The sequence below is a fragment of the Oncorhynchus nerka genome, linkage group LG13 (assembly GCF_034236695.1).
Source record: "Oncorhynchus nerka isolate Pitt River linkage group LG13, Oner_Uvic_2.0, whole genome shotgun sequence".
Classification (NCBI taxonomy): domain Eukaryota; kingdom Metazoa; phylum Chordata; class Actinopteri; order Salmoniformes; family Salmonidae; genus Oncorhynchus; species Oncorhynchus nerka.
Genome location: NC_088408.1, coordinates 19,656,647 through 19,800,825, shown reverse-complemented (window position 1 = coordinate 19,800,825; position 144,179 = coordinate 19,656,647). Strand labels below are relative to the sequence as shown.

Here is a 144,179-nt window from a genome sequence, read left to right as displayed (position 1 = left end):
TGCTACGACTGAAATGCAGCCTTAGCATCTACCACCAAGCACAGAACAGCTCGACACGATGAGCACCAATAGCTTATGAAAGATTATTACAGGCTTCATAGCTTAAACGTCAATCATTAGAACTGTAGGCTAAATTTCTGTTTGAATTTGTGAAACTACGCAATGAGCAGACACATCTCAACATCAACTGTTCAGAGGAGACTGCGTGAATCAGGCCTTCATGGTTGAATTGCTGCAAAGAAACTACTACTAAAGGACACCAATAAGAAGAAGAGACTTGCTTGGGCCAAGAAACACGAGCAATGGACATAAGACAGGTGGAAATCTGTCCTTTGGTCTGATTAGTCCAAATTTGAGCTTTTTGGTTCCAACCTCCATGTCTTTGTGAGACACAGAGTAGGTGAACGGATGATCTCAGCATGTGTGGTTCCCACCGTGAAGCATGGAGGAGGAGGTGTGATGGTGTGCTGCTGACACTGTCAGTGATTTATTTAGATTTCAAGGCACACTCAACCAGCATGGCTACCACAGCATTCTGCAGCCACACGCCATCCCATCTGGTTTGCGCTTAGTTGGACTATCACTTGTTTTTCACCAGGACAATGACCCAAAACACACCTCCAGGATGTGTAAGGGCTATTTGGCCAAGAAGAAGAGTGATGGAGTGCTTCATCAGATGACCTGGCCTCCACAATAACCTGACCTCAACCCAATTGAGATGGTTTGGGATGAGTTGGAACACAGAGTGAAGGACAAGCAGCCAACAAGTGCTCAGCATATGCGGGAACTCCTTCAAGACTTTTGGAAAAGCATTCCTTGTGACGCTGGGTGAGAGAATGCCAAGGGTGGGCAAAGCTGTCATCAAGGGTGGCTACTTTGAAGAATCTAACAATTTTTTGGTTACTACATGATTCCATATGTGTGATTTCATAGTTTGATGTCTTCATTATTATTACATTTTAAAAAATAAAGAAAAACACTTGAATGAGTACAGTTGAAGTCGGAAGTTTGAATACACCTTAGCCAACTACATTTAAACTCAGTTTTTCACAATTCCTAACATTTAATCATAAAATTCCCTGTTTTAGGTCAGTTAGGATCACCACTTTATTTTAAGAATGTGAAATGTCAGAATAATAGTAGACAGAATTATTTCTTTCAGCTTTTATTTCTTTCATCACATTCCCAGTGGGTCAGAAGTTTACATACACTCAATTAGTATTTGGCAGCAGTGCCTTTAAATTGTTTAACTTGGGTCAAACCTTTCGGGTAGCCTTCCACAAGCTTCCCACAAAAAGATGGGTGAATTTTGGCCCATTCCTCCTTACAGAGCTGGTGTAACTGAGTCAGATTAGTAGGCCTCCTTGCTCGCACACGCTTTTTCAATTCTGCCAACAAATTTTCTATAGGATTGAGGTCAGGGCTTTGTGATGGCCACTCCAATACCTTGACTTTGCTGCCCTTAAGCCATTTTGACACAACTTTGGAAGTATGCTTGGGGTCATTGTCCATTTGGAAGACCCATTTGCAACCAAGTGTCAGAAGGTGGGTGTTGCTGGTGGATGAAGTCAGGAGCAGGAGAGCAGAATGAGTGCACAATGTACTTTACTCAAAATAAAGGCACATGGTAACAATACACTTGACCAACAATAAACGGTAATCAATTACGCACGGGTGAAAACAGCACCCGTCGAAAACCAGCCATAACGTACCGAATGAACATAGAAACAATCACGCACAAAAACATGGGGGAAACAGAGGGTTAAATACATGAACATGTAATTGGGGAATGAAACCAAGTGTGTAGAAAACAAAGACAAAACAGATGGAAAATGAAAAGTGGATCAGCGATGGCTAGATGACCGGTGACGTCGACCGCCCAAACGCCTCCTGAACAAGGAGAGTTAGCGACTTCGGCGGAAGTCATGACACCAAGCTTTAACTTCCTGACTGATGTCTTGAGATGTTGCTTCAATATATCCACATAATTTTCCTGCCTCATGATGCCATCTATTTTCTGAAGTGCACCAGTCCCTCCTGCAGCAAAGCACCCCCACAACATGATGCTGCCACCCCCGTGCTTCACGGGTGAGATGGTGTTCTTCAGGCTTGCAAGCCTCCCCCTTTTTCCTCCAAACATAACGATGGCCGTTATGGCCAAACAGCCCTATTTTTGTTTCATCAGACCAGAGGACATTTCTCCAAAAAGTACAATCTTTGTCCCCATGTGCAGTTGCAAACGGTGGTCTGGCTTTTTTATGGCGGTTTTGGAGAAGTGGCTTCTTCCTTGCTGAGTTGACTTTCAGGTTATGTCGATATAGGACTCGTTTTACTGTGGATATAGATACTTTTGTACCTGTTTCCTCCAGCATCTTCACAAGGTCCTTTGATGTTGTTCTGGGATTGATTTGTTCTTTTCGCACCAAAGTACATTAGTCTCTAGGAGACAGAACGCGTCTCCTTCCTCAGTGGTATGACGGCTGTGTGGTCCCATGGTGTTTATACTTGCGTACTATTGTTTGTACAGATGAACGTGGTACCTTCATTTGGAGGTATTTGGAAATTGCTCCCAAGGATGAAACAGACTTGTGAAGGTCTACAATTATTTTTCTTAGGTCTTGGCTGATTTCTTTAGATTTTCCCATGATGTCAAGGTAGGCCTTGAAATACATACACAGGTACATCTCCAATTGACTCAAATTATCAGAAGCTTCTAAAGCCATGACATTATTTTCTGGAATTTACCAAGCTGTTTAAAGGCACAGTCAACTTAGTGTATGTAAACTTCTGACCCACTGGAATTGTGATATAGTGAATTATAAGTGAAATAATCTGTCTGTAAACAATTGTTGGAAAAATTACTTGTGTCATGCACAAAGTAGATGTCCTGACTGATTTGCCAAAACTATAGTTTGTTAACAAGAAATTTGTGGAGAGGTTGAAAAATGAGTTTAAATGACTTTTAATGACATTCTAAGTGTATGTAAACTTCTGACTTCAACTGTAAGTGTGTCCACATTTTTGACTGGTACTGTACATCACAGAAGACTGAAATATAACCAAATCGTTTGATGTAGAAACACCAGATTTTCTGTGTTAATTTTTTTGTTATTGATTTATGACATTTTGGGAAATATAAATAACATTCCACCCATGAGGCCGCTAGAGGGGAATTTGGTAATTTGACTGCAGGAAAGGGATGATAACAGATTGAGAGGCTACACAGTATTGATCTTACATACAAAATGTAAAAAATGTAGGCCTGTTTGCACCCAGGAAAGCATGCAATTTTGAAGAGAAGCCCCGTGAAGACTGGCGGCCCAAAATACGCTCATTTAAACAGCACACACTGTATTCATGTATTCAGGACAGAAGGCTACAGCCAGTCAGCGCAATAAAAGGATAATGTTAGATGCACTCTCAATTTTAGCTTCACCTCAGCGCACAACCAATAGGCTAAGTTGGTCATTGTTCCTATACCCCTCAAATAACTCAAAGTGGTATATCTATCTGTAAGGGTTTTCCTGTGGTGAAGGAGAAGCGGACCAAAATGCAGCGTGGTGGTTATTCATGTTCTTTAATAAAGGAACTAGACATGAAATAACTAACAAAACAATAAATGTGGAAAACCAAAAACAGTCCTATCTGGTGCAAACACAGAGACAGGAACAATCACCCACAAACACACAGTGAAACCCAGGCTACCTAAGTATGATTCTCAATCAGAGACAACTAATGACACCTGCCTCTGATTGAGAACCATACTAGGCCGAAACATAGAAATACCCCAAAACATAGAAAAACAAACATAGACTGCCCACCCAACTCACGCCCTGACCATACTAAAATAAATACAAAACAAAGGAAATAAAGGTCAGAATGTGACACTATCAATAACAATTAGACTTGCAAAAGCAAGGTATGACATTAAGAATCACAGATAAATAAAAAAACTGCATTGACCTAAAAAGCAAATGAATGAAGAAATAATATTTTTGGCACAGCGGTCTGTTAAAAACACCCCCCGCACTGTATCCAATGAGTTTCCTAAACAAGGTACTGAAGGCAGTTCCTAATGACATTGCACGGCTAGGTACCCAATCAGAATGCATTAAAAAAAGACATTATTACATCCCCACCTGTCCTCAGATATAGTCTCTGTCCCGGTCTGCACAACTGGCAAAACCAGGCAGGGTAATTCATATACCGTTTGTTATATTTATGGTGAAGCAAAACTGGGGGGGCACAAATTCTATTTGGGGGTCCATACCCGGCTTGGCCAGCCCCTAAAGCCGGCGCTGGTGCTCATTCAGAGTCAAGAAGCATTTCTGTTTGTGTTTGGATTGGCCTGTCCCTCGAGCGTCTGCATCCATCTTTTCTAATCAGGCTCCTGTGTTTTCCTCCAAAAGTGGCATTCTGTGGCAGAAAAATAGCATTCTGGTCATTAGGTGTTAGATGGCCTTGACCCCAGGCTGGCTGACAATAGAGGCCCCATAATTCCTATGGAAGTGAGGGTCAGCACAGAGGAACTGGAGCACAGTGGCTTTCTAAGCATCTACTGTGTACATTCTCCACATACAAAACCCAGATAGGACATTCCAGCGAGTTAGTGAAACCAGAGGGCTGTCCAGTACAGAGCTATTGTGTGTGGAATAATAAATCAAATCAAATCAAATCAATTTTTATTTGTCACATACACATGGTTAGCAGATGTTAATGTGAGTGTAGCGAAATGCTTGTGCTTCTAGTTCCGACAATGCAGTGATAACCAACAAGTAATCTAACTAACAATTCTAAAACTACTGTCTTATACACAGTGTAAGGGGATAAAGAATATGTACATAAGGATATATGAGTGAGTGATGGTACAGAGCAGCATACAGTAGATGGTATCGAGTACAGTATATACATATGAGATGAGTATGTAGACAAAGTAAACAAAGTGGCATAGTTAAAGTGGCTAGTGATACATGTATTACATAAGGATGCAGTCGATGATGTAGAGTACAGTATATACGTATGCATATGAGATGAATAATGTAGGGTAAGTAACATTATATAAGGTAGCATTGTTTAAAGTGGCTAGTGATATATTTACATCATTTCCCATCAATTCCCATTATTAAAGTGGCTGGAGTTGGGTCAGTGTCAATGACAGTGTGTTGGCAGCAGCCACTCAATGGTGGCTGTTTAACAGTCTGATAGCCTTGAGATAGAAGCTGTTTTTCAGTCTCTCAGTCCCAGCTTTGATGCACCTGTACTGACCTCGCCTTCTGGATGATAGCGGGGTGAACAGGCAGTGGTTCGGGTGGTTGATGTCCTTGATGATCTTTATGGCCTTCCTGTAACATCGGGTGGTGTAGGTGTCCTGGAGGGCAGGTAGTTTGCCCCCGGTGATGCGTTGTGCAGACCTCACTACCCTCTGGAGAGCCTTACGGTTGAGGGCGGAGCAGTTGCCGTACCAGGCGGTGATACAGCCCGCCAGGATGCTCTCGATTGTGCATCTGTAGAAGTTTGTGAGTGCTTTTGGTGACAAGCCGAATTTCTATACTGTACTCTACTCTAATAGAGCACAGCGTGTCCAGTGCCATGACCTCCTTTCCCTTTGGTTTGGCGCATCCATCTCCTTAAAAAGAGTCTCAGTGATGGCTGGCGAGGACAGCACTTCGCAGCACTTTGACCTCACTTCGCCTCTTTCAAATAGAGACATCAAGCATCAAGTTATATTACACATGTGACTTCCCTTGCACTTGGGACACTACAATTCATTTAGAGTTGAGGTTCAAACTATACATCTCTTTGTGCATTGTTACTATCTACAGGGGGTACCAGGACCTCTGGGGGTACTTAGCCTATCTACAGGGGGTACTAGGACCTCTGGGGGTACTTGGCCTATCTACAGGGGGTACTAGGACCTCTGGGGGTACTTGGCCTATCTACAGGGGGTACTAGGACCTCTGGGGGTACTTAGCCTATCTACAGGGGGGTACTAGGATTACTTTAACCTAGGATAGGATAAAGTAATCCTTCTCCCCCTCCCCCTTAAAAGACCTAGATGCACTATTGTAAAGTGGCTGTTCCACTGGATGTCATAAGGTGAAAGCACCAATTTGTAAGTCGCTCTGGATAAGAGCGTCTGCTAAATGACTTAAATGTAAATGTACTAGGACCTCTGGGGGTACTTGGCCTATCTACAGGGGGTACTAGGACCTCTTGCGGTACTTGGCCTATCTACAGGGGGTACTAGGACCTCTGGCGGTACTTGGCCTATCTACAGGGGGTACTAGGACCTCTGGGGGTACTTGGCCTATCTACAGGGCGTATTTGATAAAACCCATGAGAACATAGGCCTACTAGTAAAATGTACATGAGGGGTACTTCAGGCAGAGTCAAATTCAGTTGGTGGTATAGTAACCGAAAAAGGTTGGGAACCACTGCAGTAGAGTACAGTATATGTCTAACCCCATACTGGTAAAAATAGAGAAATAACAACTTTGGCAGATGTCCTAGCTACGCAGCTCTCTCTATGACACCCTAGCTACACAGTACTCTTTATGACACCCTAGCTCCATGTAAAACGCTATGCAGTTTGAGCGTAGACAGACGATTCACTCTGAAGGCTCTCCGCTTACTACTAAAAATGTTCATCATGCCAGGCAGGAAATTAGATGTCATTCAGATATTTATGTCTTGCAGATATAACCGCTGTCCAGAGGTTTGAATTACAACCTTCATTCTACAAACCTATAAACATTCCTTTATAACCTCTACAAGTATATCCACTATTTTTGAAAAGAGAAAAATTCAGGATCTTGGGGGACACTGTACTGTACTTGAAATGATCAGTACGGTGTCCTCTATCTCCATCTGAGCATCATGTCCTCTCTGCTGTTGGAACACACTGCCACTGTGACATTTTGTTTACAAGGCCCTACTTTATAAACTTCCATTTTATCTAACTTTGCTGGTGAAGTATAAACACCTGAGTTGCCTAACCCGTTCACAGGATTGGTTAACTCTAGCGTCTCCATTTAACCCTTATTTTACCAGGTAAGTAGACTGAGAACACATTCCCATTTACAGCAACAACCCGGGGAATGGTTACAAGGGAAAGGAGGAGGTATAAATGAGCCAATTGGAAGCTGGGAATGATTAGGTGGCCATGATGGCATGAGAGCCAGATTGGGAATTTAGCCAGGACACCAGGGTTAGCATTTGGTACTTACAGTCTTGTCTTGTCCCATCACTGCAACTCCCCTACGGACACAGGGGAGGCAAAGGTTGAGAGCCATGAGTCCTCCGAAACATGACCCTGCCAAGACACACTGCTTTTTGACACACTTCTCGCTTAACCCAGAAGCCAGCAGTACCAATGTGTCGGAGGAAACACCTTCCAGCTGGCGACCGAAGTCAGCTTGCAGGCACCCGACCCGCCTAACCCAAACAACACTGAGCCAATTGTGCGCCGCCTCATGGGACACAGCCTGGGGTCGAACAGCCTGAGGTAGCCTAGTGATTAGAGTGTTGGGCCAGTAACCGAAAGGTTGCTAGATCGAATCCCCGAGCTGACAAGGTAAAAATCTGTCGTCCTACCCATGAACAATGCAGTTAACCCACTGTTCCTAGACTGTCATTGTAAATAAGAATTTGTTCTTAACTGACTTGCCTAGTTAAATAAATAAAAATATTTAATTGAGCTTGCCTGGTGCAATGGAACCAATAGAATGGTGGCAAACCTGAAAACCCTGCCCATCTGACATTCCAGGCAGGCTAAAGGAAACACTCAAAGTATTTGAACGATTTCAAATAGTATTTGAACCCAGGTCTGCGGCAGAGAGGTGCACACCACAATTAGGACATCATAATCTAATAATGACAGCCACCCCACGACCGTCTGTCTGCCACTGCCCTCCAAGCACAGTTCTCCACCCGGAACATACAGCCTCTAATGACAGAGGTTTGTTGTACGACTTGGAAGGGATCAAACAATGGGTCCCTTTCTATCATTATTAAATGTTGCAGGGGAATTATTTTAGGAGGGCACACAAGCACAATGACGACAAAGCGGTAATGTTGTTTACGGTGTCTGTCTTGTGAAAGGGCTTTGACCAGCCAGTAGAAATGGGCACAAGGAAACAACTGGGGTAATACAGGACTGCAAAAATGTTGTTTTGTGATTTTCTTTGTAATGGTTTAATCAGCCATGATATTTCCGGTTGAAAATAAATGACCCTCCTAAACGATGATATAAGCAAAGGATTCCAAATGTGGCCATATAATCTACAGTGAAACAATGGTACATTTGAAATATATACTTTTCTTTAGCATGTCCTTCAGAATCTCCTTCATGGTCTCCTTAAAATATGCCATGACGCGACTTCAGGTTGCGGCAGACGACTGAACTTGAAAATGCCTGAACCCCTGGTCAGAGAAGGCCCTCTCAACATTCTGCTGAGAACCTTTCTGTGCCATCGCATTGACATTATAAAAGGGAACATCTTGACACAAAGTGGCTTAGATGTGCAGTTTTAAATCTACAGTATGAAGGCTCCCTTTCTCAATGACAAAATAGCATTTACTAACTAATATCAATTGTCAATGAAAAATGTTGTGTGTGTCAGTGTATGTCATTGTGCATGAATGCATTCATTCATGCGTATGTGTTTAATTTGACACCACCAAAACAATTCAAAGCTCATTACTTCCCCCAAGGCTGCGCCCATGTCTTCCAAAAAGTTGTACTTTTGACTCATCTGTACATGGAACATTTTTCCAATAGTCTTGATGATAATCCAGGTGCTTCCAGGGGCTTTTTGGCAAACTCAGTCAACTTTTTGTTTGAGATGGTTCCCATTATGTCTGGTGAAAACCTAACACTGCATTCCACAGTAAGAACCTCATGCCAACGGTCAAGCATGGTGGTGGTAGTGAGAGGGTTTGGGGATGTTCTGCTGCCTCAGGACCTTGATGACTTGCCTTAAATAGAAGGAACCATGAATTCTGCTCTGTATCAGAGAATTCTACAAGAGAATGTCAGGCCATCCGTCTGTGAGCTGAAGCTGAAGTGCAGCTGGGTCATGCAGCAAGACAAAGATCCAAAACACACAATCAAGTCTACCTCAGGAGGCTGAAAAATTGGACTTGTCACCTAAAACCCTCACTAACGTTTACAGGTGCACAATTGAGAGCATCGTGTTGGGCTGTATCACCGCCTGATACGGCAACTGCACTGCCCACAACCACAGGGCTCTCCAGAGGGTGGTGCGGTCTGCACAATGCGTCACCGGGGGCAAACTACCTGCCCTCGAGGACAACTACAACACCTGATGTCACTGGAAGGCAAAAAAGATCATCAAGGACAATAATCACGCGAGTCACTACCTGTTCACCCCGCTTCCATCCAGAAGGCGAGGTCAGTACAGGTGTATCAAAGCTGGGACGGAGAGATCGAAAAACAGCTTCTATCTCAAGGCCATCAGATTGTTAAACAGCCACCACTAGCAGAGAGGCGGCTGCCTACCTACAGACTTGATATCATTGGCCACTTTCATAAATGGATCACTAGTCACTTTAATAATGCCACTTTAAGAATGTTTACATATCTCAAATTAGTAATCTCATGCAGTATGTATATACTGTATACTGTATCCTTCACTATCTATTCTTTACTATCTATTGCATCTTAGCCGCTCTGTCACTGCTCTTCCATATATTTTATACTTAGATATTCTCATTCCATTCCTTTACTAGATTGTGTGTATTCGGTTTTGTTGTGGAATTTGTCAGATATTAGCTTTTGTTGTGGAATTGTTAGATATTACCTGTTAGATACTGCTGCACTGTTGGATTTAGAATCATAAGCATTTCGCTAAACTCGCAATAACATCTGCTAACCATGTGTATGTGACCAATAACATTTGATTTGATTTGACATGAAAATGGTTAAAAAGCAACAAATTTGATGTTTTGGAATGGCCTAGTCAAAGTCCAGACCTATTTCCAATACTTTTTCACGGCACTGTATGCATGAACACAGGCACACACACACACACACACACACACACACACACACACACACACACACACACACACACACACACACACGTGCACACACACACACACACACACACGCGCATTTCGTGAACTAATAATTAATATGACTAATTTGACTTTTATATGAACTCTCTGGAATGTGCCTAAGTCTATCCAATCTGAGTAGTATGGCGATGGGGAGACACATGAGAAAAACACGCAGAACTATACACTTTCGTGCACATTTCCCATTGACATCATTGTATAATTGTTGTAGGAGAAATGGTGATGATGCGGTAATAAAATCTAACATGTTCTTGAACACACAGAACCATTGTGTGTGTGTGTGTGTGTGTGTGTGTGTGTGTGTGTGTGTATGTGTGTGTGTGTGTGTGTGTGTGTGTGTGTGTGTGTGTGTGTGTGTGTGTGTTGTGTGTGTGTGAGAGAGCCCTGTGTGCGTTTTAGTCTGTGTATGTGTGTGTGTTGATAGGTAAGTTTTAGTCTGTACCAGGCATACAGAGCCCTGGGCTCAATGGGTAAGGTTGGGACCTGATGCCGTGGTCCAAAAGGACACAAAGGTTCTCTGTCAACAAGCGCAGAGTCCTCAGTCCTGTAGTCCAGAACCGAGCAGGGCAGAGTCCTCAGTCCTGTAGTCCAGAACCGAGCAGGGCAGAGTCCTCAGTCCTGTAGTCCAGAACCGAGCAGGGCAGAGTCCTCAGTCCTGTAGTCCAGAACCGAGCAGGGCAGAGTCCTCAGTCCTGTAGTCCAGAACCGAGCAGGGCAGAGTCCTCAGTCCTGTAGTCCAGAACCGAGCAGCGCAGAGTCCTCAGTCCTGTAGTCCAGAACCGAGCAGGGCAGAGTCCTCAGTCCTGTAGTCCAGAACCGAGCAGGGCAGAGTCCTCAGTCCTGTAGTCCAGAACCGAGCAGGGCAGAGTCCTCAGTCCTGTAGTCCAGAACCGAGCAGCGCAGAGTCCTCAGTCCTGTAGTCCAGAACCGAGCAGGGCAGAGTCCTCAGTCCTGTAGTCCAGAACCGAGCAGGGCAGAGAACAACTTATTTCCCTCCAGGCATCCATATTTGACCAACATATGAAAAATATTTTGTAAGTTGAAGCAGAATGGCTCTGTATACAGTATCCTATCCTTCTGCCTGGACTTTAAACGGCAACTGTAGTTAGTGTTTATCCTTGTTTGATTTTTGCTTATACAGTTCATTTATGATAGGATGGTGAGATGAAGATTGAATATAAATTTTTAACAAGACTTGTATCCTGTTTTGAAATGAAAAAGTGCACAGTGAAACATTTTCAATGAAGCTAGTGTGTGGGTGGGCACCGTTATTTGGCATCTTATAAAAGAACGAGAACATAATTCAGTGTAATAACAAATATTGAGATTGGTGGTGATATGCCTGGATACAAAGTTTAGGTTCTAGGCCCACGATCCATAAGCCACAGCTTTGAAGGAAACAGCTCACTTACAGTGGGTGGCGTGGAAATAACATTTGTGTCCTAAACCAGCTTTTGCACTCAGTGTATAATGTCAAAGAGACTTGAGGTCTGTGGCTGAGGATAATTTGAGGAAGATACAAAACTAATTGATTGCCTTTTGTTGTTTTTCCTTGTGTTATGCTGTGTTGTCCCCTCTTCAGGTACGTGTACCTACTTTGTTCACTTTGTTTCCCACATCTCCAAGGCTGTGTCCCAAAAGGTAACCTATTCCCTATGTACAGTAGTGCACTTCTTTTCACTAGGGCTTTTGTCAAAAGTGGTGCACTTTATAGGGAAAAGGGTGCGATTTGAGATGTCGACCAAATCCTCCTCTGTTTGAAGACTCTAAATAGCATTTTCAGCCACAACGAAGTTGAATACCAAATAATCTAATCCTGCCATCTGAAAGGATAAACCAATTATTGTCAATCTCACTTCATATTTACTGTGCTCTGGATTGTCCAGGGATGTCTTGTGATCTCACAAAACACTGATCACAGATCAGTAGGATCAGTAGGATCTTCATTTGGTCACCCTGTTGCAGCAGATCTTTCCTGCAATGAAGGACATTGAACATGTGTAGTATGTTTGAGGTATGAAAAGGTTTATAAGTCGCACTTTTTAATTTCAGACTTGATTTTCCCTTACGAAAAATGTATCAACCCCCCCCAAAATGTCCAATAATTATCATCCACATAATAATTCACATTTCCTGTTGCTGCTGTATAATTTTCCTTCTGTAGCAAACTGGCTCAAATTAGGATCTTACATCTGTATGGATTCACCTGGTGATCTTTACATCTCTGTGGCCCAGTCTAATTTATAATTTATACAGTGCCAAAAGTATTCACCCTTTGGTGTTTTTCCTATTTTGTTGCATTACAACCTGTAATTTAAATGGATTTTTATTTGGATTTCATGTAACGGATAAACACAAAATAGTCCAAATTGGTGAAGTGAAATGAAAAAAATTGTTACAAAAAAAAAAAAAAACTGGAAAAGTGGTGCGTGCATATGTATTCACCCCCTTTGCTTTGAAGTCCCTAAATGAGATCTGGTGCGACCAATTACCTTCAGAAGTCACATAATTAGTTAAATAAAGTCCACCTGTGTGCAATCTAAGTGTCACATGATCTGTCACATGATCTCAGTATATATATACCTGTTCTGAAAGGCTCCAGAGTCTGCAACACCACTAAGCAAGGGACACCACCAAGAAAGAGACACCATGAAGACCACGGAGCTCTCCAAACAGGTCAGGGACAAAGTTGTGGTGAAGTACAGATCAGGGTTGGGTTATAAAAAATATCTGAAACTTTGAACATCCCATGGAGCACAATTTAAATACATGATTAAAAAAATGAAAAGAATATGGCACCACAACAAACCTGCCAAGAGATACTCCAATCAAAGATAACCCTGAAGGAGCTGCAAAGCTCCACAGCGGAGATTGGAGTATCTGTCCATAGGACCACTTTAAGCCGTACACTCCACAGAGCTAGGCTTTACGGAAGAGTGTCCAGAGAAAAGCCATTGCTTAAAGAAAAAAAATAAGCAAACACGTTTGGGGTCACCAAAAGGCTTGTGGGAGTCTCCCCAAACATATTAAAGAAGGTACTCTGGTCAGATGAGACTAAAATTTAGCTTTTTGGCCATCAAGGAAAACTCTATGTCTGGTGCAAATCCAACCTCTCATCACCCTGAGAATACCATCCCCACAGTGAAGCATGGTGGTGGCAGCATCATGCTGTGGGAATGGTTTTCATCGGCAGGGACTGGGAAACTGGTCAGAATTGAAGGAATGATGGATGGCGCTAAATACAGGGATATTCTTGAGGGAAACCTGTTTCAGTTTTCCAGAGATTTGAGACTGGGACGGAGGTTCACCTTCCTGCAGGACAATGACCCTAAGCATAGTGCTAAAGCAACAACGAGTGGTTTAAGGGGACACATTTAAATGTCTTGGAATGGCCTAGTCAAAGCCCAGACCTCAATCCAATTGAGAATCTGTGGTATCACTTAAAGATTGCTGTACACCAGCAGGAATCCATCCAACTTGAAGGAGCTGGAGGAGTTTATTCTTGAAGAATGGGCAAAAATCCCAGCGGCTAGATGTGCCAAGCTTATAGTGACATATATCAAGAGACTTGCAGCTGTAATTGCTTCAAAAGGTGGCTCTACAAAGTATTGGCTTTGGGGGGGTGAATAGTTATGCACGCTCAAGTTTTCCGTTTTTTTGTCTTGTTTCTTATTTGTTTCACAATAAAACATATTTTGCATCTTCAAAGTGGTAGGCTTGTTGTGTAAATCAATTGATACAAACCCCCCCAAAATTTAATTCCAGGTTGTAAGGCAACAAAATAGGAAAAATGCCAAGGGAGGTGAATACTTTCGCAAGCCACTGCACCAAACAGAGAATATTGGGAAAAAAACGTTGTAACGCCAAGGCTTGATGACTTGATTTTTCTTTTTATTAGGTCACATGACATGTATCACCAGGGAGATAAGGAATTTGTGTGAGTTGACATTTTCCTCTTATGATTTGTTCTAGGCTAAGACGTTTGTTTAGTACAGTGAGAATGCCTGTTTGATTTTCCAACTGAATGCACACATTCATATATGCCCTCTTCAAATCAAATCAAATGTTATTGGTCACATACACATATTTAGCAGATGTTATTGTCGTTGTAGAGAAATGCTTGTGTTCCTAGCTCGAACAGAGCAGTAATATCTAACAATTCACAACAATACACACAAATATAAAGTCAAATAACAGAGTTAGAAAATATATAAATATTAGGACGAGCAATGTCGAAGTGGCCATGACTATAATATAGTAGAAAATAATACAGTATTTACATATGAAATTACTAAAGCAGTATATAAACATTATTAAAGTGACTAGTATTCCGTTATTAAAGTGACCAGTGATTCCATGTCTATGTATATAGGGAAGCAGCCTCTAAGGTGCAGGATTGAGTAACCGGGTCTGGGCTAATTGGGCCAAACGAAGCTGGGCCAATTGTGCGCCTCCCTATGGGACTCCCAATCACGGCCGGATGTGATACAGTCTGGATGGCAGCGTGGTGAACAGGCCGTGGCTCGGGTGGTGGATGTCCGTGATGATCTTTTTGGCCTTCCTGTGACATCGGGTGCAGTAGGTGTCCTGGAGGGCAGCAGTGGGCCCCCAGTGACAGACCGCACCACCCTCTGGAGAGCCTTGCTGTTGCGGGCAGTGCATTTGCCGTACCAGGCAGTGATACAGCCCAAGAGGATGCTCTCAATTGTGCATCTGTAAAAGTTTGTGAGGGTCTTAGGGGCCAAAACAAATTTCTTCAGCCTCCTGAGGTTGAAGTGATAGTGTTGCGCTTTCTTCACAACACTGTCTGTGTGGGTGGAGCATTTCAGATCATCTGTGATTTGGTTAGGGGCGTGCTCTCTCTGCTGTTTCCTGAAGTCCACAATCAGCTCCTTAATTTAGTTATTTTCCTGGCACCCCTCCCCCAGGGTCTTCACCTCCTCTCTGTATCTCATCATTGTTTGTAATCAGGCTTACAACTGTTGTGTCGTCTTCAACTTGATGATTGAATTGGAGGCATGCGTTGCCACGCAGTCCTGGGTGAACAGGGAGTACAGGAGGAGGCTGAGCACGCAACCTTGTGGGGCACCTGTGTTAAGGATCAGCGAAGTGGATGTGTTGTTTCCTACCTTCACCACCTGGGGGCGGCCCATCAGGAAGTACAGGACCCAGTTGCAAAGGGCGGGGTTCAGACCCGAGCTTAATGATGAGCTTGGAGGGTACTATTGTGTTGAAGGCTGAGCTATAGTCAATGAACAGCATTCTTGCATAGGTATTCCTGTTGTCCAGATGGGATAGGGCAGCGTGCAGTGCGATGGCAATTGCATCGTCTGTGGATCTATTGGGGAGGTATGCAAATTGAAGTGGGTCTAGGGTGTCAGGTAAGATAGAGGTGATATGATCCTTGACTAGTCTCTCAAAGCACTTCAGGATGACTACGGGCGATAGTCACTCAGTTCAGTTACCTTTGCTTTCTTAGGTACAGGAACAATGGTTGACATCTTGAAGCAAATGGGGACCAAATACTGGGATAGGGAGAGATTGAATATGTCCGTAACCACTCCAGCAAGCTGGTCTGCGCCGGCAGCCTTGCGAGGCTTAACACGTATAAATGTCTTACTCACGTCGGCCACGGAGAACGAGAGCCCACAGTCCTTGGGAGCGGGCCGCATCGGTGGCATCCTCAAAGAGGGCGAAGAAGGTGTTTAGCTTGTCCGGGTGCAAGTCGTTGGTGTCTGCGATGTGGTTGGTTTTCCCTTTGTAATCATGATTGTCTGTAGACCCTGCCACCCACGTCTCATGTCTGAGCCATTGAATTGTGACTGAACTGACGTTTTTCCGGTTTGATTGCCTTTGATTGTTTGTATTCAACCATATTCCCAGTCACCTTGCCATAGTTAAGTCACCTGCCATCTATCCATGGTTTCTAATTTTGCTAGGTTTTAATAGTCACAGTGGGAATAACATCCTGTCACGCCCTGGCCATAGAGAGGCTTTTATTCTCTATTTTGGTTAGGCCTGGGTGTGACTAGGTTGGGCATTCTATGTTCATTTTCTATGTTTTGGATTTCTTTGTTGTTTGGCCGGGTGTGGTTCTCAATCAAAGGCAGCTGTCTATCATTGTCTCTGATGGAGAACCATACTTAGGTAGCCTTTTCCCATCTGGGTTTTGTGGGTAGTTGTTTTCTGTTTTTGTGTCTGCACCAAACAGAACTGTTTCGATTTTCTTCATTCTCTTTGTTTTTTTGTTATTCAGTGTTCAGTTCAAATAAAAAAGGATGAACACGTATCACGCTGCACCTTGGTCCTCACCTTCTTCCACCAATAGCCGTTACACATCCGCTATACACATCCAGTCACTGTGTCAGTGTATATGTCGATGTTATTCTCAGAGGCTACCCGGAACATATCCTAGTCAGCGTGATCAAAATAATCTTGAAGGTTGGATTCCGATTGGTCAGACCATAGTTGAATAGACCATAGAACGGGTACTTCCTGTTTGAGTTTCTGCCTATAGGAAGGAATGAGCAAAATAGAGTCATGATCTGATTTGACTATGGAAGGGCAGGGGAGGGCCATCCCGGAAGTTGGAGTAGCAGTGGTTGAGTGTTTTAGCAGCGTGAGTACTACAGTCAATGAGTTGATATAACTTCAGTAGTGTTTTCCTCCAATTTGATTTGTTAAAATCCCCAGCTACAATGCATGTGGCAGGATATGTGGTTTCCTCTGGGAAAAGTTCAATTGCCCTGGGGGGTACGAAAAAAGGATCCAATTCGGGAAAGTCGTATTCCTGGTCGTAATGCTTATTGTTGCTCTGATTCCAACTGTATTCCAACTGATTCCAACTGTATGTAATAACACAAAAACTTTGTGGGCTAATAATGTTAGAAGTAACATACAAAAAAACGAAATACTGCAAAGTAGTTTAGGAGGTAGAAGCAGAGCTTTCATGTGTATCGGCGCCATCTTGAAGTGTGGCACTCCTTTGACCAGACCTAACCATAACCAGAGATTTACAGTACCTCAATACACATCTCCCTCCCTTCTGAACACACCCAGTTACCAGTTCTGACGGTTAATTTGCCACCTTGTCCAAAGGCCCTCATGCCTCCGTCAGTGTGTCTATTTACTGCTCTTCCTCCTGACTGTCCTCAGATGCCTTGAGCTTCTTATCTTGTTATGAAAGCTGCTATGAATGAACATCTCACAGGGGTCAGGTCACGTCGCCGTTACCCCTGCCGTGACCCCACTCTCCAAGGGTGTCTCAGGGGGAGTTGGTATATGGACAAAAAAACACATATTTCCAATTCACACGTTTGTATAATACACACTTATACATGTGTGAAATAGGACAAATACAGTGCTTTTGGAAAATATTCAGACCCCTTTGACTTTCTCCACATTTTGTTATATTACAGCCTTATTCTAAAATTAATTTTAAAAAATGTTCCTCATCAATCTACACACAATAACCCATAATGACAAGGCAAAAACAGGTCTTTAGAAATGTTTGCAAATTGATTTTAAAAACCCCAGAAATATCAGATTTACATATCAGACCATTTACTCAGTAGTTTGTTGAAGCACCTTTGGCAGCGATCACAGCCTTGTGACTTCTTGGGTATGACGCTACAAGCTTGGCACACATGTATTTGGGGAGTTTCTCCCAATCATCTCTGCAGATCCCCTCAAGCTCTGTCAGGTTGATTGGGGAGTGTCGCTGCACAGATATTTTCAGGTCTCTCCTGAGATGTTCGATCAGGTTCAAGTATGGGATCTGGCTGGGCCACTCATGTACATTCAGAGACTTGTCCCAAAGCCAGTCCTGCATTATCTTGGCTGTGTGCTAAGGGTTTTAGTCCTGTTGGAAGGTGAACCTAAGCCCCAGTCTGAGAGTTCTGGAGCAGAATCTCTCTGTACTTTGCTCCAATCATCTTTCCCTCGATCCTGACTAGTCTCCCAGTTCCTGCCACTGAAAAACATCCCCACAGCATGATGCTGCCACCCGCATGCTTCACCGTAGGGATGGTGCCAGGTTTCCTCCAGACGTGATGCTTGGCATTCAGGTCAAAGAGTTCAATCTTGGTTTCATCAGACCAGAGAATCTTGTTTCTCATGGTCTGAGAGTCATTCAGGTGCCTTATGGCAAACTCCAAGTAGGCTGTCATGTGCCTTTTACTGAGGAGTGGCTTCCGTCTGACCACTCTGCCATAAGGCCTGATTGGCGGAGTGCTGCAGAGATGGTTGCCCTTCTGGAAGGTTATCCCATCTCCACAGAGGAACTCTGGAGCAGATTGACCATCGGATTGACCAAGGCCCTTCTACCCCGATTGTTCTATTTGGCCAGGCGGCCAGCTCTAGGAAGAGTCTTGGTGGTTTATTAATAACTTTTCATGTTCAAAACTGTGCACTCTCCTCAAACAATAGCCTGGTATTCTTTCACTGTAATAGCTACTGGCTGCAATGTAACAAAATGTTGAAAATACTGTCTCAATACTTTCCCGAATGCACGGTATAAGCACTCACCAAATTGTTTATTTTTTTTTCTTGACATGGTAAAATAACCCAAGCAGAGATTTTTTTCACATTTGTACAGTTATTAGAGACCATGAGTGACTTAGACAAACATAATACCACTGATTGGCCAATAGGAGGCACTGTTATTAGCATTCTCACTTAAAAACCTCTTTAGGATAGGACCCTTTTTTTCCATTTTCACCTAAAATTATATACCCAAATCTAACTGCCTGTAGCTCAGGCCCTGAAGCAAGGGATATGCATATTCTTGGTACCATTTGAAAGGAAACACAATGAAGTTTGTGGAAATGTGAAATGAATGTAGGAGAATATAACACAATAGATCTGGTAAAAGATGATACAAAGAAAAAACCAACGGTTCTTTTGTATTTTTTTGGTATCATCATCTTTGAAATGCAAGAGAAAGGCCATCATGTATTATTCCAGCCCAGCTGAAATGTTCAAAATGTTGTATCAAGACTGCCCAAATGTGCCTAATTTGTTTATTAATAACTTTTCATGTTCAAAACTGTGCACTCTCCTCAAACAATAGCATGGTATTCTTTCACTGTAATAGCTACTGTAAATTGGACAGTGCAGTTAGATTAACAAGAATTTAAGCTTTCTGCCAATATCAAATATGTCTATGTCCTGGGAAATGTTTGTGTAACTTACAACCTCATGCTAATTGCATTAGCCTACATTAGCGAAACGTCCCGCATGGGACCCACCGATCCTGAAGATCCATCACCCCATTGTGACCTAGAGACCTGTCTTTCCTCATGCTGAACAAATTTGCCTCAAGGCCATCAGGATAGATCTTGGATATTTTTTTAAACCTTTGAAAAGCTTCTTCTCATGAACCGTAAGTCCAAAAGGGATTGGTTAAGAGATGGCTGAGTTATACATCAGGAAATCAGATTTGAATGTGTCCATTTAAATCTTTCGTAAATCTACTCCACAACTATTTAGGCTCATCAAAGAGATTACCATGATGAACCATTTTAAGTTTGGCAAAGATATCTTAAAAAATAAGGAAACTATATTAAAAATGAACTTTTTGGAGTATGTAACACTAATACTTAAAATAATCCGAAAATATCTTCTTCTGATGGACTAAAAGTCACACACACTAAATTCAGTATTTAGACTCATCACAATAGTCCCTAAAGAGTTTGAGGTAATACATTTGATGCATTCAAAGATGGTCAAACATACCAAAAGATGCATATTAGAATATACACTAATGTGCAAAAATATGCTACAAATACCTCTAAAATCTTCTTCTCATGAACAATAGGAACAAATTACATCAGTTTGGAATGTAGGCCCATGGTACATGTCTTAACTTAGTTTGAGAAAAACAAAGGGATTGGTCAAAAGATGGCTGAGTTATTGACAAATCAAATCTGATTTTATGTGTACAATTAAACCATTATAAATCCACTCCACAGTAGCTTGAAACTTGCCATCGCTATCATATAAGTCCCTAAGATATACCACACTGAATTTGGTTTTGATATCTCAAAAAACAAGGAAGCTATTAACAACTAATTATTTACATACGTAACGCTAATACTCAAAATCATCTGCAATCATCTTGTCCCCCTGAACCATACTTGAAATTCACTCCAGATTTGGTATTTAGACTCATTACATCAGTCTCTAATGGTTTAGATAATAAAGAGTTGTTGCGTTAAAATATGACCACACTGTACCCATAGATGCACTGTACCCATAGATGCACTGTACCCATAGATGCACTGTACCCATAGATGCACTGCACCTATAGATGCACTGTACCTATAGATGCACTGTACCCATAGATGCACTGTACCCATAGATGCACTGTACCCATAGATGCACTGTACCCATAGATGCACTGTACCTATAGATGCACTGTACCCATAGATGCACTGTACCCATAGATGCACTGTACCCATAGATGCACTGTACCCATAGATGCACTGCACCTATAGATGCACTGTACCCATAGATGCACTGCACCTATAGATGCACTGTACCCATAGATGCACTGCACCTATAGATGCACTGTACCCATAGATGCACTGTACCCATAGATGCACTGTACCCATAGATGCACTGTACCTATAGATGCACTGTACCCATAGATGCACTGCACCTATAGATGCACTGTACCCATAGATGCACTGTACCTATAGATGCACTGTACCCATAGATGCACTGCACCTATAGATGCACTGTACCCATAGATGCACTGTACCCATAGATGCACTGTACCCATAGATGCACTGTACCCATAGATGCACTGTACCCATAGATGCACTGTACCCATAGATGCACTGCACCTATAGATGCACTGTACCCATAGATGCACTGTACCCATAGATGCACTGTACCCATAGATGCACTGTACCCATAGATGCACTGTACCCATAGATGCACTGCACCTATAGATGCACTGTACCTATAGATGCACTGTACCCATAGATGCACTGTACCCATAGATGCACTGTACCCATAGATGCACTGTACCCATAGATGCACTGTACCTATAGATGCACTGTACCCATAGATGCACTGTACCCATAGATGCACTGTACCCATAGATGCACTGTACCCATAGATGCACTGCACCTATAGATGCACTGTACCCATAGATGCACTGCACCTATAGATGCACTGTACCCATAGATGCACTGCACCTATAGATGCACTGTACCCATAGATGCACTGTACCCATAGATGCACTGTACCCATAGATGCACTGTACCTATAGATGCACTGTACCCATAGATGCACTGCACCTATAGATGCACTGTACCCATAGATGCACTGTACCTATAGATGCACTGTACCCATAGATGCACTGCACCTATAGATGCACTGTACCCATAGATGCACTGTACCCATAGATGCACTGTACCCATAGATGCACTGTACCCATAGATGCACTGTACCCATAGATGCACTGCACCTATAGATGCACTGTACCCATAGATGCACTGTACCCATAGATGCACTGTACCCATAGATGCACTGTACCCATAGATGCACTGTACCCATAGATGCACTGTACCCATAGATGCACTGCACCTATAGATGCACTGTACCCATAGATGCACTGCACCTATAGATGCACAAATCTTCTACTCATGGACCAAAAGTCAGATTGACTCCAGATTTGGTATATTGACTCATTGAATTAGCCTTTAATGAATTTGAGGATAATGAGTTGCCTTATTCAAAGTCGGCCACGCTATGCCACTAGATGCCACCCTGTGACACCAGGGCCCTAAGAAATGAACCGATGGACAACCTTACGTGCAATACATTAGAAACGGTGTAAATATAAAGTCACCGCAACCTTAGATGGCTGCACCAGACCAGTTGGTGGCACTTTAGATGTCATTGGCACCAGTGGCACCACTATGGTGCAATATCTATTGATCCTGTGGACTTTGTTTCATGCAAATTATTATTATGCAGATGAACAATGTCAAATATCATATATACTGTATGATAGAGTGCTTGCTTTGTTATCCTACTTATCTTGTGTCCTTTTTATCATCTTGTGCACCCTGTTCATTGCTGCTCGGTGCTATATTTATTCATATTATTATTACTACTACCTGGCGATACATAAGTACTGGCTATGCTTTCCACAGAGGACACAGGGCAGGCCACCTCACATGTCCTGTATGTTGTATCTGACTGGAACAGTTGGAATAGTTTCCTAATGTGGGCTAGTCCTCAAACAGCCAATGGTTTATCCTATGGGAGGCTGTATGTGCACAGCCCAATGTTTGTTTTAAACTTTATAGAAGACCTGCTGCATCATGATTGAGTTTTTCCAACAAATTCCCAAATAAAACGTTCAACACATGTCTCAAACACTGTCCTCATGTCAATAACATATACTGTGTACAAGTAGACAGGGGGCACACACACACACGCACACACACACACACACACACGCACACACACACGCACACACACACACACACACACACACACACACGCACACACACACACACACACACACACACACACACACACACACACACACACACGCACACGCGCACACACACGCACACGCACACACATGCACACGCGCACACACACACACACACACGCACACACACGATGGTTCTGTTTCAAGTTCAAGTCCATGATTAAGTTCAAGAACACGTTAGATTTTATTACAGCATCATCACCATTTCTCCTACAACAATTATGTAATGATGTCAATGGGAAATGTGCACGAAAATGTATAGTTCCGTGTGTTTTTCTCATGTGAGCCCTCAGAACTGTTGTGCAAATGCTTTGGAGGAGAGAGGCCACAGACCCTTTTTTCCTCTGTAAAATTTGACCTTATAAGCCAATCTGTTTCAACAGTGACATGTTTTACAGTCAGCTTTTACAATTTGCAATTGTCCCCCAGAGGCTATGGAGGTGGATAAAAGAAACTGCATCGTCGGGGGAGGAACAAAGTTATCCTTCAAAAGATTTGACCAACAGAAAATAAGACACTATCATGTCTTCTGAAGCACGAGTAGATCTTTCATTGCTCTCTGAAGATGTGTACACTTTTTTTCCCCCAGAGCACATCGATGAGTGACAGTGCATCATGTTTGAAGCCATGAACTCTAACCCTATAACATTCAACCCTATAAGACCTTTGAGAAAAAAATGTAAACGTTATGTTCCAATGTTACAATTTGCTCCAAATCGTGTGGTAATAAGGACATGAAATTGTGCAAGGTGGAGCAGGGACAGTTGTTTCTCTTCAGTGCCTGTTAGAGTGTTGAGCCCAGGCAGCAGTTTGGAAAGGATACAAAAACACCTTGATACAGCTACGACCCGACTTTTTTAGTAGCAGGTTTGGAGAACTTAAGAGGCATTTTAGGAGAATTAACATAGCAGGTTATGATAATTAGGTTAAGGTTAGGAAAAGGTTTAGGGTTAGCGAAAATGCTCCCTCCTGTCTCAGCCTCCAGTATTTATGCTGCAGTAGTTTATGTGTCGGGGGGCTAGGGTCAGTTTGTTATATCTGGAGTACTTCTCCTGTCCTATTCGGTGTCCTGTGTGAATCTAAGTGTGCGTTCTCTAATTCTCTCCTTCTCTCTTTCTTTCTCTCTCTCGGAGGACCTGAGCCCTAGGACCATGCCCCAGGACTACCTGACATGATGACTCCTTGCTGTCCCCAGTCCACCTGGCCGTGCTGCTGCTCCAGTTTCAACTGTTCTGCCTTATTATTATTCGACCACGCTGGTCATTTATGAACATTTGAACATCTTGGCCATGTTCTGTTATAATCTCCACCCGGCACAGCCAGAAGAGGACTGGCCACCCCACATAGCCTGGTTCCTCTCTAGGTTTCTTCCTAGGTTTTGGCCTTTCTAGGGAGTTTTTCCTAGCCACCGTGCTTCTACACCTGCATTGCTTGCTGTTTGGGGTTTTAGGCTGGGTTTCTGTACAGCACTTTGAGATATCAGCTGATGTACGAAGGGCTATATAAATACATTTGATTTGATTTTGATTTGATTCCTAACCTGCTATGGAAAAGTCCCTTCCAGTCATAGATGTTTCTAAGTGCTGTGTTTTTAGGACGTCCCATTTGGAAAGACAATTGTTCCTGGTCAGGTTACATGGAAACAGGTTATTTTCCCGCTGGGTTCACCCATACGGAAATGTATGCACGTACTACTGAAAGTCACTTTGGATAAAAGCATCTGCTAAATGGGATAATCATGATTAATTTATCATTTTAACTGTACCATTGAGGAAGTTTGATACAGAGCAGAGATGCTGTGCTGCAGGAATGTGTATGCAGGTTCATATGGGTCCAGAAGTGGGGGTTAATATACCCTTGACGTCCTATCCTCTCCCAAGTGCTGTCCTCGTTTGTCCCCTGCGTTGGAACAGTTGGAACAGCACCACGTGGAGTAGAGGGCGGAGCGGGTAGCGAGCTGTAACTGTGGGAAGGGAACATGTACACACAAACCCAACCTCAACCCTGACCTTTCACAGAGGGGGGAGTGGGGTACTTACCAGTTTTTTTTTTTCTCCTCTCAGGCAATGCAAGGTGAACAACCTCTGCTACTTAAACACATGCACCACACACACACCAACTCTGCCTCACAAATCTTGTATTTATTTACCTTCTTGTGAATGATTGACAGGTGTCATCCTCACATCATCAAAGCTGCTAGAGGTCAGGGAGTCACTACATGTCATACTACTGTAGAAATGTATAGAGAAGCAATGGTTTACAGGACCCCCCCCCCCCCCCCCCCATCCAGCTGTATGGTGAGTCAGTCATCATGTCCTCTTAATGATATAGCTGATTATCCAATATGGCGGTGGCCAAGAAATGTGCAACCCAGCTATGACAGCCTCCTAGAGTCTACTGTGGGAGACGAAACAGGGACAGAATGTGATGAACAACACAGGGATATCTAGAATAACAGAGGAAAGTATTAAACACATAAGAAAATATATGTTTAAAGGGTGCAGGGTTAAGCAACTTTTGGCTTGGCTCAATAGGGTGGGTATAAATCTATTTAACATATGGTTTATATATATTACACTTCCTCTACCCCTCCCCTCCTGTATGTGTGCAGATCCAGATTCATGCTCTTTGATCTGTGAGTACCTCTCCCCTCCTGTACATACACTGCTCAAAAAAATAAAGGGAACACTTAAACAACACAATGTAACTCCAAGTCAATCACACTTCTGTGAAATCAGCGGTCCTGCTGCTGGGTTGTTGCCCTCCTACGGCCTCCTCCACGTCTCCTGATGTACTGGCCTGTCTCCTGGTAGTGCCTCCATGCTCTGGACACTACGCTGACAGACACAGCAAACCTTCTTGCCACAGCTCGCATTGATGTTCCATCCTGGATGAGCTGCACTACCTGAGCCACTTGTGTGGGTTGTAGACTCCGTCTCATGCTACCACTAGAGTGAAAGCACCACCAGCATTCAAAAGTGACCAAAACATCAGCCAGGAAGCATAGGAACTGAGAAGTGGTCTGTGGTTATCACCTGCAGAACCACTCTTTTATTGGGGGTTTTATTGGGGGTGCTAATTGCCTATAATTTCCACCTGTTGTCTATTCCATTTGCACAACAGCATGTGAAATGTATTGTCAATCAGTGTTGCTTCCTAAGTGGACAGTTTGATTTCACAGAAGTGTGATTGACTTGGAGTTACATTGTGTTGTTTAAGTGTTCCCTTTATTTTTTTGAGCAGTGTATATATGTATGTGTGCAGATCCAGATTCATGCTCTCTGATCTGTGAGTAGCTGACCTAAGCTGAACCCTCGACCATAGTGCATCGCTCTCTCTCTCGCTCTCTCTCTCTCTCACTCGACCATAGTGCATCTCTCACTCACTCACTCTCTCTCGAGTGGGAAGGACTAACATCATCAATTCTGCCGAGGCATGAGACCCACTTGGCTCATGATCCACTCTGTCTTTGCTCAGCTCCCTTTCTTTTTTCCACTCTTCTCTTTCTCTGAAACTCTTCAAACAGACACCAGATACATGATATGAAGCCCTACTGATTTACCTGCCTTGATATGGGTCTGATATGGTTGTCTGTACATCTAGCTCTCTTTTCATTGGCCCCATACGCTCAGCCCAGACTAGCATCTGTTAAACATTTATCATGTCTGTCATGTGGGACCCTGCTAGCTGAGTGAACATACAGCTATATAAACTATGGGAAACTAAAAACAACATCTTGTCCTCAGCAGAGCCATGGTCTCCCAATCAAGCAGACAACTGTTTCTTCTCCTCCCCATCCCTCTCTCCTGACTGTCATTCTCTCAGTGCCATCTGAGGTAACAGGCCGGGGCCGTCGGAGCTGCAGATTTACTCAGCAGCACACGTCACCACCGGGGAAGCGCAGAACGCCCAAAATAGCCCAAATAGCACTGGGTGAATGGGGACCTAAGTGCTGCTTACCAAGGACTGATTCTGACAACAAAACTGAGCTTTTCAAACCGGATGTGAACAAGTGTCTGTCTCTCCACCCAGCCCCCTCAAATGATCTCATATTTTCTATGGTGATGTTAGACAGCCTGCTACTGCACTGCAGAGGGAGGAGATGAGAGCTGGTGTTTGGAAGCAACTCTGAGCATATGTATTTCTCAGTTTACAGAAATGGCACACGTTGATTAAGAATGTTGGCAATGTCATGCCAGTTGGGGTTGATATAAAGCCTCACTCTGGGGGGGAGTATACAATATTGGCTTAGTGAAAGAGATCTCAACCTACGGCCAGTATGCTGACTAGGCTGAGCTGCTTCATGTGATCAGCTTGTCCGTCAAAGATCTCAGTGGCATTTTCTTATCTCTTTCTTCTTTTGGCCTAACGTGATCTGAGAGGAGGCATTCATAATGACCTATCTTACTATCTAAATGACATTCACGGATCTTGGATGAGTTTGTGTATCTGTATATAAGCAAAGTGAGCTGACAGTCTTGTGGCACACATGCGACCAGTGTTCAAATCCAGCCTGTTCAAGCAGCCACACAACACATAGACAGTCTGTGGCTGGAATGTTGTGGAGGGCATAATATTGAGCATGGTTACATGCACATAATAATGTGATTATTGTGGATAGTCAAGTTAATATTATTGTTTGTTTCAAATGTTTACATGCTTTGCAAGAAGAATGATTTCCCTAATAATCCTGTTTACATGGACACATCTGAAATCAAGCTACTGATGGGACTTTTTATAAATGCAGAAAATCACCAATCAAAATAAACCTTCTACAAGTGACTGCTTTTTTTGAGTATTGACATAAAAGTATGTATGTGAAAATTATTTGCAAGATGCACACATTCAGTTTTTCTGAACTCACTTCTCTCATGGATAAGAGGGAATCTTGCGCTTACCCGGTGCTGGTACATGTGCAGATCAAATACACCACTGGAACGCTGATTAAGCTGTTTACACGTCATAATATTTAGAAACATTGCTCAGAAAACCAGGTGTTTTAATCGCCGTATGCTTACTTCGATTATGACCTGACGCCGATTAAGATAAACAGAGTCAGGTGTTTCCATGACTAATGCCAATACTCGGCCTACTGCCATTATCAGTTTAATATTGAATCATTAGTGTGCATGTAAACGTACTCACTGACTGTCCACATGCAGACCAGACATGTAATCTCCAATATTCATTTTTCAACCCTCTTCAATCAGTCCAATCCACAATGAGCAGGTGACGTAGTGGTAAGAAAGGTCTGTATAGCTGCACCAAGCACCACAATGGCCTCTGATTAGGCCACTCTTCTATTCTGATGTGGCTTCATGCCTTTGGCCTTAGCAACGGGGAATGCAAGTGGAGACTTGAACATGAACACATTTTCAATAGGTTACAAATGAATAAATCTATCCCTGTCCAAAAGTAGTGTGGTGCGTTGTTAGCCAGCTTGTAACTTAGCTCAGTGAGATCTGTAGAAGCCTGCGTAATTGCACGCCGTTTTCGTTGCATAAGGGGAAAAGACATGCAGGGTTTAATTATGAGCAGAGAACAAAGGAAACATTGAGGGGTTTTCGTGTTTCACAACACAGTCTGTAATACCTAGAATTTCATCAACTATGTCTTTGTTAGAGAGCCCAGTTTCCAGGAGAAGCCCTTATACCCAAATGTGCACAGATCTTTATGGTGATTGGCGTCTAGTTGGTTGTTAGTACAAATTAGCGACGCCCCCCCCCCCTGTGGTTTAATGTATAGCCCATTACACTGGCGGTACAGGCCTCTCTGGGGCTGTCCTCAGATGACCTCCATTCACCTATTCTGTTTGTTTATTCATCCCATCATCCTTCCATCCCTCTTCTTTCATATTACTGACAGTTCAGGTCAGGACTGGATAGAGGCTTCTCACGCTTTGACCCGAAGCCACATTACTACGATTACTCTAGGACTGTCCTTCAAGTTCAAAGCGCTCAGTGATGTGTGAGTTGTTTGTGTGTTTGCACGTGTGCATACATGTCTTTGTGTGTGCATGTGCATGCCTTTGTGTGTGCATGTGATCATGTTTACTCAGCATGTTTGTGGGAAATAAGCAAGTCGAGAACCTTGATTTCAAAGGTTATCCCTCTCCACATCAGTTCTGGATAATGTGATTTTATTTGATTATTTTACTCAACAATAGATCTATCATCTCCCTGAAAGTTGCTAGAATTAAATGCTGCAGGATTTGAGGCATTGTCTGTGAATATTAAGCAACAGTGTTGGTGGTTGGTGTTTGGCTCAGTTCCATATGTGGCCAGTAGAGAGAGGAAGTGCACCGCAGCAGAATATGCCCAGGAATCTGAGGTACTCAGTAGCAATCACCAACTGAGACTGTTCTATTGTATTCTAACGTTAGCCAACCTAAATATCAGCCTCATGCCCCGAGCTTCTACACTCTCCTATAGACCTCAGACAAACATGTGTTCAACCCTGGTTCATCTTTGCCACCTGGTTAAATGTCTTGTTGGATTTCACAAAGTCAAATGGCCCTTGGAAATATTTGGTTCACGCCTGATATGGGACTAATCACTCATGGGGGGGTAGTGTGAGGAGGGTGGTGTTGTGTGTGTGTGTGTGTGTGTGTGTGTGTGTGTGTGTGTGTGTGTGTGTGTGTGTGTGTGTGTGTGTGTGTGTGTGTGTGTGTGTGTGTGTGAGAGAGAGAGAGAGAGAGAAAGAGTGACGTGTGTGCTATGGTAAAGGACCAGATCAGTCAAATGTAATGGGAAGACGTCTGTTCTGCATCAGCTCAGAACTGCACCACTGGAGTGATGAACCTCAGAACTGCCCCACTGGAGTGATGAACCTCAGAACTGCCCCAGTTGAGTGATGAACCTCAGAACTGCCCCACTACCCACTGGAGTGATGAACCTCAGAACTGCCCCAATGGAGTGATGAACCTCAGAACTGCCCCACTGGAGTGATGAACCTCAGAACTGCCCCACTACCCACTGGAGTGATGAACCTCAGAACTGCCCCAATGGAGTGATGAACCTCAGAACTGCCCCACTGGAGTGATGAACCTCAGAACTGCCCCACTACCCACTGGAGTGATGAACCTCAGAACTGCCCCACTGGAGTGATGAACCTCAGAACTGCCCCACTACCCACTGGAGTAATGAACCTCAGAACTGCCCCAGTTGAGTGATGAACATCAGAACTGCCCCACTGGAGTGATGAACCTCAGAACTGCCCCACTAGAGTGATGAACCTCATAACTGCCCCACTGGAGTGATGAACCTCAGAACTGCCCCAGTTGAGTGATGAACCTCAGAACTGCCCCACTGGAGTGATGAACCTCAGAACTGCCCCACTGGAGTGATGAACCTCAGAACTGCCCCACTACCCACTGGAGTGATGAACCCCAGAACTGCCCCACAGGAGTAATGAACCTCAGAACTGCCCCAGTTGAGTAATGAACCTCAGAACTGCCCCAGTTGAGGGATGAACCTCAGAACTGCCCCACTGGTGTGATGAACCTCAGAACTGCCCCACTGGAGTGATAATCCTCAGAACTGCCCCACTGGAGTGATGAACCTCAGAACTGCCCTACTGGAGTGATGAACCTCAGAACTGCCCCAGTTGAGGGATGAACCTCAGAACTGCCCCACTGGAGTGACGAACCTCAGAACTGCCCCAGTTGAGGGATGAAACTCAGAACTGCCCCAGTTGAGTGATGAACCTCAGAACTGCCCCACTGGAGTGACGAACCTCAGAACTGCCCCAGTTGAGGGATGAACCTCAGAACTGCCCCACTGGAGTGATGAACCTCAGAACTGCCCCACTGGAGTGACGAACCTCAGAACTGCCCCACTGGAGTGATGAACCTCAGAACTGCCCCAGTTGAGTGATGAACCTCAGAACTGCCCCAGTTGCGTGATGAACCTCAGAACTGCCCCACTACCCACTGGAGTGATGAACCTCAGAACTGCCCCAATGGAGTGATGAACCTCAGAACTGCCCCACTGGAGTGATGAACCTCAGAACTGCTCCACTACCCACTGGAGGAATGAACATCAGAACTGCCCCACTGGAGTGATGAACCTCAGAACTGCCCCACTACCCACTGGAGTAATGAACCTCAGAACTGCCCCAGTTGAGTGATGAACATCAGAACTGCCCCACTGGAGTGATGAACCTCAGAACTGCCCCACTAGAGTGATGAACCTCATAACTGCCCCACTGGAGTGATGAACCTCAGAACTGCCCCAGTTGAGTGATGAACCTCAGAACTGCCCCACTGGAGTGATGAACCTCAGAACTGCCCCAGTTGAGTGATGAACCTCAGAACTGCCCCAGTTGCGTGATGAACCTCAGAACTGCCCCACTACCCACTGGAGTGATGAACCTCAGAACTGCCCCAATGGAGTGATGAACCTCAGAACTGCCCCACTGGAGTGATGAACCTCAGAACTGCTCCACTACCCACTAGAGGAATGAACATCAGAACTGCCCCACTGGAGTGATGAACCTCAGAACTGCCCCACTACCCACTGGAGTAATGAACCTCAGAACTGCCCCAGTTGAGTGATGAACATCAGAACTGCCCCACTGGAGTGATGAACCTCAGAACTGCCCCACTAGAGTGATGAACCTCATAACTGCCCCACTGGAGTGATGAACCTCAGAACTGCCCCAGTTGAGTGATGAACCTCAGAACTGCCCCACTGGAGTGATGAACCTCAGAACTGCCCCACTGGAGTGATGAACCCCAGAACTGCCCCACAGGAGTAATGAACCTCAGAACTGCCCCAGTTGAGTAATGAACCTCAGAACTGCCCCAGTTGAGGGATGAACCTCAGAACTGCCCCACTGGTGTGATGAACCTCAGAACTGCCCCACTGGAGTGATAATCCTCAGAACTGCCCCACTGGAGTGATGAACCTCAGAACTGCCCTACTGGAGTGATGAACCTCAGAACTGCCCCAGTTGAGGGATGAACCTCAGAACTGCCCCACTGGAGTGACGAACCTCAGAACTGCCCCAGTTGAGGGATGAAACTCAGAACTGCCCCAGTTGAGTGATGAACCTCAGAACTGCCCCACTGGAGTGACGAACCTCAGAACTGCCCCAGTTGAGGGATGAACCTCAGAACTGCCCCACTGGAGTGATGAACCTCAGAACTGCCCCACTGGAGTGACGAACCTCAGAACTGCCCCAGTTGAGGGATGAACCTCAGAACTGCCCCACTGGAGTGATGAACCTCAGAACTGCCCCAGTTGAGTGATGAACCTCAGAACTGCCCCAGTTGCGTGATGAACCTCAGAACTGCCCCACTACCCACTGGAGTGATGAACCTCAGAACTGCCCCAATGGAGTGATGAACCTCAGAACTGCCCCACTGGAGTGATGAACCTCAGAACTGCTCCACTACCCACTGGAGGAATGAACCTCAGAACTGCCCCACTGGAGTGATGAACCTCAGAACTGCCCCACTACCCACTGGAGTAATGAACCTCAGAACTGCCCTAGTTGAGTGATGAACATCAGAACTGCCCCACTGGAGTGATGAACCTCAGAACTGCCCCACTAGAGTGATGAACCTCAGAACTGCCCCACTGGAGTGATGAACCTCAGAACTGCCCCAGTTGAGTGATGAACCTCAGAACTGCCCCACTGGAGTGATGAACCTCAGAACTGCCCCACTGGAGTGATGAACCTCAGAACTGCCCCACTGGAGTGATGAACCTCAGAACTGCCCCAGTTGAGTGATGAACCTCAGAACTGCCCCACTGGAGTGATGAACCTCAGAACTGCCCCACTGGAGTGATGAACCTCAGAACTGCCCCACTACCCACTGGAGTGATGAACCCCAGAACTGCCCCACAGGAGTAATGAACCTCAGAACTGCCCCAGTTGAGTGATGAACCTCAGAACTGCCCCAGTTGAGGGATGAACCTCAGAACTGCCCCACTGGAGTGATGAACCTCAGAACTGCCCCACTGGAGTGATGAACCTCAGAACTGCCCCAGTTGAGGGATGAACCTCAGAACTGCCCCACTGGAGTGACGAACCTCAGAACTGCCCCAGTTGAGGGATGAAACTCAGAACTGCCCCAGTTGAGTGATGAACCTCAGAACTGCCCCACTGGAGTGACGAACCTCAGAACTGCCCCAGTTGAGGGATGAACCTCAGAACTGCCCCACTGGAGTGATGAACCTCAGAACTGCCCCACTGGAGTGACGAACCTCAGAACTGCCCCAGTCGACTGATGAACCTCAGAACTGCCCCACTGGAGTGATGAACCTCAGAACTGCCCCAGTTGAGTGATGAACCTCAGAACTGCCCCAGTTGAGTGATGAACCTCAGAACTGCCCCACTACCCACTGGAGTGATGAACCTCAGAACTGCCCCAATGGAGTGATGAACCTCAGAACTGCCCCACTGGAGTGATGAACCTCAGAACTGCTCCACTACCCACTGGAGTAATGAACCTCAGAACTGCCCCACTGGAGTGATGAACCTCAGAACTGCCCCACTACCCACTGGAGTGATGAACCTCAGAACTGCCCCAGTTGAGTGATGAACCTCAGAACTGCCCCAGTTGAGTGATGAACCTCAGAACTGCCCCACTACCCACTGGAGTGATGAACCTCAGAACTGCCCCAATGGAGTGATGAACCTCAGAACTGCCCCACTGGAGTGATGAACCTCAGAACTACTCCACTACCCACTGGAGTAATGAACCTCAGAACTGCCCCACTGGAGTGATGAACCTCAGAACTGCCCCACTACCCACTGGAGTGATGAACCTCAGAACTGCCCCAGTTGAGTGATGAACCTCAGAACTGCCCCACTGGAGTGATGAACCTCAGAACTGCCCCACTGGAGTGAAGAACCTCAGAACTGCCCCACTGGAGTGATGAACCTCAGAACTGCCCCACTGGACTGAACCTCAGGCCCCACTGGAGTGATGAACCTCAGAACTGCCCCAGTTGAGTGATGAACATCAGAACTGCCCCACTGGAGTGATGAACCTCAGAACTGCCCCACAGGAGTAATGAACCTCAGAACTGCCCCACTGGAGTGATGAACCTCAGAACTGCAGTTGGAGTGATGAACCTCAGAACTGCCCCAGTTGAGTGATGAACCTCAGAACTGCCCCAGTTGAGTGATGAACCTCAGAACTGCCCCACTGGAGTGATGAACCTCAGAACTGCCCCACTGGAGTGATGAACCTCAGAACTGCCCCACTGGAGTGATGAACCTCAGAACTGCCCCCACTGATGATGAACCTCAGAACTTCCCCACTGGAGTGATGAACCTCAGAACTGCCCCACTGGAGTGATGAACCTCAGAACTGCCCCCACTGGAGTGATGAACCTCAGAACTGCCCCAGTTGAGTGATGAACCTCAGAACTGCCCCACTGGAGTGATGAACCTCAGAACTGCCCCAGTGGAGTGATGAACCTCAGAACTGCCCCACTGGAGTGATGAACCTCAGAACTGCCCCACTGGAGTGATGAACCTCAGAACTGCCCCACAGTTGAGTGATGAACCTCAGAACTGCCCCACAGGAGTGATGAACCTCAGAACTGCCCCAGTGGAGTGATGAACCTCAGAACTGCCCCCACTGGAGTGATGAACCTCAGAACTGCCCCACTGGAGTGATGAACCTCAGAACTGCCCCACTGGAGTGATGAACCTCAGAACTGCCCCACTTGAGTGATGAACCTCAGAACTGCCCCACTGGAGTGATGAACCTCAGAACTGCCCCACTGGAGTGATGAACCTCAGAACTGCCCCACTGAGGGATGAACCTCAGAACTGCCCCACTGGAGTGATGAACCTCAGAACTCAGAACCCCAGTTGAGTGATGAACCTCAGAACTGCCCCACTGGAGTGATGAACCTCAGAACTGCCCCACTGGAGTGATGAACCTCAGAACTGCCCCACTGGAGTGATGAACCTCAGAACTGCCCCACTTGAGTGATGAACCTCAGAACTGCCCCAGTTGAGTGATGAACCTCAGAACTGCCCCACTGGAGTGATGAACCTCAGAACTGCCCCACTGGAGGATGAACCTCAGAACTGCCCCACTGGAGTGATGAACCTCAGAACTGCCCCACTGGAGTGATGAACCTCAGAACTGCCCCACTGGAGTGATGAACCTCAGAACTGCCCCACTGGAGTGATGAACCTCAGAACTGCCCCAGTTGAGTGATGAACTACCCACTGGAGTGATGAACCCAGAACTGCCCCACAGGAGTGATGAACCTCAGAACTGCCCCAGTTGAGAGGATGAACCTCAGAACTGCCCCACTGGAGTGAATCAGAACTGCCCCACTGAACCTCAGAACTGCCCCAGTGGAGTGATGAACCTCATGAACTCAGAACTGCCCCACTGGAGTGATGAACCTCAGAACTGCCCCAGTTGAGATGAACCTCAGACTGGAGTGATGAACCTCAGAACTGCCCCACTGGAGTGATGAACCTCAGAACTGCCCCAATGGAGTGATGAACCTCAGAACTGCCCCACTGGAGTGATGAACCTCAGAACTGCCCCACTACCCACTGAGTGATGAACCTCAGAACTGCCCCAGTTGAGTGATGAACCTCAGAACTGCCCCACTGGAGTGATGAACCTCAGAACTGCCCCACAGGAGTGATGAACCTCAGAACTGCCCCACTGGAGTGATGAACCTCAGAACTGCCCCACTGGAGTGATGAACCTCAGAACTGCCCCACTGGAGTGATGAACCTCAGAACTGCCCCACTGGATGTCAGAACTGATGAACCTCAGAACTGCCCCCCTCAGAACTGCCCCACTGGAGTGATGAACCTCAGAACTGCCCCACTGGAGTGATGAACCTCAGAACTGCCCCACTGGAGTGATGAACCTCAGAACTGCCCCACTGGAGTGATGAACCTCAGAACTGCCCCACTGGAGTGATGAACCTCAGAACTGCCCCAGTTGAGTGATGAACTCAGAACTGCCCCACTGGAGTGATGAACCTCAGAACTGCCCCAGTTGAGTGATGAACCTCAGAACTGCCCCACTGGAGTGATGAACCTCAGAACTGCCCCACTGGAGTGATGAACCTCAGAACTGCCCCACTGGAGTGATGAACCTCAGAACTGCCCCACTGGAGTGATGAACCTCAGAACTGCCCCAGTTGAGTGATGAACCTCAGAACTGCCCCACTGGAGTGATGAACCTCAGAACTGCCCCAGTTGAGGGATGAACCTCAGAACTGCCCCACTGGACTGATGAACCTCAGAACTGCCCCACTGGAGTGATGAACCTCAGAACTGCCCCACTGGAGTGATGAACCTCAGAACTGCCCCACTGGAGTGATGAACCTGAACCTCAGAACTGCCCCCCACTGGAGTGATGAACCTCAGAACTGCCCCAGTTGAGTGATGAACCTCAGAACTGCCCCACTGGAGTGATGAACCTCAGAACTGCCCAGTTGAGTGATGAACCTCAGAACTGCCCCACTGGAGTGATGAACCTCAGAACTGCCCCACTGGAGTGATGAACCTCAGAACTGCCCCAGTACCCACTGGAGTGATGAACCTCAGAACTGCCCCACTGGAGTGATGAACCTCAGAACTGCCCCAGTTGAGTGATGAACCTCAGAACTGCCCCACTGGAGTGATGAACCTCAGAACTGCCCCACTGGAGTGAAGAACCTCAGAACTGCCCCAATGGAGTGATGAACCTCAGAACTGCCCCACTGGAGTGATGAACCTCTGAACTGCCCCAGTTGGAGTGATGAACCTCAGAACTGCCCCACTGGAGTGATGAACCTCTGAACTGCCCCACTACCCACTGGAGTGATGAACCTCAGAACTGCCCCAGTTGAGTGATGAACATCAGAACTGCCCCACTGGAGTGATGAACCTCAGAACTGCCCCACAGGAGTAATGAACCTCAGAACTGCCCCACTGGAGTGATGAACCTCAGAACTGCCCCAGTTGAGTGATGAACCTCAGAACTGCCCCAGTTGAGTGATGAACCTCAGAACTGCCCCACTGGAGTGACGAACCTCAGAACTGCCCCAGTTGAGGGATGAATCTCAGAACTGCCCCACTGGAGTGATGAACCTCAGAACTGCCCCACTGGAGTGATGATCCTCAGAACTGCCCCACTGGAGTGATGATCCTCAGAACTGCCCCACTGGAGTGATGAACCTCAGAACTTCCCCACTGGAGTGATGAACCTCAGAACTGCCCCAGTTGAGGGATGAACCTCAGAACTGCCCCACTGGAGTGACGAACCTCAGAACTGCCCCACTGAGTGATGAACCTCAGAACTGCCCCACTGGAGTGATGAACCTCAGAATTGCCCCACTGGAGTGATGAACCTCAGAACTGCCCCACTACCCACTGGAGTGATGAACCCCAGAACTGCCCCACAGGAGTAATGAACCTCAGAACTGCCCCAGTTGAGTGATGAACCTCAGAACTGCCCCACTGGAGTGATGATCTTCAGAACTGCCCCACTGGAGTGATGAACCTCAGAACTGCCCCACTGGAGTGATGAACCTCAGAACTGCCCCAGTTGAGGGATGAACCTCAGAACTGCCCCACTGGAGTGATGAACCTCAGAACTGCCCCAGTTGAGTGATGAACCTCAGAACTGCCCCAGTTGAGTGATGAACCTCAGAACTGCCCCACTGGAGTGATGAACCTCAGAACTGCCCCAGTTGAGGGATGAACCTCAGAACTGCCCCACTGGAGTGATGAACCTCAGAACTGCCCCACTGGAGTGATGAACCCAGAACTGGAGTGATGAACCTCAGAACTGCCCCACTGGAGTGATGAACCTCAGAACTGCCCCACTGGAGTGATGAACCTCAGAACTACCCACTGGAGTGATGAACCTCAGAACTGCCCCAGTTGAGTGATGAACCTCAGAACTGCCCCACTGGAGTGAATGAACCTCAGAACTGCCCCACTGGAGTGATGAACCCAGAACTGCCCCAGTTGGAGTGATGAACCTCAGAACTGCCCCACTGGAGTGATGAACCTCAGAACTGCCCCACTGGAGTGATGAACCTCAGAACTGCCCCAGTTGAGTGATGAACTCAGAACTGCCCCACTGGAGTGATGAACCTCAGAACTGCCCCAGTTGAGGGATGAACCTCAGAACTGCCCCACTGGAGTGATGAACCTCAGAACTGCCCCACTGGAGTGATGATCCTCAGAACTGCCCCCCACTGGAGTGATGAACCTCAGAACTGCCCCACTGGAGTGATGAACCTCAGAACTGCCCCACTGGAGTGATGAACCTCAGAACTGCCCCACTGGAGTGATGAACCTCAGAACTGCCCCACTGGAGTGATGAACCTCAGAACTGCCCCACTGGAGTGATGAACCTCAGAACTGCCCCACTGGAGTGATGAACCTCAGAACTGCCCCACTGGAGTGATGAACCTCAGAACTGCCCCACTACCCACTGGAGTGATGAACCTCAGAACTGAGGAGTGATGAACCCAGAACAGTTGAGTGATGAACCTCAGAACTGCCCCACTGGAGTGATGAACCTCAGAACTGCCCCACAGGAGTAATGAACCTCAGAACTGCCCCACTGGAGTGATGAACCTCAGAACTGCCCCAGTTGAGTGATGAACCTCAGAACTGCCCCAGTTGAGTGATGAACCTCAGAACTGCCCCACTGGAGTGACGAACCTCAGAACTGCCCCAGTTGAGGGATGAACCTCAGAACTGCCCCACTGAGTGATGAGTGAGTGAGAACCTCAGAACTGCCCCACTGGAGTGATGAACCTCAGAACTGCCCCACTGGAGTGATGAACCTCAGAACTGCCCCACTGGAGTGATGAACCTCAGAACTGCCCACACCCACTGGAGTGATGAACCTCAGAACTGCCCCACTGGAGTGATGAACCTCAGAACTGCCCCACTGGAGTGATGAACCTCAGAACTGCCCCACCCCACTGGAGTGATGAACTTCAGAACTGCCCCACTGGAGTGATGAACCTCAGAACTGCCCCACTGGAGTGATGAACCTCAGAACTGCCCCACTGGAGTGATGAACCTCAGAACTGCCCCACTGGAGTGATGAACCTCAGAACTGCCCCACTGGAGTGAAGAACCTCAGAACTGCCCCACTGGAGTGATGAACCTCAGAACTGCCCCACTGGAGTGATGAACCTCAGAACTGCCCCACTACCCACTGGAGTGATGAACCTCAGAACTGCCCCAGTTGAGTGATGAACCTCAGAACTGCCCCACTGGAGTGATGAACCTCAGAACTGCTGGAGTGATGAACCTCACTGGAGTGATGAACCTCAGAACTGCCCCAGTTGGAGTGATGAACCTCAGAACTGCCCCACTGGAGTGATGAACCTCAGAACTGCCCCAGTTGAGTGATGAACCTCAGAACTGCCCCAGGAGTGATGAACCTCAGAACTGCCCCACTGCCCCACTGGAGTGATGAACCTCAGAACTGCCCCAGTTGAGTGATGAACCTCAGAACTGCCCCACTGGAGTGATGAACCTCAGAACTGCCCCACTGGAGTGATGAACCTCAGAACCTCAGAACCTCAGAATCTGCCCCAATGGAGTGATGAACCTCAGAACTGCCCCACTGGAGTGATGAACCTCTGAACTGCCCCACTACCCACTGGAGTGATGAACCTCAGAACTGCCCCAGTTGAGTGATGAACATCAGAACTGCCCCACTGGAGTGATGAACAGAACTGCCCCACAGAACCTCAGAACTGCCCCACAGGAGTAATGAACCTCAGAACTGCCCCACTGGAGTGATGAACCTCAGAACTGCCCCAGTTGAGTGATGAACCTCAGAACTGCCCCAGTTGAGTGATGAACCTCAGAACTGCCCCACTGGAGTGACGAACCTCAGAACTGCCCCAGTTGAGGGATGAATCTCAGAACTGCCCCACTGGAGTGATGAACCTCAGAACTGCCCCACTGGAGTGATGATCCTCAGAACTGCCCCACTGGAGTGATGATCCTCAGAACTGCCCCACTGGAGTGATGAACCTCAGAACTTCCCCACTGGAGTGATGAACCTCAGAACTGCCCCAGTTGAGGGATGAACCTCAGAACTGCCCCACTGGAGTGATGAACCTCAGAACTGCCCCAGTTGAGTGATGAACCTCAGAACTGCCCCACTGGAGTGATGAACCTCAGAATTGCCCCACTGGAGTGATGAACCTCAGAACTGCCCCACTACCCACTGGAGTGATGAACCCCAGAACTGCCCCACAGGAGTAATGAACCTCAGAACTGCCCCAGTTGAGTGATGAACCTCAGAACTGCCCCACTGGAGTGATGAACCTCAGAACTGCCCCACTGGAGTGATGAACCTCAGAACTGCCCCACTGGAGTGATGAACCTCAGAACTGCCCCACTGGAGTGATGAACCTCAGAACTGCCCCACTGGAGTGATGAACCTCAGAACTGCCCCACTGGAGTGATGAACCTCAGAACTGCCCCACTGGAGTGATGAACCTCAGAACTGCCCCAGAACTGCCCCACTGAGTGATGAACCTCAGAACTGCCCCACTGGAGTGATGAACCTCAGAACTGCCCCAGTTGAGGGATGAAACTCAGAACTGCCCCACTGGAGTGATGAACCTCAGAACTGCCCCACTGGAGTGATGAACCTCAGAACTGCCCCAGTTGAGTGATGAACCTCAGAACTGCCCCACTGGAGTGATGAACCTCAGAACTGCCCCAGTTGAGGATGAACCTCAGAACTGCCCCACTGGAGTGATGAACCTCAGAACTGCCCCACCCACTGGAGTGATGAACCTCAGAACTGCCCCAGTTGAGTGATGAACCTCAGAACTGCCCCACTGGAGTGATGAACCTCAGAACTGCCCCACTGGAGTGATGAACCTCAGAACTGCCCCACTGGAGTGATGAACCTCAGAACTGCCCCACACTGGAGTGATGAATGAACCTCAGAAACTGAACCTCAGAACTGCCCCACTGGAGTGATGAACCTCAGAACTGCCCCACTGGAGTGATGAACCTCAGAACTGCCCCACTGGAGTGATGAACCTCAGAACTGCCCCACTGGAGTGATGAACCTCAGAACTGCCCCACTGGAGTGATGAACCTCAGAACTGCCCCACTGGAGTGATGAACCTCAGAACTGCCCCACTGGAGTGATGAAACTCAGAACTGCCCCACTGGAGTGATGAACCTCAGAACTGCCCCACTGGAGTGATGAACCTCAGAACTGCCCCACTGGAGTGATGAACCTCAGAACTGCCCCAGAACTGCCCCACTGGAGTGATGAACCTCAGAACTGCCCCAGTTGAGTGATGAACCTCAGAACTGCCCCACTGGAGTGATGAACCTCAGAACTGCCCCAGTTGAGTGATGAACCTCAGAACTGCCCCACTGGAGTGATGAACCTCAGAACTGCCCCACTGGAGTGATGAACCTCAGAACTGCCCCCCCCACTGGAGTGATGAACCTCAGAACTGCCCCACAGGAGTAATGAACCTCAGAACTGCCCCAGTTGAGTGATGAACCTCAGAACTGCCCCACTGGAGTGATGAACCTCAGAACTGCCCCACTGGAGGATGAACCTCAGAACTGCCCCACTGGAGTGATGAACCTCAGAACTGCCCCACTGGAGTGATGAACCTCAGAACTGCCCCAGTTGAGTGATGAACCTCAGAACTGCCCCACTGGAGTGATGAACCTCAGAACTGCCCCAGTTGAGGGATGAACCTCAGAACTGCCCCACTGGAGTGATGAACCTCAGAACTGCCCCACTGGAGTGATGAACCTCATGAACTGCCCCACTGGAGTGATGAACCTCAGAACTGCCCCAGTTGGAGTGATGAACCTCAGAACTGCCCCACTGGAGTGATGAACCTCAGAACTGCCCCACTACCCACTGGAGTGATGAACCTCAGAACTGCCCCAGTTGAGTGATGAACCTCAGAACTGCCCACCACTGGAGTGATGAACCTCAGAACTGCCCCACTGGAGTGATGAACCTCAGAACTGCCCCACTGGAGTGATGAACCTCAGAACTGCCCCACTGGAGTGATGAACCTCAGAACTGCCCCACTGGAGTGATGAACCTCAGAACTGCCCCACTGGAGTGATGAACCTCAGAACTGCCCCACTGGAGTGATGAACCTCAGAACTGCCCCACTGGAGTGATGAACCTCAGAACTGCCCCACTGGAGTGATGAACCTCAGAACTGCCCCACTGGAGTGATGAACCTCAGAACTGCCCCTGGAGTGATGAACCTCAGAACTGCCCCACTGGAGTGATGAACCTCAGAACTGCCCCACTGGAGTGATGAACCTCAGAACTGCCCCACTGGAGTGATGAACCTCAGAACTGCCCCACTGGAGTGATGAACCTCAGAACTGCCCCACTGGAGTGATGAACCTCAGAACTGCCCCACTGGAGTGATGAACCTCAGAACTGCCCCAGTTGAGTGATGAACCTCAGAACTGCCCCACTGGAGTGATGAACCTCAGAACTGCCCCACTGGAGTGATGAACCTCAGAACTGCCCCACTGGAGGTGATGAACCTCAGAACTGCCCCACTTGAGTGATGAACCTCAGAACTGCCCCACTGGAGTGATGAACCTCAGAACTGCCCCACTGGAGTGATGAACCTCAGAACTGCCCCACTGGAGTGATGAACCTCAGAACTGCCTCAGAACTGCCCCACTGGAGTGATGAACCTCAGAACTGCCCCAGTTGAGTGATGAACCTCAGAACTGCCCCACTGGAGTGATGAACCTCAGAACTGCCCCAGTTGAGGGATGAACCTCAGAACTGCCCCACTGGAGTGATGAACCTCAGAACTGCCCCACTGGAGTGATGAACCTCAGAACTGCCCCACTGGACGGGAGTGATGAACCTCAGAACTGCCCCACTGGAGTGATGAACCTCAGAACTGCCCCCCACTGGAGTGATGAACCTCAGAACTGCCCCAGTTGAGTGATGAACCTCAGAACTGCCCCACTGGAGTGATGAACCTCAGAACTGCCCCAGTGGAGTGATGAACCTCAGAACTGCCCCACTGGAGTGATGAACCTCAGAACTGCCCCACTGGAGTGATGAACCTCAGAACTGCCCCACTGGAGTGATGAACCTCAGAACTGCCCCACTGGAGTGATGAACCTCAGAACTGCCCCACTTGAGTGATGAACCTCAGAACTGCCCCACTGGAGTGATGAACCTCAGAACTGCCCCACTGGAGTGATGAACCTCAGAACTGCCCCACTGAGTGATGAACCTCAGAACTGAACCTCAGAACTGCCCCACTGGAGTGATGAACCTCAGAACTGCCCCAGTTGAGGGATGAACCTCAGAACTGCCCCACTGGAGTGATGAACCTCAGAACTGCCCCACTGGAGTGATGAACCTCAGAACTGCCCCACTGAGTGATGAACCTCAGAACTGCCCCACTGGAGTGATGAACCTCAGAACTGCCCCACTGAGTGATGAACCTCAGAACTGCCCCACTGGAGTGATGAACCTCAGAACTGCCCCACTGGAGTGATGAACCTCAGAACTGCCCCACTGGAGTGATGAACCTCAGAACTGCCCCACTGGAGTGATGAACCTCAGAACTGCCCCCCACTGGAGTGATGAACCTCAGAACTGCCCCACTGGAGTGATGAACCCAGAACTGCCCCACTGGAGTGATGAACCTCAGAACTGCCCACTACCCACTGGAGTGATGAACCTCAGAACTGCCCCACTGGAGTGATGAACCTCAGAACTGCCCCACTACCCACTGGAGTGATGAACCTCAGAACTGCCCCAGTTGAGTGATGAACATCAGAACTGCCCCACTGGAGTGATGAATCTCAGAACTGCCCCACTGGAGTGATGAACCTCAGAACTGCCCCACTACCCACTGGAGTGATGAACCCCAGAACTGCCCCACTGGAGTAATGAACCTCAGAACTGCCCCACTGGAGTGATGAACCTCAGAACTGCCCCACTGGAGTGATGAACCTCAGAACTGCCCCAATGGAGTGATGAACCTCAGAACTGCCACACTGGAGTGATGAACCTCAGAACTGCCCCACTACCCACTGGAGTAATGAACCTCAGAACTGCCCCACTGGAGTGATGAACCTCAGAACTGCCCCACTACCCACTGGAGTGATGAACCTCAGAACTGCCCCAGTTGAGTGATGAACATCAGAACTGCCCCACTGGAGTGATGAATCTCAGAACTGCCCCACTGGAGTGATGAACCTCAGAACTGCCCCACTGGAGTGATGAACCTCAGAACTGCCCCAGTTGAGGGATGAACCTCAGAACTGCCCCACTGGAGTGATGAACCTCAGAACTGCCCCAGTTGAGTGATGAACCTCAGAACTGCCCCAGTTGAGTGATGAACCTCAGAACTGCCCCACTGGAGTGATGAACCTCAGAACAGTTGGAGGATGAACCTCAGAACTGCCCCACTGGGGATGAACCTCAGAACCCCCACTGGAGTGATGAACCTCAGAACTGCCCCACTGGAGTGATGAACCTCAGAACTGCCCCACTTGAGTGATGAACCTCAGAACTGCCCCACTGGAGTGATGAACCTCAGAACTGCCCCAGTTGATGGAGTGATGAACCTCAGAACTGCCCCACTGGAGTGATGAACCTCAGAACTGCCCCACTGGAGTGATGAACCTCAGAACTGCCCCAGTTGAGTGATGAACCTCAGAACTGCCCCACTGGAGTGATGAACCTCAGAACTGCCCCACTGGAGTGATGAACCTCAGAACTGCCCCACTGACGAACCCACTGAGTGATGAACCTCAGAACTGCCCCACTGGAGTGATGAACCTCAGAACTGCCCCACTGGAGTGATGAACCTCAGAACTGCCCCACTGGAGTGATGAACCTCAGAACTGCCCCACTGGAGTGATGAACCTCAGAACTGCCCCACTGGAGTGATGAACCTCAGAACTGCCCCAGTTGAGTGATGAAACTCAGAACTGCCCCACTGGAGTGATGAACCTCAGAACTGCCCCACTGGAGTGATGAACCTCAGAACTGCCCCACTGGAGTGATGAACCTCAGAACTGCCCCACTGGAGTGATGAACCTCAGAACTGCCCCACTGGAGTGATGAACCTCAGAACTGCCCCACCCCACTGGAGTGATGAACCTCAGAACTGCCCCACTGGAGTGATGAACCTCAGAACTGCCCCACTGGAGTGAACTGCCCCACTGGATGAACCTCAGAACTGCCCCACCCACTGGAGTGATGAACCTCAGAACTGCCCCACTGGAGTGATGAACCTCAGAACTGCCCCAGTTGAGTGATGAACTCAGAACTGCCCCACTGGAGTGATGAACCTCAGAACTGCCCCACTGGAGTGATGAACCTCAGAACTGCCCCACCTCAGAACTGGAGTGATGAACCTCAGAACTGCCCCACTGGAGTGATGAACCTCAGAACTGCCCCACTGGAGTGATGAACCTCAGAACTGCCCCAGTTGAGGGATGAACCTCAGAACTGCCCCACTGGAGTGATGAACCTCAGAGCCCCACTGGAGTGATGAACCTCAGAACTGCCCCACTGGAGTGATGAACCTCAGAACTGCCCCACTGGAGTGATGAACCTCAGAACTGCCCCAGTTGAGTGATGAACCTCAGAACTGCCCCACTGGAGTGATGAACCTCAGAACTGCCCCACTGGAGTGATGAACCTCAGAACTGCCCCACTGGAGTGATGAACCTCAGAACTGCCCCACTGGAGTGATGAACCTCAGAACTGCCCCAGTTGAGTGATGAACCTCAGAACTGCCCCACTGGAGTGATGAACCTCAGAACTGCCCCACTGGAGTGATGAACCTCAGAACTGCCCCACTGGAGTGATGAACCTCAGAACTGCCCCACTGGAGTGATGAACCTCAGAACTGCCCCACTGGAGTGATGAACCTCAGAACTGCCCCACTACCCACTGGAGTGATGAACCTCAGAACTGCCCCACTGGAGTGATGAACCTCAGAACTGCCCCACTGGAGTGATGAACCTCAGAACTGCCCCACTGGAGTGATGAACCTCAGAACTGCCCCACTGGAGTGATGAACCTCAGAACTGCCCCACTGGAGTGATGAACCTCAGAACTGCCCCACTACCCACTGGAGTGATGAACCCCAGAACTGCCCCACTGGAGTAATGAACCTCAGAACTGCCCCACTGGAACTGCCCCACGGGAGTGATGAACCTCAGAACTGCCCCACTGAGTGATGAACCTCAGAACTGCCCCACTGGAGTGATGAACCTCAGAACTGCCCCACTGGAGTGATGAACCTCAGAACTGCCCCACTACCCACTGGAGTAATGAACCTCAGAACTGCCCCACTGGAGTGATGAACCTCAGAACTGCCCCACTGGAGTGATGAACCTCAGAACTGCCCCAGGAGTGATGAACCTCAGAACTGCCCCACTGGAGTGATGAACCTCAGAACTGCCCCACTGGAGTGATGAACCTCAGAACTGCCCCAGTTGAGGGATGAACCTCAGAACTGCCCCACTGGAGTGATGAACCTCAGAACTGCCCCAGTTGGAGGATGAACCTCAGAACTGCCCCAGTTGAGTGATGAACCTCAGAACTGCCCCACTGGAGTGATGAACCTCAGAACTGCCCCAGTTGAGGGATGAACCTCAGAACTGCCCCACTGGAGTGATGAACCTCAGAACTGCCCCACTGGAGTGATGAACCTCAGAACTGCCCCACTTGAGTGATGAACCTCAGAACTGCCCCACTGGAGTGATGAACCTCAGAACTGCCCCACTGGAGTGATGAACCTCAGAACTGCCCCACTGGAGTGATGAACCTCAGAACTGCCCCACTGGAGTGATGAACCTCAGAACTGCCCCAGTTGAGTGATGAACCTCAGAACTGCCCCACTGGAGTGATGAACCTCAGAACTGCCCCACTGGAGTGATGACCTCAGAAACTCAGAACTGCCCCACTGGAGTGATGAACCTCAGAACTGCCCCACTGGAGTGATGAACCTCAGAACTGCCCCCCCACTGGAGTGATGAACCTCAGAACTGCCCCACTGGAGTGATGAACCTCAGAACTGCCCCACTGGAGTGATGAACCTCAGAACTGCCCCAGTTGAGTGATGAACCTCAGAACTGCCCCACTGGAGTGATGAACCTCAGAACTGCCCCACTGGAGTGATGAACCTCAGAACTGCCCCACTGGAGTGATGAACCTCAGAACTGCCCCACTGGAGTGATGAACCTCAGAACTGCCCCACTGGAGTGATGAACCTCAGAACTGCCCCACTGGAGTGATGAACCTCAGAACTGCCCCAGTGGAGTGATGAACCTCAGAACTGCCCCACTGGAGTGATGAACCTCAGAACTGCCCCACTGGAGTGATGAACCTCAGAACTGCCCCCTGGAGTGATGAACTCAGAACTGCCCCACTGGAGTGATGAACCTCAGAACTGCCCCACTGGAGTGATGAACCTCAGAACTGCCCCACTGGAGTGATGAACCTCAGAACTGCCCCACTGGAGTGATGAACCTCAGAACTGCCCCCACCCACTGGAGTGATGAACCTCAGAACTGCCCCAGTTGAGTGATGAACATCAGAACTGCCCCACAGGAGTAATGAACCTCAGAACTGCCCCACTGGAGTGATGAACCTCAGAACTGCCCCAGTTGAGTGATGAACCTCAGAACTGCCCCAGTTGAGTGATGAACCTCAGAACTGCCCCACTGGAGTGACGAACCTCAGAACTGCCCCAGTTGAGGGATGAATCTCAGAACTGCCCCACTGGAGTGATGAACCTCAGAACTGCCCCACTGGAGTGATGATCCTCAGAACTGCCCCACTGGAGTGATGATCCTCAGAACTGCCCCACTGGAGTGATGAACCTCAGAACTTCCCCACTGGAGTGATGAACCTCAGAACTGCCCCAGTTGAGGGATGAACCTCAGAACTGCCCCACTGGAGTGACGAACCTCAGAACTGCCCCAGTTGAGTGATGAACCTCAGAACTGCCCCACTGGAGTGATGAACCTCAGAATTGCCCCACTGGAGTGATGAACCTCAGAACTGCCCCACTACCCACTGGAGTGATGAACCCCAGAACTGCCCCACAGGAGTAATGAACCTCAGAACTGCCCCAGTTGAGTGATGAACCTCAGAACTGCCCCACTGGAGTGATGAACCTCAGAACTGCCCCAGTTGAGGGATGAACCTCAGAACTGCCCCACTGGAGTGACGAACCTCAGAACTGCCCCAGTTGAGGGATGAAACTCAGAACTGCCCCAGTCTACTGATGAACCTCAGAACTGCCCCACTGGAGTGACAAACCTCAGAACTGCCCCAGTTGAGGGATGAACCTCAGAACTGCCCCACTGGAGTGATGAACCTCAGAACTGCCCCACTGGAGTGACGAACCTCAGAACTGCCCCAGTTGAGTGATGAACCTCAGAACTGCCCCACTACCCACTGGAGTGATGAACCTCAGAACTGCCCCAATGGAGTGATGAACCTCAGAACTGCCCCACTGGAGTGATGAACCTCAGAACTGAACCTCAGAACCCCACTGGAGTGATGAACCTCAGAACTGCCCCAGTTGAGTGATGAACCTCAGAACTGCCCCACTGGAGTGATGAACCTCAGAACTGCCCCACTGGAGTGATGAACCTCAGAACTGCCCCACTACCCACTGGAGTGATGAACCCCAGAACTGCCCCACAGGAGTAATGAACCTCAGAACTGCCCCACTGGAGTGATGAACCTCAGAACTGCCCCAATGGAGTGATGAACCTCAGAACTGCCACACTGGAGTGATGAACCTCAGAACTGCCCCACTACCCACTGGAGTAATGAACCTCAGAACTGCCCCACTGGAGTGATGAACCTCAGAACTGCCCCACTACCCACTGGAGTGATGAACCTCAGAACTGCCCCAGTTGAGTGATGAACATCAGAACTGCCCCACTGGAGTGATGAATCTCAGAACTGCCCCACTGGAGTGATGAACCTCAGAACTGCCCCACTGGAGTGATGAACCTCAGAACTGCCCCACTGGAGTGATGAACCTCAGAACTGCCCCACTACCCACTGGAGTGATGAACCCCAGAACTGCCCCACAGGAGTAATGAACCTCAGAACTGCCCCAGTGGAGTGATGAACCTCAGAACTGCCCCACTGGAGTGATGAACCTCAGAACTGCCCCACTGGAGTGATGAACCTCAGAACTGCCCCACTGGAGTGATGAACCTCAGAACTGCCCCAGTTGAGGGATGAACCTCAGAACTGCCCCACTGGAGTGATGAACCTCAGAACTGCCCCACTGGAGTGATGAACCTCAGAACTGCCCCACTGGAGTGATGAACCTCAGAACTGCCCCACTGGAGTGATGAACCTCAGAACTGCCCCACTGGAGTGATGAACCTCAGAACTGCCCCAGTTGAGTGATGAACCTCAGAACTGCCCCGAACCTCAGAACTGCCCCAGTTGAGGGATGAATCTCAGAACTGCCCCACTGGAGTGATGAACCTCAGAACTGCCCCACTGGAGTGATGATCCTCAGAACTGCCCCACTGGAGTGATGATCCTCAGAACTGCCCCACTGGAGTGATGAACCTCAGAACTTCCCCACTGGAGTGATGAACCTCAGAACTGCCCCAGTTGAGGGATGAACCTCAGAACTGCCCCACTGGAGTGACGAACCTCAGAACTGCCCCAGTTGAGTGATGAACCTCAGAACTGCCCCACTGGAGTGATGAACCTCAGAACTGCCCCACTGGAGTGATGAACCTCAGAACTGCCCACTACCCACTGGAGTGATGAACCCCAGAACTGCCCCACAGGAGTAATGAACCTCAGAACTGCCCCAGTTGAGTGATGAATGAACCTCAGAACTGCCCCACTGGAGTGATGAACCTCAGAACTGCCCCACTGAGGGATGAACTCAGAACTGCCCCACTGGAGTGATGAACCTCAGAACTGCCCCACTGGAGTGATGAACCTCAGAACTGCCCCAGTTGAGGGATGAACCTCAGAACTGCCCCACTGGAGTGACTGAACCTCAGAACTGCCCCAGTTGAGTGATGAACCTCAGAACTGCCCCCACTGGAGTGATGAACCTCAGAACTGCCCCAGTTGGAGTGATGAACCTCAGAACTGCCCCACTGGAGTGATGAACCTCAGAACTGCCCCACTGGAGTGATGAACCTCAGAACTGCCCCAGTTGAGTGATGAACCTCAGAACTGCCCCACTGGAGTGATGAACCTCAGAACTGCCCCCTGGAGTGATGAACCCACTGCCCCAGTGGAGTGATGAACCTCAGAACTGCCCCACTGGAGTGATGAACCTCAGAACTGCTCAGAACTGCCCCACTGGAGTGATGAACCTCAGAACTGCCCCACTGGAGTGATGAACCTCAGAACTGCCCCACTGGAGTGATGAACCTCAGAACTGCCCCAGTTGAGTGATGAACCTCAGAACTGCCCCACTGGAGTGATGAACCTCAGAACTGCCCCACTGGAGTGATGAACCTCAGAACTGCCCCACTGGAGTGATGAACCTCAGAACTGCCCCACTGGAGTGATGAACCTCAGAACTGCCCCACTGGAGTGATGAACCTCAGAACTGCCCCACTGGAGTGATGAACCTCAGAACTGCCCCAATGGAGTGATGAACCTCAGAACTGCCCCACTGGAGTGATGAACCTCAGAACTGCCCCACCCCACTGGAGTGATGAACCTCAGAACTGCCCCACCAGTGATGAACCTCAGAACTGCCCACTACCCACTGGAGTGATGAACCTCAGAACTGCCCCAGTTGAGTGAGAACTCAGAACTGCCCCACTGGAGTGATGAACCTCAGAACTGCCCCACTGGAGTGATGAACCTCAGAACTGCCCCACTGGAGTGATGAACCTCAGAACTGCCCCACTGGAGTGATGAACCTCAGAACTGCCCCACTGGAGTGATGAACCTCAGAACTGCCCCAGTTGAGGGATGAACCTCAGAACTGCCCCACTGAGTGATGAACCTCAGAACTGCCCCACTGGAGTGATGAACCTCAGAACTGCCCCACTTGAGGGATGAACCTCAGAACTGCCCCACTGGAGTGATGAACCTCAGAACTGCCCCACTGGAGTGATGAACCTCAGAACCTGAACCTCAGAACTGCCCCACTACCCACTGGAGTGATGAACCTCAGAACTGCCCCAATGGAGTGATGAACCTCAGAACTGCCCCACTGGAGTGATGAACCTCAGAACTGCCCCACTGGAGTGATGAACCTCAGAACTGTTGAGTGATGAACCTCAGAACTGCCCCAGTGAACCCAGAACTGAGTGATGAACCTCAGAACTGCCCCACTGGAGTGATGAACCTCAGAACTGCCCCACTGGAGTGATGAACCTCAGAACTGAACTGGAGTGATGAACCTCAGAACTGCCCCACTGGAGTGATGAACCTCAGAACTGCCCCACTGGAGTGATGAACCTCAGAACTGCCCCACTGGAGTGATGAACCTCAGAACTGCCCCAGTTGAGTGATGAACCTCAGAACTGCCCCACTGGAGTGATGAACCTCAGAACTGCCCCACTGGAGTGATGAACCTCAGAAGTGATGAACCTCAGAACTGCCCCACTGGAGTGTGAACCTGGAGTGATGAACCTCAGAACTGCCCCCAGATGAACCTCAGAGTGGATGAACCTCAGAACTGCCCCACTGGAGTGATGAACCTCAGAACTGCCCCCTACCCACTGGAGTGATGAACCTCAGAACTGCCCCACTGGAGTGATGAACCTCAGAACTGCCCCCACTGGAGTGATGAACCTCAGAACTGCCCCACTGAGTGATGGAGTGATGAATCTCAGAACTGCCCCACTGGAGTGATGAACCTCAGAACTGCCCCACTGGAGTGATGAACCTCAGAACTGCCCCAGTTGAGGGATGAACCTCAGAACTGCCCCACTGGAGTGATGAACCTCAGACTGAACTGCCCCAGTTGAGGGATGAAACTCAGAACTGCCCCACTGGAGTGATGAACCTCAGAACTGCCCCACTGGAGTGATGAACCTCAGAACTGCCCCACCTCAGAACTGCCCCACTGGAGTGATGAACCTCAGAACTGCCCCACTGGAGTGATGAACCTCAGAACTGCCCCAGTTGAGTGATGAACCTCAGAACTGCCCCACCCCACTGGAGTGATGAACCTCAGAACTGCCCCAATGGAGTGATGAACCTCAGAACTGCCCCACTGGAGTGATGAACCTCAGAACTGCCCCACTGGAGTGATGAACCTCAGAACTGCCCCAGTTGAGTGATGAACCTCAGAACTGCCCCACTGGAGTGATGAACCTCAGAACTGCCCCACTGGAGTGATGAACCTCAGAACTGCCCCACTGGAGTGATGAACCTCAGAACTGCCCAGAACTGCCCCACTGGAGTGATGAACCTCAGAACTGCCCCTGAGGGACTGGAGTGATGAACCTCAGAACTGCCCCCTACCCACTGGAGTGATGAACCTCAGAACTGCCCCACTGGAGTGATGAACCTCAGAACTGCCCCACTGGAGTGATGAACCTCAGAACTGCCCCAGTTGAGTGATGAACCTCAGAACTGCCCCACTGGAGTGATGAACCTCAGAACTGCCCCCTGGAGTGATGAACCTCAGAACTGCCCCACTACCCACTGGAGTGATGAACAGAACTGCCCCACATGAACTCAGAACTGCCCCACTGGAGTGATGAACCTCAGAACTGCCCCACTGGAGTGATGAACCCAGAACTGGAGTGATGAACCTCAGAACTGCCCCACTGGAGTGATGAACCTCAGAACTGTAATGAACCTCAGAACTGCCCCACTGGAGTGATGAACCTCAGAACTGCCCCACTACCCACTGGAGTGATGAACCTCAGAACTGCCCCAGTTGAGTGATGAACTCAGAACTGCCCCACTGGAGTGATGAACCTCAGAACTGCCCCACTGGAGTGATGAACCTCAGAACTGCCCCACTGGAGTGATGAACCTCAGAACTGCCCCACTGGAGTGATGAACCTCAGAACTGCCCCACTGAGTGATGAACCTCAGAACTGCCCCAGTGGAGTGATGAACCTCAGAACTGCCCCACTGGAGTGATGAACCTCAGAACTGCCCCAGTTGAGGGATGAACCTCAGAACTGCCCCACTGGAGTGATGAACCTCAGAACTGCCCCACTGGAGTGATGAACCTCAGAACTGCCCCACTGGAGTGATGAACCTCAGAACTGCCCCACTGGAGTGGAGAACTGCCCCAATGGAGTGATGAACCTCAGAACTGCCCCACTGAACCTCAGAACTGGCCCACTACCCACTGGAGTGATGAACCTCAGAACTGCCCCAGTTGAGTGATGAACCTCAGAACTGCCCCACTGGAGTGATGAACCTCAGAACTGCCCCACTGGAGTGATGAACCTCAGAACTGCCCCACTGGAGTGATGAACCTCAGAACTGCCCCACTGAACTCAGAACCACTGGAGTGATGAACCTCAGAACTGCCCCACTGGAGTAATGAACCTCAGAACTGCCCCACTGGAGTGATGAACCTCAGAACTGCCCCTACCCACTGGAGTGATGAACCTCAGAACTGCCCCACACTGGAGTGATGAACCTCAGAACTGCCCACTGGAGTGATGAACCTCAGAACTGCCCCACTGGAGTGATGAACCTCAGAACTGCCCCACTGGAGTGATGAACCTCAGAACTGCCCCACTGGAGTGATGAACCTCAGAACTGCCCCACTGGAGTGATGAACCTCAGAACTGCCCCACTGGAGTGATGAACCTCAGAAACTGCCCCACTGGAGTGATGAACCTCAGAACTGTGATGAACCCCACTGGAGTGATGAACCTCAGAACTGCCCCACTGGAGTGATGAACCTCAGAACTGCCCCACTGGAGTGATGAACCTCAGAACTGCCCCACTGCCCCACTGGAGTGATGAACCTCAGAACTGCCCCACTGGAGTGATGAACCTCAGAACTGCAGAACTGCCCCACTGGAGTGATGAACCTCAGAACTGCCCCAGTTGAGTGATGAACCTCAGAACTGCCCCAGTTGAGTGATGAACCTCAGAACTGCCCCACTGGAGTGACGAACCTCAGAACTGCCCCAGTTGAGGGATGAACCTCAGAACTGCCCCACTGGAGTGATGAACCTCAGAACTGCCCCACTGGAGTGATGATCCTCAGAACTGCCCCACTGGAGTGATGATCCTCAGAACTGCCCCACTGGAGTGATGAACTCAGAACTGCCCCACTGGAGTGATGAACCTCAGAACTGCCCCAGTTGAGGGATGAACCTCAGAACTGCCCCACTGGAGTGATGAACCTCAGAACTGCCCCAGTTGAGGGATGAACCTCAGAACTGCCCCACTGGACTGATGAACCTCAGAACTGCCCCACTGGAGTGACGAACCTCAGAACTGCCCCAGTTGAGGGATGAACCTCAGCACTGCCCCACTGGAGTGATGAACCTCAGAACTGCCCCACTGGAGTGATGAACCTCAGAACTGCCCCACTGGAGTGATGAACCTCAGAACTGCCCCAGTTGAGTGATGAACCTCAGAACTGCCCCAGTTGAGGGATGAACCTCAGAACTGCCCCACTGGAGTGATGAACCTCAGAACTGCCCCACTGGAGTGATGAACCTCAGAACTGCCCCACTGGAGTGATGAACCTCAGAACTGCCCCAATGGAGTGATGAACCTCAGAACTGCCCCACTGGAGTGATGAACCTCTGAACTGCCCCACTACCCACTGGAGTGATGAACCTCAGAACTGCCCCAGTTGAGTGATGAACATCAGAACTGCCCCACTGGAGTGATGAATCTCAGAACTGCCCCACTGGAGTGATGAACCTCAGAACTGCCCCACAGGAGTAATGAACCTCAGAACTGCCCCACTGGAGTGATGAACCTCAGAACTGCCCCAGTTGAGTGATGAACCTCAGAACTGCCCCAGTTGAGTGATGAACCTCAGAACTGCCCCACTGGAGTGACGAACCTCAGAACTGCCCCAGTTGAGGGATGAATCTCAGAACTGCCCCACTGGAGTGATGAACCTCAGAACTGCCCCACTGGAGTGATGATCCTCAGAACTGCCCCACTGGAGTGATGATCCTCAGAACTGCCCCACTGGAGTGATGAACCTCAGAACTTCCCCACTGGAGTGATGAACCTCAGAACTGCCCCAGTTGAGGGATGAACCTCAGAACTGCCCCACTGGAGTGACGAACCTCAGAACTGCCCCAGTTGAGTGATGAACCTCAGAACTGCCCCACTGGAGTGATGAACCTCAGAATTGCCCCACTGGAGTGATGAACCTCAGAACTGCCCCACTACCCACTGGAGTGATGAACCCCAGAACTGCCCCACAGGAGTAATGAACCTCAGAACTGCCCCAGTTGAGTGATGAACCTCAGAACTGCCCCAGTTGAGGGATGAACCTCAGAACTGCCCCACTGGAGTGATGAACCTCAGAACTGCCCCACTGGAGTGATGATCTTCAGAACTGCCCCACTGGAGTGATGAACCTCAGAACTGCCCCACTGGAGTGATGAACCTCAGAACTGCCCCAGTTGAGGGATGAACCTCAGAACTGCCCCACTGGAGTGACGAACCTCAGAACTGCCCCAGTTGAGGGATGAAACTCAGAACTGCCCCAGTCGACTGATGAACCTCAGAACTGCCCCACTGGAGTGACGAACCTCAGAACTGCCCCAGTTGAGGGATGAACCTCAGAACTGCCCCACTGGAGTGATGAACCTCAGAACTGCCCCACTGGAGTGACGAACCTCAGAACTGCCCCAGTTGAGTGATGAACCTCAGAACTGCCCCACTACCCACTGGAGTGATGAACCTCAGAACTGCCCCAATGGAGTGATGAACCTCAGAACTGCCCCACTGGAGTGATGAACCTCAGAACTGCCCCACTACCCACTGGAGTGATGAACCTCAGAACTGCCCCAGTTGAGTGATGAACCTCAGAACTGCCCCACTGGAGTGATGAACCTCAGAACTGCCCCACTGGAGTGATGAACCTCAGAACTGCCCCACTACCCACTGGAGTGATGAACCCCAGAACTGCCCCACAGGAGTAATGAACCTCAGAACTGCCCCACTGGAGTGATGAACCTCAGAACTGCCCCAATGGAGTGATGAACCTTAGAACTGCCCCACTGGAGTGATGAACCTCAGAACTGCCCCACTACCCACTGGAGTAATGAACCTCAGAACTGCCCCACTGGAGTGATGAACCTCAGAACTGCCCCACTACCCACTGGAGTGATGAACCCCAGAACTGCCCCACAGGAGTAATGAACCTCAGAACTGCCCCACTGGAGTGATGAACCTCAGAACTGCCCCAATGGAGTGATGAACCTCAGAACTGCCCCAGTTGAGTGATGAACCTCAGAACTGCCCCAGTTGAGTGATGAACCTCAGAACTGCCCCACTGGAGTGACGAACCTCAGAACTGCCCCAGTTGAGGGATGAACCTCAGAACTGCCCCACTGGAGTGATGAACCTCAGAACTGCCCCACTGGAGTGATGATCCTCAGAACTGCCCCACTGGAGTGATGAACCTCAGAACTGCCCCACTGGAGTGACGAACCTCAGAACTGCCCCAGTTGAGTGATGAACCTCAGAACTGCCCCACTGGAGTGACGAACCTCAGAACTGCCCCAGTCGACTGATGAACCTCAGAACTGCCCCAGTCGACAGTTAGCCTTGAGGTTAGAGCGTTGGGCCAGTAACTGAGAATCCTTGAGCAGATAAAGATAATGTCGCTGTGCAAGTAGACCTGGCCATGACCTCACTTCCCTGCGGGGGAGTTGGGATATGTAAAAAATCATTTCCATTACACACTTGTGTAACAGGACAAACATAGAGGGGCTGGCTGACAACTTCACGAAAACAATGTGAGATTCTGGATGGCCAGATTGCTAGCAAGAATAACAAGAAACAGGTTGTTTTTGTTGCTAAACAACCAACCTGTCTATAAGCAACCCCCCAAATGATTTATTATTAACTTTTGATGTCTCTTCTTTCCACTAGATGTCCATAGAGTTCTATTCTGAAACCATGGCTGGGTTAAACTGCAGTTGAAACCTTCAGGATACATAACACTGTTATAACACTTATAACAGCTGATATCCCGCATGTCATCAATGCGCTGCAAAGCACACAATGCTTTGCAGACGTTTGATTAAATGCTAAATAAAACAAATACAATTGATTCAAAAGGGACACCTGTTCAGCTTGCTAGTATGCTGTGCTGTGTTCAATTCTGCAATTGACCGAGTAAGTGAGCACATCCACTCTTCAGTGGCTACATTCACCAGACCATTTATTTGGTGCATTTCATACACATTCTGCCCAAAGTCAAAAGTACAACTTTAAGTTTCAGAATAAATGACTCAAATAAATAAGACACACGTGACCAACACCCCCTTGAATGGCTTTAGAAGATAGAAGCCATTGCAATGCCTCAAAGTCAACCATATGTTTAGATCAGCAGCCATCACTCACCTCATAGCAGTATCCCACTAAAGAGGCATCATTGTAACAATATTCCATGAAGTACATTATTTATGTCACACACACACAGAGACAGAGAGACAGAGAGAGAGATCTATGGTTACAGCATGGTCCATGAACAGAAACTATTCATCACAGGATACCTGAGTAATACACAGAATACAACCCTCAAAATCAACACAGAGATGAGTCATACTACTGACAGTACTATCATATTGCTCCTAGGAAGTGGCATGAGTTCTTTGTTTATGACCTACTGTGTTTGTTATAAAATTGTAGGCGAGGCTTACTGTCAGCATGCAAAGTAGGCTGAACCTTGGCAGCAAGAGACAAAGGACACAGAGGCCAAGATTTTGCCACTGTAGTATAAGTAGTATGAACGTTCACATTTTGGCGGGCACAAAATACTATAACTGCCCTTATATTTTTTCAAAAACAATTACTCTGAGTTTCTACTTTTCACACACTCTCTGTCCCCGTAGTCATACCACTCTCTCACTAGTCCCCGTAGTCATATCACTCTCTCACTAGTCCCTGTAGTCATACCACTCTCTCACTAGTCCCTGTAGTCATACCACTCTCTCACTAGTCCCTGTAGTCATACCACTCTCTCACTAGTCCCTGTAGTCATACCACTCTCTCACTAGTCCCTGTAGCCATACCACTCTCTCACTAGTCCCTGTAGCCATACCACTCTCTCTATCCAGTCCCTATTGTTATACCACTCTCTCACTAGTCCCTGTAGTCATACCACTCTCTCACTAGTCCCTGTAGTCATACCACTCTCTCACTAGTCCCATGTAGCCATACCACTCTCACTCAGTCCCTAGTCCCTTGTCATACCACTCTCTCACTAGTCCCTGTAGTCATACCACTCTCTCACTCCAGTCCCTATTGTCATACCACTCTCTCACTAGTCCCTGTAGTCATACCACTCTCTCACTAGTCCCTGTCCAGTCCCATACCACTCTCTCATCCAGTCCCTATTGTCTCATAGTCCCCACTCTCTCACTAGTCCCTGTAGTCATACCACTCTCTCACTAGTCCCTGTAGTCATACCACTCTCTCACTAGTCCCTGTAGTCCCATACCACTCTCTCACTAGTCCCTGTAGCCATACCACTCTCTCACTAGTCCCAGTCCCTATAGTTTGTCATACCACTCTCTCTATCCAGTCCCTAGTCATACCACTCTCTCACTAGTGTAGCCATACCACTCTCTCACTAGTCCCTGTAGTCATACCACTCTCTCAGTCCCTGTAGTCATACCATTAGTCACTAGTCCCTGTAGTATACCACTCTCTCACTAGTCCCTGTACTCTCTCACCAGTCCCTATTGTTCATACCACTCTCTCACTAGTCACTGTAGTCATACCACTCTCTCTCCAGTCCCTATTGTATACCACTCTCTCACTAGTCCCTGTAGTCATACCACTCTCTCACTAGTCCCTGTAGCCATACCACTCTCTCTCCAGTCCCTGTTGTCATACCACTCTCTCACTAGTCCCTAGTCCCTGTAGTCATACCACTCTCTCACCAGTCCCTATAGTCATACCACTCTCTCTACCAGTCCCTAGTTGTAGCCATACCAGTCCCTGTAGTCATACCACTCTCTCACAGTCCCTATTGTCATACCACTCTCTCACTAGTCCCTGTAGTCATACCACTCTCTCCATACCACTCTCTCACTAGTCCCTATTGTCATACCACTCTCTCACTAGTCCCTGTAGTCATACCACTCTCTCACTAGTCCCTGTAGCCATACCAGTCTCTCTATCCAGTCCCTATTGTTATACCACTCTCTCACTAGTCCCTGTAGTCATACCACTCTCTCACTAGTCCCTATTGTCATACCACTCTCTCACTAGTCCCTGTAGTCATACCACTCTCTCACTAGTCCCTATTAGTCATACCACTCTCTCACTAGTCCCTAGTCATACCACTCTCTCACTAGTCCCTGTAGCCATACCAGTCTCTCTCTGTCAGTCCCTATTAGTCCCTTAGTCATACCACTCTCTCACAGTCCCTATTGTCATACCACTCTCTCACTAGTCCCTGTAGTCATACCACTCTCTCACTAGTCCCTGTAGTCATACCACTCTCTCACTAGTCCCTGTAGTCATACCACTCTCTCACTAGTCCCTGTAGCCATACCACTCTCTCTATCCAGTCCCTATTGTTATACCACTCTCTCTATCCAGTCCCTATTGTTATACCACTCTCTCACTAGTCCCTGTAGTCATACCACTCTCTCTCCAGTCCCTATTGTCATACCACTCTCTCACTAGTCCCTGTAGTCATACCACTCTCTCACTAGTCCCTGTAGTCATACCACTCTCTCACTAGTCCCTGTAGACATACCACTCTCTCACTAGTCCCTGTAGTCATACCACTCTCTCACTAGTCCCTGTAGTCATACCCTCTCTCTAGTCCCTCCAGTCCCTCCAGTCCCTATTGTCATACCACTCTCTCACTAGTCCCTCCAGTAGTCATACCACTCTCTCACTAGTCCCTGTAGTCATACCACTCTCTCACTAGTCCCTGTAGTCATACCACTCTCTCACTAGTCCCTGTAGTCATACCACTCTCACTAGTCCCTGTAGTCATACCACTCTCTAACTAGTCCCTGTAGTCCTCTAGTCCCACTCTCTCTCCAGTCCCTGTAGTCATACCACTCTCTCACTAGTCCCTGTAGTCATACCACTCTCTCTCCAGTCCCTGTAGTCATACCACTCTCTCACTAGTCCCTGTAGTCATACCACTCTCTCACTAGTCCCTGTAGTCATACCACTCTCTCTCCAGTCCCTATTGTCATACCACTCTCTCTCTCACTAGTCCCTGTAGTCATACCACTCTCTCACTAGTCCTCATCACTAGTCCCTGTAGTCATACCACTCTCTCACTAGTCCCTAGTCATACCACTCTCTCACTACCCTCTCTACCACTAGTCCCTGTAGTCATACCACTCTCTCACTAGTCCCTGTAGTCATACCACTCTCTCACTAGTCCCTGTAGTCATACCACCTCACTCTCCCTGTAGTCATACCACTCTCTCACTAGTCCCTGTAGTCATACCACTCTCTCACTAGTCCCTGTAGTCATACCACTCTCTCACTAGTCCCTGTAGTCATACTAGTCCCAGTCTCTCTCACCAGTCCCTGTAGTCATACCACTCTCTCACATAGTCACCACTCTCTCACTAGTCCCTGTAGCCATACCACTCTCTCTATCCAGTCCCTATTGTTATACCACTCTCTCACTAGTCCCTGTAGTCATACCACTCTCTCACTAGTCCCCGTAGCCATACCACTCTCTCACTAGTCCCTGTAGTCATACTACTCTCTCTATCCAGTCCCTATTGTTATACCACTCTCTCACTAGTCCCTGTAGTCATACCACTCTCTCACTAGTCTCTGTAGTCATACCAGTCTCTCTCCAGTCCCTATTGTCATACCACTCTCTCACTAGTCCCTGTAGTCATACCACTCTCTCACTAGTCCCTGTAGTCATACCACTCTCTCTCCAGTCCCTATTGTCATACCACTCTCTCTCCAGTCCCTATTGTCATACCACTCTCTCACTAGTCCCTGTAGCCATACCACTCTCTCTATCCAGTCCCTATTGTTATACCACTCTCTCACTAGTCCCTGTAGTCATACCACTCTCTCACTAGTCCCTGTAGTCATACCAGTCTCTCTCCAGTCCCTATTGTCATACCACTCTCTCACTAGTCCCTGTAGTCATACCACTCTCTCTCCAGTCCCTATTGTCATACCACTCTCTCACTAGTCCCTGTAGTCATAACACTCTCTCTCACTAGTCCCTATTATCATACCACTCTCTCACCAGTCCCTGTAGTCATAGCACTCTCTCTCCAGTCCCTATTGTCATACCACTCTCGCACTAGTCCCTGTAGTCATACCACTCTCTCACTAGTCCCTGTAGTCATACCACTCTCTCACTAGTCCCTGTAGTCATACCACTCTCTCTCCAGTCCCTGTAGTCATACCACTATCTCACTAGTCCCTGTAGTCATACCAGTCTCTCTCCAGTCCCTATTGTCATACCACTCTCTCACTAGTCCCTGTAGTCATACCACTCTCTCTCCAGTCCCTATTGTCATACCACTCTCTCACTAGTCCCTGTAGTCATACCACTCTCTCTCCAGTCCCTATTGTCATACCACTCTCGCACTAGTCCCTGTAGTCATACCACTCTCTCACTAGTCCCTGTAGTCATACCACTCTCTCACTAGTCCCTGTAGTCATACCACTCTCTCACTAGTCCCTGTAAGTCATACCACTCTCTCACTAGTCCCTGTAGTCATACCACTCTCTCTCCAGTCCCTGTAGTCATACCACTCTCTCTCCAGTCCCTGTAGTCATACCACTCTCTCACTAGTCCCTGTAGTCATACCACTCTCTCACTAGTCCCTGTAGTCATACCACTCTCTCACTAGTCCCTGTAGTCATACCACTCTCTCACTAGTCCCTGTAGTCATACCACTCTCACTAGTCCCTGTAGTCATACCACTCTCTAACTAGTCCCTGTAGTCATACCACTCTCTCTCCAGTCCCTGTAGTCATACCACTCTCTCACTGGTCCCTGTAGTCATACCACTCTCTCACCAGTCCCTGTAGTCATACCACTATCTCACTAGTCCCTGTAGTCATACCACTCTCTCACTAGTCCCTGTAGTCATACCACTCTCTCTCCAGTCCCTATTGTCATACCACTCTCGCACTAGTCCCTGTAGTCATACCACTCTCTCACTAGTCCCTGTAGTCATACCACTCTCTCACTAGTCCCTGTAGTCATACCACTCTCTCACTAGTCCCTGTAGTCATACCACTCTCTCACTAGTCCCTGTAGTCATACCACTCTCTCACTAGTCCCTGTAGTCATACCACTCTCACTAGTCCCTGTAGTCATACCACTCTCTCACTACTCCCTGTAGTCATACCCCTCTCACTAGTCATACCACTCTCTCTCCAGTCCCTGTAGTCATACCACTCTCTCACTAGTCCCTGTAGTCATACCACTCTCTCACTAGTCCCTGTAGTCATACCACTCTCTCACTAGTCCCTGTAGTCATACCACTCTCTCACTAGTCCCTGTAGCCATACCACTCTCTCTCCAGTCCCTATTGTCATACCACTCTCTCACTAGTCCCCGTAGCCATACCACTCTCTCACTAGTCCCTGTAGTCATACCAGTCTCTCTCACTAGTCCCTGTAGTCATACCACTCTCTCACTAGTCCCTGTAGTCATACCACTCTCTCACTAGTCCCTGTAGTCATACCACTCTCTAACTAGTCCCTGTAGTCATACCACTCTCTCACAGTCCCTGTAGTCATACCACTCTCTCACTAGTCCCTGTAGTCATACCACTCTCTCACTAGTCCCTGTAGTCAGTCCCTATTGTCATACCACTCTCACTAGTCCCTGTAGTCATACCACTCTCTCACCAGTCCCTGTAGTCATACCACTCTCTCACTAGTCCCTGTAGTCATACCACTCTCTCACCAGTCCCTGTAGTCATACCACTCTCTCACTAGTCCCTGTAGTCATACCACTCTCTCACTAGTCCCTGTAGTCATACCACACTCTCTCTCCAGTCCCTATTGTCATACCACTCTCTCACTAGTCCCTGTAGTCATACCACTCTCTCTCCAGTCCCTATTGTCATACCACTCTCTCACTAGTCCCTGTAGTCATACCACTCTCTCACTAGTCCCTGTAGTCATACCACTCTCTCACTAGTCCCTGTAGTCATACCACTCTCTCTCCAGTCCCTGTAGTCATACCACTCTCTCACTAGTCCCTGTAGTCATACCAGTCTCTCTCCAGTCCCTATTGTCATACCACTCTCTCACTAGTCCCTGTAGTCATACCACTCTCTCTCAGTCCCTATTGTCATACCACTCTCTCACTAGTCCCTGTAGTCATACCCACTCTCTCTCCAGTCCCTATTAGTCATACCACTCTCTCACTAGTCCCTGTAGTCATACCACTCTCTCACTAGTCCCTGTAGTCATACCACTCTCTCACTAGTCCCTGTAGTCATACCACTCTCTCACTAGTCCCTGTAGTCATACCACTCTCTCACTAGTCCCTGTAGTCATACCACTCTCTCTCCAGTCCCTGTAGTCATACCACTCTCTCTCCAGTCCCTGTAGTCATACCACTCTCTCACTAGTCCCTGTAGTCATACCACTCTCTCACTAGTCCCTGTAGTCATACCACTCTCTCACTAGTCCCTGTAGTCATACCACTCTCTCACTAGTCCCTGTAGTCATACCACTCTCACTAGTCCCTGTAGTCATACCACTCTCTAACTAGTCCCTGTAGTCATACCACTCTCTCTCCAGTCCCTGTAGTCATACCACTCTCTCACTAGTCCCTGTAGTCATACCACTCTCTCACCAGTCCCTGTAGTCATACCACTCTCTCACTAGTCCCTGTAGTCATACCACTCTCTCACTAGTCCCTGTAGTCATACCACTCTCTCTCCAGTCCCTATTGTCATACCACTCTCGCACTAGTCCCTGTAGTCATACCACTCTCTCACTAGTCCCTGTAGTCATACCACTCTCTCACTAGTCCCTGTAGTCATACCACTCTCTCACTAGTCCCTGTAGTCATACCACTCTCTCACTAGTCCCTGTAGTCATACCACTCTCTCACTAGTCCCTGTAGTCATACCACTCTCTCTCCAGTCCCTGTAGTCATACCACTCTCTCACTAGTCCCTGTAGTCATACCACTCTCTCACTAGTCCCTGTAGTCATACCACTCTCTCACTAGTCCCTGTAGTCATACCACTAGTCCCTGTAGTCTCTCCAGTCCCTGTAGTCATACCACTCTCTCTCCAGTCCCTGTAGTCATACCACTCTCTCACTAGTCCCTGTAGTCATACCACTCTCTCACTAGTCCCTGTAGTCATACCACTCTCTCACTAGTCCCTGTAGTCATACCACTCTCTCACTAGTCCCTGTAGTCATACCACTCTCACTAGTCCCTGTAGTCATACCACTCTCTAACTAGTCCCTGTAGTCATACCACTCTCTAACTAGTCCCTGTAGTCATACCACTCTCTCACTAGTCCCTGTAGTCATACCACTCTCTCACTAGTCCCTGTAGTCATACCACTCTCTCACTAGTCCCTGTAGTCATACCAGTCCTAGTCCCTGTAGTCATACCACTCTCTAACTAGTCCCTGTAGTCATACCACTCTCTCACTAGTCCCTGTAGTCATACCACTCTCTCTCCTAGTCCCTGTAGTCATACCACTATCTCACTAGTCCCTGTAGTCATACCACTCTCACTAGTCCCTGTAGTCATACCACTCTCTAACTAGTCCCTGTAGTCATACCACTCTCTAACTAGTCCCTGTAGTCATACCACTCTCTCACCAGTCCCTGTAGTCATACCACTCTCTCACTAGTCCCTGTAGTCATACCACTCTCTCACTAGTCCCTGTAGTCATACCACTCTCTCACCAGTCCCTGTAGTCATACCACTCTCTCACTAGTCCCTGTAGTCATACCACTCTCTCACTAGTCCCTGTAGTCATACCACTCTCTCTCCAGTCCCTGTAGTCATACCACTCTCTCACCAGTCCCTGTAGTCATACCACTCTCTCACTAGTCCCTGTAGTCATACCACTCTCTCTCCAGTCCCTGTAGTCATACCACTCTCTCACTAGTCCCTGTAGTAATTGTTGTATTACTTGTGAGCATACATTTACAGCTGAGTGAGCATACATTAAAATATTTGTATTTTTTTATTTAGTTTACTGGGCTGATGGTGCCTGCATCTGATGGTCAGTGTCAGTGGATGTAGAGAGAGAGCAGCAGACTGACGATCTGCCTTTCAACGTCACGCCGCTCTCCTTTTCCTCTGCTGACACTGACCAAAAAGGGACACCGTCTTCCAGCTGATGGCGAAACTCGAGTCACACTGCATTATTTAAACGTAAAGATGGCGCCGAAGAACATGGCAGACGTTTTACATTCTCCCAACCAATTGTGCAATTTTGTAAGTTTTCTTGCTTAACTTATTTTGTAACTTAATGTGTACATAATGTTGCTGCTACCGTCTCTTATGACCAAAAATAACTTCTGGACATCAGAAAAGCGATAACTCACCGCGGACTGGAAGAAACTTTTTCCTTTAACGAGTCCGACGAGAAGGATCTCCTGTTTTCACTGGAACAGGCCCAGATCCACGCCTTTTGCGTGTAGAAAAGACACTGGAAAAGGGGAACCAGATTGGGGATCCTTCTGAGAAGCCGGAGGCGAATGAGTAAACTCCCAATGCCTTCCATTCTCCTTGCTAATGTGCAATCATTAGAAAATAAAATTGATGACCTACTATTAAGATTATCCTACCAACGGGACATTAAAAACTGTAACATTTTATGTTACACCAAGACGTGGCTGAACAAAGAAACGGACAATATAGAGCTGGCGGGATTTTCCATGCAGAACAGAGACGCTACATCTGGTGAGACGAGTGGTGGGTCTGTGTGTCTTTTTTGTCAATAACAGCTGGTGCGCGATGCCTAATATTAAAGAAGCCTTGAGGTATTGCTCGCCTGAGGTAGAGTACCTTATGATAAGCTGTAGACCACACTATCTGCCAAGAGAGTTCTCATCTGTATTATTCGTAGCCGTCTATTTACCACCACAAAGTGAAGCTGCCACTAAGAAAGCTCTCAACCAACTCTATAAGGCCATAAAAAATGTTTTTTAAATGCTCACCCAGAAGCAGTGCTCCTAGTGGCCAGGGACTTTAATGCAGGTAAACTTAAATCAGTTTTACCTCAATTTTTTTTACCAGCATGTCACATGTGCATCCAGAGGAAAAGAAATCCTAGACCACCTTTACTCCACACACAGAGATGCATAGAAAGCTCTCCTCCGCCCTCCACTTGGCGAATCTGACCACAATTCTATCCTCCTGATTCCTGCTTACAAGCAAAAACTAGAGCAGGAAGTACCAGTGACTCACTCAATACGGAAGTGGTCAGATGACGCAGATGCTATACTACAGGACGGTTTTGCTAGCACAGACTGGAATATGTTCCAGGATTCATCCAATGGCATTGAGGAATACACCACCTCAGTCATCGGCTTCATCAATAAGTGCATCGATGACGTCATGCCCACAGTGACCTTACATACATCCCAACCAGAAGCCATGGATTACAGGCAACATCCACATCGAGCTAAAGGCAAGAGCTGTCACTTTCAAGGAGCGGGAGACTAATCCGGATGCTTATAAGAAATCCCGCTCTGCCCTCAGACAAACCATCAAACAAGCAAAGCGTCAATACAGTGTAAATTTTTTTTATCACACTCGTCAGATGTGGCAGGGCTTGAAAACTATTACAGACTACAAAGGGAAACCCAGATGTGAGCTGCCCAGTGACGCGAGCCTACCAGATGAGCTAAATGCCTTTTATGCTAGCTTCGAGGCAAGCAACACTGAAGCATGCACAAGAGCACCAGCTGATCTGGACTACTGTGTGATAACGCTCTCGGTGGCCGATGTGGACAAAACCTTTAAACCGGCTAGATGGATTACCAGGACGTGTACTCAAAGCATGCGTGGACCAACTGTAAAGTGTCTTCACTGACATTTCCAACCTCTCCTGACTGAGTCTGTAATACCTACACATTTCAAGCAGACCATCATAGTCTCTGTACCCAAGGAAGCGAAGGTAACCTGCCTAAATGATTATCGACCCATGGCACTCACTTTGGTAGCCATGAAGTGCTTTGAAAGGCTGGTCATGGCTCAAATCAACAGCATCCGGACATCCTAGACCCACTCCAATTCTCATACCGCTCCAACAGTTCCACAGATGATGCAATCTCAATCGCACTCCACACCGCCGTTCTCACCTGGACAAAAGGAACACCTATGTGAGGATGCTGTAAGACGTGAGTAACTGGTGGCAGGGAAGTCAAACGCAGGAGAGCAGAACGTGGTGAATAGCCGGAGCAGTTTAAAATATAAAACTAAAGGCAAATAAAACAACAAACACATGGGTAAAAAACCATAGCGCACCAGTAAAACATAGCACGAATAACTTACAAATAAACAATTCCCGACAAGGACATGGGGGAAACAGAGGGAACATATACAACATGTAATTAGGGAATTAAAACCAGGTGAGTGTGAAAACAACACAAACCAAATGGAACATGAAAAATAGATTGTCACCGATCTTCTAGCCATCGCCATCGACCGCCTGAACAAGGAGAGGAACCGACTTCGGCAGAAGTCGTGACAGATGCTGTTCATCGACTACAGCTCAGCGTTCAACACCATAGTGCCCACGAAGCTCATCACTAAGCTAAGGACTCTGGGACTAAACACCTCCCTCTGCAACTGGATCCTGGACTTCCTTGCGGGCCGCCCCAGGTGGTAAGAGTAGGCAACAAAACGTCTGCCACGCTGATCCTCAACACTGGGGCCCCTCAGGGGTGTGTACTTAGTCCCCTCCTGTATTCCCTGTTCATCCATGACTGGGTGGCCAAACATGACTCCAACACCATCATTAAGTTTGCCGACAACACAATAGGCCTGATCACCGACAACAATGAGCCTATAGTGAGGAGGTCAGAGAACTGGCTGTGTGGTGCCAGAACAACAACCTCTCCCTCAATGTGAGCAAGACCAGTAGCTGATCGTGGACTACAGGAAAAGGCGGGCCAAACAGGCCCCCATTAACATCAAAGGGACTGTAGTGGAACGGGTCGAGAGTTTCAAGTTCCTTGGTGTCCACGTCACGTACGAAATATCATGGTCCAAACATACCAAGACAGTCATGAAGAGGGCATGACAAAACCTTTTCCCCCCCAGGAGACTGAAAAGATTTGGGATGGGCCCCCAGATCCTCAAAAGGTTCTACAGCTGCACCATCGAGAGCATCCTGACCTCACCGCCTGGTATGGCAACTGCTCAGCATCTGACCACAAGGCGTTACAGAGTGTAGTGCAAATGGCCCAGTACATCACTGGGGCCAAGCTTCCTGCCATCCAGGACCTATATAATAGGTGGTGTCAGAGGAAAGCCCATAAAATTGTCAGACTCCAGTCACCCAAGTTATAGACTGTTTTCTCTGCTACCGCACTGCAAGCGGTACCGGAGCGCCAAGTCTAGGACCAAAAGGCTCCCACAACATGATGCTGCCACCCCTGTGCTTCACGGTTGGGATGATGTTCTTCGGCTTGCAAGCATCCCACCTTTTTCCTCCAAACAAAATGATGGTCATTATGTTCATACGGTTCTATTTTTGTTTCATCAGACCAGAGGACATTTCTCCAAAAAGTAAGATCTTTGTCCCCATGTGCAGTTAAACTGTAGTCTGGCTTTTTTATGGCGGTTTGGAGCAGTGGCTTCTTCCTTGCTGAGCGGCTTTTCAGGTTACTGTGGAAATAGATACTTTTGTACTTGTTTCCTCCAGCAACTTGACACGGTCCTTTGCTGTGGTTCTGGTATTGATTTGCACTTTTCGCACCAAAGTACGTTCATCTCTAGGAGACAGACCTTCCTGAGTGGTATGACGGCAGAGTGGTCCCATGGTGTTTATACTTGCGTACTATTGTTTGTATAGATGAACGTGGTACCTTCAGGCGTTTGGAAATTGCTCCCAAGGATGAACCAGACTTGTGGAGGTCTACACTTGTTTTTCTGAGGTCTTGGCTGATTTCTTTTGATTTTCCCATAATGTCAAGCAAAGAGGCACCGAGTTTAAAGGTAGGCCTTGAAATACATCCACAGGTACACCTCCAATTGACTCAAATGATGTCAATTAGCCTATCAGAAGCTTCTAAAGCCATGACATAATTTTCTGGAATTTTCCAAGCTGTTTAAAGTCAGTCAGTTTAGCGTATGTAAACTTCTGACCCACTGGAATTGTGATACAGTAAGTGAAATAATCTGTCTGTAAACAATTGTTGGAAGAATTACTTGTGTCATGCACGAAATAGATGTCCTAACCTACTTGCCAAAACTATTGTTTGTTAACAAGAAATGTGTGGAGTGGTTGAAAAATGAGTTTTATTAAATCCAAACTAAGTGTATGTAAACTTAGTGCACTTGATTTGCTCTTGGGGCCCGTGGGGAAGACAGAGTTTGTCCCTTCAGACACATGAAACGGTTCAAAATCTGAACACTTTGGCTTCCCGGCGCGCAGGATAGCTGAATCGGGTGCGCCTACAGCCAACTGCACAAGAGGAATACAAAAAAATAGGAACGCAATGCTTTAGAGTTGGGTTTTTTACAGAAATATTTGGAGATCGGCTAGAGATGCCTTGGGGATCGATCAGTCGATCACGATTGACCGGTTGGTGACCACTGATCTAACCCCTCTACTGACCCGAGAGAGAGAGAGAGTAGAGAGAGAGACAGAGAGAGTAGAGAGAGAGAGAAGAGAGAGTAGAGTAGAGAGAAGAGAGAGAGAGAGAGAGAGAGAGGGAGAGAAGAGAAAGAGAGAGTAGAGAGAGAGAGAGTAGAGAATAGAGAGTAGAGAGAGAGAGAGAGAGAGAGAGAAAAACACAGTCAGACAGGTCAGACAGACGGTCAGAGAGACGAACCGGGAGTGTGAGAGAGTGCAATCAAGAGAGAGGAGGAGTACAATCATGAGAGAGAGGTACATTTGTCTAACAAGTCCAGTGTCTAGTGCCGAGCGATTTATGCTTTTTGAGGTCGGTTCGGTTCCCGTTAGATTATTACAAAATAATTACAGTTTTCAATTTTGATTATTTTTTATACATTAAATGCACTATGCATTATGTGGGTTGAATACTGTAACAGAATAAAACAATTAATAAAAGTCCCATGATGGTAGTGACTTCCCATTACTGCCTATCACTTATTAACCATAATTTATTCACATTACTTTAATAAAATATTTCAGTTGTTGTATATATTACATTCGTTTTATTTGAATAAATGTATTATTTAATTTCAAGTCATCTGCGCAATGGATTTAGGTCATTGCAGTTAATTACAGCGTTTTATGCTCTAACCTATTGGAGATTTCAACTCCCTACTACTGTACATTGCACAGTTCAGGCGGGATCGGATTTATCTCCAGAGAAACTGTGCGATGTGCGCATTGAGCTAACAGAAAAAAAAATGAAATGGAATTAAAATAATTGAACTAATTGGTCAATTAGTTGTTTAAAAAACAAAAAATAACCAACATATAACCAACATTTCGGTTAATCACTCAGTGTCTACTCAAACTCTAGTTTGGGGGGTTCTATAGCATCAGGCTGTGTTCTGAGGAAGCCGACCAGGAGTTCATAGGTAGCGAACACCACCATGTTGACAGGGAAGGCACGTAGACAGTTGATACCCAAGCTCCTAAAGAACACCCCTGACCCCTCCATCCTGACTGTCTCTGTGATGCAGTGGACAAAGCCCTTGTATCTCTTGATATCCCTGGCTCCGTCCATCTGGAGGCGAGCCTTAATCACGTCCATGGGCGTACCCACTGTCCAGCCGGTCATACCAGCCACCCCGCCAGCCAGCATCACCCCTGTCCACTCTGAGAATGGCAAGAGATAGGGATTAGGGTTAAATGCTCTATCTATGAACTACAACAATAATTACTTTAACCATTTGTAGAGTAGAACACATTCATAAGAGGCCAACGTTGTATCCTGTTGAGGACAGAAGCCCACGCTTTGGACCAATAGAAAACCAGCTGGAGGGTCAAAAGGTAAGCTATGGACCAAATAGAATCTCACCCACCTGGTCCCTTCTTTCCAGTCGGGGTGAACCACTCACAGAGTGTGCTGTAAGTCAGGAAGTAGGTGGCGTAGGACGGTCCGTCTCTCAGCATGAGAGGCAGAGCTCCCCTGTAGAGCCCCAGTACCCCCTCCTCTCTGACGATGGTCAGGAGACAGTGGACGGGGCCGCGGTACTTGGGTTTGGGCAAGTTGGCCCCTTTTCTGGCTCGCATGGACTCTGTCTGACACTGCAGCCTGACTTTCACTATGTCGCCTGGTGACATCACTGTCACCTGAGAGACCAGAATAAGGAAACGGGACAGTCAGTGAATTCACATACAGGTTGGCAGTTACTCACTAATTACACTGTAACAGGACTACCATATTTTAAAACCAAATAATGTCAATAAATCAAATAAACTGTTATTGGTTGAGTATACATATTTTGCAGATATTATCGCAGGTGCAAAAAAATGCTATTGTTTCTAGCTCCAACAGTGCAGTAATACCTAACAGTACAAAACATTACACACAATTCCCTCAAGAAATTGAGAAATAAATTAAGGAATATCAGAACAAGCAATGTCAGAGTCCAGAATATAAATAAATATGTATATGATGAGCCTTGACTAGAATACAGAGTATACATTTGAAGTGGATAGAACCGTATGTAAACATTATTAAAGTGACCAGTGTTCAATGACTATGTACATAGGGCAGTAGTCTCTAAAGTGCAGGGTAGAGTACCGGGTCGTAGCCGGCTAGTAAAAGTGACTATGTTCAAGGCAGGATACTGGGCGGAGGCCAGCTAGTGGTGACAATTTAACAGTCTGTTGGCCTAGAGATAGAAGCTGTTTTTCAGTCTCTCGGTCCCTGCTTTGATGCACCTGTGCTGTCGCCGCCTTCTAGATGGTAGCAGGGTGAACAATAAGGTCCAAGTCTGGATAACATGACATTGTCCTCCCTTAGAAAGTAAATACATTGGTCATACAATCACAAATCCTGTGAAAGTTCATTCTGGAAAACAACAACAAAAGAATATATATCCTCAGAAATAAAACTCCTCACCGTAGCCACACCCCCGGCCAGGCCGGAGAGGAAGATTTCTGGTTTGGTGTTTGGGGTTCCTGGTCCTCCCCTCAGCTGACTGAGACACTGACGGCAGTTCCTGTACATCCCAAACACCACAGAGGAAGTCATGGAAACCGTGGTAACAGGTAGGGACATCCCCTTGAAGAAGCCATGGACCTGGAGGTACAGGAGAGAGGAGAGAGAGGAGGGTGGGTCAGTGTGCTTCTCAGTTTAGACATTAAGATAAGGTGACTGATGAACCAACTGATTAGGACTGCTTGATGGCGGAAAGGCTTGACACTCACCCCTTCTTTAGATAACGTTGTTATGAAGCAATGCCAAATTCCAGTGAACTGCTTCTGAGTTTGTATCCTCACCTGTCAACGTCAGGAAGAGTTCAGCCTAGCAGGAGTTATGTCATCACCAGAATAAGGCTCATGACAACATCTTTAGGTATGTACAGTATCAGTCAAAAGTTTGGACACACCTACAAATTCAAGGGTTTTTCTTAATTTTTACTATTTTCTACAATTTAGAATAATAGTGAAGACATCAAAACTATTAAATAACACATATGGAATCACGTAGTAACCAAAAAAGTGTTAAACAAATCAAAATATATTTTATATTTGAGATTCTTCAAAGTAGCCACCCTTTGCCTTGATGACAGCTTTGCAGACTCTTGCCATTCTCTCAATCAGGTTCATGGTAGTCACCTGGAATGCATTTCAATTAACAATTAACATTTCAATTACAGATAATAGACCCAATTTGGTAAAAAGATCAAGTACATATTATGGCAAGAACAGCTGAAATAAGCAAAGTGAAACGACAGCCCATCATTACCTTAAGACATGAAGGTCAGTCAATAAATAACATTTCAAGAACTTCTCAAGTTTCTTCAAGTGCAGTAGCAAAAACCATCAAGCGCTTTGATGAAACTAGCTCTCATGAGGACCATCACAGGAAAGGAAGACCCAGAGTTACCTCTGATGCAGAGGATACGTTCAATAGAGTTAACTGCACCTCGGATTGCAGCCCAAATAAATGCTTCACAGAGTTCAAGTAAACAGACACATCTCAACATCAACTGTTCAGAGTAGACTGCGTGAATCAGGCCTTCATGGTCCAATTGCTGCAAAGAAACCACTACTGAAGGACACCAATAATAAGAAGAGACTTGCTTGGGCCAAGAAACACGAGCAATGGACATAAGACAGGTGGAAATCTGTCCTTTGGTCTGACTGAAGGAAAAGTAGCCAACAAGTGCTCAGCATATGTGGGAACTCTTTCAAGAATGTTGGAAAATCATTCTTCAGAAAGCTGGTTGAGAGAATACCAAGAGTGTGCAAAGCTGTCATCAAGGCAAAGGGTGGGTACTTTGAAGAATCTAAAATATATTTTGATTTGTTTAACACTTTTTGGTTACTACATGATTCTCCATGTGTAATTTCATAGTTTTGATGTCTTCACTATTATTCTACAATGTAGAAAATAGTACAAATAAAGAAAAACCCTTGAATGAGTAGGTGTGTCCAAACTTTTGACTGGTATGGTTTTTCTCAACTTCAATAAAACACATTAACATCAAAACACTTACCTTTACTGTATCAAGCGGATATCCCACAGCAACACCACATGCCCCTGTGTTTAGACAGAGGAATGGAAATGATAAAGACCACACACATAGCAGACTAGGTGACGTTGTTATTACAATGTTATTATAGCTAGCTTGATTGGTGAATGATGACATCTGTGTTAGCTAACCATCTTAATTAAGCAAACTCCAGGTCTTACTGTGGTAACATGACCACATTTCTATCACCAAATGTAAATGAAGGAGTTGCTAATACGACTAGATACATGTATGAGAGTACATATCAGTCTGCCATGCTGGTCCTTGTTTACATCATCCTAACATTGTGATGGCATATCAATTTTGACTGCCACACAACATTAAATGGATACTTTGTAATACTGTAAAAAATGTATTTGACACAAAGTAACATACAGTAGGTGCATGAGGTGGCCTGGTTAATCAAGGAGGATAGACTGCCAAAGATGTTACTATGTTTAGAAAAGGATTAGGATTTGGGTTTTGAGGCCTTCTGGACATTCCTGAATTGAACTGTATTGAATTCAATGTTGGACAAAAAAACTGGGTTTGAATCAGGCAATGTTCCTCTCACGAACTCTACATGCCAGAATGTTGAATACAATTTGTTGTCTATGCAGTTCGTTCTTTTGGCGGTAGGAATGTAAGACAATATATGCGCAGGAAAGTATAATTACATCAACTTTTGAAAGCGCTGGTAGTGTGTTCAGATTTCTATCACCATGCACAGAACAATGTAATCACGCGCAAGTATGCAAGTATGCATGCATCTCATTGTATACATGTATTTTCATATTGTGCGCATGCTTCAGGTCATATAAATCTGAAGGCACTACCACTGCTTTGAAAAGTGTATGTAATTATACTTCTATGTGTACATATTGTCTTACATCCCTACCGCCAAAAGAACCAACAGCATGAACATGGACAAAAGGTAAAGTGCCTTCAAATATAATTGTATTCAACATTCTGGGATATTGAGGTCGTGAAAGGTCGCAGATTTCTGCCCGACAGAGATTTCAATGCAATTCTAAATCGGGTTTCCAGGTAACATTCTCCTGTACAATTATATAGACTATTATATATATAGACTCTCTATATACGCAGAGGTCTAGGCTGTTACGGTATAACCTCAAAAGCCCCCAAAAGGAGTGGGGTCACAAACTTCTATAACGAACGAACCTCCAAATATTATTGACGACGCACACATAATTCCTATGAATGATATTTTCCATGAGCTTGTTATTCAGGGCTCGGACAACCGACATTCATATTAGGCGACGTTGTTTTTAAATAACGCTATACAGCCTCGAGATCGCAATAGGTTACGTACCTCCTATGGATCCTGCCGCAAAATCGGCGATATGCATTCTTCAATCATAAGATAACTTGTGTGAAAACGATATCACTGCATGTTTCTCATGCTTCCACTGATTGTCGTTGTGTAAACTGTTTTGCCTGTTATAGAAGGACTATTCGAGCCAGTTATGTGAAGCTTCTGCGTCCTTCATACCAAAATACCACGTGTATGTTCGGTTGAGGGTTACGAAACAGAGGAGCCGAGTGTAGCCGAATAATGCCGAAGTTGCCATTGATAGGTTCGTACGCTTCAAAACAGCCATCGTGTCTAAGCAATGACAGTATTTGAAGTGTCAAAGACACACTGAAACAGACATTGAATGGCTTTATCAAAGCTTTTGAAAAAATAATTACAAATGTAATAGGACTATAACAACATATTCAACATAAAAATGAACTATCCTTACAAATGCCCTCTAAGCAAATGTTATTCTAGCACAAAACCAGTAATTGTTTAATGCTAAATATCTCAAGATACTCATTGAAGTAATGCCACGTTGAGAAACAATTCAGCTTTTTCTCTTAGAAAGAGGCATAAAGGCATATTGTGTCTAAAACTAGTGTCTAAAACGGAGCACTGTTCTGAAATACATAATGTCATTGATAAGGTTAAAACGAGAAGTTTGAAAGGTGGTAGCTATTCCATGATATGCTCGTCCATACGTGACCTTAAATGTAGGTAGTTAAGCCATAACATATGGAATAGTTTCTAGCCAAATGTTTTTCAGCCCGTTTGCTTATTCGTAGAAACATCTATTTTCCTATGTACACTCGATATGATTTCAAACCTGCCATAATGATTCAAACGAGAGTTGGTTGTGGGGTTTTTTCATCAATGACCAAAAGCGTCACACCGTATTGCTGACGCAACCTTGAAAGTGCGATTATTTTCATATACAACCAATAAACGTTGGGGGTAAGATTGAAAAGAGGGGTGGTGCCTTCGGCACTGTAATGTGATTGGATACGAGGTTTACCCGAAGCAGGTAGTAAACGCCTCCAATGCCATCTGTCAAAACGTTGGTCAAACAGACACAGGGTCGAGGTTACTACAGAGAGGGGATCGTAAAATCACTTAGCTCGGACAGTTCATGGAGGTCGTGTAGCTACTCTATTCATACCTCAGTGATTCTAACGGCCGCAACAAGGAAATATTAGCTAGCAAGTTGATAGCACATTAGCTACGAGACGAAGACTGTTGCCAACTAGCGCAGCTGTGTTTCATCAAACTGTGTAAGTGGCAAACGAATCGGCATCAAAAAGTATTAATTAACCGATATTTGACACTCTTAATCGCAAATTTGTACTGAAGAGTGGTGATGGACTTTCTCGCTGGCTGCATTGGCGGTAAGTCTGATTTGAAGCACATCAACCCAGGAGGCAGCTTTAGCTAACTACTGGCTGCACTAAGCCAATCAGGGAAGGCAAGCGCACCCATCCATCGTCATATGCTACCTATCGTCACACCACACACACAGATAATTGTCTCTAAACCAATTTGAGAAATTAATTCTTACATTGTGTCAATTTGTGTGAGCTATGTATGTCATTGAGATTGTTCAACTCTAGCCTTGTTCACATGATCACCCGGCTAACTATTGTAGGTAGTTAACTCGATAGTGTGTGATGATGCAATCCCATTCCGCTATTTAAACCGCATTTTTGTACTTGGCGCAAGTGGGTCGACAGGGCACGCAAGGTTAATTTTCCAAATTATATCTATATAAATGGGAAAACGTGTGACATAATGTAGATGTCTAGAACTTTTCAGACAATTCATTGAAACCAGTAACTGACTCTGTGTGATTGTAACCATAGCCGCGGGAAGTAGAGGTGCTGAACTCCCTGAAAATAAAAAACATGAATACGTTTTTATTATCATTATTATTATAAAAAAAAAAATATTAAGGTAGTGCACTGTGGTAAAAATCACAGCATCCCCTATACCCAAACATCTTCCTGTGGCTATGATTGTAACATCATATACCAGGAATAACAAACTCAATTTAACACCATAAGACACTGTAGCCTACAGTCTGAATAATTGTTAGGCATGACATTGTTGCAATGTAGATATATGCCTATTTGGTAAGTCAGGTCGGTGCAAGCCATATTGAGTCTGGTGTCAGAAAAAAGTAGGCCCTATGTGTCATAAAAGCTGGATACCAGGGGATAAGGGAAACCACCGTCAACATTTCAGGGTTAGACCTTATTTAGGAATCTGATGCCAGTAGTCTCCAATGTTACCTTGGTGCTATTCTTCTTGATTAGATGTGTTTATAGGTGGTTGGTTCATAAAGCAGATGATGGCCCTTCTCTCCAGGAAGACTAAGTTTATGTTGTTGAAAGTTAAGTCTACTTCTGGTGAAATTATTTATGATAAGTGATACATCCTGTGGTTTCAGTTACTGCTCTGTCAATCAATGATTTATACGTCAAATAATAGGCATACAAAGTTACTTGTCAATATTCAATGACTTGGCTATCGCTGGAGAAAGATCAAATTACTTCCTTCTTTCCTTCCTTCGTTCTCACTTGGACATGGTCTAGAAATCCTACCACAGGTGTTTTCCAGCCACCCACAAGCCTCCTTAATGTCCTCTGTACACCCTTTGAAGAATGGAAAGCATTTAGTCCTATGTCCTGTAGCATTGCATTTACATTTGACACTTTGATAATTGGTAATTTAGCAGACGGTCTTCTCCAGCGCGACTTACGTGCATACATTCTTTTTATATTTGCAGACTGAAACAGATAACCTAAGATGGCTCTACTGTAAAAAGGATATGCATCTACACATACCCCTTCACAGACCAATCACACTCTCCCTCCTGCTGTCACTGGTCTGCTATGGAAGGGTCTGGTGTACATGTAAACCCATAGGGGAGGGATCCACATGCTCAACGTTAGTGGAATGGCGTGAAAAGCCCGACTCGACTCAGAAGGCAACTTTAGTATTATGCGGGAATGTAAAACCTATTAGATCCACTATTTGGAGGTGAGCCATAAACATACATCAAATCAAATCAAATTTATTTATATAGCCCTTCGTACATCAGCTGATATCTCAAAGTGCTGTACAGAAACCCAGCCTAAAACCCCAAACAGCAAACAATGCAGGTGTAAAAGCGTAAACATGCATGAGCGTAAACTATCCTCCATGTTGGCACCAGGTGTTCCATAACAATACTATTCTAATTGCTATTCCGACTAGAATGTGGTTATGTTGGAACTTTTGCTGCCAACATGGCACGCTGCAAAAGTGGGCGGCAGGTAGCTTAGTGTTTAAGAGCGTTGGGCCAGTAACTGAAAGGTTGCTGGTTCGAATCCCCGAGCTGATTAGGTGAAAAATATGCCTGTGCCCTTGAGCAAGGCACTTAACCTTAATTGCTCCAGTAAGTTACTCTGGATAAGAGCGCCTGCTAAATGACTAAAATGTAAATGATGACAAACCAAGCCTTTGAGCATTTGTGAATCAATTCTTCTGAAAACTTGCATTAGGCTTTCAAAGCAATCATTCCAAGCTGACCTTAGGGGAATGAAAAACTTGCGTAGTTACTTTGTACCATAATATAAATGCAACATGTAAAGTGTTGGTCCCATGTTTCATGAGCTGAAATAAAAGATCCCAGAAATGTTCCATACGCACAAAAACGTATTTCTCTCAAATGTTGTGCACAAATAATATCCCTATTGGTGAGCATGTTTCTCCTTTGCCAAGATAATCCATCCACCTGACAGGTGTGGCATATCAAGAAGCTGATTAAACATCATGATCATTACACAGGTGTACCTTGTGCTGGGGAAAGTAAAAGGCCACTCTAAAATGTGCAATTCTGTCACACAACACAATGCCAAAGGTGTCTCAAGTTTTGAGGGAGTGTGCAATTTGCATGCTGACTGCAGGAATGTCCACCAGAGCTGTTGCCAGATAATTTACTGTTAATTTCTCTACCATAAGCCGCCTCCAACGTTGTTTTGGAGAATTTGGCAGAACGTCCAACCCGCCTCACAACCGCAGACCTCATGTAACCATGCCAGCCCATGTCCTCCACATCCGGCTTCCTCAACTGCGGGATCATCTGAGACCAGCCACCCGAACAGCTGATGAAACGGAGGAGCATTTCTGTCTGTTATAAAGCTCTTTTGTGGGGAAAAACTCTTTCTGATTGGGTGGGTCTGGTTGCCCAGTGGGTGGGCCTGGCTCCCCAATGGGTGGGCCTATGCATTTCCAGGCCCACCCATGGCTACACCCCTGCCCAGTCATGTAAAATCCATAGATTATGACCAAATGAATTTATTTCATTTTACGATTTCCTTATATAAACTAACTCAGTAAAATCGTTGACAATTTCTCATTTTTATATATTTTTGTTCGGTATAGATACAAAAAGTGAAAGAATTTTAAATAACTCAACTTACAAATTACCCAGGGTACTGTTAGTTTGCTGGTAGTTTTTTCTGCTGTAGCTACAGAAGGTATTGTAAAATATGACCAAAACGGCCCTTTGCCTGCCGGTTGCCAAGGGCACAAGTAATCGTGTCAGTTTCTCTTTTAAGGTAAGGATTTATGGTAGGGACATCCCAAGGATCACATGCCTACTGCTGTTCTTTTCCTGGCTTACAAAAGGAGGCCGACTCTGATTGGCTGGCTGTGGCACAGCAGGCGCTTAGTAAGGATTATCCTTGCTCTTCTAGCCAGTCCCAGAGAGGCACAGACAGACCAAAGACAGAGAGATGGCCTACAGCCACATAGTTCTGCAAGCTCTGTTTGGGTTGTAGCATTCTGTTGGTGCACTACACATTCCAACCTTCAATAATGTTGTTTGTTTTGGAACGTTTGATGCCAGTTTGGAGTATAGTCCGCCAATATCAAGGCCTATAGCAGGACAGTTGCTGCCAGGGCCCAGGGCTAAGGTTTCACTCTGTATTCAGAGCCATTGGGAGTGGATGAGAGGGCTTGTACACATGTTATGTACAGGACCTTCCAGAGCAGTCGCTTGGACAAAGCTATTCCTGAAGGAGACTCAGTCTCTCCCCAGTTGCCTTGCCATATGAGGCAGCGGTCTGTCATACCTAGATTCAAATACTATTTTAAATCATTTTAAATACTTTGCCGGTGCTTGATTGAGCCAGCCTGGCTAATGGACTAATATAATAGTTTCAACTGTGAACCCTGCCCGTCTGGCACGCAAGGCAGGCTGGAGCAAATGCTTCAACTATTTGAAAGATTCTAAAATGGTATCTGCTGTCGGTCTACAGTTAGGCTACAGGTTGTTGTTGATGGCTACAGGGTTTCCATTTCCTGATGTGATGTCCTCTGTGGGGTGAGAGCCAACATTAAAAGGCTTATGTTTACAATTTCTGTCGTTGAGATCTGAATAGCGGACATGGCTATTTATTTAGTTTACAGAAACAATGTTTTGGTTGCTATAAATAACTTCTTCTTTTTTCCTACCAGAATACAACTTCTCAAACTATCTGTGTATCACATAGGCTACGGTCATTTTTACTTGTACATTTTTTTTTAACAATCTGCTCTCTGTTAAGTATAGCGTAGTCTATCCTGTCTGACTGCTGTCTCGTTCTTCTCTTCAGGTGCTGCCGGAGTCTTAGTAGGGCACCCTTTTGACACGGTTAAGGTGAGTCTGGTTGTTCTCCTTTTGGGCTTTTCTTTCCATTATATGAAAATAAAGCTTGCAGTCACTAAGTTCAATAGTTTCTGCTTGTCTCAAACAACCATAAAACGTATAGTAAGGGGAAATTGATGACCGTATTCTCCACACTACAACAGATGCTATTTTGTTTGTATGTATGCTACTGATTTCATACACATCCTGCTTGCGTAGGTCTAATGATTGTGGAAGATTTCCTTGTTAATGTAACAAGGACTTTCTTCGTTTCACAGAAAAGGTCTTACTGTGTTAGTAGATACTTCTACACAACCGTACACTGTAGTAAGTACAGCAAAGGTCAACCCATCCACCCGTCTCTCTCTCTGTCACTTTGACTCTTATTTTTGTTGAACCACAACAAGAATAGGACTCGTCCCCATCCCCTATCAACATTTTGATGTCTGAGTTTACCAAGTTGTGTCAGAAAAATCATGTTTATACACTTCATGGCAGTACATACACTATATATACAAAAGTATGGGGACACCACTTCAAATGAGTGAATTTGGCTATTTCAGCCACACCCATTGTTGACCGGTGTATAAAATCGAGCACACAGCCATGCAATCTCCATAGACAAACATTGGCAGTAGAATGGCCTTACTAAGAACTTAGTGGCTTTCATCTTGGCACTGTCATAGCATGCCACATTTCCAACAAATCAGTTAGTCACATTTCTGCCCTGCTAGAGCTGCCCCGGGCAACTGTAAGTACTGTTATTGTGAAGTGGAAACGTCTACAACGCCTCAGCCGCGAAGTGGTAGGCCACATAATCTCACAGAACGGGACCGCTGAAGCCCGTAGCATGTACAAATTGTCTGTCCTTAGTTGCAACACTCACTACTGAGTTCCTAAATGTCTCTGGAAGCAACATCAGCACAATAACTGTTGGGAACTTCATGAAATGGGTTTCCATGGCCGAGCAGCTGCACACAAGCCTAAGATCACCATGCACAATCCCAAGTTTCGGCTGGAGTGGTGTAAAGCTTGCCACCATTGGACTCTGGAGCAGTGGAAACATGTTCTCTGGAGTGATGAATCACGCTTCACCATCTGGAAGTCTGATGGACGACTCTTAGGTTGGCGGATGGCAGGAGAACGCTACCTGCCCAAATGCATAGTGCCAACTGTAAAGTTTGGTGGATGAGGAATAATGGTCTGGGGCTGTTTTTCATGGTTCGGGCTAGGCCCCTTAGTTCCCGTGAAGGAAATCTTAATGCTACAGCATACAATTACATTGTAGACTATTCTGTGCTTCCAACTGTGACAACAGTTTGGGGAAGACCCTTTCCTGGTTCAGCATGACAATGCCCCCTGTGCACAATGCGAGGTCCATACAGAAATGGTTTGTCGAGATCGGTGTGGAAGAACTTGATGGCCTGCACAGAGCAGTGACTTCAACCCCCTCGAATACCTTTGCGATGAATTGGAACTCCAACTGCAAGCAAGGCCTAGTCGCCTAACATCAGTGCCCGACCTCACTAATGCTGTTGTGGCTGAATGGAAGCAAGTACCCGTAGCAATATTCAAACATCTAGTGGAAAGCTTTCCCAGAAGAGTGGAGGCTGTTATAGCAGCAAAGGGGGGACCAACGCAATATTAATGACCATGATTTTGGAATGAGATGTTCGACGAGCATGTGTCCACATACTTTTGGTCATGTAGTGTATAATTGTGTGTATTGGTAAGCTATTCTGTATTCCCTCATTTTTGTTCCTATGTTGTGATACTGTTGTCAGGAAGTGTTGGTTTGTTCAGTAGGGATGCTGTTTGGCCATCCAGGTTCTCTTTGACCTTGACCTGTGTGTGTGTTGCAGGTGAGACTCCAGGTTCAGAATGTGGACAAGCCTCTCTACCGCGGGACCTACCACTGTTTCCAGTCCATCGTTCGGCAGGAGTCGGTAAGTGCTTCCTAAATCTTTATCATTAAGTGGAAGCTGCGTCTCCAATTTAACTTTAAACAGGCGATGAGCCCATGTTAAGTTGTCATGTTTGGTATATTATAGTCCTATAGGCTTCAGATTTGTTTGAGACTTTGGCCACTCTCTCATCAACACAACCACATTGAAGTCTGCTCTGCTTGAGGTCAGTTTGTCCTAAGCGCTGATCCTAGACCTGTCTGTTTCCGACGACCTCACGTGTCTTGTCTTGTGACTTATTGTTATGGGCCTGATAGAATACTCACAGAGCTGATGGGTGTGGGAGAGGCAGTAGCACAGAGCTGATGGGTGTGGGAGAGGCAGTAGCACAGAGCTGATGGGTGTGGGAGAGGCAGTAGCACAGAGCTGATGGGTGTGGGAGAGGCAGTAGCACAGAGCTGATGGGTGTGGGAGAGGCAGTAGCACAGAGCTAGCTCTACAGTGCAACCATTTTACTCGCAAATGCGCAAACATATTTAGCTGTGCGACCTGGAATTTTTATTCAAGAGCACTTTTTATTTAAGAGCGCTAGTGTCCCTTGAAAAATGAAGGATTCTACCCTTATTTACCCCAAATATTTTTCATTATGCTGCTAAATTTCTTGGTGTGTGCCTACGTTTTCCACACATGCTCCTAGTTTAAAAAAAGGTAAGCGTAGCGCCCTGTAGCAAAATATGGGCATTGGGAATAGATATTATGGTTTGTGTTCTGTTCACTTTATAAGGGTTTTAACTAGTTTATAAATGAATCTACAATATCCATTGAGTTAGAATTATGTGTCTCACTCTTTTCATGCTCCACATGAGTCCATAGCCTGAAGTATAAAATGTTTTTAATTTCTCCCTTTCTCCCTCTCTTTGCCTGACCCATCTCTCCCTCCTTCACCCCCCACCCCAGATGTTTGGGCTGTACAAAGGCATTGGCTCCCCCATGATGGGCCTAACCTTCATCAATGCCATAGTGTTTGGAGTGCAGGGAAACGCTATGCGTTACCTGGGCCACGACACCCCTATGAACCAGTTCCTGGCCGGGGCCGCAGCCGGAACCATCCAGTGTGTCATCTGCTGCCCCATGGAGCTGGCCAAGACACGCATGCAGATGCAAGGTAGGGATTATCAAAAAGATGGGCTTTTAATGTCTCGTTCAGAACAGCTGGGAACTCAAAAATCTCAGACTTCAGTGCATTCAAGACAACCGGCAACTCAGGGGAAAAATAGACCTCTGACTGGGAAAAATAGACCTCTGACTGGGAAAAATAGACCTCTGACTGGGAAAAATAGACCTCTGACTGGGAAAAATAGTTTTGAACGCTCATCCAAATCGGAATTCCAAGCTGGAAACTCCGGCATCTTTCAAGAGCTCCGACCTGGAGGTCAACATCATAATTTAATAATTCATTAATAATAATTTAATCATAATTTTTTCTGCTTTCCCAGTTGTCTTGAAAGCACCATTTTAATACGAGGAAAATAGGGGAGATAACTACTATTCTCTCCAACTGCTTAAAATGGTCTGATTTAGAAAATGGTGCTTTTTTTTACACGTGTGTCATGGTGAGGTATAAACCAGGTCATCTGACCACTAGATGTCCTTGTATACCCATGCATGTAATAGATGCACACGTATTTCAATTGAAGTTGCTATAAAAAAGTCATGGACAAGTATTGGACATTATTTTGACAACCTTGGGGACCATTGTTGATAATTCGATATCATATTGATTTGAGTGAAGTATGTTGTGATGACCATACCATTGTTGCAAGCATGCAACACTGCCTTAGGATAGTGCAATATCATGATTTGATGAGGTATTTGTTACTTTAAGATAACAAAAACTGTTGTCAACACTTGCATGAATACTTTACTGGGCAAAAGTGTTCCATGTTTCATTCATTGGTTTCCCCAGTATTTGGTGGTGGAGCAACTTCGCTAACTAGCCAGCAAGTTAAACAATTTGTGGATTGTACTCTGCCTTTTCAAGCTAGCGACTTAGCTACCTCCTTAGCGAACAATCATTTCTAAGAAGCACATTCTGTGTAGTTGATGTTTGTGCAGATGTTTTTGTTCTAGTTAGCAAACGTTTCTAGCTAGTTGTCAAATGTTTGTCATTTTAGCTTATCTGAGCTAGCTAGCATAATGTACTCTGTGCACTGCCCCTACACTGTTGGAAAGCGTGTGTACCATAGACGGATGGGTTGTTTAGCAACAAAGCCGATGCATACTCAACTTTGGGGCAAAACAAAGTGGGTTGCGTTAGTATCAAAGGATTATTGACAACATGTTAACTATATTGTAAACTGTAAAACAATACACATTTTTTTTCTCTAATACATAGTTACAGTTGTTGGTTAGCTAGCTAGCAATTTTTTTGCCATATTAGCATTGACGTGACATAAGTGAAAACACCTAAAAACAAGACATGTTATCAAGAACAACATACAACTAGCTGAAACAAGCCACCTACGATACTCCACATGGCCGCTTCTTGTCATTGCTGCTAGAGATCTGACCATTCAGAATCATAACACACTGCCTTTTTCCTCTGCAACACGCATGCATAATTCTGGTGACATTGTCAACCCACCCGTCTATAGTATCAGTTTTTAAAGGGTTCACTAATGGCACTAACTATTAAAACGTTTTCAAAACATGTATGGCCACCTATTTCATGTTTCTCCTAGCGTCAACTTTTCCATATTGGTACCCATCACTAGTATTTATAATTATACTGTGTTACTAAGGCACTGGGGAGAAGAAGTCTAAGAGGAAGCTCTACAAGAACTCCCTGGACTGTCTGGCCCGTATCTACAAGCGGGAGGGGCTGTCGGGGGTGAACCGTGGCATGGTTACCACGCTGATCCGAGAAACCCCCGGTTTTGGGGTCTACTTCCTGGCCTATGATGTCCTGACTCGCTCCATTGGCTGTGAACCTGACGACCCCTACATGATCCCCAAACTGCTATTCGCCGGTGGGATGTCCGGGATTGCCTCTTGGCTCTCCACCTATCCAGTGGATGTGATTAAGTCCCGCCTCCAGGCGGATGGGGTGGGTGGGGTCTACCAGTACACCAGCATCGCTGACTGCGTGCGGCAGAGCGTGAGGAGGGAGGGGCTCAGGGTGTTCACGCGAGGTCTTACCTCCACCCTGCTCAGGGCGTTTCCCGTCAATGCTGCCACCTTCGCCACCGTCACGCTGGTGCTGCTGTACGCACGGGGAGTGGAAGAGGGGCCCAAAGACTGTGAGCTGGGGCTCCCCAACACAGCTCACCACACACAGCTACCGCAGCAGACCCAGGCTTCCAGCTTGTGATCTGAGTCTGGAGGTGTTATTCCCACCAAAGCTGCTCTACTGTGGGGTGGGGGAGGCGACTCCAGGCCTTCTAGGCAGCGTTCCTCTGTCCAGTGTCTGTGTTCTTTTGCCCATCTTAATCTTTAATTTTTATTGACCATTCTGAGGTATGGCTTTTTCTTTGCAACTCTGCCTAGAAGGCCAGCCTCCCAGAGTCGCCTCTTCACTGTTGACGTTGAGACTGGTGTTTTGATGGTACTACGCTGTATTTCTAATCAATTTGATGTTATTTAAATAGACTAAAAATTTGCTTTTCTTTCAAAAACAAGGGCATTTCTAAGTGACCTCAAACTTTTGAACAGTAGTGTAAATCTATAGATTTGCAGGCTAAGACTGGACTTGACTTGTATATATAATTTACTTTGGGGGGGGGGGGGGGTTATTTTGTATCATGTTTAAAGTAACTGTTATTTCCTGCCTTATTACATTTGAACAGTTTTACTGAAATGGAGAAGTCGAAGCACTGATATCTTTGGAAGATGTGACAAAAAAGACTGAGATTGAACCCAAAGTTTAATATGCCACTTTCTCTCTCAGACCATAGTATTGCTCAAATAAACCAAGAGTTATGGTTAAGTCGCTGGTACTAACCGGTACAACCACATGTATACTAACAAGCACTGTAATGGTATGGTTATGCAGTTTATCCTTTTATAGCTCTGTCTTTGCACAGTAAAGTCCTAACTGAAAAGCAACCTATAATGCACCTGAGCGATATCTGAAAGCTGAATGAAAGCCCCGAATGTGACGTTTTGTGTTTGAAGCACAAGTGTGAATCCCTATTAGAGTTGGCAATAATGTAATGTGTCTTGTGTGTTTTGTTTTGGGACAAGGCTTGTGTTTTACTGAGTAATGGGAAGTTTTGTCTTTGGTGTTTTACTTGTGTATAAATGTGAGATTCATTGTATTTTGTTTTTAAAGATGCAATTGGCAAAATGTCTAAATATTGCAAATTCTAGAGGATTTTTGTGTGTGTTATTATTTGAGCCGGAATGTTAACTAATATATCTGTCTCTTGTTCCTCATAATGTAGACTTTGGTATATCTGTTACTGTTAACTCCTGTCATTTTAGAAGATATGTAATGGGGAGTTGATATACAGCATCAGTCAACATTTTGGACACACCTACTCATTCGACATTGTAGAATAATAGTGAAGACATCAAAACTAACACATGGAATCATGTAGTAATCAAAAAAGTGTTAAACAAATCTAAATATATTTGATATTCTTCAAAGTAGCCACCCTTCGCCTTGATGACAGCTTTGCACACTCTTGGCATTCTCTCAACCAGCTTCACCTGGAATGCTTTTCCAACAGTCTTGAAGGAGTTTCCACATGCTGAGCTCTTGTTGGCTGCTTTTCCTTCACTCTGCAGTCCAACTCATCCCAAACCATCTCAATTGGGTTGAGGTCAGGTTATTGTGGAGGCCAGGTCATCTAATGCAGCACTCCATCACTCTCCTTCTTAGTCAAATAGCCCTTACACAGCCTGGAGGTGTGTTTTGGGTCATTGTCCAGTTGAAACATCCATATGGGATGGTGTATTGCTGCAGAATGCTGTGGTAGCCTTGCTGGTTAAGTGTGCCTTGAATTCTAAATAAATCATTGACAGTTTCACCAGCAAAACACCATCACACCACCTCCATGCTTCATGGTGGGTGCCACACATGCAGAGATCATCCGTTCACCTACTCTGCGTCTCACAAAGACAGCGGTTGGAACCAAAAATCTCAAATTTGACTCATCAGACTAGAGGACAGATTTCCACTGGTCTAATGTCCATTGCTTGTGTTTCATTGCCCAAGCAAGTCTCTTCTTATTGGTATCCTTTAGTAGTGGTTTCTTTGCAGCAATTCGACCAAATATTCTGTATACCGCCCCTACTTTGTCACAACACAGCTGATTCGCTTAAATGCATTAAGATGGAAAGAAATTCCACAAATGAACTTTTAAGCAGACACACCTGTTAATCAAAATGCATTCCAGGTGACTCCCTCATGATGCTGATTGAGAGAATGCAAAGCTGTCAGGTTGGCTCCAGTTAAGACTCTCTACAATAAGATGCATTTTGATTTGTTTAACACCTTTTTTTGGTTACTACATGATTCCATATATGTTATTTCATAGTTTTGATATCTTCACTATTATTCTACAATGTAGAAAATAGTAAAAAATAAAGAAACTCTGGAAAGAGTAGGTGTGTCCAAACTTTTGACTGGTACTGTATGTTTTTACTGGTTTGTGAGATACTTAGTCGTATTAGCAGAGATTGGTAGATCTCTCTGCGATGTGTATGATGGGGACATTTTGCATGCTGTTCCTGTATGAGGGTTTTCATATAGTAGGCTATACACCAGTGGACCTACAGTATGGTAGCTTTGACACAGTATTCATGTGTTATTAATGACTGTTCTCTCTTATTCCTTCACTGTGGAGGGGAGGGAAGAACACACACACACACACACACTGAATTGTCTCTAGTGTGTTGCTGCAGTAAATAACTATCATTGTCATAACCTTCTGAAACAAAGGATTCAGGAAAATCTACGATGACACCACAGTAATGTTCTTTAAAAGAGCTATGACATCATAATGGCGTTCTCTAAAACAGTGACGTCTTAATGACAGTCTCTAACATATCCACGAACATATCCACATGTACTGAATTGTTGAATGTAACAAGATGTTACCCCCACAAAATGGTCTCTGACTTTTACCAGGAGGAGAAGAAACATGTACCAGAGACCTGTAACAATCAGCTTCTCTTCTAAATATTTTGGTTGGTTCGAGGTAGTTTGCTGCTTGGATAGCACAACCCTTGAAATACGGGTGTCCTGCAGTCTGCTGAATTGGGATTGTGGTTGTGGGGTAATTGTTAGAGTTGCGTAAATTCGAGTCTGGTATCAGGATAAATATAACAATGAGTCACCGATTGTATACTATGTATTTTTTTATTAGCTAAGCAATAAATGGCAAATGCAACTTTCGTATATATGGGCTCACTGTAATACCACGCAGGGCAGAACAGGGAACTGACAGGATGTACGTAAACAGTGTTCTTATACTGTGATAGGCCAACAGACTGGTTGGAACAATGTCTATCACAGAGGCTGAGCGTGGTTTAGACTTGCTCAGCCTATCGCAGGCGCTCAGGCGGGTCCCTGCCTCTTGGCGCTTCTTGGAATCCTCCCTCCGTCGATGTATAGATTCTTACTGTTCTGGTATCGCAGCCTAGTTATAACAGTTGCTCAGTTCCTGCTATTGTGTTGTTCAGTATTTTTCCATCTCAGTTAAACCTTGTGTTGACCACCCCTCCCTATACCTAATTGACCACAACTTTGTAAGATACAGCAAGTCACACCATGTGCTCAATATTGTTACATACAAACACAAGGACAAAGCATCTGCTGGGCTGTTATCTACAGTTTTGCAACATGCAGGTCACATCATGTTACTCAGTTCTTGTCACACACACAAACAAGCAAGTAGATGTAGCAAGCAGTTGTTTAATCTCATGATGATGCTCAAGTGCACAAATGCAGATACTTCACACAGCCAACATCAGATAATATTTAATCATATATATATATATATATATGGTAAAACACAGAATCCCACAAATAATAAAATAATATGTTGCTGAGTGACTCAGTATGCCAATCAGTTTTTGCCATTGCTAATTGTTCATTTTAATATTTTTGATATACTGTATCACATTGTGTTTGTCACCATAATGTTTTATTGGGCTTTGTTGTGATCATTTTAATGTTCTCATACTCCTCCAGTCCTGGACACGAGGCTAAAGTAAAAAACTGGTGTATGAAAATGATTTGGACTTTGGACTGGGAAGATGCGAACAAAGTATGTGATTTTGTGTGATTATAATCTGTTAGATCATTTTGAAAGGGGGAATGAAAATGTAAATATATAAACCTATATTTTTCGATCTGTTAGTTGTGATGTCCTCAATGTTTGACTTTGAGCAGAATATTTTTTTTTGGCTTTCTCTTAACTTGTGGGTTTTGCTGTTACAAAGATGAGCTTGGAAAAGGAAGATTCAAAAGATGGAGACACTGATATATTTTTGTAACAAACTAACAACGCTGAGCCCAGTCAGTGTATCTCATGCTTTGGTTCCTCAAGGTTGACTTTTAGAACATTTGAATATCAATAAACGACTGACTCAGATTAAGATCTTTCTCTGTGTCATTATTCCTGTGCCTTGAAAACAATAGTTTTATTGTTATACTACATTTTATAATGTTACATAGTAAAATACACATCCCAACAAAATAGATGTCTGCTGCGTTGATATGAATGTGTTATTCACTCACTTCGTCAGTAGGCGTTAGTGTAATTCTACATTTTCAGAAAAGTACCTGCTAAATATTGTTTGTCTGCTTCAAGTTATTGTATTGCAGAGGCAGTTGCCACCATGAAGTAGATATTTTTAACACGTACTCACAGGCACTATACCACTGCTGGACAGCATGTGGGCTTTGACCTGCTTAGTTTCCAACCTGGGCTAGTGCACCCCTCTATAGCCGACCTGGTGGTACCAGACTCCCCCAGGAGCACCATATCGATCTTAGTGAGGACACCTGTTCAACATAACGCGTTACAGCCCAAAACTCCTCATCTCACTCGATCCACCAACCTCAGCCTCCCAGTGACTTGGATTACAGGCAGTATTTTGGATGAAGCAGATGTTAGCTAGAATGTGTGACCACCATTTGCCTCATGCAGCGCGACACATCTCCTCTGCAGACGAGTTCCTGCCCCTGGGGAGGATGGCGGGAGTCCAATCCCTTAGGTTGTGTGGCCTTGCTGTCTGGATCTGCACCGTTGTGTTGATTGGAACAGTTTGTTTCCCTCCACTGGGTGACTGTTCAGGTGAAGATGAAAGTCCCGAGCCGAATGGACCACCACAGACCCGGAGTAGTGGTCCAGAACGAGAAGTGAGTCGAAGGAAAAGAGAAGTATAAGGTCAAGATGAGGGAGGGAATCTGTTCCTCTCTAGCTGAAATGGTGGCAAATGTAACCTCATATAAGAATTCTTGTTGGGTATGTGGGTGGGGTCATGTGGGAGTAGGTAAGGGTCTTCATATGTAGGGGTTTCCTTTGGGGTAAACTTAACAATTACACTGTCCCCCAATACTGTCATTGGCTACTCCCCCCCACCCCCTGAGAAAAATGGGAAATGCTACTAGAGATGCCTTGTTTTCTCTGAATGAGGAAGTAAAAGCACTCACCGAGGTGGCCCTGCAAAACAGGGAGGCACTTGACTACTTATTGGCTGGTCAAGGGGGTATTTGTGCACTCATTGGCGACGAATGCTGCACTTTTGTCCCAGATGTGTCATCAAATGTGACTGGTCTTGCTAACTACATTGCCACTGTTACAAAGTCTTATTCCCGGGAATCAGAGTGGGTGTTTACTGGTTGGCTGAAGGGCCTCTTTGGAGCTTCGGGACCTCAGATAGCTCAATGGTTGATAGCTGGAATCTTTTGTTTAATGTGTATGATTATTTCTACTTCCCTGGCAACTTGAGTCTCAGCAACTAGCATGTTCAAAATAAGGTGCGACTGATAACTTGCTGTCTCTCCAGGAACTTTCCCCCTATAATGGATGATAATATACAACAATGAGTTAGTATCCATGTTTGAGGAAGTACCTGAAGGTTTTAAGGTAGGTTGTTATTAAGTCCAAAACACAAGTTCAGCACTGTGTTCAACAAAAGATGCCCAAATCATTATTCTTCTTTAAATTCGAGGCCTATTCTGCCTATCCAGGTGTCAGACACTCTCTCTGTGTTCTCCAGAGCGGGAAATTACGTCAGTCTACCGTGTAACAATGTGGTTTATCCAGACTGCTCCTCAACTACATGGATCTATAACAGAGATGCATCTACTGGTACTATTGAAGAGGTCAATGGGGGGAGGTCAGAAAAGGAAAACAAACTAACAGACAGACAAATTCAGTGTTGGGTCTAACTTTTCTCTACATGTTAGTGATATCAAAGCTGAGTATGCTGGAGTCTACATTTTTAAAGAGAACCTTAAGAATGGGACAAAATGTGTAGTGGGTGAAGCTTTTTATTTGTTGATTCTAAATAGTGAGTATTACTGTTTGAATACATTACGTTTGGTATATTAGATGTATTTGTGACAGTAAACTATCTCCTTTTCTTTCACAGTCTCCCAGTCCACGTTAATGAAAGATACAATGCCTGATGGAACAGTGAAATGAACATGCCCCTGCTCAGCTATTATGGAAACTGTAACCCACTCATCATTAGTGGTGTTACTCTGAGCTGGGTGGATGAGACCAGTTAACACAATGCTCTCCCTGTGACATCTCTCTGACTGTGACACTCCAGAGGGAGGACAACAACAGGAAGCTGACGTGTCAGCTGACTGAAAGGGGATAAGTGAAGACCTCCATTGACTTCACATTCTCAGGTATGTGTTCCTGTTATGCTCCTATAATCTGAATAAAATCTGTAATGATATTAAAGTTGAATATCAAACCTGATACTTTCTCCTGATATCAGTGATTGGTGAACAAGCATACAGCTCTCTACTGTATTTGTCTGATGAAGAGTTATATAAAAGAGGATGTTCTTCTACTGATCTAGATATTAAAGACAAGGGCACTGAAGATGGTGATGTCATCACCACAGTCCCAGGTTTAAAAAAAACTCCATCAGTATGATGTGTGCAGATATACTGTAGTACACCTTCCATGTGCCATCTTGATATGTAGAAGTTAGCAACGTTTCTTAAATGTTGGGTCAGGGTTGGTACCTTTAGCGGCTTGAGACTGAGAATAGAAAATAGATGTATAGAATCAATCTTTAGGATGTTTTTAACATAAATCTTCAATAATGTTCCAACCGGAGAATTCCTTTGTCTTCAGAAATGCAATGGAATGCAGGTCGCTCTCACGTGAACGCGCGAGACTGAGCTCGTGGCTGCTGGCAGACCTCTGACTCAATCCCCTCTCATTCACCCCCACATCACAGTAGAACCATCAAACAAGGTTCTAAAGACTGTTGACATCTAGTGGAAGCCTTTGGAAGTGCAAGATGACCCCATAGACACTGTGTATTCGATAGGGTAAGAGTCGAATCTCAGATTTCCCACTTCCTGGTTGGATTTTTTCTCAGGTTTTTGCCTGCCATATGAGTTCTGTTATACTCACAGACATCATTCAAACAGTTTTTAGAAACTTCAGAGTGTTTTCTATCCAAATGTACTAATTATATGCATATTCTAGCTTTTATGGCAGAGTAGCAGGCAGTTTAATTTGGGCACACTTTTCATCCAAAATTCCCAATGCTGCCCCCTACCCTAGAGAAGTTAACTGCTAGGCTACCTTCCTAGACTACCTACCTACTGCTAAAGTAACTTACAAGTTCAGGTTTTTTACTTTGCAGTTCACACTCATCCTGTGGACATTTATGCTTGTCTGTGATGCCTAATACCACTACTCCATGTTTAAGATGTTATATAACTCTAAAGTTATTTAGTGGATGGTCTGAACAATCAAAGTAATCTATTAGGCATGAATTAAAACACTCAGCTAGATCGTTGGTGTTCAGACAGAGGAGAAGTCGTAGAGGTGTTTGGCTGATGGATATTGGTCCTCAACATCCTCTATTGACCGGTGTGTGATGCAAACTTTACTTTCATTTAAATCAATCTAAATGATTGACTGTGTTTAATCCCTGTCTGTCTCATTGTCCAGGTACCAGTAATGCTGTTAAGTTGCCCATCAGTCACATCATGCTCTTTGTGACACTGACCATCATGGCTGCCATAGTCACTATTCACACAAGGAGGATCCGCCCACCCAAGGCTCTGCCCCCACAAGCAGGAGAGGGTCACAGGCATTGGTCCAGTTCCATTTAGGCTCCTAACTCCTCCCACATCATCAGAGTTCACAGATCTGAAAGGACTGTATAGACCTAAACATTATGAATGGTTCCATCAATCCATAGAACATATGGAGAACACAACACATTACATTCACATATTCTGATCTTCAGCTGTGTGAACTGAAATGGAATCAGGTCATAAATAGTCCTTTGACGTAGTCATCTTGTCCATCTAATCCCCTATTAACTAGTTCATCTTTATGATCTGCTATAGAATGAATGGTGAGACATGTTGTCTGATGTGTTGTTTTGTTCTCTGTATAGAAGAAGCCTCTGGTATTGAGATTCATGTCCTGGAGGAATGACCCCTTGTTCCTCACTCTTCTCCCTGTGCTGGACTAAGACTTTCAAACTGTCTGTGGTTTTATTGATTAAGAGGGCATTATACATGTTTTTTAAAGCTGATGTTCATCTATGATAGAGTAGAGTGTGTTGGAAGATGTATTTATAGTTGTATTTTCAACTTTTAGTATCTTTAGTATCTATTTAACATATTTGTTGTTGCATGCAGTAGGGGTGATGACATCACTGAAGCAACACATGGTCTATGTGAATGATAAGTTTGTTTTCCCCCCTGTCCATTATGAAGGAAGTCAGCAAAGAGACATTCAGATTTTGTTTATCCATATGTTTTTTCCCCTGTCCATTATGAAGGAAGTCAGCAAAGAGACATTCAGATTTTGTTTATCCATATGTTTTTTCCCCCTGTCCATTATGAAGGAAGTCAGCAAAGAGACATTCAGATTTTGTTTATCCATATGTTTTTTCCCCTGTCCATTATGAAGGAAGTCAGCAAAGAGACATTCAGATTTTGTTTATCCATATGTTTTTTCCCCCTGTCCATTATGAAGGAAGTCAGCAAAGAGACATTCAGATTTTGTTTATCCATATGTTTTTTCCCCTGTCCATTATGAAGGAAGTCAGCAAAGAGACATTCAGATTTTGTTTATCCATATGTTTTTCCCCTGTCCATTATGAAGGAAGTCAGCAAAGAGACATTCAGATTTTGTTTATCCATATGTTTTTTCCCCTGTCCATTATGAAGGAAGTCAGCAAAGAGACATTCAGATTTTGTTTATCCATATGTTTTTTCCCCTGTCCATTATGAAGGAAGTCAGCAAAAGAGACATTCAGATTTTGTTTATCCATATGTTTTTTCCCCTGTCCATTATGAAGGAAGTCAGCAAAGAGACATTCAGATTTTGTTTATCCATATGTTTTTTCCCCTGTCCATTATGAAGGAAGTCAGCGAAGAGACATTCAGATTTTGTTTATCCATATGTTTTTTCCCCTGTCCATTATGAAGGAAGTCAGCAGAGACATTCAGATTTTGTTTATCCATATGTTTTTCCCCCCTGTCCATTATGAAGGAAGTCAGTAAAGAGACATTCAGATTTTGTTTATCCATATGTTTTTCCCCCTGTCCATTATGAAGGAAGTCAGCAAAGAGACATTCAGATTTTGTTTATCCATATGTTTTTTCCCCTGTCCATTATGAAGGAAGTCAGCAAAGAGACATTCAGATTTTGTTTATCCATATGTTTTTTCCCCTGTCCATTATGAAGGAAGTCAGCAAAGAGACATTCAGATTTTGTTTATCCATATGTTTTTTCCCCCTGTCCATTATGAAGGAAGTCAGCAAAGAGACATTCAGATTTTGTTTATCCATATGTTTTTTCCCCTGTCCATTATGAAGGAAGTCAGCAGAGACATTCAGATTTTGTTTATCCATATGTTTTTTCCCCTGTCCATTATGAAGGAAGTCAGCAAAGAGACATTCAGATTTTGTTTATCCATGTTTTTTCCCCTGTCCATTTCGAAGGAAGTCAGCAAAGAGACATTCAGATTTTGTTTATCCATATGTTTTTTCCCCCTGTCCATTATGAAGGAAGTCAGCAAAGAGACATTCAGATTTTGTTTATCCATATGTTTTTTCCCCTGTCCATTATGAAGGAAGTCAGCAAAGAGACATTCAGATTTTGTTTATCCATATGTTTTTTCCCCTGTCCATTATGAAGGAAGTCAGCAAAAGAGACATTCAGATTTTGTTTATCCATATGTTTTTTCCCCTGTCCATTATGAAGGAAGTCAGCAAAAGAGACATTCAGATTTTGTTTATCCATATGTTTTTTCCCTGTCCATTATGAAGGAAGTCAGCAAAGAGACATTCAGATTTTGTTTATCCATATGTTTTTCCCCTGTCCATTATGAAGGAAGTCAGCAAAAGAGACATTCAGATTTTGTTTATCCATATGTTTTTCCCCTGTCCATTATGAAGGAAGTCAGCAAAGAGACATTCAGATTTTGTTTATCCATATGTTTTTCCCCTGTCCATTATGAAGGAAGTCAGCAAAGAGACATTCAGATTTTGTTTATCCATATGTTTTTCCCTGTCCATTATGAAGGAAGTCAGCAAAGAGACATTCAGATTTTGTTTATCCATGTTTTTCCCCTGTCCATTTATGAAGGAAGTCAGCAAAGAGACATTCAGATTTTGTTTATCCATATGTTTTTTCCCCCTGTCCATTATGAAGGAAGTCAGCAAAGAGACATTCAGATTTTGTTTATCCATATGTTTTTCCCCTGTCCATTATGAAGGAAGTCAGCAAAGAGACATTCAGATTTTGTTTATCCATATGTTTTTCCCCTGTCCATTATGAAGGAAGTCAGCAAAGAGACATTCAGATTTTGTTTATCCATATGTTTTTCCCCTGTCCATTATGAAGGAAGTCAGCAAAGAGACATTCAGATTTTGTTTATCCATATGTTTTTTCCCCTGTCCATTATGAAGGAAGTCAGCAAAGAGACATTCAGATTTTGTTTATCCATATGTTTTTCCCTGTCCATTATGAAGGAAGTCAGCAAAGAGACATTCAGATTTTGTTTATCCATATGTTTTTCCCCTGTCCATTATGAAGGAAGTCAGCAAAGAGACATTCAGATTTTGTTTATCCATATGTTTTTCCCCTGTCCATTATGAAGGAAGTCAGCAAAGAGACATTCAGATTTTGTTTATCCATATGTTTTTCCCCTGTCCATTATGAAGGAAGTCAGCAAAGAGACATTCAGATTTTGTTTATCCATATGTTTTTTCCCCTGTCCATTATGAAGGAAGTCAGCAAAGAGACATTCAGATTTTGTTTATCCATATGTTTTTTCCCCTGTCCATTATGAAGGAAGTCAGCAGAGACATTCAGATTTTGTTTATCCATATGTTTTTCCCCCTGTCCATTATGAAGGAAGTCAGCAAAGAGACATTCAGATTTTGTTTATCCATATGTTTTTTTGTCCATTATGAAGGAAGTCAGCAAAGAGACATTCAGATTTTGTTTATCCATATGTTTTTTCCCCTGTCCATTATGAAGGAAGTCAGCAAAGAGACATTCAGATTTTGTTTATCCATATGTTTTTCCCCCCTGTCCATTATGAAGGAAGTCAGCAAAGAGACATTCAGATTTTGTTTATCCATATGTTTTTTCCCCTGTCCATTATGAAGGAAGTCAGCAAAGAGACATTCAGATTTTGTTTATCCATATGTTTTTCCCCCCTGTCCATTATGAAGGAAGTCAGCAAAGAGACATTCAGATTTTGTTTATCCATATGTTTTTTCCCCTGTCCATTATGAAGGAAGTCAGCAAAGAGACATTCAGATTTTGTTTATCCATATGTTTTTTCCCCTGTCCATTATGAAGGAAGTCAGCAAAGAGACATTCAGATTTTGTTTATCCATATGTTTTTTCCCCTGTCCATTATGAAGGAAGTCAGCAAAGAGACATTCAGATTTTGTTTATCCATATGTTTTTTCCCCTGTCCATTATGAAGGAAGTCAGCAAAGAGACATTCAGATTTTGTTTATCCATATGTTTTTCCCCCTGTCCATTATGAAGGAAGTCAGCAGAGACATTCAGATTTTGTTTATCCATATGTTTTTCCCCCTGTCCATTATGAAGGAAGTCAGCAAAGAGACATTCAGATTTTGTTTATCCATATGTTTTTTCCCCTGTCCATTATGAAGGAAGTCAGCAAAGAGACATTCAGATTTTGTTTATCCATATGTTTTTTCCCCTGTCCATTATGAAGGAAGTCAGCAAAGAGACATTCAGATTTTGTTTATCCATATGTTTTTTCCCCTGTCCATTATGAAGGAAGTCAGCAGAGACATTCAGATTTTGTTTATCCATATGTTTTTCCCCCTGTCCATTTATGAAGGAAGTCAGCAAAGAGACATTCAGATTTTGTTTATCCATATGTTTTTTCCCCTGTCCATTATGAAGGAAGTCAGCAAAGAGACATTCAGATTTTGTTTATCCATATGTTTTTCCCCCTGTCCATTATGAAGGAAGTCAGCAAAGAGACATTCAGATTTTGTTTATCCATATGTTTTTCCCCCTGTCCATTATGAAGGAAGTCAGCAAAGAGACATTCAGATTTTGTTTATCCATATGTTTTTCCCCTGTCCATTATGAAGGAAGTCAGCAAAGAGACATTCAGATTTTGTTTATCCATATGTTTTTTCCCCTGTCCATTTGAAGGAAGTCAGCAAAGAGACATTCAGATTTTGTTTATCCATATGTTTTTCCCCTGTCCATTATGAAGGAAGTCAGCAAAGAGACATTCAGATTTTGTTTATCCATATGTTTTTTCCCCTGTCCATTATGAAGGAAGTCAGCAAAGAGACATTCAGATTTTGTTTATCCATATGTTTTTTCCCCTGTCCATTATGAAGGAAGTCAGCAGAGACATTCAGATTTTGTTTATCCATATGTTTTTTCCCCTGTCCATTATGAAGGAAGTCAGCAAAGAGACATTCAGATTTTGTTTATCCATATGTTTTTTTCCCCTGTCCATTATGAAGGAAGTCAGCAAAGAGACATTCAGATTTTGTTTATCCATATGTTTTTCCCCTGTCCATTATGAAGGAAGTCAGCAGAGACATTCAGATTTTGTTTATCCATATGTTTTTTCCCCTGTCCATTATGAAGGAAGTCAGCAAAGAGACATTCAGATTTTGTTTATCCATATGTTTTCCCCTGTCCATTATGAAGGAAGTCAGCAAAGAGACATTCAGATTTTGTTTATCCATATGTTTTTCCCCTGTCCATTATGAAGGAAGTCAGCAGACATTCAGATTTTGACATTCAGATTTTGTTTATCCATATGTTTTTTCCCCTGTCCATTATGAAGGAAGTCAGCAAAGAGACATTCAGATTTTGTTTATCCATATGTTTTTTCCCCTGTCCATTATGAAGGAAGTCAGCAAAGAGACATTCAGATTTTGTTTATCCATATGTTTTTTCCCTGTCCATTATGAAGGAAGTCAGCAAAGAGACATTCAGATTTTGTTTATCCATATGTTTTTCCCCTGTCCATTATGAATGAAGGAAGTCAGCAAAGAGACATTCAGATTTTGTTTATCCATATGTTTTTCCCCTGTCCATTATGAAGGAAGTCAGCAAAGAGACATTCAGATTTTGTTTATCCATATGTTTTTTCCCTGTCCATTATGAAGGAAGTCAGCAAGAGACATTCAGATTTTGTTTATCCATATGTTTTTCCCCTGTCCATTATGAAGGAAGTCAGCAAAGAGACATTCAGATTTTGTTTATCCATATGTTTTTCCCCTGTCCATTATGAAGGAAGTCAGCAAAGAGACATTCAGATTTTGTTTATCCATATGTTTTTCCCCTGTCCATTATGAAGGAAGTCAGCAAAGAGACATTCAGATTTTGTTTATCCATATGTTTTTTCCCCTGTCCATTATGAAGGAAGTCAGCAAAGAGACATTCAGATTTTGTTTATCCATATGTTTTTTCCCCTGTCCATTATGAAGGAAGTCAGCAAAGAGACATTCAGATTTTGTTTATCCATATGTTTTTTCCCCTGTCCATTATGAAGGAAGTCAGCAAAGAGACATTCAGATTTTGTTTATCCATATGTTTTTCCCTGTCCATTATGAAGGAAGTCAGCAAAGAGACATTCAGATTTTGTTTATCCATATGTTTTTTCCCCTGTCCATTATGAAGGAAGTCAGCAAAGAGACATTCAGATTTTGTTTATCCATATGTTTTTTCCCCTGTCCATTATGAAGGAAGTCAGCAAAGAGACATTCAGATTTTGTTTATCCATATGTTTTTCCCCCCTGTCCATTATGAAGGAAGTCAGCAAAGAGACATTCAGATTTTGTTTATCCATATGTTTTTTCCCCTGTCCATTATGAAGGAAGTCAGCAAAGAGACATTCAGATTTTGTTTATCCATATGTTTTTTCCCCTGTCCATTATGAAGGAAGTCAGCAAAGAGACATTCAGATTTTGTTTATCCATATGTTTTTCCCCTGTCCATTATGAAGGAAGTCAGCAAAGAGACATTCAGATTTTGTTTATCCATATGTTTTTCCCCTGTCCATTATGAAGGAAGTCAGCAAAGAGACATTCAGATTTTGTTTATCCATATGTTTTTTCCCCTGTCCATTATGAAGGAAGTCAGCAAAGAGACATTCAGATTTTGTTTATCCATATGTTTTTTCCCCTGTCCATTATGAAGGAAGTCAGCAAAGAGACATTCAGATTTTGTTTATCCATATGTTTTTTCCCTGTCCATTATGAAGGAAGTCAGCAAAGAGACATTCAGATTTTGTTTATCCATATGTTTTTCCCCTGTCCATTATGAAGGAAGTCAGCAAAGAGACATTCAGATTTTGTTTATCCATATGTTTTTCCCCTGTCCATTATGAAGGAAGTCAGCAAAGAGACATTCAGATTTTGTTTATCCATATGTTTTTCCCCTGTCCATTATGAAGGAAGTCAGCAAAGAGACATTCAGATTTTGTTTATCCATATGTTTTTCCCCTGTCCATTATGAAGGAAGTCAGCAAAGAGACATTCAGATTTTGTTTATCCATATGTTTTTCCCCTGTCCATTATGAAGGAAGTCAGCAGAGACATTCAGATTTTGTTTATCCATATGTTTTTCCCCTGTCCATTATGAAGGAAGTCAGCAAAGAGACATTCAGATTTTGTTTATCCATATGTTTTTTCCCCTGTCCATTATGAAGGAAGTCAGCAAAGAGACATTCAGATTTTGTTTATCCATATGTTTTTCCCCTGTCCATTATGAAGGAAGTCAGCAAAGAGACATTCAGATTTTGTTTATCCATATGTTTTTCCCCTGTCCATTATGAAGGAAGTCAGCAAAGAGACATTCAGATTTTGTTTATCCATATGTTTTTCCCCTGTCCATTATGAAGGAAGTCAGCAAAGAGACATTCAGATTTTGTTTATCCATATGTTTTCCCCCTGTCCATTATGAAGGAAGTCAGCAGAGACATTCAGATTTTGTTTATCCATATGTTTTCCCCCTGTCCATTATGAAAAGTCAGCAAAGAGACATTCAGATTTTGTTTATCCATATGTTTTTCCCCTGTCCATTATGAAGGAAGTCAGCAAAGAGACATTCAGATTTTGTTTATCCATATGTTTTTTCCCCTGTCCATTATGAAGGAAGTCAGCAAGAGACATTCAGATTTTGTTTATCCATATGTTTTTCCCCTGTCCATTATGAAGGAAGTCAGCAAAGAGACATTCAGATTTTGTTTATCCATATGTTTTTCCCCTGTCCATTATGAAGGAAGTCAGCAAAGAGACATTCAGATTTTGTTTATCCATATGTTTTTCCCCTGTCCATTATGAAGGAAGTCAGCAGAGACATTCAGATTTTGTTTATCCATATGTTTTTCCCCTGTCCATTATGAAGGAAGTCAGCAAAGAGACATTCAGATTTTGTTTATCCATATGTTTTTCCCCTGTCCATTATGAAGGAAGTCAGCAAAGAGACATTCAGATTTTGTTTATCCATATGTTTTTTCCCCTGTCCATTATGAAGGAAGTCAGCAAAGAGACATTCAGATTTTGTTTATCCATATGTTTTTCCCCTGTCCATTATGAAGGAAGTCAGCAAAGAGACATTCAGATTTTGTTTATTATGTTTTTTCCCCTGTCCATTATGAAGGAAGTCAGCAAAGAGACATTCAGATTTTGTTTATCCATATGTTTTTTCCCCTGTCCATTATGAAGGAAGTCAGCAAAGAGACATTCAGATTTTGTTTATCCATATGTTTTTCCCCTGTCCATTATGAAGGAAGTCAGCAAAGAGACATTCAGATTTTGTTTATCCATATGTTTTCCCCCTGTCCATTATGAAGGAAGTCAGCAAAGAGACATTCAGATTTTGTTTATCCATATGTTTTTCCCCTGTCCATTATGAAGGAAGTCAGCAAAGAGACATTCAGATTTTGTTTATCCATATGTTTTTCCCCCTGTCCATTATGAAGGAAGTCAGCAGAGACATTCAGATTTTGTTTATCCATATGTTTTTCCCCCTGTCCATTATGAAGAAAGTCAGCAAAGAGACATTCAGATTTTGTTTATCCATATGTTTTTTCCCCTGTCCATTATGAAGGAAGTCAGCAAAGAGACATTCAGATTTTGTTTATCCATATGTTTTTTCCCCTGTCCATTATGAAGGAAGTCAGCAGAGACATTCAGATTTTGTTTATCCATATGTTTTTTCCCCTGTCCATTATGAAGGAAGTCAGCAAAGAGACATTCAGATTTTGTTTATCCATATGTTTTTTCCCCCTGTCCATTATGAAGGAAGTCAGCAAAGAGACATTCAGATTTTGTTTATCCATATGTTTTTCCCCTGTCCATTATGAAGGAAGTCAGCAAAGAGACATTCAGATTTTGTTTATCCATATGTTTTTCCCCCCCGTCCATTATGAAGGAAGTCAGCAAAGAGACATTCAGATTTTGTTTATCCATATGTTTTTCCCCCTGTCCATTATGAAGGAAGTCAGCAAAGCGACATTCAGATTTTGTTTATCCATATGTTTTTCCCCTGTCCATTATGAAGGAAGTCAGCAAAGAGACATTCAGATTTTGTTTATCCATATGTTTTTTCCCCTGTCCATTATGAAGGAAGTCAGCAAAGAGACATTCAGATTTTGTTTATCCATATGTTTTTTCCCCTGTCCATTATGAAGGAAGTCAGCAAAGAGACATTCAGATTTTGTTTATCCATATGTTTTTTCCCCTGTCCATTATGAAGGAAGTCAGCAAAGAGACATTCAGATTTTGTTTATCCATATGTTTTTTCCCCTGTCCATTATGAAGGAAGTCAGCAAAGAGACATTCAGATTTTGTTTATCCATATGTTTTTTCCCCTGTCCATTATGAAGGAAGTCAGCAGAGACATTCAGATTTTGTTCATCCATATGTTTTTCCCCCTGTCCATTATGAAGGAAGTCAGCAAAGAGACATTCAGATTTTGTTTATGCATATGTTTTTCCCCCTGTCCATTATGAAGGAAGTCAGCAAAGAGACATTCAGATTTTGTTTATCCATATGTTTTTTCCCCCTGTCCATTATGAAGGAAGTCAGCAGAGACATTCAGATTTTGTTTATCCATATGTTTTTTCCCCTGTCCATTATGAAGGAAGTCAGCAAAGAGACATTCAGATTTTGTTTATCCATATGTTTTTCCCCCTGTCCATTATGAAGGAAGTCAGCAGAGACATTCAGATTTTGTTTATCCATATGTTTTTCCCCCTGTCCATTATGAAGAAAGTCAGCAAAGAGACATTCAGATTTTGTTTATCCATATGTTTTTTCCCCCTGTCCATTATGAAGGAAGTCAGCAGAGACATTCAGATTTTGTTTATCCATATGTTTTTTCCCCTGTCCATTATGAAGGAAGTCAGCAAAGAGACATTCAGATTTTGTTTATCCATATGTTTTTCCCCCTGTCCATTATGAAGGAAGTCAGCAAAGAGACATTCAGATTTTGTTTATCCATATGTTTTTTCCCCTGTCCATTATGAAGGAAGTCAGCAGAGACATTCAGATTTTGTTCATCCATATGTTTTTCCCCCTGTCCATTATGAAGGAAGTCAGCAAAGAGACATTCAGATTTTGTTTATCCATATGTTTTTCCCCCTGTCCATTATGAAGGAAGTCAGCAAAGAGACATTCAGATTTTGTTTATCCTTGTGTTTTTTCCCCCTGTCCATTATGAAGGAAGTCAGCAGAGACATTCAGATTTTGTTTATCCATATGTTTTTTCCCCTGTCCATTATGAAGGAAGTCAGCAAAGAGACATTCAGATTTTGTTTATCCATATGTTTTTCCCCCTGTCCATTATGAAGGAAGTCAGCAGAGACATTCAGATTTTGTTTATCCATATGTTTTTCCCCCTGTCCATTATGAAGAAAGTCAGCAAAGAGACATTCAGATTTTGTTTATCCATATGTTTTTTCCCCTGTCCATTATGAAGGAAGTCAGCAAAGAGACATTCAGATTTTGTTTATCCATATGTTTTTCCCCCTGTCCATTATGAAGGAAGTCAGCAGAGACATTCAGATTTTGTTTATCCATATGTTTTTTCCCCCTGTCCATTATGAAGGAAGTCAGCAAAGAGACATTCAGATTTTGTTTATCCATATGTTTTTTCCCCTGTCCATTATGAAGGAAGTCAGCAAAGAGACATTCAGATTTTGTTTATCCATATGTTTTTCCCCCTGTCCATTATGAAGAAAGTCAGCAAAGAGACATTCAGATTTTGTTTATCCATATGTTTTTTCCTAACCTTTTTTTTTTTTATGAACACAATGCTTTTCTAACGTTTAAATTAATGTATGAAACAGTTTTTAAATAAACGATTAAAAATGTATTATGTCTAACTCTTTGTCAGTACAGTACAGAGGTGTTTTTTTTACTATACACTTCCACAATACAGTAGCCTACACAGTTTTTAGTTTTTTCACCTTTACCTGCTGCTGAATTTCATGTCGGCCTGGTGGAGCGTTCCTGGCCACTAGGGGCCCCCCGAAACCAATTTAAAAAGTAAACCCAGTGTCTCAACATACTGTTGAGAGTTAGAATAGTAGAATACACAAGGTGAAAGTTTGACATTTTAGTTGTGCATCAGCAGTTTTTCTCTTCTTATGTTAGTCAATGACAGTCACTAAATTTGCCATGTCAGCTAACAATTTTTAGATTTGTAAATGAGTCTAGCTAGCTTTCTAATCTTGTAGTAATCATGTCCAAATACCGACTGGGCACGCAGGGCACATGCCAGGGGGCCCTGACCTCCAGGGGGCTTGTATTGACTTTGTTAGTCATTCTTACTCAGATATCATTAACATGTCATGAGTCATGGCAAAATGTGCAGAATTGTCTTTAAAAATGCAAAAATGAATCTCTGCCCCATGGAAACATTTGTAGAATTGCATGACATTTTTTATAAAATAGCAACATCTTGTCTCTGCCCCATGACAAAATGTATGCAACGGCCAAAATCTTGTTTAAAAACTGGAACATTTACTCTACACCCATGGCAAAATGTGTAGAATTGCAGGAAATAACTTTAATAAGTTAATGTTTCTATTCACCTTCAAGAGGGTGGCAATAGGCTAGACATATATATACAGTGGGGCAAAAAAGTATTTAGTCAGCCACCAATTGTGCAAGTTCTCCCACTTAAAAAGATGAGAGAGGCCTGTAATTTTCATCATAGGTACACTTCAACTATGACAGACAAAATGAGGGAAAAAATCCAGAAAATCACATTGTAGGATTTTTAATGAATTTATTTGCTAATTTATTTCTGTTTTTAGAGGGAGAGAAACCAAAAGCCCACCGTGCCTATTTTTTGGACAAGGACATCATGGCCGGCCAAACCCCCCTCTATTCCACTGTCAAGTAACCTCAGGGAGACAAGACATAAGGAGAGACAGAGAACCCTGCTGACCCCAGCTCCATCTACTACACTGTCAACTAACCTCAGGGAGCCAAGACATAAGGAGAGACAGAGAACCCTGCTGACCCCAGCTCCCTCTACAACACTGTCACCTAACCTCTGTTGTTTAACCTTTATTTAACTAGGCAAGTCAGTTAAAAACAAATTCTTATTTACAATGACGGCCTACCCAGGCCAAACCCTAACCCAGACACATCTTGGCCAATTGTGCGCTGCCCTATGGGACTCTATGGGTCTGTAGTGATGCCTCTATCACTGAGATGCAGTGCCTTAGACCACTCAGCGCAGCGGTTAAATGTATCATTTAACTTGTTAACTTGACTGAGAACACATTATCATTTACAGCAACAACCTGAGAAATAGTTACAGGAGAGATGAATGAGCCAATTGGAAGCTGGGGATGATTAGGTGGCTACAGAATGATGGTCAGATTGGGAGTGTAGCCAGGATACCAGAGTTAACACCCCTACTCTTACAGTATCTTTAGTGACCACAGAGAGTCAGGACACTTGTTTAAACATCCCGATTGAAAGGCAGCACTCTACACAGGGCAATGTCCCCAATCACTGACCTGGGATATTTTAGGACAACTAGACACTCTAATCTACTTGTCCTCTTGCTCAGTTGTGCACCGGGGCCTCCCACTTCTCTTTCTATTCTGGTTAGAGCCACTTTGCGCTACTCTGTGAAGGGAGTAGTACACAGCGTTGCATGAGATCTTCAGTTTCTTGGCAATTTCTCGCATGGAATAGCCTTCCTACAAGAATAGACTGACGAGTTTCAGAAGAAAGTTCTTTGTTTCTGACCATTTTGAGCCTGTAATCGAACCCACAATTGCTGATGCTCCAGATACTCAACTAGCCTAAAGAAGGCCAGATATATTGCTTCTTTAATCAGCAAAACAGCTTTCAGCTGTACTAACATAATTGCAAAAGGGTTTTCTAATGATCAATTAGCCTTTTAAAATTATAAACTTGAATTAGCTAACACAACGTGCCATTGGAACACAGGAGTGATGGTTGCTGATAATGTACACCTATGTAGATATTCCATTTAAAAAATCTGCCTTTTCTTGCTACAATAGTCATTTACAACATTAACAACGTCTACACTGTATTTCTGATCAATTTGATGTTATTTTAATGGACCAAAAATGTGCTTTTCTTTCAAAAACAAGGACATTTCTAAGTGACCCCAAACTTTTGAATGGTAGTGTATATATACCCTAGAAAGCTGATGCTATGTGTTCGCCACTCCCTAGTAGGAGCAGTCCTCCATAGAAATGAATGGAATTCTACAGTATTTTCAATTAAAAGTTTCAAGGACGAAATGACATGTATTTAAGTATTTTTTTGTTGTAGTAAGGACAGTAACATTAGTACAAAAAATAAATACTTTAAGGAAAATATTTTAGCTCACATAATATACATTAAAAGTATGCATAAAGGTGCCTGTAATAGAATAAATGGGTAAAAAAAAACAAATGAAGACATTAATAAATGCATTTCTATAGCTTCCAAAATATTTTACAATTGAGGAGGAGTGCCAAGATTGCTGCCTGTGGCTTCAATACAGCACCCCTGTCCGTCATCCAGGGTTTGCACTCATCATCGTCTTAATACAGCACCCCTGTCCGTCATCCAGGGTTTGCACTCATCATCGTCTTAATACAGCACCCCTGTCCGTCATCCAGGGTTTGCACTCATCATCGTCTTAATACAGCACCCCTGTCCGTCATCCAGGGTTTGCACTCATCATCGTCTTAATACAGCACCCCTGTCCGTCATCCAGGGTTTGCACTCATCCACGTCTTAACAAACACCCACCATGAAGCCCATTAGATTTGCCTGACATCAGACAAACTAAGGGAAGAGAATACCCCCACCAACTTAGGTTAGGAAGTAAAAGTAACTTGCAACAAACCAAAAAATGGAGACACAAGAAAAAAGAAAGGAAGAGCTAAACAGCTGTGTAGCCGTGCTGAAGCTCTTACTTCCCCTTACTTACACTTACTTCCCCTTCGTATATTGATGACGTCTATGAGTGTGCAATGTGTCTGTTTGTTTTTCTTTTTAGATACGTGATGATAGACCACCACCACAATCTTTAAATCTATGTTAAGGCCAGCTTGTAAAGCAACATCATACCAAGTGGTTAATGGACCACACACGCCATTCCGTATTCTCAGTAACTCAAAGAACCAACTTGTGCAATCCAAGTTCTGTTTCTAGTCGACATGACAGGATCATGCTGAATCATCCTTGATGATTTATTAAATCACATTGGTTGTGATCATTCATCCACAATTAAAGTGCTGATGTAGCCATCCTTTTGATGTAGCCATCCTTTTGATGTAGCCATCCTTTTGATGTATCCATCCTTTAGATGTAGCCATCCTTTTGATGTAGCCATCCTTTTGATGTAGCCATCCTTTTGATGTAGCCATCCTTTTGATGTAGCCATCCATTACATTACATTTACATTTAAGTCATTTAGCAGACGCTCTTATCCAGAGCGACTTACAAATTGGTGCATTCACCTTATGACATCCAGTGGAACAGTAGTGCATCTAAATCTTTTAAGGGGGTGAGAGGGATTACTTTATCCTATCCTAGGTATTCCTTAAAGAGGTGGGGTTTCAGGTGTCTCCGGAAGGTGGTGATTGACTCCGCTGTCCTGGCGTCGTGAGGGAGTTTGTTCCACCATTGGGGGCCAGAGCAGCGAACAGTTTTGACTGGGCTGAGCGGGAACTGTACTTCCTCAGTGGTAGGGAGGCGAGCAGGCCAGAGGTGGATGAACGCAGTGCCCTTGTTTGGGTGTAGGGCCTGATCAGAGCCTGGAGGTACTGAGGTGCCGTTCCCCTCACAGCTCCGTAGGCAAGCACAATGGTCTTGTAGCGGATGCGAGCTTCAACTGGAAGCCAGTGGAGAGAGCGGAGGAGCGGGGTGACGTGAGAGAACTTGGGAAGGTTGAACACCAGACGGGCTGCGGCGTTCTGGATGAGTTGTAGGGGTTTAATGGCACAGGCAGGGAGCCCAGCCAACAGCGAGTTGCAGTAATCCAGACGGGAGATGACAAGTGCCTGGATTAGGACCTGCGCCGCTTCCTGTGTGAGGCAGGGTCGTACTCTGCGGATGTTGTAGAGCATGAACCTACAGAAACGGGCCACCGCCTTGATGTTAGTTGAGAACGACAGGGTGTTGTCCAGGATCACGCCAAGGTTCTTAGCGCTCTGGGAGGAGGACACAATGGAGTTGTCAACCGTGATGGCGAGATCATGGAACGGGCAGTCCTTCCCCGGGAGGAAGAGCAGCTCCGTCTTGCCGAGGTTCAGCTTGAGGTGGTGATCCGTCATCCACACTGATATGTCTGCCAGACATGCAGAGATGCGATTCGCCACCTGGTCATCAGAAGGGGGAAAGGAGAAGATTAATTGTGTGTCGTCTGCATAGCAATGATAGGAGAGACCATGTGAGGTTATGACAGAGCCAAGTGACTTGGTGTATAGCGAGAATAGGAGAGGGCCTAGAACAGAGCCCTGGGGGACGCCAGTGGTGAGAGCGCGTGGTGAGGAGACTAGCTGGCTAGCTGCAGGGCAGATAGCAGTGTAGACTGCGTTAGGACGACGAAATACGATAATTACGCAATTATCTATGATACAAAGACGGCTATGTAGCTAGCTAAGAAGAAATTGCTAAGATTAGACAAATCAAACCGTTGTACTATAATGAAATGTAATGAAATGTAATACTACCTGCGGACCGAGTGCAGATGCGACCGCTCGCTCCAATCCTTTTGATGTAGCCATCCTTTTGATGTAGCCATCCTTTAGAAGTAGCCATCCTTTAGAAGTAGCCATCCTTTTGATGTAGCCATCCTTTAGATGTAGCCATCCTTTAGAAGTAGCCATCCTTTAGAAGTAGCCATCCTTTTGATGTAGCCATCCTTTTGATGTAGCCATCCTTTTGATGTAGCCATCCTTTTCATGTAGCCATCCTTTTGAGCTTCTATTTGAGGTTGGTGATGTGGGAATGTCCAGCACAGTCGGATGCTGATGGGAGAATGGCTCATAATAATGGCTGGAATTGAGTAAATGGAATGGCATCAAACACAAGGAAACCATGTATTTGATGCCATTCCACTGATTCCGCTCCAGTCATTACCACAAACTCGAGCCCTCAATTAAGGCGGCACCAATTTCCTGTGATGTACAGTTATAGCCAAACGGCCTGTTGTGATAGAATTGATGTCATCATCCTTGCGCATCAACTTCAAATCGAAGAAGAGGGTATTAGCCAATCTAAGAAGTGAAGTCTGGTTCGTAAAAACAAGACAAATCCAACACCACACAGAACAGAGAAAGAAACGGTTACGGAAGGCAGAGCAAGAGCAACATGGCTGGGGCCCATCACACTCTCTTTCCACTGCTGATCCTAAAGCTTATCAATGCAGGTAAGAGGACACCTACTGTAGGATAAAAGATCAGCCATGCTCATTAACCATTCATGCTGTGTGTAGGTTTGCTAACAGGTGGCTAGAGACTAATCTACATAGTATTTACCTCTTATAATGGATCCTTGATGAAGTTATTTGAGTAAGGATTTTACTGTGTTACATGGATACATTTTGTTTTTCTCTTTAGGTGTGCATGGAAAACAATTATCTCAATACGTCAATGAGGGGGCTGATGTCAGTCTGCTGTGTGACAATGTGGTTCATTCAGACTGCTCCTTAATTATGTGGCTTCACAGCAGAGAGAGTTTTCAAAATGCTATTCAAGAGGTTTTTAACGGGAAGGTGAGAGTTAACTCAAAGAGAGCTAAAAAACTGAGTGTGGACGCTGACTGTTCTCTACATATTCACAATGTCACAGCTGAGGATGCCGGACGCTACACATGTCGAATTTTAAAACACCAAAATCCCTTTTCAGACACTGATACCTATCTGTCTGTTCTGACCAGTGAGTATTTCTGTTTATAGTAAAGTCAAGGATGAAAATCTGTCTTCGTAAAACATATGCAATACAGTATTATAGTATTACAGTATTTTAGTATTAGTGTTATAGTATTGCAGTATTATAGTATTAGTATTATAGTATTGCAGTATTATAGTATTACAGTATTAGTATTATAGTATTACAGTATTTTAGTATTAGTGTTATAGTATTGCAGTATTACAGTATTGGTATTATAGTTTTACAGGATTACAGTATTATAGTATTTGTATTATAGCATTGCAGTATTATAGTATTGACATTATAGTATTACTCTATACATGAGTGACCTACAACAATACTTTATTCCTTGAAGAGAAACCATGGTAAAATTGAATGTTTTCTTATGTCTCTTGCAGTCTCCTTGTCCACACTACTGACATATCTAAAGCCTGATAGACCAGTAACAATAAGGTGCTCTCTGCACACCAATGAAGGACGTGGAAAGTGTAGGATAGTACTCAATAGTCAAGTTCATCTGAGCTGGATGGATGAGACTGGTAGGAAGCTGCAGGGAGACTCCAGATACCAGCTCACAGGGCCTCGCTGTGACATCACTCTGAATGTGACATTCCAGAAGGAGGACAACAACAGGAAGTGGACGTGCACGCTGACTGACAAGGGAAAGGTGAAGATCTCCACTGACTTCACATTCTCAGGTATGTGTTCTTGTTATGTTCCTATAATCTGAATAAGTTAACAAGATTTAATGACATTAAAGTGAATGTCAAACCTGGTCCTTTCTCTTGATATCAGTGATGAGTGAACACGCATACTGCTCTACTGTATGAGTCTGATAATGAAGAGTTATTTAAAAGAGCATGTTCTTCTCCTGAACTAGATATTAAAGACACGGATGATGACGGTGGAGAGGAAAACGACGGTAAGAAACCATCTACACCGTAAAACCAGATAAGTTCTGGCTGTTCAAACAGCCAGAGGAAACAATTACCTCAAAAATATGAACTTAAGAAACTTAAAAATAGCTGAACCGAGCAGTACTACCTTCATATGAGTAATACAAATGCAGTTTTTTGGACTAAGATCTACTTCAATTTAACACCCCCCACTAAGCAACAAATCCAATACTTTCCCTGTGTGCCTTGGCTCTTCGATTGAATTGTAGCTTGTAGTTTGTGAGACATGGTTGTTGAATTCGTTCATTTTCAGTCCTGTGGCCTTCAAGTGAGTTCCTAGGTGAATATTATTATAATAACATTAGAATTAAACCATTATCTATATCATAAAGTGTAATACAGTAGCCTGAAACTTATAGTTTAAGTGGGGTTGCAAAATGTCCAGTAATCTTCGAACGAGGATGTGCCAGAATTTTGCAACCCTTACTCTAAATCGCATCATGCTGGCTTGCAAAGTGATGTGTAACTCATATTGAAATTGATCATGCATCTATCCAACAGTTGAAATGTGTATTCATCCACAACCTGCATTCATAATGACTGCCAGGGTTCAGAACAGTGGGAGGAGACGACCTAAACCATTTAAACTGGAACAACCATTTCAGTAATGGGGCAAATATTCGGTGATCGGATTAGTTTCAAAAAATGTTATTTATCTTTATGTAGCATAACTTTTGAATCAATCAATCAGTCAATGTACATGCAAAAACACAGATATTACAACTATTTAGAAAACTCTACCCGCAGTACAGCATGCTCAGAAAATAGTTCATTTATTATCATATCTTTTTAAAAACTTGTTGGTGCGACTTCTCATTTAGTTCTGAGTCAGTACCACATAAACATTTTAAGTATTAATAACTTTTAATTAACTTTGAGTACTAGAAGTATTTCAGTTAAAAATGCCTTGGGGTTTACAGTGTACTAAGTCAAATTCAAACTTTGTTTACCAAGGCAACGCTTTTACTACTGTACCTCATTGTGCTTCATCTATGGACTATTGTGTGCCAGTCCCTCCTTCACTAACCTCCTTGTTGTGAGCCAGGCGGATCTCAAGTGACACAGGTGTGCTCTCTGTCTTCCTCCATCAGGTCTTAAACAGTCGCTGCTGATCTGGGTGCCAATGGGGGTGGTGGTGTGTGTGGCTGTGTGTGTGACCGCAGTCACCTTCAGAAGGAGGGCGTGTAAGTCAACTATAACTCTCTTATTTACCCTTCTGAAGTCAGGTTCTGTTCTATCTGAAATGAACTAATTTCCTTCATACAGTAGATATTTATAATGTTGTATAGAAAAGAAAAGCTTATTTTTCTTGCTAAATGTGCATTTTAGGGAATGATTCATGGTCGTTTGTTCTCAGATTATGTTTCAGGAAATCAGATGCCAGTCAACCCAGGAAATCAGATGCCAGTCAACCCAGGAAATCAGATGCCAGTCAACCCAGGAAATCAGATGCCAGTCAACCCAGGAAATCAGATGCCAGTCAACCCAGGAAATCAGATGCCAGTCAACCCAGGAAATATGGTGCAAGCAAACAACAGGGATGTAAGTAAATGGGTTGTCAACAAAATAATTCCCTTTGATTGTTACTGTGGATATAGTGTGTGTGTGTGTGTGTGTGTGTGTGTAGGACCAGAGAACAGACATGACCTATGCTGAGGTCAACCTTCCCACTAGTAGGAGGATGGTGGAGAAAGACCAACAGACAGAGTATGCAACCATCAGAACATGACCCTGAATCATAAACTGTTCCGTATTGAGGCTGTAAAGAAGTGCTATTCAAATCCTACCCTGCAGGTCTGGAGTACTGTTGGTTTTCTGGAATACCTGATGACTAATTGCACCCACCTGGTGTCCTGGGTCTAAATTAAACAAATAAGAATGGAACTGGCTTCAAGGTCCAGATTTTAATTTGAGGGGGCTATGAAGTGGAGATGTAAGAACTTGAAGGTTCCCTTGAAATAAACTTTCTGAGTTAAGCTATACCAAAAAGTGTGGTTCTTACAACATTTACATTACCTTTACATTACCTTACCGAGATATACCAATAAGAATAACAATAAAATAATAAGAACATGATAAAGTAAGTAAGCATACTATATACAGGGTCAGTTCCAGTACCATATTTACAATGTGCAGGGATACTGGAGTGATGGGGGTAGATATGTATAGGGGTAAGGTGACAGGGATACTGGAGTGATGGGGGTAGATATGTATAGGGGTAAGGTGACAGGGATACTGGAGTGATGGGGGTAGATATGTATAGGGGTAAGGTGACAGGGATACTGGAGTGATGGAGGTAGATATGTATAGGGGTAAGGTGACTAGGCATCAGGATATGTGATAAACAGAGTAGCAGCAGCATATATGATAATTGTATGTGAGTGTGAGCAAATGAGAGTGTTTGTGTGTGTGTTGGAGTGTCCATGTGCGTAGTGTGTAGGGCCCATGTGCGTAGTGTGCATATAGAATAAGAATAAAATACAAAGGTCAGTTTAGATAATCCGTGAAGCTATTTAGCAGTCTTATGGCACGGGGATAGAAGCTGTTCAGGAGCCTGTTGGTGTCAGACTTGATGCACCGGTACCGCTTGCCATCCTGAAGCAGGGAAAACAGTGACTTGGGTGGTTGGAGTCTTTAATGATTTTCTGGGCCTTCCTTTCACACCGCCTGATAAACAGTAAAGGTCATGGATGGCAGGGAACTTGGACACACCCATGTGTTGAGGTTCTTCATGGCAGAGGTGATGTTGCCAATTCTTACCATCTGGGGTCGGCCTGTCAGGAACTCCAGGATCCAGTTGCAGAGGGAGGTGTTCAGGCTGAGGTTCCTAAGCTTGGTGATGAGCTTGGAGGGGACAATGGTGTTGAACGCTGAGCTGTAATCAATGAACAGCATTTTCACATAGGTATTACACCTAGGTGGGTGAGGGCAGTGTGGAGTGCAATTGAGATTGCATCGTCTATGGATCTGTTGGGGCGGTATGCAAATTGGAGTGGGTCTAGGGTGTCTGGGATAATGGAGTTGATGTGAGCCATGACCAGCCTTTCAAAGCACTTCATGATTACAGATGTGAGTTCTACAGGGCGGTAGTCATTGTGGCATGAAGCCTTAGAGTTCTTGGGAACAGGAATGATGGTGATCATGTTAAAATGTGTGGAGTACAGACTGGGAAAGGAGAGGTTGAAAATTACAGTGAATATACCTGCCAGCTGTTCTGCATATGCTCTGAGAATGTGCCCTGCGGCCTTGCGGTTATTGATCTGATTAAAGACTTTACTCACTCCAGCCACATGCAGCGCATGTCAGAGCCTGTGTAATATGATTCCACCTTATTCCTATATTGTCCATTTGCTAATTTGATGACTCTGCGAAGGTCAAAGCGGGACTTCTTGTACTTGTTCCTGTCCACAGCCGTAGTCTCAAGGTTGTCTGCGATGGCCCTGTGTGCGGTAGCCCTATCCTGGCCCAGTGTCGTCCAAGAACTGTAAAAAATGTGTTTAGCGCCAACCTCAGTGTTAACCCAGGGCTTTTGATTGGGGAAGCAATGAACCTTAACTGTGGGGACAACATCGCCCATGCATTTCCTAATGAAGCCGATGACAGAGGTGGTTAGCTCATCGATGTTATTGGTGGAGTCCCGAAACATATTCCAATCAGCGCAAGCAAAGCAGTCCTGTCCTGATTTGATTTGCCGATTGGTGGACAAGGGAGGGCCTTGTATGCTTGCTTGTGGGTAGAATAACAGTGGTCTAGGACTTTATCACCCCTAGTGGTGCGGGAGACATGTTGATGGAAGTTGGGCTTCACGTGTCTTAATGACGTGGAATTCAAATCGGCAGCAACCAGAAAAGCGGCTTTGTACAGTTTGTTAAGTGCCCGGGTGTTATTTTTCTTGTCCTGAGGTGGAATGTATACAACAGTCACAATATTAGCTGAAAACTCCCTCTGGAGGTAAAAAGGGTCTGCATTTGACCATCAGGTATTCAAAGACGGGTGAACAATGGGTCGACACTTCCATCGCACTCGGGTCAGCACACCTGTTGTTATTGCTGAAGAGGCAAACCCCTCCCCCCCTCAATTTCCCTGAATCCACTGTCCTGTCGGCATGGTGATTAGAGAATCCATAGAGTTGGATAGCCATGAGGGGTATCCTTTCCAAGAGCAATATTTCAGAAAATGAGAGAATATTGCAGTTTCGAGAGTCTCGTTGGTAGCAAATCCACAATCGAAGGTCATCCATCTTATTATCAAGTGATAACGGAGGGAAGAGTTGGCCAGTTTTCCCTTCGCCTTAATTTCGCCAGGATCCTCCCTCTCTTGCCTCTGTAACTTCAGCGTTTCCTCTTGGGTAGCCCAAGAATTGCCTTTGGAAGCCCAGGACAGATGAGTCAAAGTAGAAGCCAGAATTGAGGTTGGGGTGTACTGTAGCAGAGCCTTAAGGTAGGGAGGGGCAGTTTCCCTTGCTGCTCCGTAGGCAAGTACCACGGTCATGTTCTGGATGCAAGTTTAGACTGGAAGCCAGTGGAGTGTTCAGAGGAGTGTGGTGGCATGGGAGAATTTGGGAAGGTTGAACACCAGGTGGACTGCAGCAATCTGGATAAATTGCATGGGTTTGATGGCACAAGCAAGGAGCCCAGCCAACAGCGAGTTCAGAAGTCCAGACGGAGCAGGCAGGCCTTGGAGCGGGCAGGCTTTCCCCGGGAGGAAGAGCAGCCGTCTTGTCGAGGTTGAACTTGAGGTTGTGGGCCAACATCCAAGCTGAGATATCTGCCAGGCACGCAGGGATGCGTGTCACCACCTTGGTGTCATACGGGGGGATGAAGAAAAGTAGTTGAGTGTCATCCGCATAGCAATAATAGGAAAGACCTTGTGAGGATATGACGGACTTGATGTATAGGGAGAAGAGGACAGGGCCTAGGATGGAGCCCTGGGGGACACCAGTAGTGAGAGTACGTGGTGCAGACACTAGGTAGGATGCAATCCAAGAGTGTGCAGAGCCTGAGACGCCCAGCCCTGATAGGCTGTAGAGGATGATCTGATGGTTCACGGTGACGAAGGCAGGTGATAGGTCTAGGAGGATGAGAACAGAGGAGAGAGAGTTCACTTTGGCAGTGTGGAGAGTCTCCTTGACACAGAGAACAGCAGTCTCAGTTGAGTGACCTGTCTTGAAGCCTGACTGGTTAGGGTCAAGAAGATCTTTCTAAGAGACATAGTGAGAGAGTTGCTCAGAGACACAGTAGACTGATGGCCTTGCATCAGTCTACTGTGTGACAATATCCCTTGTATTCTCCACTTCCCTTTCTCATTCTGTTCCAATGAATGATGACACAACCGATGCACATAAAAAATAAATATTACTATTAATCTCAATCTTGAAATAACTCAGAGGTCACATAGGAATCTGCATACAGAGTCTGACAATGACTAATCTGGACCGTAATTATATTATTTACAATGCTACTACGTCTTTATATGGGACACACCTCCTTCCACCCACTTTTGTGTGAAAACTTAATCTGTGGTCTAAAAATAATTCACGTTTTAGCGATAAAAGACAGTACTGTGCAGCCGTCTACATCGACCTTGCCAAGGCTTTCGACTCTGTCAATCACCATATTCTTATCGGCAGACTCAGTAGCCTCGGTTTTTCGGATGACTGCCTTGCCTGGTTCACCAATTACTTTGCAGACAGAGTTCAGTGTGTCAAATCGGAGGGCATGCTGTCCGGTCCTCTGGCAGTCTCTATGGGGGTGCCACAGGGTTCAATTCTCGGGCCGACTCTTTTCTCTGTATATATCAATGATGTTGCTCTTGCTGCGGGCGATTCCCTGATCCACCTCTACGCAGACGACACCATTCTATATACTTTCGGCCCGTCATTGGACACTGTGCTATCTACATTTACATTTAAGTCATTTAGCAGACGCTCTTATCCAGAGCGACTTACAAATTGGTGCATTCACCTTATGACATCCAGTGGAACAGTAGTGCATCTAAATCTTTTAAGGGGGGTGAGAGGGATTACTTTATCCTATCATAGGTATTCCTTAAAGAGGTGGGGTTTCAGGTGTCTATCTAACCTCCAAACGAGCTTCAATGCCATACAACACTCCTTCCGTGGCCTCCAACTGCTCTTAAACGCTAGTAAAACCAAATGCATGCTTTTCAACCGATCGCTGCTTGCGCCTGCATGCCCGACTAGCATCACCACCCTGGATGGTTCCGACCTTGAATATGTGGACATCTATAAGTACCTAGGTGTCTGGCTAGACTGCAAACTCTCCTTCCAGACTCATATCAAACATCTCCAATCGAAAATCAAATCAAGAGTCGGCTTTCTATTCCGCAACAAAGCCTCCTTCACTCACGCCGCCAAGCTTACCCTAGTAAAACTGACTATCCTACCGATCCTCGACTTCGGCGATGTCATCTACAAAATTGCTTCCAACACTCTACTCAGCAAACTGGATGCAGTTTATCACAGTGCCATCCGTTTTGTCACTAAAGCACCTTATACCACCCACCACTGCGACTTGTATGCTCTAGTCGGCTGGCCCTCGCTACATATTCGTCGCCAGACCCACTGGCTCCAGGTCATCTACAAGTCCATGCTAGGTAAAGCTCCGCCTTATCTCAGTTCACTGGTCACGATGGCAACACCCATCCGTAGCACGCGCTCCAGCAGGTGTATCTCACTGATCATCCCTAAAGCCAACACCTCATTTAGCCGCCTTTCGTTCCAGTACTCTGCTGCCTGTGACTGGAACGAATTGCAAAAATTGCTGAAGCTATCTGAGCAGCTAACCGATCGCTGCAGCTGTACATAGTCTATTGGTAAATAGCCCACCCATTTTCACCTACCTCATCCCCACAGTTTTTATTTATCTACTTTTCTGCTCTTTTGCACACCATTATCTCTACCTGTACATGACCATCTGATCATTTATCACTCCAGTGTTAATCTGCAAAATTGTAATTATTCGCCTACCTCCTCATGCCTTTTGCACACATTGTATATAGACTCCCCTTTTTTTCTACTGTGTTATTGACTTGTTAATTGTTTACTCCATGTGTAACTCTGTGTTGTCTGTTCACACTGCTATGCTTTATCTTGGCCAGGTCGCAGTTGCAAATGAGAACTTGTTCTCAACTAGCCTACCTGGTTAAATAAAGGTGAAATAAAAAATAAAAAAATAAAACATAGAACGTATAAACTGATATTTGCAGCGTCAGTGAAGTGAAACCTTAATTCTACCCACTTAAGAACATAGCCATTGAGTAAGATTGAATTTGCTTTGCCTGCCTGCAATAAAGATGCTTGAAGTTATTCCTCAAGGTTGAGGCCCATACTCCCAGTAGGTATTAGATAGAAAGTCTCGGCAACCTGTGGTTACCTACAGTAGGTTACCCCATTGGCTCATAGCAAAATCTTGACCTTTTTCAAACACAATTATATAGAACATTGTGGCAAACTGTGGTTACCTAGGTTACCCCATTGGCTCACAGCAAAAACTTTTTGCACAATTTTCTTGTTTTCTGCTTGTTTTAGTCAATTACAAAACTACATTTAAGAAAAATACAACATGTCTAAATACTTTTTTAAAACCATTATTTTACCAAGTAAGTTGACTGAGAATTCATTTTCATTTACAGCATTGACCTGGGGAATACTTAGTGAGGAGGCATGAATGAGCCAATTAGAAGCTAGGGATGATTAGGTGGTGATGATGGTATGAGGGCCAGATTGGGAATTTGGCCAGGACACCAGGGTTAACACTTTTACAATAAGGGAGTTATAACCCTTAACTACAGAGAGTCAGAACACCCATTTAACATCCCATCCGAAAGACAGCACCCTACACAGGGCATGTCCCCAATCACTGCAGACCAGAGGAAAGAGTGCCTCCTACTGGACCTCCAACACCACTTCCAGCAGCATCTGGTCTCCCATCCAGGGACCAACCAGAACGAACCCTGTGCTTCAGCGTCAAGCTAGCAGTGGGATGCAGGGTGGTATGCTGCTGGCATACAATTTATTTTGAACATTGCCTGCTCCCACGCGTTCTCACTACTTAGAAAAACGTAATATTATAGAGCTTCTGAGGCCCTTTTCATGACGATGCCAGCAGCCACCTGAGTGAGTGAGTGCTAGCTAGCTACCGACCGGAACATTAAGCTAGCCAAGACCAACAATTTAACAAATGGACTATACAGCTACAAGTAGTGAATGGAGTTACAAACGGACTATACTAAACAAGTTAAATGTCTTACCTGTGAGGCCTTTTTTTCCACACACATAGCTAGCTACATGTGTAGCCTACTTGGACAACGGCTCCCCACAATTTCCCACTCTCTCACGCTGAGGAATAGTCTGAAGCCACAGGGCTCTTCTCGCGGTGTCTATTTCCCTATGTGGGAGCATTGCGAACCGTTCCATCTACATTGAACAAAACAGCAGCTTTTCGGCTTGTTTAGTTATTTCTGTATTTTTTTAAATCAACGAGAAAGTTGGCTCTTTTACACTGGGGGTCAATATGAAATCATGTTTGTTTTTCCCCAATTTCTGGGTGTGGTTGAAAGGGATTCCTTATGATTACGTGAATATTGACCCGGACTAGTCCTCTAGTGAGTTTAGCCTTGCATTCCGTTGCTATGGGACATTTTTCAGAGGTTGTGCTTTGAACAAAGTAGTGTCCTAACTATTCGCTGCATTACTGATTATTTTCACTCCTAATGATGACTAAATTTGTCAACAAATAGTGTTGAGCCATTGACCGCAATTTCGGTTAATTTTTGGTTCAATTATCTGAATTTATTTCATTTTCTTCTTCTGTAAAATAAATGCTCACATTGCACAGTTTCTCTAGAGATTAATCCGATCCAGCCTGAACTGTGCAATGTATTAGGGAGGCCAGAATTTTGCTACAATGACATAATCCATTGCGCATCTACTTGTCAGGGAGAGCAGCTGTTGCTTCGTGAGGTATCTCTACCTGAAAATATATTATCATAAAAGTATGTTTTATTTACATTGAAGAACTACAAAATAGTGATTTTGTCAGAGCACAGGCAGCAGTTCTATAGAGATAAGATGATGACTTGGAATGAAATAATAAATTCATCAAATTCATGTAATATACACAACTGAAATATTTTATTAAAGTAAAGTAATGTGAATAAATGATTGTTAAGTGATATGCATTAATGGGCAGTCACAACCATCATGGGACTTTTTAAATTGTATTATGTTTCAGGCGACTCAAATCGACTCACCCACTCCAAAGGAACCAACGCAACGACACTCATAAAAACTCCTTAAAACCCAATTATGATAATAGCCTCAATTGCAGTGCGGTCCAGTCTTCAGTTACAGTCAATGACGCTGGGCTCTTTTGAGGGGATGATTGTGGACATCTAATTACAGATCAGAAGGGATCCTCTCCCTGGTCTGTAAAGCCTGCTGGCCTGCTGGGTAATCCCATCTGATCGGCTCACCGACTCGGTGTCTCTTGGCTCTTTTCCCAGGTGTGCTCCTCTGCTGCGTCTTCCCCCCATGCGCTGCCTGCAGGTGGCCTACACAGCATGGCCGATGTCAACAACGTCTCGCTTGCCGGGACACCCGTGTTCCTGCTGGCTGGCCTGTGCCTCTGCATCCTGGTGCAGGGCGCCGACCCTGACTCAGCTGATCATGACATGAGGGGTTCTGGGAGATCAAAGGCCAAATCTGAAAGGACACCCTATTCCCTATGTAGTGCACTACTTTAGTGTTATGAGGTAGAGTTTGGTGGAGTGGTACAAGTATGCCATTTTGGATTAAACTAGGGTTATATTCCTAAAATTGAACTGTTGAAATTTGGGAATGTAAATGACCTGAATGTCTGAATTAGACATCTAGTCTCTAGATACCTGTGTTGAATAGAATAAAGTAACTTAGACTTTGCTGTGTGAATTCTATCTTCTTAATGTCATTCATCACATGACAGGTCGCACTGACAGGCTGCACTGACAGGCCGTACTGACAGGCCGTACTGACAGGCCGCACTGACAGGCCGTACTGACAGGCCGTACTGACAGGCCGCACTGACAGACCGTACTGACAGGCCGTACTGACAGACCGCACTGACAGGCCGTACTGACAGGCCGTACTGACAGACCGCACTGACAGGCCGTACTGACAGGCCGCACTGACAGGCCGTACTGACAGGCCGCACTGACAGGCCGTACTGACAGGCCGTACTGACAGGCCGTACTGACAGACTGCACTGACAGGTCGCACTGCGTTGATGGAAGCAGCCAGGGCTGGGGCTGTGCAGCTGATCACAGCCATCCTACTGAGGGGGGCGAACACACTTCACTGCCATGGGGGGATTCTTTGAGGTGGGTTATACAGTATTATAAACCTGAATGCTGAAAGCTGTGGTATACCACGGGTATGACAAAACATTACTTCTTACTGTTCTAATTATGTTGGTAACCAGTTTAAATAGTGTTAAGGGATTTGTTTTAATCAATAATGACTAATTATGTATACATTTCAATCAGGACTGACTAATCAGAATACTATTATGTTGCTGTATAGATGTATGAATTTTCTTTTAATCCTAGTACTGAATATAATGTGTGTAAATATAATCAAGAATTAGAACAATGACTGTCTGTTCCTTGGTAGAAATGAATGAACTTATCGCCAGACTGGCTAGAATGCTTATCTACACAGGCAGACCTTGGCTCGGGTCATAAATTATCATAGGAGAGACGATGTGGGAAGGCTTGAGATACTGCCTTTGTACCAGGGTGAAGAAGAGACGGGACAGTTCGAAAACTAATGACGTCATTTTCAGTTTATAACCTGTGGTAAACTGTATCATGTTCAGTACTCTCGAGAATAAACTCTGCTGATAGATTTTGAGACTGGTCTCTGTCCATTTTATGCAAATATGAGTCTTACAAATTCTTAGGAATTGACAGTGTTTAATTGTAATTGTGTATTAAAACATATAGGAATTTAATTCCTGTAACAAATAGTAATAAGGCACCTTGAGGGCTTGTGGTATATGGCCAATTTACCACAGATAAGGGCTTTGTCCAGGCACTCCTCGTAGCATCGTGCATAAGAACAGCCCTTAGCCGTGGTATATTGGACATATACCACACCTCCTCAGGCCTTATTGCTTAAATAATGCATTTGAACATCAGATGTCTGTCAGTAAAGGCTAACCATGTCTAGTTGTGGGTCTGATTCCCACATGGCCACATATACTGTATGTCTATACTCCATGGGCCGGTTTCCTGGACCCAGATTAAGTCTAGTCCTGGACTGAAAAGCCCTTTAAATAGAGACTTTCCATTGAGCAGGACAAGGCTTTTTTCTGGTCTGGGAAACCATCCCGATATGTCAACTGTTGTTTTGAATACAACCGTCATCAGTTACTATAATTGTCCTGAAGGTGATCCAGGTGCTGTCTTCGAACTCAGATGACATGGGAGTGATGACATTAGAGGGGGACACACCTCTTCACTACGCTGCCTGACTGCTGCGGATTTTTAACACAGAGAGGTATAGACCTTCTGTAACGGGATTCGTCCTCCTCTGACGAGGAGTATGAGAGATCGGACCAATATGCAGCGTGGTATGTGTCCATATTTATAAAATGAAAACGGAAATAACAAAACTAACAAAGAGAATGACCGAAAACAGTTCTGGCTGGTGCAGACACACAACAGAAAACAGAAAATAATCACCTACGAAACACAATAGAAAACAGGCTCCCAAAATATGGTTCTCAATCAGGGACAACAATTGACAGCTGCCTCTGATTGAGAACCATACCAGGCCAAACACAGAAATAGCAAATCATAGAAAAACTAACATAGACAACCCACCCAACTCATGCCCTGACCATACTAAAACAAAGACATAACAAAAGAACTAAGGTCAGGACGTGACAGTACCCCCCTCCCCCCAAAGGTGCGTCTCCGGCTGCAAAACCTGAAGCTATAGATGAGAAAAGATAGCAGAGAGGATACACAGGAAATACTCCAAACCCGGTGTGTCCAATCCCAACACTCCCTGAGCTCTGACTCTCCACTATTGGTCCCACGAGTACGAGACTGCCCTTCGGAACGCCTTTTTTGATGAATCAGGAACCGAATGCACGGAGACGGTCTCCAAGAAGATGTTTATGTCCGTGCTGCAGAAGCTCCAGGTCCCAGTAGAACCAGACCAGCTCTATACAGTGGTAGTGGCCTACTACAAGAGGAGAGGAAGACTAGTCAACGTCAATGACTTCTTCAATGGCCTCAAATACCTCCATAAACCATTTACCATTTACCATTTACCAAAAGGTTCAATTCACCCACCCTTATCTGCACCGTCCCACCTGAGCTTATTTACCAGGGGGACAACGACGGGTCGCCCTACTTCATGATCCAGACGTACCAGCACTGCATTGACGTCACGTGGTTCGACCGCGACCGCACGCCAGGCCACCCCATCGAGGACAACTCGGCCTGGTATATAGGCAAGCCAGAGAGGGTCTAAATCAACATCAACTACTGTGTGAAGACGGGGGACCTGGAGTCTCTGAGCCTGGCCTTTAGTCAGGGGGTCCAGGGGGACATGAAGGACCGCTTATACAATGCATTCCAAAAGTATTCAGACCCCTTGACTTTTTCCACATTTTGTTACTTTAAAGCCTTATTCTGAAATGGATTATTGTTTTTTTTCTCTCATAAATCTACACACAATATCTACTACCCCATGCAAATGTATTAAACATTTAAAGTATTCAGACCCTTTACTCAGTACTTTGTTGAAGCACCTTTGGCAGCGATTACAGCCTCGAGTCTTCTTGGGTATGACACTACAAACTAGGCACACCTGCATTTGGGGAGTTTCTCCCATTCTCTGCAGATCCTTTCAAGATCTGTCAGGTTGGATAGGGAGCGTCACTACACAGCTATTTTCAGGTCTCTCCAGAGATGTTCGATAAAGTTCAAGTCCGGGTTCTGCCTGGGCCACTGGATCTTGCCTGTGTGCTTACGGTTGTTGTCCTGTTGGAAGGTGAACCTTCGCCCCAGTCCGAGGTCCTGAGTGCTCTGGAGCAGGTTTTCATCAAGGATCTCTCTGTACTTCGCTCTGTTCATCTTTCCCTCGATTCTGACTAGTCTCCCAGTCCCTCATACTGAAAAACATCCCCACAGCAGGATGCTGCCACCACCATGCTTCACTGTAGGGATGGTATTGGCCAGGTAATGAGCGGTGCCTAGTTTCCTCCTCTTCCATACAGCTTCCTCTCCTCCAGACAGCTTCCACTCTTCCAGACAGCTTCCACTCAGCTTCCTCTTCATCAGACAGCTTCTACTCTTCCAGACAGCTTCCTATCCTCCAGACAGCTTCCACTCTGCCAGAAGGCTTCCACGCTTCCAGACAAGTAGCTTCCACTCTTCCAGACAGCTTCCACTCTTCCAGACATGTAGCTATCGTTCTTCCAGACATGTAGCTTCCACTCTTCCAGACAGCTTTCATTCTTCCTGACAGCTTCCTCTCTTCCAGACAGTTTCCACTCTTCCAGACAGCTTCCTCTCCTCCAGACAGCTTCCACTCTTCCAGACAGCTTCCTCTCTTCCAGACAGCTTCCTCTCCTCCAGACAGCTTCCTCTCCTCCAGACAGATTCTACTCTTCCAGACAACTTCCACTCTTCCAGACAGCTTCCACTCTTCCAGACATGTAGCTATCACTCTTCCAGACAACTTCCACTCTTCCAGACAGCTTCCACTCTTCCAGACATGTAGCTATCACTCTTCCAGACAGCTTCCACTCTTCCAGACATGTAGCTATCGTTCTTCCAGACATGTAGCTTCCACTCTTCCAGACAGCTTTCATTCTTCCTGACAGCTTCCTCTCTTCCAGACAGATTCTACTCTTCCAGACAACTTCCACTCTTCCAGACAGCTTCCACTCTTCCAGACATGTAGCTATCACTCTTCCAGACAACTTCCACTCTTCCAGACAGCTTCCACTCTTCCAGACATGTAGCTATCACTCTTCCAGACAGCTTCCACTCTTCCAGACATGTAGCTATCGTTCTTCCAGACATGTAGCTTCCACTCTTCCAGACAGCTTTCATTCTTCCTGACAGCTTCCTCTCTTCCAGACAGCTTCCCCCCCTCCAGACAGCTTCCTCTCCTCCAGAGAGCTTCCACTCTTCCAGACAGCTTCCTCTCCTCCAGACAGCTCTCTCTCCCTCAGACAGCTTCCACTTTTCCAGACAGGTTCCAATCTTCCAGATAGCTTCTACTCTTCCAGACAGCTTCCTCTCCTCCAAACAGCTTCCACTCTTCCAGACAGCTTCCTCTCCTCAGACCTTAGACAGCTTCCTCTCCTCCAGACAGCTTCCTTTCTTCCAGACAGCTTCCTCTCCACCAGACAGCTTCCTCTCCTCCAGACAGCTTCCTCTCCTCCAGACAGCTTCCTCTCTTCCAGACAGCTTCCTCTCCTCCAGACAGCTTCCTCTCCTCCAGACAGCTTCCTCTCTTCCAGACAGCTTCCTCTCCTCCAGACAGCTTCCTCTCTTCCAGACAGCTTCCTCTCCTCCAGACAGCTTTAGAGTTCTACTGATCTGAGCTGGAGGTAGAGCCCAATGACGTGAAATATGCTGAGGAGGATGTAGATCTGGGCTGCAGGCTGGTGGTTGACATGTGTCAATATCTCCTCTCTTCCCTCCTCTTCGTCTCTCCATCACCATCTGTCAGACATGCTGGGCAGCAGGTCTCACTCTGCAGGTACCCACAACCACTGCACACACGCACGCACACACGCGCACACACACGCGCACACGCACACACACACACACACACACACACACACACACACACACACACACACACACACACACACACACACACACACACACACGCACACACACACACACACACACCTTGTTAAGATACAGACATCTCCATAAGCCTGTGAATGGCATCCCACATGGTTGATGTCACTGCCTGACTGGTTCTGTAATGTGCCTGTTTCATCCTTTGTTAGACATCCATGTGCCTGTAATTGACTGGGAGAGTCAGGCTGTTTGAGAGATAATGGTTTCCAATGCAATACACAGTTCTTCCTCTGAACCAGCAGAGGACACTGTTTGGCTAACTTTACTGGGGAAAAAGTGGTTGTTTATATTGCAGTGAATAGAAACTTCTAGGGAGCTCTTGTCTTACAGCCCAGAATGAAGCAAAATGGCAGCCGTGTATATTTACCTTGCTTATATAAATACCACCATGGCCATCATAGCTTGCTTTACAATTGTATGTTTTGCCAGATTTCAATCTGACGATAAATAACGAGAAAATAAATTTTATGAGCTCTTATATTGATCTCTCTCTCTCTCTCTCTATCTCTCTCTCTCTAGCTATCTCTCTCTCTAGCTATCTCTCTATCTCTCTATCTATCTATCTATCTGTCTGTCTGTCTGTCTGTCTGTCTGTCTGTCTGTCTGTCTGTCTGTCTGTCTGTCTGTCTGTCTGTCTGTCTGTCTGTCTGTATATTATCTATCTAATTATCTCACTATCTTGCTCTCTCTCTCTCTCTCTCTATGCCTCTCCAGCTATCTCTCTCTCTCTCTCTCTCTCTATGACTTGCCAAAGCAAGTGAGGTACATAATATGGAGAAGTGAAATAAACAATAAAAATCTCTCTCTCTTGCTCTCGCTCACTCTGTCTTGCTCTCGCTCACTCTCTCTTGCTCTCTCAATTCAATTCAAGGGTCTTCATTGGCATGGGAAACATATCTTAACATTGCCAAAGCAAGTCAGGAAGATAATAAACAAAAGTGACACTCACAGAAGTTTCAAAAGAATAAAGACATTACAAATGTCATATTATTTATATATACAGTGTTGTAGTGATGTACAAATGGTTAAAGTACGAAAGGGAAATTAAATAAGCATAAATATGGGTTGTATTTACAATGGTGTTTGTTCTTCACTGGTTAACCTTTTCTTGTGGCAACAGGTCACAAATCTTGCTGCAGTGATGGTACACTGTGGTATTTCACCCAGTAGATATGGGGGTTTAACAAAATCGGGTTTGTTTTCGAATTCTTTGTGGATCTGTGGAATCTGAGGGAAATATGTGTCTCTAATATGGTCATACATTAGGCAGGAGGTTAGGAAGTGCAGCTCAGTTTCCACCTCATTTTGTGGGAAGTGTGCACATAGCCTGTCTTCTCTTGAAAGCCAGGTCTGCCTACGTCGGCCTTTCTCAATAGCAAGGCTATGCTCACTGAGTCTGTACATAGTCAAAGCTTTCCTTAAGTTTGGGTCAGTGACAGTGGTCAGGTATTCTGCCACTGTGTACTCTCTGTTTAGGGCCAAATAGCATTCTAGTTTGCTCTGTTTTTTTGTTAATTCTTTCCAATGTATCAAGTAATTATCCTTTTGTTTTCTCATGATTTGCTTGGGTCTAATTGTGTTGCTGTCCTGGGTCTCTGTGGGGTGTGTTTGTGTTTGTGAACAGAGCCACAGGACCAGCTTGCTTAGGGGTCTCTTCTCCAGGTTCATCTCTGTGTAAGTGATGGCTTTGTTATGGAAGGTTTAGGAATCGCTTCCTTTTTGGTGGTTGTAGAATTTAACGTCTCTTTTCTGGATTTTGATCATTAGCGGGTATCGGCCTAATTGTGGTTTTCTTCGTTGTACACGGAGGATATTTTTGCAGAATTTTGCATGCAGTCTCAATTTGGTGTTTGTCCCATTTAGTGAATTCTTGGTAGGTGAACGGACCCCAGACCTCACAACCATAAAGGGCAATGGGTTCTATAACTGACTCAAGTCTTTTTAGCCAGATCCTAATTGGTATGTTGCATTTTATGTTCCTTTTGATGGCATAGAATGCCCTTCTTGCCTTGTCTCTCAGATCGTTCACAGCTTTGTGGAAGTTAAGTGTGGCGCTGATGTTTAGGCCAAGGTATGTATAGTTTTTTGTGTGCTCTTGGGCAACGGTGTCTAGATGGAATTTGTATTTGTGGTCCTGGCAACTGGACCTTTTTTGGAACACCATTATTTTGGTCTTACTGAGATTTACTGTCAGGGCTCAGGTCTGGCAGAATCTGTGCAGAATATCTAGGTGCTGCTGTCGGCCCTACTTGGTTGGTGACAGAAACACCAGATCATCAGCAAACAGACTCTTTACATGGGGCGGCAGGGTAGCCTAGTGGTTAGAGCATTGGACTAGCAATCGGTAGGTTACAAGTTCAAATTCCCGAGCTGACAAGGTACAAATCTGTCGTTCTGCCCCTGAACAGGCAGTTAACCCACTGTTCCTAGCCTGTCATTGAAAATAAGAATTTGTTCTTAACTGACTTGCCTAGTTAAATAAAAGTAAAAAAAAAAAAAAAATATAAATAAAAACATATGCTGGTTATGTAAAGTGTTGGTAGGCTTTGAGGGGACTCCTATGGTAGGTAAAACCTATATCTCATCTCTTGGAAGTAGTAGTGTAGACTACTTTATCATGTCTCTCTTGCTATCTCTCTATCTGTGTTAAACGTGTTAGCACTTGCTGATGCTGATCCACACTCTTTCTCCATCTCCAAATCAAACAGTGTCCTCAAGGTCCATTGGACATAGTTACATGATCGAATAAAAGGAAAAATAACAACTCGGAGGTTAGTGATAGAGGCCGACGTTGTTGAATATGCATTACCACTAGAACTTAATGATGTTCTGCCTAGAATGTAATAAGGAAATGATCTCAACAGAGAAAAATGTCCTCCTGTGTGCTACCTATATCCCCCATTGGAATCCCTGTACTTTAACGATGACAACTTCTCCATCCTGGAGGGGAAGATCAACCATTTCCAGGCCCAGGGACATGTACTAGTCTGTGGCGACCTAAATGCCAGAACTGGACAAGAACCCGACACTCTCAGCACACAGGGGGACAAACACCTGCCTGGAGGTGACAGCATTCCCTCCCCCATATGCCCCCCTAGACACAACTACGACAACATAACCAACAAAAACGGGCCACAACTCCTGCAGCTCTGTCGGATGCTGGGTATGTAAAGAGTCAATGGTAGGCTTCGAGGGGACTCCTATGGTAGGTACACCTATAGCTCATCTCTTGGCAGTAGTACTGTAGACTACTTTATCACTGACCTCAACCCAGAGTCTCTCAGAGCGTTCACAGTGTGCCCACTGACACCCCTATCAGATCACAGCAAAATCACAGTCTACTTGAACAGAGCAATAGTCAATCATGAGGCATCAAAGCCAAAGGAGCTGAATAACATTAAGAAATCCTATAGATGTGGAAATCTACCAAAAACAATTAGGCAACAAAAATTCAATCCCTTCTAGAGAATTTCCTGGACACAAGGTTTCACTGTAGTAGTAAACTTGGCAGTAGAAAACCTAAACAGTATATTTGACCTCTCAGCTTCCCTATCAAATCTAAAAAATTCAAGCAGACAACCTAAGAAAATGAACAACAACGACAACTGTTTTGATGAAGAATGCAAAAACCTTAGAAAGAAATTGAGAAACCTAACCAACCAAAAACATAGAGACTCAGAAAACCTGAGTTTACGCCTTCACTATGGTGAATCACTAAAACAAGACAGAAATACACAATAAAGAAGGAACAGCACGTCAGAAATCAGCTCAATGTAATTGAAGAATCCTTCAAATCTAACCACTTCTGGGAAAATTGGAAAACTCTAAACTAACAACAACACGAAGAATTATCTATCCAAAATGGAGATGTATAGATAAACAACTTATCCTATCTTTTTGGCTCTATAACAAAGAACAAACAGCAAAAACATATACATGGTCAAATACAAATCTTAGAATCCGCTATTAAAGACTACCAGAGCTCACTGGATTCTCCAATTACATTGAATGAACTACAAGACAAAATACAAACCATCCAACTCAAAAAGTCCTGTGGTGTTGATGGTTTCCGACATGAAATTATAAAATATACAGACCACAAATTCCAACTGGTTAAACTTAAACTCTTTAACATCTTCTGCAGCTCGGGCATCTTTCCCAATATTTGGAACCAAGGACTGATCACCCCAATCCACAGAAGTGGAGACACATTTGAACATAATAAATACCGGGTGTGGGGGAGATGCCTCAACAGCAACCTTGGGAAAATACTCTGCATTATCATTAACAGCAGACTCGTACATTTCCTCAGCGAAAAATATGTACTGAGCAAATATCAAATGGGCTTTTTACCAAATTACCGTACGACCGACCACATAATCTCCCTGCACACCCTAATGACAAACAAACCAAAACAAAGGCAAAGTCTTCTCATGCTTTGTTGGTTTCAAAAAAGCTTTAGACTCAATTTGGCATGAGGGTCTGCCATAAAAATGGATGGAAAGTGGTGTTGGGGGAAAAACATAATACGTTATAAAATTAATGTACACAACAACAAGTGTGCGGTTAACATTGTCAATAAACTCACACATTTCTTTCCACAGGGCTTGGGGTGAGACAGGGATGTAGCTTAAACCTGACACAAAGAGAGACAACAGAGAGAGAGAGATGACAAAGAGATTGAGATGACAGACGACAGAGAGAGAGAGAGCGAGATGACAGAGAGAGATGACAGAGAGAGGGAGGACAGAGGGAGAGACGACAGAGAGAGAGACAGAGAGACTACAGAGAGCAAGAGATACAAAATAGAGAGAAAGAGAGACACGGGGAGAGAGAGAGAAACGACAGAGAGAGAGACGGCAGAGAGAAAGAGATGGCAGAGAGAGAGAGATGGCAGAGAGAGAGAGATGGCAGAGAGAGAGACGGCAGAGAGAGAGAGACGGCAGAGAGAGAGAGACGGCAGAGAGAGAGATGGCAGAGAGAGAGAGAGACGGCAGAGAGAGAGAGACGGCAGAGAGAGAGAGAGAAATGGCATAGAGAGAGAGAGATGGCAGAGAGAGAGAGAGACGGCAGAGAGAGAGAGACGGCAGAGAGACAGAGACGGCAGAGAGAGAGAGATGGCAGAGAGAGAGGACAGAGAGAGGGAGGACAGAGGGAGAGACGACAGAGAGAGAGACGACAGAGAGAGAGACAGAGAGACTACAGAGAGCAAGAGATACAAAATAGAGAGAAAGAGAGACACGGGGAGAGAGAGAGAAACGACAGAGAGAGAGACGGCAGAGAGAAAGAGATGGCAGAGAGAGAGAGATGTCAGAGAGAGAGAGAGACGGCAGAGAGAGAGAGACGGCAGAGAGAGAGAGACGGCAGTGAGAGAGACAGCAGAGAGAGAGAGATGGCAGAGAGAGAGAGAGATGGCAGAGAGAGAGAGAGATGGCAGAGAGAGAGAGACGGGAGAGAGAGAGATGGCAGAGAGAGAGAGAGACGGCAGAGAGAGAGAGACGGCAGAGAGACAGAGACGGCAGAGAGAGAGATGGCAGAGAGAGAGAGACGGCAGAGAGACAGAGACGGCAGAGAGAGAGAGACGGCAGAGAGAGAGAGAGATGGCAGAGAGAGAGAGATGGCAGAGAGAGAGAGAGATGGCAGAGAGAGAGACGGCAGAGAGAGAGATGGCAGAGAGAGAGAGAGATGGCAGAGAGAGAGAGACGGCAGAGAGAGAGAGACGGCAGAGAGACAGAGACGGCAGAGAGAGAGAGATGGCAGAGAGGGCGGGAGGAGGAGATGGAGAGAAGGGAGTGAGAGCAGTGCAGGGTGAGTCAGTGAGGGGGAGGGAGCTGGGGAGGAGGAGATGGAGAGAAGGGGAGTGAGAGCAGTGCAGGGTGAGTCAGTGAGGGGAGGGAGCTGGGGGAGGAGGAGATGGAGAGAAGGGGAGTGAGAGCAGTGCAGGGTGAGTCAGTAAGGGGGAGTGAGCTGGGGGAGTAGGAGATGGAGGGCAGGGAGGAGGGTGGAGAGAGGAGGGCTGTTCTACCACAATCAATGCTATGCAGGTTAGTAGGAGTAAACAAGGCCGGAGGCTCTAATTGTCGGTCAGAAAGCTATGACGCAGTGAGTGTGTTAGGGTGTTTGTGTCTGTAGGACAATTGCGTACGTGTCAGAGCACATGTCTGCATAAACGGTATGTGTGTGTGTGCTCCCCCTCTGATGAACAATCCTGTCTGAGTGTGTGTTCCCCCTCTGATGAACAGTCCTGTCTGGGTGTGTGTTCCCCCTCTGATGAACAGTCCTGTCTGGGTGTGTGTTCCCCCTCTGATGAACAGTCCTGTCTGGGTGTGTGTTCCCCCTCTGATGAACAGTCCTGTCTGGGTGTGTGTTCCCCCTCTGATGAACAGTCCTGTCTGGGTGTGTGTTCCCCCTCTGATGAACAGTCCTGTCTTAGTGTGGGTTCCCCCTCTGATGAACAGTCCTGTCTGGGTGTGTGTTCCCCCTCTGATGAACAGTCCTGTCTGGGTGTGTGTTCCCCCTCTGATGAACAGTCCTGTCTGGGTGTGTGCTCCCCCTCTGATGAACAATCCTGTCTGAGTGTGTGTTCCCCCTCTGATGAACAGTCCTGTCTGGGTGTGTGTTCCCCCTCTGATGAACAGTCCTGTCTGGGTGTGTGTTCCCCCTCTGATGAACAGTCCTGTCTGGGTGTGTGTTCCCCCTCTGATGAACAGTCCTGTCTGGGTGTGTGTTCCCCCTCTGATGAACAGTCCTGTCTTAGTGTGGGTTCCCCCTCTGATGAACAGTCCTGTCTGGGTGTGTGTTCCCCCTCTGATGAACAGTCCTGTCTTAGTGTGTGTTCCCCCTCTGATGAACAGTCCTGTCTGGGTGTGTGTTCCCCCTCTGATGAACAGTCCTGTCTTAGTGTGTGTTCCCCCTCTGATGAACAGTCCTGTCTTAGTGTGTGTTCCCCCTCTGATGAACAGTCCTGTCTTAGTGTGTGTTCCCCCTCTGATGAACAGTCCTGTCTGGGTGTGTGTTCCCCCTCTGATGAACAGTCCTGTCTGGGTGTGTGTTCCCCCTCTGATGAACAGTCCTGTCTTAGTGTGGGTTCCCCCTCTGATGAACAGTCCTGTCTTAGTGTGTGTTCCCCCTCTGATGAACAGTCCTGTCTGGATGTGTTCTCTCTCTGATGAACAGTCCTGTCTTAGTGTGTGTTCCCCCTCTGATGAACAGTCCTGTCTGGATGTGTTCTCTCTCTCTGATGAACAGTCCTGTCTGGATGTGTTCTCTCTCTGATGAACAGTCCTGTCTGGGTGTGTTCTCGCTCTCTCTCTGCTGAACAGTCCTGTCTGGGTGTGTGTTCCCCCTCTGTTGAACAGTACTGTCTGGGTGTGTGTTCCCCCTCTAATGAACAGTCAAATCAAATCAAATCTGATTTTATTTGTCACATACACATGGTTAGCAGATGTTAATGCGAGTGTAGCGAAATGCTTGTGCTTCTAGTTCCGACAATGCAGTAATAACCAACAAGTCATCTAGCTAACAATTCCAAAACGACTACCTTATAGACACAAGTGTAAGGGGATAAAGAATATGTACATAAAGATATATGAATGGGTGATGGTACAGAGCGGCATAGGCAAGATGCAGTAGATGGTATAGAGTACAGTATATACATATGAGATGAGTATGTAAACAAAGTGGCATAGTTGAATGAACAGTCATGTCTGGGTGTGTGTTCCCCCTCTAATGAACAGTCTTATCTGTGTGTGTCTCTGGTGAACAGTCCTGTCTGGGTGTGTGTTGCCCCTCTAATGAACAGTCATGTCTGGGTGTGTCTCTGGTGAACAGTCATGTCTGGGTGTGTGTTGCACCTCTAATGAACAGTCATGTCTGGGTGTGTCTCTGGTGAACAGTCCTGTCTGGGTGTGTCTCTGGTGAACAGTCCTGTCTGGGTGTGTGTTGCCCCTCTAATGAACAGTCATGTCTGGGTGTGTCTCTGGTGAACAGTCATGTCTGGGTGTGTGTTGCCCCTCTAATGAACAGTAATGTCTGGGTGTGTGTTGCCCCTCTAATGAACAGTCCTGTCTGGGTGTGTCTCTGGTGAACAGTCCTGTCTGGGTGTGTGTTGCCCCTCTAATGAACAGTCATGTCTGGGTGTGTCTCTGGTGAACAGTCATGTCTGGGTGTGTGTTGCCCCTCTAATGAACAGTCCTGTCTGGGTGTGTCTCTGGTGAACAGTCATGTCTGGGTGTGTGTTGCCCCTCTAATGAACAGTCATGTCTGGGTGTGTGTTGCCCCTCTAATGAACAGTCATGTCTGGGTGTGTGTTGCCCCTCTAATGAACAGTCATGTCTGGGTGTGTCTCTGGTGAACAGTCATGTCTGGGTGTGTCTCTGGTGAACAGTCATGTCTGGGTGTGTGTTGCCCCTCTAATGAACAGTCTGTCTGGGTGTGTCTCTGGTGAACAGTCATGTCTGGGTGTGTCTCTGGTGAACAGTCATGTCTGGGTGTGTGTTGCCCCTCTAATGAACAGTCTGTCTGGGTGTGTCTCTGGTGAACAGTCCTGTCTGGGTGTGTCTCTGGTGAACAGTCCTGTCTGGGTGTGTGTTCCCCCTCTAATGAACAGTCATGTCTGGGTGTGTCTCTGATGAACAGTCCTGTCTGGGTGTGTTCTCTCTCTCTCTGATGAACAGTCTTGTCTGGATGTGTTCTCTCTCTCTCTGATGGACAGTCCTGTCTGGGTGTGTCTCTGGTGAACAGTCCTTCCTGGGTGTGTGTTGCCCCTCTAATGAACAGTCATGTCTGGGTGTGTGTTGCCCCTCTAATGAACAGTCATGTCTGGGTGTGTGTTGCCCCTCTAATGAACAGTCATGTCTGGGTGTGTCTCTGGTGAACAGTCATGTCTGGGTGTGTCTCTGGTGAACAGTCATGTCTGGGTGTGTGTTGCCCCTCTAATGAACAGTCATGTCTGGGTGTGTCTCTGATGAACAGTCATGTCTGGGTGTGTGTTCCCCCTCTAATGAACAGTCCTGTCTGGGTGTGTATTCGGTGTCCTGTGTGAATCTAAGTGTGCGTTCTCTAATTCTCTCCTTCTCTCTTTCTTTCTCTCTCTCGGAGGACCTGAGCCCTAGGACCATGCCCCAGGACTACCTGACATGATGACTCCTTGCTGTCCCCAGTCCACCTGGCCATGCTGCTGCTCCAGTTTCAACTGGCCTGGGCCCTAGGACCATGTCCCAGGACTACCTGACATGATGACTCCTTGCTGTCCCCAGTCCACCTGGCCATGCTGCTGCTCCAGTTTCAACTGTTCTGCCTTACTATTATTCAACCATGCTGGTTGGTCATTTATGAACATTTGAACATCTTGGCCACGTTCTGTTATAATCTCCACCCGGCACAGCCAGAAGAGGACTGGCCATCCCACATATGCTCTCTCTAATTCTCTCTTTCTTTCTCTCTCTCGGAGGACCTGAGCCCTAGGACCGTGCCCCAGGACTACCTGACATGATGACTCCTTGCTGTCCCCAGTCCACCTGACTGTGCTGCTGCTCCAGTTTCAACTGTTCTGCCTTATTATTATTTGACCATGCTGGTCATTTATGAACATTTGAACATCTTGGTCATGTTCTGTTATAATCTCTACCCGGCACAGCCAGAAGAGGACTGGCCACCCCACATAGCCTGGTTCCTCTCTAGGTTTCTTCCTAGGTTTTGGCCTTTCTAGGGAGTTTTTCCTAGCCACCGTGCTTTTACACCTGCATTGTTTGCTGTTTGGGGTTTTAGGCTGGGTTTCTGTACAGCACTTTGAGATATCAGCTGATGTACGAAGGGCTATATAAATAAATTTGATTTGATTTGATTTGATGTGTTCTCTCTCTCTCTGATGAACAGTCCTGTCTGGGTGTGTGTTGCCCCTCTAATGAACAGTCCTGTCTGGGTGTGTTCTCTCTCTCTCTAATGAACAGTCCTGTCTGGGTGTGTTCTCTCTCTCTCTGATGAACAGTCCTGTCTGGGTGTGTTCTCTCTCTCTCTAATGAACAGTCCTGTCTGGGTGTGTTCTCTCTCTCTCTGATGAACAGTCCTGTCTGGGTGTGTTCTCTCTCTCTCTGATGAACAGTCCTGTCTGGGTGTGTTCTCCCTCTCTCTAATGAACAGTCCTGTCTGGGTGTGTGCTCTCTCTCTGATGAACAGTCCTGTCTGGATGTGTTCTCTCTCTCTCTGATGAACAGTCCTGTCTGGGTGTGTTCTCTCTCTCTCTGATGAACAGTCCTGTCTGGGTGTGTGTTCTCTCTCTCTGATGAACAGTCCTGTCTGGTTGTGTGCTCTCTCTCTGATGAACAGTCCTGTCTGTGTGTGTGCTCTCTCTCTGATGAACAGTCCTGTCTGGTTGTGTGCTCTCTCTCTGATGAACAGTCCTGCCTGGGTGTGTCTCTCTCTCTGATGAACGGTCCTGTCTGGGTGTGTGCTCTCTCTCTGATGAACAGTCCTGTCTGGGTGTGTCTCTCTCTCTCTCTGATGAACAGTCCTGTCTGGGTGTGTTCCCTCTCTCTGATGAACAGTCCTGTCTGGTTGTGTGCTCTCTCTGATGAACAGTCCTGTCTGGTTGTGTGCTCTCTCTCTGATGAACAGTCCTGCCTGGGTGTGTTCTCTCTCTCTGATGAACAGTCCTGTCTGGGTGTGTGCTCTCTCTGATGAACAGTCCTGTCTGGTTGTGTGCTCTCTCTCTGATGAACAGTCCTGTCTGGTTGTGTGCTCTCTCTCTGATGAACAGTCCTGTCTGGTTGTGTGCTCTCTCTCTGATGAACAGTCCTGTCTGGGTGTGTGCTCTCTCTCTGATGAACAGTCCTGTCTGGGTGTTCTCTCTCTCTCTGATGAACAGTCCTGTCTGGGTGTGTGCTCTCTCTCTCTCTGATGAACAGTCCTGTCTGGGTGTGTGCTCTCTCTCTGATGAACAGTCCTGTCTGGGTGTGTGCTCTCTCTCTGGTGAACAGTCCTGTCTGGGTGTGTTCTCTCTCTCTGATGAACAGTCCTGTCTGGGTGTGTTTCTCTCTCTCTGATGAACAGTCCTGTCTGGGTGTGTTCTCTCTCTCTCTCTGATGAACAGTCCTGTCTGGATGTGTTCTCTCTCTCTCTGATGAACAGTCCTGTCTGGGTGTGTCTCTCTCTCTCTGATGAACAGTCCTGTCTGGGTGTGTTCTCTCTCTCTCTAATGAACAGTCCTGTCTGGGTGTGTGCTCTCTCTCTGATGAACAGTCCTGTCTGGATGTGTTCTCTCTCTCTCTGATGAACAGTCCTGTCTGGTTGTGTGCTCTCTCTCTGATGAACAGTCCTGTCTGGGTGTGTGCTCTCTCTCTGATGAACAGTCCTGTCTGGTTGTGTGCTCTCTCTCTGATGAACAGTCCTGCCTGGGTGTGTCTCTCTCTCTGATGAACGGTCCTGTCTGGGTGTGCTCTCTCTCTGATGAACAGTCCTGTCTGGGTGTGCTCTCTCTCTGATGAACAGTCCTGTCTGGTGTGTGTTCTCTCTCTCTCTGATGAACAGTCCTGTCTGGTTGTGTGCTCTCTCTCTGATGAACAGTCCTGTCTGGTTGTGTGCTCTCTCTCTGATGAACAGTCCTGTCTGGTTGTGTGCTCTCTCTCTGATGAACAGTCCTGTCTGTCTGAACAGTCCTGTCTGTGTGTTCTCTCTCTCTCTGATGAACAGTCATGTCTGGGTGTGTGCTCTCTCTCTCTCTGATGAACAGTCCTGTCTGGGTGTGTGCTCTCTCTCTGATGAACAGTCCTGTCTGGGTGTGTGCTCTCTCTCTGGTGAACAGTCCTGTCTGGGTGTGTTCTCTCTCTCTCTGATGAACAGTCCTGTCTGGGTGTGTGTTGCCCCTCTAATGAACAGTCCTGTCTGGGTGTGTTCTCTCTCTCTCTAATGAACAGTCCTGTCTGGGTGTGTTCTCTCTCTCTCTGATGAACAGTCCTGTCTGGGTGTGTTCTCTCTCTCTCTAATGAACAGTCCTGTCTGGGTGTGTTCTCTCTCTCTCTGATGAACAGTCCTGTCTGGGTGTGTTCTCTCTCTCTCTGATGAACAGTCCTGTCTGGGTGTGTTCTCCCTCTCTCTAATGAACAGTCCTGTCTGGGTGTGTGCTCTCTCTCTGATGAACAGTCCTGTCTGGATGTGTTCTCTCTCTCTCTGATGAACAGTCCTGTCTGGGTGTGTTCTCTCTCTCTCTGATGAACAGTCCTGTCTGGGTGTGTGTTCTCTCTCTCTGATGAACAGTCCTGTCTGGTTGTGTGCTCTCTCTCTGATGAACAGTCCTGTCTGTGTGTGTGCTCTCTCTCTGATGAACAGTCCTGTCTGGTTGTGTGCTCTCTCTCTGATGAACAGTCCTGCCTGGGTGTGTTCTCTCTCTCTGATGAACGGTCCTGTCTGGGTGTGTGCTCTCTCTCTGATGAACAGTCCTGTCTGGGTGTGTTCTCTCTCTCTCTCTGATGAACAGTCCTGTCTGGGTGTGTTCTCCCTCTCTCTGATGAACAGTCCTGTCTGGTTGTGTGCTCTCTCTCTGATGAACAGTCCTGTCTGGTTGTGTGCTCTCTCTCTGATGAACAGTCCTGCCTGGGTGTGTTCTCTCTCTCTGATGAACAGTCCTGTCTGGGTGTGTGCTCTCTCTCTGATGAACAGTCCTGTCTGGTTGTGTGCTCTCTCTCTGATGAACAGTCCTGTCTGGTTGTGTGCTCTCTCTCTGATGAACAGTCCTGTCTGGTTGTGTGCTCTCTCTCTGATGAACAGTCCTGTCTGGGTGTGTGCTCTCTCTCTGATGAACAGTCCTGTCTGGGTGTGTTCTCTCTCTCTCTGATGAACAGTCCTGTCTGGGTGTGTGCTCTCTCTCTCTCTCTGATGAACAGTCCTGTCTGGGTGTGTGCTCTCTCTCTGATGAACAGTCCTGTCTGGGTGTGTGCTCTCTCTCTGGTGAACAGTCCTGTCTGGGTGTGTTCTCTCTCTGATGAACAGTCCTGTCTGGGTGTGTTCTCTCTCTCTCTGATGAACAGTCCTGTCTGGGTGTGTTCTCTCTCTCTCTGATGAACAGTCCTGTCTGGATGTGTTCTCTCTCTCTCTGATGAACAGTCCTGTCTGGGTGTGTTCTCTCTCTCTCTGATGAACAGTCCTGTCTGGGTGTGTTCTCTCTCTCTCTCTAATGAACAGTCCTGTCTGGGTGTGTGCTCTCTCTCTGATGAACAGTCCTGTCTGGATGTGTTCTCTCTCTCTCTGATGAACAGTCCTGTCTGGTTGTGTGCTCTCTCTCTGATGAACAGTCCTGTCTGGGTGTGTGCTCTCTCTCTGATGAACAGTCCTGTCTGGTTGTGTGCTCTCTCTCTGATGAACAGTCCTGCCTGGGTGTGTTCTCTCTCTCTGATGAACGGTCCTGTCTGGGTGTGTGCTCTCTCTCTGATGAACAGTCCTGTCTGGGTGTGTTCTCTCTCTCTCTGATGAACAGTCCTGTCTGTGTGTGTTCTCCCTCTCTCTGATGAACAGTCCTGTCTGGTTGTGTGCTCTCTCTCTGATGAACAGTCCTGTCTGGTTGTGTGCTCTCTCTCTGATGAACAGTCCTGTCTGGTTGTGTGCTCTCTCTCTGATGAACAGTCCTGTCTGGGTGTGTGCTCTCTCTCTGATGAACAGTCCTGTCTGGGTGTGTTCTCTCTCTCTCTGATGAACAGTCATGTCTGGGTGTGTGCTCTCTCTCTCTCTCTGATGAACAGTCCTGTCTGGGTGTGTGCTCTCTCTCTGATGAACAGTCCTGTCTGGGTGTGTGCTCTCTCTCTGGTGAACAGTCCTGTCTGGGTGTGTTCTCTCTCTCTCTGATGAACAGTCCTGTCTGGGTGTGTTCTCTCTCTCTCTGATGAACAGTCCTGTCTGGGTGTGTTCTCCCTCTCTCTGATGAACAGTCCTGTCTGGGTGTGTGCTCTCTCTCTGATGAACAGTCCTGTCTGGGCCTTGCCTTGGCTCTACTATGCTGCTGTCTGAGATCAATGTCTGGAGCTCCCCGCAGCACTGCAGTGTTTCAGAGCACTCGGAGCACAATGCAATGCTTACTCAGCATTCCTTCACTTCCCACTACCCACTGGGACAGCTCTGGCCTGGCCAGGTTCTGTACTCATTCACTACACCTCCTCATGAGCAGAACATAGCACTCTCTCACTCACTCACTTCTCTCTCTCTCTCTCTCTCTCTCTCTCTCTCTCTCTCTCTCTCTCTCTCTCTCTTTGTCTGTCACTATTTATCGCTCTCTCACTCCCTGTTTCCATATCTCAGAGAGAGCGAGAAAGAGAGCGAGAGAGAGACCTGAAGTCACGGTGTGGATGACTATATAGGCCTACAGAAAGTAAAGACCTGCTTGATTAGAGTAGCACTACTGACAAAGGAAACGAGAACGTGGTCATTGGAGACATTCATGAATAACAGAAGATGAAATGAACAGGTGGCAGAATTGTGATGTATGAGCTGAGCCATCATCACTCCAGTGTTACCCAACTACATCATGCCTATTGACGGCCAAGAATAACCTATCAATCAGTCCACTAGCAACAACCAAGTAGGATCCACTTTTTTTTGTCAAAGAGTTGACAAGATGCATTGAAGCCAACACGTAATTACTTTGAAGGTCATCCATAAATGACTCAGTGTCTGAGAAGGTCAAGGGGTCATAATGCTTCTCCTCTTATTATTGAATGAATGCACTTGAACTAACAATAAATATGCCAGGTGAAAAGTTCTCCAATAGAGCTTGTTGTATTATTTATCTGCTGACCCATTCATCTCATTCTGCAGGGATCATACGTTAGCTATAAAGGTCCTTTACTTCTGCTTTCTCTCTCTGATTCCTAAATGGCACCCTATTCCCTACATTGTGCACCACTTTTATCAATGCACTATGGGCCTTGGTCAAAAGTAATACACTATATAGGCAATAGGGTGCCATTTGAAATGCATTCTCTGTATTCTCAACTGTAGTATAGAGGAAAACACTACACACTATAGGAATGAGCTGTATAGTAAAGGAATGTTCTCAACTGTAAAAACACTACACACTATAGGAATGAGCTGTATAGTAAAGGAATGTTCTCAACTGTAAAAACACTACACACTATAGGAATGAGCTGTATAGTAAAGGAATATTCTCAACTGTAAAAACACTACACACTATAGGAATGAGCTGAATAGTAAACTATGTTCTCAACTGTAAAAACACTACACACTATAGGAATGAGCTGTATAGTAAAGGAATGTTCTCAACTGTAAAAACACTACACACTATAGGAATGAGCTGTATAGTAAAGGAATGTTCTCAACTGTAAAAACACTACACACTATAGGAATGAGCTGAATAGTAAACTATGTTCTCAACTGTAAAAACACTACACACTATAGGAATGAGCTGTATAGTAAAGGAATGTTCTCAACTGTAAAAACACTACACACTATAGGAATGAGCTGTATAGTAAAGGAATGTTCTCAACTGTAAAAACACTACACACTATAGGAATGAGCTGAATAGTAAACTATGTTCTCAACTGTAAAAACACTACACACTATAGGAATGAGCTGTATAGTAAAGGAATGTTCTCAACTGTAAAAACACTACACACTATAGGAATGAGCTGTATAGTAAAGGAATGTTCTCAACTGTAAAACACTACACACTATAGGAATGAGCTGAATAGTAAACTATGTTCTCAACTGTAAAAACACTACACACTATAGGAATGAGCTGTATAGTAAAGGAATGTTCTCAACTGTAAAAACACTACACACTATAGGAATGAGCTGTATAGTAAAGGAATGTTCTCAACTGTAAAAACACTACACACTATAGGAATGAGCTGAATAGTAAACTATGTTCTCAACTGTAAAAACACTACACACTATAGGAATGAGCTGTATAGTAAAGGAATGTTCTCAACTGTAAAAACACTACACACTATAGGAATGAGCTGTATAGTAAAGGAATGTTCTCAACTGTAAAAACACTACACACTATAGGAATGAGCTGTATAGTAAAGGAATGTTCTCAACTCTAAAAACACTACACACTATAGGAATGAGCTGTATAGTAAAGGAATGTTCTCAACTCTAAAAACACTACACACTATAGGAATGAGCTGTATAGGAAAGGAATGTTCTCAACTCTAAAAACACTACACACTATAGGAATGAGCTGAATAGTAAACTATGTTCTCAACTGGGGGCGGCAGGGTAGCCTAGTGGTTAGAGCGTTGGACTAGTAACCGGAAGGTTGCGAGTTCAAACCCCCGAGCTGACAAGGTACAAATCTGTCGTTCTGCCCCTGAACAGGCAGTTAACCCACTGTTCCCAGGCCGTCATTGAAAATAAGAATTTGTTCTTAACTGACTTGCCTGGTTAAATAAAGGTAAAATAAAAAATAAAAAAATAAAACTGTAAAAACACTACACACTATAGGAATGAGCTGTACAGTAAAGGAATGTTTGCTTTGTGGTTGTGATATGCGACTCGTATACTTTATTAATGATAGGTCATATTTCACGTCAGATTGGCTGACTGTGCTTATAGGGCTGTTACTAGAGGATAGCCCTCTGTCCTCAGCTCTGTGCAGCGATTGATTCTTACGGGAACCAATGATTCAGCATTTTCAGTTGCAAAAAAGTCCAGACATTTAAGTAACTATTTGGTGCAAGACGAAGAGTTTCTCTGATGATGACTCTGATTCTAAATAGTTTGGTAAGATGCAGAGGCTCTTATGACTCACAAAGCCTAATCCATCCAAAAGGATGCACATCAATCTTAACCTAAAGAGAATAATAATGCTGGAACAAACAGGAGTTACATAACGAAATGAAATGTTCAAAATGGTTGTAATTTCTGGATGACTGGGAGACAGCTAATATTCCTATAATAAATAAATGGAATAAATAAATAATGCATTCTAAACTGCAAATGGCTCTTTCCTGCAGCTCCATCAGCCTCTCCCGCCCATCCCAAACTGTCTCATTCTCAGGCCAAACCAACAACAGCATCAACAACAACAACTTCCTTGGCCAAATCCTCTCCCTGATGAGAGACGGTGTCCCGAAAGGCCCCCTATTCCCCACATGGTGCTCTACGTTTGACCAGGGCCTATGGCTAAAGTAATGCCTTATGTGGAAAACTAGGGTTTCATTTCATATGCAAACACAACAGATGGACCCTTGGGTAAAGAACCTTTAATCAAACTACTGCGACAGGGAAACACATTCCCAAAAAATGAATGTTATATAAGTCATCCTGGATGAGGAAGTGCATCTGATGACTCTATGTATAATGCAATGGGCTGTTATGTAAAGACAAACGGAAGAGGAGAGCTGCTGTAGGGAATGCTCTGACCGACAGCACATCACCCCAACTGACAGGCAAGAGAAGGTCCATGGATGCATCCCAAAGGGCACATTGGACTCTGGTCAAAAGTAGCACACTATAGAATAGGGTGCCATGTGGAACACAGGCTGAGTGATTCTTCTAATTATCTCTTCTTTTTTAAGGGACCTAGCACGTAAGCATTTCACTGCACCTTTTATACCTGTTGTAAACTGTGTTTGTGACAAATAAAATTAGATTTCATTTGACTTAATTTAGTGACTTAAGTTGACCACAAACTGAGAGACATTGAATGAGGACCTGGTGAAAGAGAGAAAGAGAGAATCTCTGAAAAGGTAGCTGAGGTGAGGAGGAATGGAGGTTTCTTTCTGGCAAGGG

General features: G+C 45.3%; 3 protein-coding genes and 1 pseudogene across 5 annotated transcripts; 3 read left to right on the top strand and 1 right to left on the bottom strand.

The window, feature by feature from the left end:
• Positions 1-69,090: 69,090 nt before the first annotated feature.
• slc25a47a (solute carrier family 25 member 47a) lies at positions 69,091-75,287 on the bottom strand. The gene is made up of 6 exons (XM_029650506.2): positions 74,911-75,287; positions 73,563-73,606; positions 72,268-72,339; positions 71,960-72,139; positions 70,914-71,184; positions 69,091-70,707 (listed from the first exon to the last, which is right to left on the bottom strand). The coding sequence occupies exons 1-6, from the start codon at positions 74,945-74,947 to the stop codon at positions 70,394-70,396; spliced, it is 918 nt and encodes a 305-aa protein (XP_029506366.1). The 5' UTR covers positions 74,948-75,287; the 3' UTR covers positions 69,091-70,393.
• Positions 75,288-75,936: 649 nt separating this feature from the next.
• Positions 75,937-90,075, top strand: slc25a29 (solute carrier family 25 member 29). 2 transcript variants are annotated; one of them, XM_029650507.2, is made up of 5 exons: positions 75,937-76,283; positions 80,535-80,578; positions 82,429-82,512; positions 83,428-83,635; positions 85,272-90,075. In XM_029650507.2, the coding sequence occupies exons 1-5, from the start codon at positions 76,256-76,258 to the stop codon at positions 85,838-85,840; spliced, it is 933 nt and encodes a 310-aa protein (XP_029506367.1). In that variant the 5' UTR covers positions 75,937-76,255; the 3' UTR covers positions 85,841-90,075. The 2 variants fall into 2 exon arrangements, with proteins under 2 accessions (XP_029506367.1, XP_029506368.1); XM_029650508.2 differs by having other exon boundaries at positions 76,125-76,169.
• A 19,817-nt stretch (positions 90,076-109,892) lies between these two features.
• LOC115121422 (uncharacterized) lies at positions 109,893-122,454 on the top strand. 2 transcript variants are annotated; one of them, XM_029650509.2, is made up of 7 exons: positions 109,893-110,087; positions 110,278-110,595; positions 110,988-111,287; positions 111,470-111,511; positions 112,637-112,729; positions 112,903-113,087; positions 121,071-122,454. In XM_029650509.2, the coding sequence occupies exons 1-7, from the start codon at positions 110,030-110,032 to the stop codon at positions 121,308-121,310; spliced, it is 1,236 nt and encodes a 411-aa protein (XP_029506369.2). In that variant the 5' UTR covers positions 109,893-110,029; the 3' UTR covers positions 121,311-122,454. The 2 variants fall into 2 exon arrangements, with proteins under 2 accessions (XP_029506369.2, XP_029506370.2); XM_029650510.2 differs by lacking the exon at positions 121,071-122,454 and adding an exon at positions 113,173-113,521 and having other exon boundaries at positions 109,897-110,087.
• Positions 121,905-124,294, top strand: LOC135574762 (ankyrin repeat and EF-hand domain-containing protein 1-like; annotated as a pseudogene).
• The last annotated feature ends 19,885 nt before the right edge of the window (positions 124,295-144,179 follow it).

Bases quoted from the DNA above. Each gene is read 5' to 3' on its own strand.
- LOC115121422 (XM_029650509.2), top strand. From the start codon at position 110,030: ATGGCTGGGGCCCATCACACTCTCTTTCCACTGCTGATCCTAAAGCTT. The intron at 111,512-112,636 runs GTAAGAAACCAT...TTCCTCCATCAG, and splicing joins CGGTGGAGAGGAAAACGACG to GTCTTAAACAGTCGCTGCTG. The intron at 112,730-112,902 runs GTAAGTCAACTA...GTTTGTTCTCAG, and splicing joins CACCTTCAGAAGGAGGGCGT to ATTATGTTTCAGGAAATCAG.
- slc25a47a (XM_029650506.2), bottom strand. From the start codon at position 74,947: ATGCATATCGCCGATTTTGCGGCAGGATCCATAGGAG. The intron at 71,185-71,959 runs GTGAGGAGTTTT...CTGGTCTCTCAG, and splicing joins TGGCCGGGGGTGTGGCTACG to GTGACAGTGATGTCACCAGG. The intron at 70,708-70,913 runs GTGGGTGAGATT...TGCCATTCTCAG, and splicing joins GACTGGAAAGAAGGGACCAG to AGTGGACAGGGGTGATGCTG.
- slc25a29 (XM_029650507.2), top strand. From the start codon at position 76,256: ATGGACTTTCTCGCTGGCTGCATTGGCG. The intron at 80,579-82,428 runs GTGAGTCTGGTT...TGTGTGTTGCAG, and splicing joins ACCCTTTTGACACGGTTAAG to GTGAGACTCCAGGTTCAGAA. The intron at 83,636-85,271 runs GTAGGGATTATC...TGTGTTACTAAG, and splicing joins GACACGCATGCAGATGCAAG to GCACTGGGGAGAAGAAGTCT.